Source organism: Stigmatopora nigra, chromosome 2 (assembly GCF_051989575.1).
Source record: "Stigmatopora nigra isolate UIUO_SnigA chromosome 2, RoL_Snig_1.1, whole genome shotgun sequence".
Lineage (NCBI taxonomy): Eukaryota > Metazoa > Chordata > Actinopteri > Syngnathiformes > Syngnathidae > Stigmatopora > Stigmatopora nigra.
The window spans coordinates 17,826,976-17,930,000 of record NC_135509.1 but is presented as its reverse complement, the minus strand read 5'-3'; the positions used below and the strand labels follow the sequence as shown (position 1 = coordinate 17,930,000).

Sequence of the window (103,025 nt, the reverse complement as noted above, 5' to 3'; positions counted from 1 at the left end):
GAGGAGTGACATAAACCACCATTTTAAAAGTAAATATTATTTTCATTAATAATTAGTAAATCAATAAATTATAAAATGCTCATAGATGTTCCACCTTTTGCTTTGTTTATTAATGGAGTCAAGTTGACCAACAAACTGAAGCATGCAATTATGAATATTAATAATATTTTGGCTATAGGCTTTAAACCAGTCTAACCAAAAAAGTCAGAAGTAAATGTAAAATGAACAAAAGAAAGCAAGTACTTCTAAAAAAAACACTAAACTAAAGAGATTATGAAAAAAATAGCCCGGTCAACTCCATCCCCCCAAACACAAACGAAATCAAACACAAACGAAATCAAAATTTCACACACGGATGTACCAAACCGAAAAATATTAACAAACAATAACAAAAAAGGTAATAATAGTGATTGTAGCTGTTCTTGTGTCAAGTGAGATCATGCTTTTTGTTACATTTCCTCCTATTGCATGATTCAACATGTATTCTAATTAATTGAAAACCAAACAAGCAAGCTCCTCCTCCTCCTCCAAAAAAAAAAAAGTAGTGCCGGTTTCAATCTGCCGAGTGCAGTTAACAAATGAAAATTTAAATCATCTTAAAAAAATGGAGTAACATTTTCATAGACAAAGAAATGGGATAAAATAACATGTTTTATGAATTGAATCGTACCATTGTTATGAAAGCCCAATAATCATTAAGTCTAGAATGTTTCAGTGACTCACTGTCACGAACAGCATGAGTTCCTCATATTCAATTTGTCAACTTTAAGTCAAAATTGCATAAGTCATCTACTTCTTCAATTAGATCACGGGGATCTCGGCAATGACCATGAATTGCTGGGCCTTAACATACTTCACATGCAACTTTTGCTGAGAGAGCAGACAGCTGATAAAACCACAAATTTCAGATGCTATAATTTAAATCAGAAGTCTAGCTCTCTTTCAATGGAAAATACTTTAAAATGTAATACATCTATGTATTTAGGACAGTGACCAGTTGAATGCATCATCTGTAGCAGATCATTTGCTTGACTTTGTTGCTGTGTGGGTAAAGTTCTCACTCAGTGCAACCAACTTCTCCAATTGCTAACACCATCACATGATCTTTGGTTACCCCCTTTTGGAGAGCAGATCATAAATGCTGCTGAATCCTTGATTGTAACATTTTCTCAGTTTTGAGTGCAGACTTACTTTAGTACATGAAAAAAGGCTCTAGTCCAATCCTGCTTAAATGCAGGAGTCTAAATATGAAAATAATATGTATGTTTAGTACTATAGTGCTGAATTACATTAGGATTGGATTGAATTGGATAACTTTATTCATTCCATATCCGGGAAATTACATTGTGGCAGGAGCAAGAGGGTGATTAGACAGAACAGCAAAGCAAAAGCACAAAGTACAAAGCAAATCAAAGTAGTTTCAGATGTCAATTAATATAAACATACTTTTATGTCCATTTCATTTTTTTCCCTGTGAGTCGTGATATGAATCTCAATGCCAGATATAAAGCAAAACACACCCTAGAAATCACTTACTGCCCAACACACAGTACTTAGGTTTACAACACAACATCAGCTGTTGAGATTGGGCAATACAAGGCCAAAACGTTCGACTTTGGTTTCATTTGAGTGTCCTAAATTTTAAGGGAGAATTGAGGTGTCCTTTTGCAAGATGTAGAATGTATTTCTTTGTAAGATAAGGCTTCTGTTTTGCCTCTATCACTGACCTATGAAGGTGGGTGATGTCCTGTGTCCCAAATTATTGCAGCACTTTCAGTGTTACTGTTTGCCTCTTGACAACTTATCTGGCCTTCTCAATTTTAGGTGGCGTGCCATTCTTGCTACTATCACTGTAGTGCCATATTTTCTCAATTTGATGAGACAGTAGCTGTGTTACAATGAATAGTAATCTCTTAGATTTTTTGTATACATCTCCAATGGATACCTTTGGAAAACATTTGAACAATGTTACAAAGACTTTTCAGGCCAACTTTTCCCAGATAAAACCTATTTCCCGTTCAAATCATTGAAAATATGTGCGTGACGCATTCTTTTTAAACAATGACTACACACTTTGCTCGTTTTAAAATCTTCGGCCGTTATTTGCATGACTTAGCAAAGAGGAAGGCAGTTTGCTGTACAGGCTGAATAAGATAAAAATGTAAGTTGGCTTCACTTGCAAACACAAAAAAGCACACTAATCTGACTTGGCAAGTCATGTAAATGCCAATGCAACATTAGACAATGCACTTAGTTCTATTGAGCCAAAATCATACAAATTCATTCAATCATTGAGAAAAGGGGAATAAGATAAATGAAAATATATCAGGACGTCACTGATTATACAGCCAATTTCTAGTTCCTAGTTACCATTAGCCCTTATCAAAACTGCAAAACCATACCTTAGAAAACTACACCCAACGTAACAATCAGTTCAAAGTGGAGGAGATATTGAATAGCAATTGTGGTTATCCATTTTTTTGTCATCCTGTCGTTAGGACAAGACAAACCAGTTTTTTTCCCTAAAGTTTGCTCTTTATCTCTTACCCACGTTGACACAGACCCCACCTGAATCATTTACACCGTTTACCCCACACATCCAAGCACTCCTCCCCCAAACAAAAGGTTACCATATCACCTCGGCACCACTCCCTGCACCTTAAGGATGTTTCGTAGTTCTAAACCAAATCCCTCTATCTATGTCCCCTTTCACCAAATTCTCACCCCCACCCCTACAATCAATACAAGGACTGCAAAGGAGAAGAACAGGTCATGTACATCCTCCCTACTGCTTTGCACAAACACCCATTTAAGTCATGTGTCTACAGTCAATGACATTAAACAAAACAAATAAGGATTAGGGTGGTGTTACAAGGGCATTAGGATAATCTTTAAATCCTTATATAAGGAAATTAAGGTTTTACGTCATCCTAAACATTTTTACTTATAGAAATGTACAAATCCTATATTGTATCCCTGGAGCCATCTTAGTAATTGTTGTTTATTGTGTATTTTTAAATTAATATGTATTGAGTTAAGAAACTTGTTGTAGGCTAAAAAGCCCTAAACATCATACATAAAATAATTGTTTTGACCTGCATGAACCTACATGATTTTGAATTTTAATATTTATCCTTTTTGAAAGGAAAATAAACTCAATATTAAGCCCGATAAAGTTGTTTTCAACGTTTTGCCTTTAAATGCCTATTTGTTACATCAGGGGCAATGCATTCCATTTAACATATTTTTCCTAGTACAAGTTGTACCTGAGTACATATACCTTTATAGGGCATTTGATTTGATTTCATCAGAAACCAAAAAGGAACATATGTTAAAGTAACAATACTAAAATAGAGACAAACAAGCAAAATAATGGTTAATAATATAGCCGAAAAAAAAGAGTGGGTTAAATGTTGATAAAATTTATTTTACGATTATTACTGTTATCATTTTACTTTTACTTGGAGAAAACCCACACAAGGCTCGGGAATACAGAAAGATCCAGACTGGGGAATACAGGCAAACTCCACACAGGAAAGTCCGGACCTGGGCTCAAACCCTCGATTTCAGAACTGTGAGGCTGACGTGCTAACCACTCTTCCCATTCATATTCTATGATGATAAAAATTAAAATCCTTTAAACAAACTAAAGGGCAAACAAACAGGGATTCAAACTTTTCTATACACTTAAAGATAATAATATTCAGTCCTCTCTTAGTTCTTGACGTGCAATTCTTTTGAATTTGGGAGGATAACAAAGAAAACCAACAAACCCAAAGTCTACATGGTAATTCCACACAGGAAGTGGTTTGACCCTGAATAAAAACCCATGACCTACTCAATTTAAGAAATATTTCTCATTTTCACAGAGTAGAAAGACAGTCCATGTGATTTTGTTAAATAACTCTTTTATCGTATAATGAAACACATTTTCGATAGCGTATCAGTGGTGTTTCACATTGTCGTATAAAGTTAGTACAGTTCAACAATGTTTGTAAAACAAAGTACAAACGATTGTGTTTAAATGTAAAACATGTTTAGTCTTCTCTGTTTTGGGTTTATTTTTACAGTCAACTTCAATAGGAATACTAAATAGCAACTAAATAGTTCAAAGGAAGCAAAGTGGGATTCATTTTAAAGAACCTGCCAAACTAGGTAATACTACATATGCAGCACGCTGCATCACACTGCAATCAAATGGATTGATCAAATTGAAATAAGTACAGAAATAGTGGTAGGAATATAGTGACGGCTATGTATGACAGTATAAATTCGACTTCAACAAATATTCATATTCATAGAATGAAAACAAGTATTAATCAGTTTAGCATTACGCCTATACTAGCACATTAAAATCCAAGTAGAATTAGCACAAATCTATGCCGGGAAAAGCACACTTTATTTTATAATGAGGGTGTTATCAACTGTCTAGAGCAGGGGTGTCAAACTCCCTTTGGTCTGCGGGCCGGACCAGTAAACTCATTGCAAAATTACATAGAACTAACAATAAGCCCACTTTTTTCCTTTGTATTAGTTACTAATACTAATAATTAGTGCAAAGAATGAGTAAATTATCAAAATATTTATTACCAGAATTTTCCTTTTACATTATGAACAATATATCATGAACAAGAGAATAACATAAGAACATAAATAAATGTCAGTTCATGTTGTCTGCACGTACTAAAACAATGCGCCCCCTAGCGGATAATACAATAACTACAAATTTTAAAGAAAATTCATATTTTTTTATACAATGCAGCTTTCTTCCCCGGGCCGTACCAAACCACCAGACGGGCCGGATCCAGCCCGCAGGCCGTATGTTTGACACCACTGGTCTAGAGTGAGGGTGTCAGACTCGGGTTGGTTTACGGGCCGCATTAACGTCAACTCGATTTGATGTGGGCCGGACCATTTTAGATGTAATATTTAGATATTTTATTTATAAACGGATTAAAAGAACTGGAGTAAAAGTCCTGAATATTCCGTTGTATTATAGATCTAAAACAATGTTTATTTTAGCTTTTATATATTTATTTTTAGATTTTACAAAATGAGTTTTTAACTGAAAACAGAAAAAATGGATTAAAAAAATAAAATTATGGATTTAAAAGGGCGAAAATCAAGAAATTTAATATAAATCTAAACTCTTCATTTTAGAGTCGGCATTCATGATTTACTTTCTCGGGCCGCACAAAATGATGCGGCGGGCCAGATTTGGCCCCCGGGCCGCCACTTTGACACATGTGGTCTAAAGTATTAAAATCAGAGAACAAAAGAAAAATATGTGATTTGGTTTATGTTATCACATATCCACACTTTCATAGACCAATATGTTTGCTAATGACTATATAGGCTTGTTTTCAATGTCCCTACAATGATGATCATAACTCATTTATATTATTCAAGATTTATGCTGTTATGAAATAGACTTAAGAGGAGAAACCACTCAACAAATTGCATTTGGACATGCACATGGATACATACATATTTAGGTTAATTGTTCATGTTTTAGTGTATCATGCCAAATAATTTTCATTCCTCTTTCCTTTCTGTAATCTAGAATTTTGACAGCTCAAGTGCCTTTCATAAAAGACAAAATGTAATTAATTTTAAAAATCCATTTATGTGTTGGTCCATGGCCTATTTTAATGCCATTTCTTAAAGAGTATGTGAGAAAAATATTTTAAATAATATCTATTTTTAGCCGTCTCATTTTCTTTACTGTGAATTAAAATTTAATTAAATGATGAATGAACTTTCTAAATAATTCTTAGTTGCAGTACTGCATTACAAGATCTGTACCTCATTCATAACCTTATTTTTCCAAGTTGATATTGCGTCTTATTCCGGATATACTTATTACATTAGCTTCCGGCATTCTGTCATAATTCTGATCATATGAAATTATCTCATGATTACGGGTGGTGTATCCAACCTGACTGCCAGCTTAGATTGTAAGATTTGTTAATAACAAAATTAAAGTAGTTTAAAGTATTAGATAATACACATTAGTTGGCCTTGTGAGGTGGATGGATTTGGTCTCAGTAAGAAATGGAGCAGTGATTCCTAAACAGCGTGGGTGAGTGATCAGGTGTGCCGCAGGTATTTATGTGTCTAATTCCACTCAACTGGTATTGTTGACTACAATAAAATACATAAGATCTTTAATTTCTCTGTTCCATCATGATTCGAAGACCATTCAAATGTCTTCCATAAGATGATGGCTAAATTGCAATACATATCAGCTTTTGTGACATTTTAAGGAAAGTCACTGTGTCCCGAAAGACTATTTGTCTACGGTTAAATAAGTGCCTTGGGTTAGTGAAGGTTGGGAAATACTGGTTTTGAATACTAACTACAGTATTTCCGTGTTGAGTGAGTGAATGAGGCGGGTGAAAGGTTATGGAATTAAGCTTCTAAAAGTTGAATTTCCTATGTTGGTCTCAATGGAAGATGGCTGGAAATGTACATTGCACCTGTCAGGGCTTATGATGTGTGCGTCTTTGTTTTGATGACGCCATTGATGTTGCCAAACTGGCTTTTTGAAGACAGCTGCTTCTTACCTGGAGTTCCAGTGTGTCGTTGTCTGGGACCAATTCTCCGATGTAGTATTGCTCCATCCACCGTCGGGCGTTTTCTGAGTGCCGATGCGGGGGTCCCTCCATCTCCTTACTGACGTCTTTTCCCGATCGGCCAAGTATGAGCGCCTCTCCTCCCGGGTGCATCCGTAAAAAGGCGGTCACGTCATACACCCGGGACCCGAGTAGCACCCAGCATGAGTCCTTGGTACGGTGGAGGGTCACCTCCCTCTTCGTGAAGAACCGGGGAGATGTGGAAGGAGACATGCTGTCGGTAAGTTTGAAGGAAAAATCCACTTGGGGGGGAAGAAAAAAACTTGAGGGACTATTTATAGGGGGGAGGGGGAGAGAGATCACCACGGCTGACCGAGGTCCTGATGTTTGGAGAGTTTCACTTGGCAGTTTATACCCCAGTCGCTCCAAGACAAAAGTATTCATAGGAGGACATAGCGTAGAGGCGGGGTTTGTGAGGCGTTTAAATAATCGGAAATTATATCCTAAATGAAAACTACAAGCTGAAAATGCGCGCTCTGGCAATCTTATGTTCTAATTAAAGCATATAATAATGCTTTTCTTGCATTGTTTGCGTATTTTAATACAATTGATTAATTCATTGATGTAAGAGAACGAGCGCCACGTTAGGCACAGTTGACCGTTTTAAACCTAATTTCCATTTGTAAGTGAATGCAGCATGACATCTAACCACACCTGTTGCTCAGGTGGCAACCCGCGAGCCAGCCACGGAGCAGCTCGTCGAGTTCGACTAGAAGTACTGTACTTAGTGTTGGATTAAACACTGTAGTGTGTACTGTGCTGATTTTGAAAGCCAAATTGGCATTTTGTTAAAAATTCATGTCGGAATTTTGGCCTTTGAAGGATTTTTGTATTCCTTGAGGGAGCGGTCACTACAATGGAAATGATCAAAAGCTTAGTTTTTGGGATCTATTAACTGGTCTAACAGCACCTCCTGGCTATGTTGGGTGTTTCCTAATTGTCTTTCGTCCATCTTAGCATCATAATAAAGTGCTGAATATTGAACGTGTTGAAAGTTTCTGGTTAACCGGTTTCTTAGTATAGATCTGTGAGGGGGGAAAATCACTCTCATCACACCACGGGATCTTCTCTCAAAATTCCTTCAAAGAGGTATTGCGGATTGAATTGAATGCCTTTATTGTCATTACACACGTGTATATATAAATAATATTTGTTATGATATAAGAGAAAGTTGGGCGGCCCAGTGGAGCGAGTGGTTAGCATGTCGGCCTCACAGCTCTGGGGTCCTGGGTTCAAATCCAGATCATGTCTACCTGTGTGGAGTTTGCATGTTCTTCCCGGGTCTGTGTGGGTTTTATTGGGTACTCTGGTTCCATCTCACATTCCAAAAACATGCATGGTAAGTTGATAAGACACTCTAAATTTTCCCTATATGGGTGTGAGTGTGCATGTTGTCCGTCTCCTTGTGCCTTGCGACCAGCTTTCGCTGGGATTGACTCCAGCACCCCTCGCAACACTAATGAGGATAAAGCAGTTCAGGAAATGAGATGAGAATGAGATGTTGTCAGCCTGACTTTTGACAGAAGAATATTGGCTCTTTGGAAGAGTTTATAATTCTATACAAAGTATAATCAAATCAAAAGCCTTTATTGTCATTATACACAACTGCATATAACATATTTGGTGACTGTGTACATGTGTTACTGTAAATGAGTTACTGTAAATGATGCTTTAACGAGGCCACCTTGTGGTGTGGAGGATGGGTGGTATGGAAAATGAATGATGTTTCAGTAATAAATGCCAGACGGCCGAGCAATTAGTGCGTCAATTCTAGGCTCGAGGGTTCAATCCCAGGTGGCCCTCAATGTGTGGCATTAGCATGTTCTCCCTGGGCTTGCGTGGATTTTCTCCAGGTGATACGGTTTCCTCCCACCTCAAGAAATCATGTAGGGTGTGCTAGTTGAACACTGTAAATTGCACTAAGTTATCCCAAATATTTGTTTTCTTTTTTAAACTAAATATCTTTCCTTTTGTCGTTGTGTAAATGGCTGTTGTGTGTATGTGTGGTCCATTTAAAATTTGGGGTTGTCCAGACTATTCCACAAAGGGCCCCAAGTGGGTGCAGGTTTTTCTTTCATATGATCCAGTATGGCTTCCTATAATCCAGCACAGATAGTTTAACTAAAGATTTTTTTCTAACACCAGCAGAACCTGATGGCAATCAATTGATTAAACTTTTAAGATACTAGATTGGTGAAAATGTATCCTCATATTTGTTTGGAATGAGAACCTGTACCCACTGCAGCCCTTTGAGGGCCGGTTTGGACACCTGTGTTTTATATTCTTTGTGCTCATGATTTACACTTAACAGGGATGACAGTCATTGTGGCTTTGTCTCCCTCTAGGGACAACAGACGGGATTCCTAATGATGAATCATCTCTCATCTCATCTCATTTTCTGAACCGGTTTATCCTCACCAGGATCGCGGGGGGTGCTGGAGCCTATCCCAGCTGTCTTCGGGCGAGAGGCGGAGAACACCCTGAATTGGTGGCCAACCAATCGCAGGGCAGACAAGGAGACAAACAACCATTCACGCTTACACTTGTGCATAGGGGCAATTTAGAGTGTCCAATCAGCCTACCATGCATGTCTTTGGAATGTGTGATAAAACTGGAGTACCCAAAGAAAACTCACTGAGGCCCAGGGAGAACATGCAAACTCCATAAAGGTGGAACGACCTGGATTTGAACCCAGGTTTCCCACTGTCAGTCTGACGCGCTAAGGTTATCAGAGAGTAGGACCTCAAAACTAAGACAATTTAAAGTGTTCAACCAGCAGACCATGCATGTTCTTTTTTTGCGCCGTGGGAGGAACCGGAGTACCCGGAGGAAATCCACACAGGCATGGGGAGAACATGCAAACTTCAACACAGTGAGAACCGACCTGGGATCGAACCCTCAACCCCAAAACTGTGAAGCGGACCTACTAACCAAAGTCATGGGTAAGTGTGTCTAGCATAGGAATTAAGGTAAACATCATTTACATCACATTGAGGACAGTATTTATCATTTTGCTATAAATTAGTGCAGCTATTGTTGTGCTCACATTGCAATTGCCATCACATCTGCTATTTTATCCACATTTTACAGGAGTTTAAAAAAGTACAATTTTCAAAAAAAAAGTATGAAATGTTGCTATCCCCTCCTTACACACACAATGTAACTTTTATTTTAAATTGATTTGAGATATTTTTACTTGAATATCAATTAACATTTTTGGGAGATATTCTTACCATCCTTGGTTATTACAAATTGCTACCGGTCCAAATAATGCAAGAACACTTGAGCAAGAACGCATACTTTTCTGTCTAGATTTTTTTTTTTTTATCTCACATTTGATGGTTTAGCTACAGATTTTTCCTAAAACATACAATATTTTTCTTTCACAAAATCACAAATAATTAAAAATGTGAAATTTATCTTGCCCTGTAAAGACCTCAGCGCCCCTAAATCTAATTACGCCTCCTGGGATTCATATGTTTCAGTCTAAATTCAGGACATCTTGGATCCTGAGTTCCTACATGACTAGATACTGTACACCAGTAAATCTGTATGCCTTATGTTGTCCCCTTTGGTAGGACAAACATATTAAGAAAAATCAATTAACGATAAAATAAATATAAATGCCATCACATTTGATTTTTGAAATTAAGAAAAACAAATGTTTTTGTGTTAAAAAATTGGACACTGATTCCCCAAAATATTGTGACCTACTAAAACTCATTGAGTTTGCTCATCAATCTTTTTGATAAATATGAAAAAGACCATTTTGCAACGCTCTAATGCAAGGGTGGGCAAACTTTTGGGCCCGGGGGCCACATTGACTTTAAAAATTCGACAAATGGGCCGGGTCAGCACAAGATACGATACAAATAAAAAAGTGCATCTGTTAACAGTACATATGAAACATAAACAAAACAAAAGGACTAAAGTATTAACATACTCATGACTCATCGTTATAGTAAAAAGTATAAAGTACAAAGTCAAGTAAAAAGGAATGTATTAAGAAATATTAAAATGTAATTTAAAAAAGATAGAGGGGCTGTAAAACACAAAAAAACAAATAAGATTGGACAGAGCTACTGCCACTGGCTTCCGTGTGACGACGCCATCTTGGGGAAAAAAACAAAACGTCGGTGGGCCAGATTAAAAGGCCTAGCGGGCCATATGTGGCCCGCGGGCCGTAGTTTGCCCACCCCTGCTCTAATGCATCACTTTGTTCAGCAATGACACCAGAGACGGAGTGACGTTTGTATTCCTCAGCTGATTCCCCCTCTGTCGTCTTTCAAAACAGACCTTCTTCCCTCCATTCTGACATTCCCTCCCGTCTAACTAACATCTGAAATCCCCTCATATTCTCCTTTTCCTTCTTTACTACCTACTTTGTAGTATTTTGTTCCATTTCTCGCATTGCAACTGCTATAAATATATACTGTACATCACAACATAACACCCCTTTGTCAAGGTTCGTGTCGGTGGCTGTAACCTGAAGCAACCTGACGTGTATACGGATGTGTGCATACATAAGTGTGTGTGTGCTTGTGTAAAGGTGTGACATGACGATGGTGATGTTTGAGGGGGCGGTCTTTGCTCTAGAAGGTTGATTGGCTGATTTTTCTCTACTGTTTTACATCTGGATTTATAAGAAGGAAGGTACTCCATACTAATGACTATTTTATTCACTCAAGCCTTCACACATTGCACCATGACTACTGTCGTCCATGTGAGTATGCGTGATAAATCAGCTGATGTAAAATGAGAATGAGATGAGAATGCATTATTTTTCTTGTGCCTGTGAAAACCGGAGCAGTTATTTCCTCTGTTGTTGTCTAAAAAACTGTATCCTGGCAAATTTGACCTGTTTGTGTAATTGTACCTAAAGACTGTCAACGCGATAAGTGTTGTAAAAGAGTGGATGGCATTTGTGCCATTTGTGCCTTTCAAACAAGCCACACAAAAAATATATATGATAAACCAGTTTTTTTTCATATTCAAATATCCTATATTTCACCAACACACTTCTTTTTATATATTTATTTATTTGTTTAATTATTTTTTACCTATTTATTAATGTCTAAAATGTATTTTTACTGTATTCTCACCCTCTTGCTACTGTGACAATGAAATTTCCCGAATTCAGGATAAATAAAGTTATCTAATCTAATCTAACCCAAAAATGGAGGGCAGCATTAGTACATTACATCTTTAAATTGATATAACATACTTTCAGATGATACTTTTTGACAGAAAGGCTGCGGGAAAGTTAACATGATTTTTAAGAAAATGAAAAGTACATCCTCAAAAAATAATTTGAACACGATGTGGTTGGTAGCTTTGGCAAAAACAAAATTACTGTAAAATGTCTTTGAAACTTAAAATGTTGGGCAGGTCAAACAAAAAGACTGACACACAAACACAGACCTCAAATTGTAGTCTAAAATATAATTTATATTATAGAAGCAATTCTTTTCCCATGACCTTATGAATCAAAAATGGATTGTATCATGTTATAAGAAAGATTTCCCCTTTAACACATTCTCTTCTTTTGCTGACAGTGCGCCTCTTGCTATGCGCACAGCAGTGTACAACCCCTGCACATGTTCGGCAAAGGACCAGCTCGGGGCAACTATCTGTCACTCTTCACGTACCGGGGTCCTCGACATGCCCCGAGACCCCGCCTGCCCCACCACGCTCCGAACATGACACTGAAGCAGATCTGTCAAATGCTGAAGCTAATGAAACAGGTCAGGAAAAGAGAGGCTGCCACTGCCAGGTTAGAAACAATACATACTCCTCAGTAAAATACAATATTTTCAATTAATACTTAAAAAGAATGTTCCTGCACCTGAATGAAGGCATATTTATGAATTAACGTATTTACTCGCATATAAGCCGCACCCTTATAATTGCCTTAAAATCGTTGAATTTTACAATTTCTCACGTATAAGCCGCCGCCTGATTCATAATTTTTGCCTCCATTTTCGTGGTTTTATTAGGGAGTAAAAATGTATTACAGTGTTCCCTCGCTACTTTGCGGTTCAGCCACCGCGGATTCAGAGCTTCGTGTTTTTTGGGGGGGGGAAAATAAATAAATAAAAATACAAATATTACATTGAGACAACATATTTTACAGTTTTTTTTGTTATAACATGAATTTCAATCTCTATACCCGTTTTCTATATGGTGTACTGTATACAGGGGGTTAAAAAAAACAATTAAATTCAAATTAAGCATGTTTGAAGGGGCATCCCTACTTCGCGGAAATTCACTTATTGCGGGTGGTCCCGGTCTCCATTAACCGCGATAACCGAGGGAACACTGTACTTTGAAGGGAAGATCTTAAGAAAGATCATCACATATGTTATTTGGGATACTGTATGAATCAAAACCACACTATTAGGGTCATTATCATAAGGAATTAATTTATCCAGTTATGGCCTGTGATCAAACCTGCAGTATTTGTGGTTCTTTTGGTTGAAGCCAAGGGAGTGTGCAGTAAATAATTAAATAGCATCGTGTCGCCACAGCAAACATTCAAGCACACTTACTACTCTCATTTCTCTGCCTTTGTGTCCGGTTTCTCTTTCATTACAGGAAACAGACATGTGCAGCCCCGGCACCGGCTTGCTGCGGCACAGTTTCAGACAGGAAATGTGTCCCGAGCTGTATTAGACGCAAGTGCAATGTCAAACGTGCAAGCTGATCCATGATCCCTAGTTCATCATATTTGCCATCAGCTCAAACTTGTTTTTTTTACTCAATAATGTCATTTAACATTGCTTAGTAATTAAAGATAGTTAACAATTGTTGTGCCTATTTTTTTTTGTCACCACAGCGTTTTCAAAATGTCAATGTACAGCCTCTATGGTAAAATAAGGATTATCGCGGTAATCCAAAAAGTATTATAAATACATTTTTTCCCTTCAGTGCTGAGTCCTAGTAACAAACAGAAGACAGGGGAGTGGCTTCCGCTTTCAAGTTTCAGTGTGAATTTTCAAATATTTGCGAACTATTTTCCCCCCTAATAATTAATGGCAGAAAAAAATCACAAATAAGTGAATTTGCGTTAAGTGAAGTCGTGATAATCGAGGGAAGACTGCATTTGTGATCTCTCTCTCTCTCTCGCTCTCTCTCTCTCTCTCTCTCTCTCTCTCTCTCTCTCTCTCTCTCTCTCTCTCTCTCTCTCTCTCTCTCTTTTGTTTGCAAAGCATCATAAAATGCAGGCATGTTCCCAACATTCAATAGAGATTCAACTTTTTCAGCTATTTGTACGACACCAATATTGCAATCATCCTCTATAGTTTGAGCATTAAGTGTTTAATGTTTCAATTAATGTTACTTAAAAAAAGGAGAGAATGTATAAAATATAAAACTAACAACACGACTAAAAAATAAGAGTATTGCAAAAAATATATATAAATATATATATATTGTCTGTTTGATTAAACCTTTTGCGTTACGACACCTTATCTGGCCACCTGATTTCTTGCACACATGATAATTCATCCACTTACACATCAATGGTGCTGGGAAATAAGCAATTTAGGCTTTGGGAACTTGCTCATGGACAGTGGTCTTCAAAAGGACTTGACACATTTGGAGAAATTGCTGAAACAATTCAAAAACCCTTGTCACAGTAACATAGTTTGCTGCTACAATCTGCAAAATACACCATGACCCAAAAAAAACCTCTTTGGGGTCAAACACATCTGAGATAGCCAAATTGGAAAAAGTGAATTGTGTTCCATTGACTCAATTTTTCATATTGTTTTACAAAAACGTTCAAATCTGTGAAAGCATTGTTTATGCTGAAGGGTATGTACAGATTTTGGAGCAACATATGCTGCCTTTCAAGCAACAATTTCATCATCTTTTATCTGCTTAAATCAGGAAAACAATGCTAAATCACATTCTAAATGTGTGAGTACATAAACATATATGGGTACGCATATAACACTGCAACAGCACAACACCCCCTGAAAATCTGTGGTTTATTACTGTATCCAATATACGACAACAGAGATCCTGCACAATTGACCAACTGAAGTTGGAATTCAATATCAATCCGAGTAAGATATTCAATTTTTTTTGTATTGTTTTCAGAATTTGCATGGATTCATCAAATTCAAAATCTCTGCAGAATTCAGTTCATCAGAGTGCAGATTAAATATCTTTATTAATTAAGAAGAATTTTCAAATTGTATTGTGTTATAATTTATATTTCAGTCAATGTCTTACTAGGTCCATTATGATTATGATTTAAAAATAAATAAATAAGACCAGTGGTTAGTACGTGGGCTTCACAGTTCTCGGATACTGGGCTTGAATGTTCTCTCTGGGCCTGCGTGGGTTTTCTTCGGGTATTCTGGTTTCCTCCCACATTCCAAAAACATGCATGGTAGGCTGGTTGGGCACTCTAAATTGCCCATAGGTATGAGCATGAATGGTTGTCTGTCATGTCATATCCTGCATTTGGCTGGCCATTAACTCAGCTGGGATAGGCTCGAAAACACTTGGTTTCTGATCAAATAAGAAATTGCCCTCTCCAAAATGCAACTTATCCACCAGTGCTATATACATTTTTCCCCTCCTCTTCATTGTGTATTCTTTAGCTGGTGTGCCTTATAATCAGGTGCGACTTATAGTTCGAACAATACATACATGTGGTAATTCATTCAAACAAATGCAAATTGAAAATGGAGCATTTTTTAAAGGTGGGAAATGTTTGCAAGAAAGTGTATACCACCCTCAAAAACTCAAACCAAACGAGAAACAAATGGAATATTCCCAAAAGAAAGAAGATCGCAAGGGCTAGAGTGACAAAATACAGTGGAAAGAACAGCTCACCTGCACTTATAACCACAGAAAAAAAGATAATGTACTCACTCACGTGTGTGCTTTGGCAAATCACACTGTCTTTTGAATGTTTTATGGCAAGAAGCTAAAAAAGTAAAGCTCACGTGACACGTGTCCTCCTTGCGACGTTTGTGGTTGAGCATTGCTGAACGTGAGCAGGGAGTCAGGTGGTAGAAAAGGTAGTCAAAGCTCTGGTTCCTTTTCAGGTGTAGTTGATACTTTGGTTTGACACTCGCACACTGATGACATTCAGAACTAATGATTGATGAACTGTATAAAACAAACTTGCTTACCATCACAATTAACCATCCAAGCAATAAACTGTCAGATTGGCATTAATGAAAAAAAGGTGCTACAAAGTCCATGGTGGACTGTCAGGGCCTGCAAGACTAACTCTGCTGGCCTGAAAAAAAAATCTGAATCACAGACTGATGTTAATTATATTTTGTCCGTGAATACTTATTAAATAATTCCAAATTGTCTGTTAGCTTGCTTTCATTGCTTTCCCCCCGGTTGCGTTGCTTCCAGATGTGTTTTCATATTTAAGCATTTAACCAATCACATTTCAGCTATTTGTTGCCAGCGACAGAAATCTGCCTTGAGGTCTTCACAGTCAGTTCTGCAGGCTCTGCTGCATCAAGTAAAGGTCGATAAAACTTGCTTTGACCAATCAGAATTCAATTTCGTGACACCAAGGCCTTCTCGCAGGTGTAGGGATACGTCATTGCCTTCTGGCAGGCATAGACGTTCATCGCTGTCTTTTTTTTCCGGGGAAATGATACTCCGGGCCCGGTTCTGATGTCTAAAAAGCTCCAGTATTTGAATTTAATCAAGGAATGCTGTTTTCGGCTGGATTTTACCCCATTTTTGTGCATTGATTTATTGATTATTGTGTCGGAGCAGTAGCTGCAGTAGAGGTTTTAGACCCATAAAATAGTTTTGGCTGAAGGTGTTACTAGGAAATGGACAGACCACCACTGTTAGATGGGGTTAATAATTATGAGTGGGAATTCTTGAGTTATTTCTGTTTGCATTAAAAAATATTGGAAACATACAAAATGAAAGTGGAATGTTTGAAAGAGCTCTGTTAAAAGAATCATGTCAAACATGTATGCTGTTTAACAAAAATTGAGAAATCATTCATAAGAACTCTGTACAAAGTATACATGTACAATAAGACTGTAAATTATGTTTTTATGATAAATGCCCTCTTTGGGATCTGCAGTGAAAATGATTTGAAAACACCTGTTAAACTTGACTGAAAATGACTCTTAACATCAATCTATTTATGCAATGTAATTTGTTTCTTAGTATACTTTGAGCTATTCTTAGCCTGTCAAGCCAGCCTGACTTTCTCGATGTACAAGATAGATGGCAAGTCAATCTGGTCTGCTGTGGTTTCAATTAGATGTCCATCACGGTTCAATATCGATCAACCCTCCCGGCCAACTCAAGGGCAGATCTAACACAAGAACGGCAATGCATAACTGTTTGACATCTACAAACTGACTACAATCGACGATGCAGCCTTTCGTTCATGTCACATCAATTCTTTTGTCATTGGTTCTTTTAAATTCAGTCAGTGCTTGTTAGCCCCATTTTGTGAATCAAATTTGAAATCTAAAACATCAGAAAACCAGACAGATTTGCCATACATCTCTTGCAAGACAAGGTAATTCGAGGCTTCTTTGCAATTCTTTTTACGTTTGAGATAGTTCAGCCATCCAATTGCTTTGACCATGACATAAGAAAAAAATACTCAAAACAGGCAAGGGTCATCTAAATAAAAATCATTTATTTTTCATTAATATTATTATCATTCTAGCTAGAGAGAGTCCACCATGCCACTTTCAGAATTGGAGTAGTGCTAAGACATTTGTCTGTCAGGGTAAAAGATGGCAAAGAGGAGGGGACTGACTGATGAGTGCTTGGGTTAACAGGACTCGGGGAGAAAATGGTGGTGTCTTGTATAAGGTCACACTCCTGTCCATCGTCCATGCTGATGCAAACAAAGAGGCGGAACGATATTAAGGAAGAATGGACTTGTGAGAGGGGAATTTTTCTTTTAAAGTAGTTTGTCCTTGTATATGAGACTGACATTGGAGGGTCTGAGAGTGAGCATTTTCCAGCTCATTGGTCAGGCTGCTGGACATGACACCAGAACAGGCCAATCACAGACTGATACAGAGGAGGAGGGTGTATGTATACCTGCTTGCGTGTGTATGGGTGTGTGTCTGTATGCACATATCTGTGAGTTTGTAACTGGTCAGTTACTTTGATCCACTGTCACTGTACACTTGTCAAAGTCACTGTCACAACTGCGGACAAAGTTGAGGTAACAGGCATCCTTCTTCTTTCTACTTTCTGAAGACAGAGAGAGAAAAGATAAGAGGTACTATATGTCTACGTACAGTAATTTCTGGTGACAATTGGTCGCCTTTTTCCTTTTGCAGACAAACACAAAAACAAACATTGGTCGCCTTTTTCTTTTTGCAGACAAACACAAAAACAAACGCATATCGTGGTCTCATTCACAACTCACATTAATTTTCCTCACAAGATTTGCTGGAACCTACCACAGCCAACTACGGGCACCAAGCGGGGGACACCCTGAATTAGTGATCAGCCAATTGCAGGGCACAAGGAGATGGAGAACCACACTTACACTCATACATGGGGGCAATTGAGACTCTTTAAACATCTAGTAAAGAATTTTTCATGAATTAACAGTAAATCTCATAGCAGCAACACCGCTCCCCACCCCCACGATATTTTGGTATTAGTATATGTCCCTACAATGATGGATTTTTCTAATTTGGATCTTTGCATTTGCTTGAAAGCCATCAATTGCTATGTCTTTGCAAATAAAAATGGATTATGTGCAAAAATTCTAAACAAATAAACGTGACTGTTGCCATTTTTTTACCAAGAAAATATTGCTATAAATGTAATTCTACTGTTTTGTCAATAGGTTGCAGTAACTTAATTTTCCTCACTACAGTGGTTGAAATAAATCTTAAAAAAAAAAAAAAAAAAAAAACAACTGCAAAAGCCTAACGTAATTTAGGACGTTACATTTTTGTGCTTGTGTGGACTTGCACACAAAAGCTGTAGTTCTCCAGAACTTATTAACTACCAAGGAAATCTCAGATTTTTTTTTAAGAGGCTTTTGTTTTCCACAGGAGTTTCATTACTACTTGCTTACTTTCCCTCAACCAATGAGAATCAACATTTGGATCAATTGGCAGTATCAATAACACTGATATTATTTTTTATTTTTAAATATGAGTGGTGTTTGCACAGAAAACTTTTCCTAAGTGGTATGACATCGACTGTAGTCAAAATGTCAATCTAACATTCGGTAATACAACATTGCTTAGCCTATTATCTTTGAAATTTGGTTAGCTTTTTCTCAGGCAGAATTTGAAATTGAACACAAACCTGTGTTTCATCGTGCCGTGGTGTTGCCACTGGAAACCATGTTGTCAGAATTTGACAGAGACTGCTCCTTAACAACGGGGTCTGTGAAAAATATAGAGTGGTTACTGTGTCCTGAAGCTACATACTCACAAATTAATGGAAACCTAGTTAATACTTATATTCAAGAGCACATTTGAACGCCGTTGACGATCATTGCTCAAACCCCTAACTCAATTAAAGTCAAAGCTAGAATGTGAATTTTGCTAACAGAAGTAGGGATGCTCCATGGCCTCTGTGGCGGTCAGTCTTTGTTGATGGTCGTAGCGAAGCAGCTTGTCTAGGAGGTCCAAAGCCTCAGGACTGACCAAGTGCCGGTTCTCTGTCAGCACAAACTGCTCCCAGCGTTTCCTGCTCTGTCTGAGTTCATACAGAGAAGCAAACATTTTTTTCAGCAGTCAAGTATAACAATGGATGCAATTCCACTATTTTGACAGCAGGTTGCAGTAGTGTAATTTTCATCATTGCATAAATGTTGACAGGAGTCAACAAAAAAACTCTACAGAAGGGCCAACTCCCCAACAACATTTTTTTTAACAAAATATGAATCCACAACAGGCATACAGTATATATGCATATGTTTACCCACACACTTATACACCCACCCTCTAAGAATGTTAACACACATTCATTCAATTACAGTAATACCTTGAAATATGAGCTTAATGCCTTCCGGGACCGAGCTCGTATGTCAATTTACTCGCATCTCAAATCATTTTTTGCCGCAGAAATTAAGTAAATACAAATTAATTCGTTTCCACCCTCTGAATAAACACAAAAGCAGGAAATTACAAATTTAACTTAAATAATCTTAGATTACTATACACAGAAAATAATAAGTTTTGATCATACGTGGAAACCAAAACCAGGGGGACGTTTTAGTAACAGAAACCGGAATGGGATGAGCATCTGGATTTCCCTTTCATGACCATTGATTTCATGGGTGTGGCACAAATTTGACAGCTCAAAGAGTAATGCTCATTGAAAGTGAAGTTAATTATATACATTCTGGTGTGTGATACTGAGTACTCTCAGTACTCAGTTCATTTTTGGGTGTTTTCCCAGCTGAAAGCTAATGATCTCTCACCAAAAGGCTCAGACTCTTGGAAGGCAAGCTCTAATGCCTGTCTCCACTTAAACCCCAACAGCTGGACCATGATTTGAGGCATTACACAGGTGTACGTTTTAAATGTCCAAGATCAACTTGTCATGGTGTGAGCAACTTTTTACAGTGAACCAGCTAGCTCCACATTGAAAGTCCAGAAAGTCAGATGCACTCAAAAGAGCCATATAAGGATAACAAGTCGCATCTTCCCTAACCCTGTTCTACAGATTAGGGACACCTTGATGCATCACCAAAAATTTCAGAGCAATTACAGATTTAATGATAAATAAGAAGTCAGACTGGACTTACTGTCCAAGCAGATCTTTGAAGCGTGGATCCAATTCAATGTGGTATTTACGCAGGTAGCCGAAAAGCTCATCGGTCCCCAGAACCTTGGCAATTCTCACCAGCTGTTAAAATATGACCAAAGTAAAAAATTAAGCCAAAAGTTGACACAACAAATGAAACCTAACATTGACAAATATTACCTGGTCGTAGTTGTCCTGTCCGTGGAAGAAGGGCTCTTTCTGAAAGATCATGCTAGCAAGCATGCAACCCAAGCTCCACATGTCAAGACTGTAATCATACATCTGAAAAACAAAATCAAAAAACAGTTATTTACATGGATGAGGATGATCAGAACAATCATACACATGTTGGAGAGGTGCACTCGGGAATTTGTAGCCAGCCAGCAGCAGGACAGATATGCACTAACACAAAAGAGATAAACAACGTTTGATAGTCAAACAAATACTCTTACAATGCTAATATTTTCTTAAACATCCCACAATAGAGAGGATTTCAGTAAGGTGTATAAAAATATGTACAATAAAATAAAATATAAAAGTATACAGACGCTGCCCTACTTCAAACTTTCAACTTACGAACCTTTCTGCAATTTCGTAAGTTCGATTTTGTACTGCGCGCCTTTTTCCGAGTAGTGTTTTTTTCCGCCACTAATAACGACGCCTGGCGCTGTGAGAACGCACCTCACTCAGCATCTACCTTGTACCCAGTGCGGAAGTGTGTGATGTATCTCTAGTGGGCAAAGAACATTTTTCATTTCTATCATTAAATACTTGGTGCATCCATTATTCAATATGGTGGTGAAAAGCGAAATGCTTCTAGTGAGGGAAGTGCAAAGAAGAGGCAAGCCATTTCATTTGAAATGAAAGTGGCAATAATAAAGAAGCTTGATGCGCATGAGAAAGTGGTGAGCGTTGCACGGGAATACTACAAATTGAATCGTTCAACCGTCAGTACCATTTATGAACAGAAAGATTGAGCGGCAGGACCCAAATATTGAACGTTGCATAAAGGTTGGAAATCAATTGAATGATGCCATACCCGTGCTAACGCACTTATGATGAAAAAAAGAAGAAAACTGCAATCGTCATTAGATAGCTTCTTTCGGGAAGTTTCTCGTAAATCTCTCTCCATCTCTCTAATGTATGTATAGAGTACTGTATGTATTCTCTCCATTTTGTTAAATGTATTTTTCAATACAAACCAATGCTGGTTACTTATACAAGCCTCAAACATACAAATGCACATATATAAACCTTCAATATACTTATATAGGCCTTAAACATAAATTATAATACAAAATATAGCACTGAATCAACTTCAATTTGAACGATTTCAACTAATGAACAAGCACTCGGAACCTAACTTGTTCGTAAGTAGGGGAGTGCCTGTACTACATTTTTGGGTGAGGTCCTTTCTTTTAACAGTTCATTATATTTGCATGTTAGGCAGGAGGAGTAATTAAGTGTTACCTAAAGTAACAGACAACACCAAGTATAGTTGTTCTTGTGAAAGGCGGTTACTCTCTGCATATAAGGATGTGGTAAACTTAAATTGATGATTTCCTTCTAAGAAATCTGTTTATAAAAGAAGTGCTGAAAACATGGGTACAACCTGGGAACAGGGTGAGTGATAAATAAAAATATAAATTAAAGGCAGAAACTCTTTTGGTCTGCTTTCTTATGTTTTTCGGAGGTTAGCAAAAGTGGGGTTTGAGTGCCGGCATTAATAAACAGTCTGCCCCCATTTTGTGAAGCCATTTACTGGAAAAATTCGCTTCATTTCTTTTTTTAATTTCAATTGTCTCCACATAAAAGAACAATTCAGTATTTTTCACCAATGTATCAAGCAGGATGCCAATTATTAAACTATTTCTGAAAAAAAACCCATTATTGTCTAAATTTTATACAGATTGTCTGTGTTTTAACATTTTTGACACATTCTATTTGTTACTATAAGAATTTTGAAAAAAAAGTTAGAGACTGTTTATAGCTTTTGAAGTAAATAAATGTACACATTTCGCAGAGTATCAAATGGTTATTTCTACCACTGCACCATTGTGTGAATGCGTCTGCTGGGAAAAGAATGTGTAATATGTCTCTTACTTGGTAATCCACAAGGAGCTCAGGGCCTTTGAAGTATCGGGATGCCACTCTTACATTGTACTCTTGAGAAGGATGGTAGAACTCCGCTAGACCCCAGTCTATTAAGCGTAGCTATGGAAACAACACAATAATTAATATCCTACCTTCACACTTATGTCAGATAAAAGTGTTTTTTCATTGTCATAAATTGTGTCACCATCAATAAATACAGAAATGCATACGAGCATACCCTATTTAATAAGTTTTCTATAAAGATATATTACAATTTAATAATTGTACAAAATTCAGCCTGCATAAAATTGAATTGTATCAGTATTTTTTTGATACTGCCATTGAGACCTAATAGATACCTCACAAAACAAGTATTTAGAATGAGCTTTTAACAGTGGTCAATGCACAAGAACTGTCAGATACTCCAGTATGCATGCTCTCTCCGGCCTCATGGTTTGTACTGGAATCCACCAAGTACTTCAACGGCAGATGAACAAAGTAATAGAAGTCACCATCAAAGAGCGGTGAAACAAAAATTACATCTGCTGTTATTTTTAGGCTTCTACTCCCACACTCTTGCCTCCAACAGGAGAGAATATTTCCCAATGATGGGATTTCACCCAAAAGAAATCATCAAACATTAAAAACTGGAAGTCAGAAGGAAATTTTAACATTGTAGTTGATATTATCTCGACACGCACCCATCATTGTGATCTTTAAGTATGAGGTGCTAGTTTCTGCCATCTTAAATGTGTCTTTTGCTAAGCAAGACCTTCAGATAATAAACATCAAATGTGTTAATATTTTTGCTAGTCCTCAGGGTAGATAGAGCTGGGCGATAAAACAATAACGATAATTATCGTGAAATAAATTTTATCAACAATATGTGATTATTCTAAATTGCGATTGCATCACCTGACCACAAGAGAGAACGTGGCGCTGTTGCGAGATGAATACTAGAACCAGACCAACGCTCAGGAGAAAAGTACGATGAGGAAACATTTTAGCATGTTAGAAATAGAGGCTAACACATCAACGCATAAATAAAATAACACGGCCAAAATAAGCGATTATGAGATGCAGAACAACACCAAGCCTCCCTGGCAGTGTCTTTGTATTTTTTAATGCCCTATTGAAAATGTCCTTAACCCACTGTCCTCATTTGAGGACACACTGTAATCTGTTTTCTTGATGTCAAGGTATTTCCCCATCTTATGTAAATGTTCTGAAAACGTTGCAAAAAAACTAAAACTGGTAATTTTGGGTAAAATTCATCCAACTTTTTAATTTTATTTTTTGAGTAAATGGCCATGTAAGAAATGTACAGTTTCTTTTTGTATGGCTTTTCTATGGTTTTCTTGCTAATGGTGACGATATCGATATCTTCAGTTGGTTATTTTATGTCATATTGCACAGCAACTTTTGGTTTGAAGGCAAATTTACAAAAATAAAGACCCCTGTCAAAATGACTGCAGGTTTTCATTCTTTAATTTTCATAGTCTAAGGTGGGAATTATCTTATCTTTATTGCATAACAGAACAACTAAAATACTTTTTAAAATCCTCATATTTCATATTCTCTTTTCTTATAAAGTAAGGTAACTGTTACTTTCATATTTGAATAAAGAGGAAAGTAATTCATTTACTTATTCACAGAAGTTTGAAGTTTAAAAAAGAGGTGACAGTTACTGTGATAATTATCGATACTGATATTTTTTTCCCCTCGTGATAACAATTTTTGTCATATCACACAGCTCTACTTCAGGTATATACATGTCTGTCTGTAAATTATACAAGCAACAACCAAAATTGAATGCTAACCTAACAGATTACAATTACGATACAGATTACGATTATTTTGTGCTTTACTTAAATGAGTAGGATTTTTTTTATGGACATGAACATGATGGACAACGAGATGGCCCAATTGGATACAATCCTTGGGCATGACATTGGGAACCCTTTCAGTCCCACAACAGGACCACACGGCTGCCCAAGGTCAGCCATGTTTAACTAACACTTAAACAAGGTCAGTTACGGATAGATGTTATGCACATCAAGGTTTTTTTGGTTTTTTTTGGAATTCATTTGATGTGTGTGTGCATGTAAAGTTAGTTAGAAGTTGCCTACCTTTCTCAACTGATGGTCAATCATCACATTGTGGGGCTTGACATCGCGATGCATGATTCCCATGCTGTGACAGTAGTCCAGGGCCTGACCAGTGCATATAGCCAAAGATTATTAATCCAAATAGGGATATTGAATAGGCGGAAAAAATGAATGAATGTAAATGTCTTTTTATGTTATAGCTCCTCTCACCTTCAGTAGTTCATACATATAAAAACGGATATCATAGTCTGTCAATTTCTGGTACAACTCCTGAAACAAATTTGTCATGTAATTATAATAAATGCCGGAAAAAAGTAGAATGGACTACTTTTATTACCTTGAAGTCTGTGTTATTGATGCATTCAAAGACAAGTGCTGGCGTTCGGGACTGAAGCGACATAAAAAGGAAAGTAGAAGAAAAAGACCATTTAATGTTGAGCAGAATATTTTGTTAATCAACTAATGTTAATGGGTTAGGGTAACATACTTTACAGTACAGTACAATGGTCTGTTATACAATACTTCTTCATAATTTAGCTCATATGTTGTTAAAGTGTTTGACTTTCTATTTGCTTTTCTTAATTCATATTATTATTCATCTATGTTGCATTTTTATGAAAAATAATATATATATATATGTGTGTGTGTGTGTGTGTGTGTATGTATGTATGTATGTATGTATGTATGTATGTATGTATGTATGTATATATATATATATATATATATATATATATATATATATATATATATATATATATATATATATATATATATATATATATATATATATATATATATATATATATATATATATATATATATATATATATATATATATATATATATATATATATATATATATATATATATATATATATATATATATATATATATATATATATATATATATATATATATAAATAATGTATTTATATAAATTAGATAATTTACCACTGGGTCTTTGACTGTGTCGACGAGACGGATGATGTTGGTCCCACCACGCAGATTTTCCAAGATCTTGATCTCACGCTTGATCTTCTTTTTCTTAACTGGCTAAGGATGGACATAACATGGAGGGAGGGAGGGAAAAAATTACACCACGAAGTTCTCCTACATGTCACGTTTGACTCCTGATCCTGAAGTTGCTTATTCAGCATGCCTGCCTCTCGTCTGCATGCTTCAGCATCATTTTGTCAGTCATACCACAGAGAGGAATCTTGCAGCAACAAGACAGCTAACATCTGGGGTGTACGAATAAAATGCTAATTTTTAAAAAATCATGCTGCTTTTACAACTATTTGATGACTGGAATTGAAATATTTATTCATTTGAACAGGGAGGGGCTGGCAGTCAATGATCATTGTCATCCCTTTAAGGTAAATTGATTGGGAGTTTATTCCCGTGAATTATAGTGAGAGCGTTAATTCCACTACTAGGGATTTGCCGATGCGAATTTATTTGCTTCTAATCCGATGTTTTTCAAAATATGGTTTGTCGATACTGATCCAATGCCAGAATTATTATAAAATCTAATAACGCAAAAATATCGTATTTTATAAAGTCTAAGTTTTAAAGTGGTGGTTAAGTAGGGAAAACCAGAGTTCACTTTAAAAAGACTTTAAATAGAATCCACCATGATTGTGACCACCATTTAGCAAACGTTTGATTTATTGCAATCAAAAAGCTCAATAATACTAAAAACACGCACTACCACCACTGGATCAGATCTGATCCTGTGACAAAATCCAATACTGTCCGATACACAAAAAGCACTATATTGGGTGGGTGCTGATACCGTGTCTCGAATCGGGACATCACTAGTGACTACCAAATTTCAGTTTTTATAGAAAAGAGTTCAAAAAAATGATTTACAGAGTTGCCTATTATAAGGGTGTGCAAGCTGTTTATCATCAAACTGCATGTCACACCAGAAGTCACTTCAGGGTATTAAAGGCTTAACTTTGCACGTATGTCATTCTATTTCTCTGGTGTTTGGTGGTTTTCGGTCTAAAATAAACGTTTGATAGCATTATGATGAATATAAATATAGACACTGCACAAATGAAGCAGAATAACAAATGATCACAATATTTTATCCAGATTTATCGTCACTATCAATATCATGTGTGGATGAGACAAAACTGTTGCTATAGCTTTAAACACAAATCTACTCACCTTCAGAATTTTGACTACCACCTTCTCATTGTTGGTGATGTTTATGGCCTCAAAAACTTCACTGTACTTTCCCCTGCCCAGTTTTCGTACCAGCTGATAGTCCTCCTGGTTGCTATGGGAATGGGCAGAGAACTGGTCAAAGGGTGACAAAATACACTGGTTTCTTCATCAGCTCTATTGTCAAAAGTAATCCAACCATTTTTTTTGGCACAGCTCGTCCCCATTAGTGTCATTAGTGGGCTCAAAGCCCGGAAATTATTTATTAAATGTACCTTTCTGTGGATATTTTGAGTCAAGTAGTGAATACAGGGGAGCTGCACAACTTTAGTTTAGGATGAGGTATGAAAAATGTCTTTCTCAAGAGCACCTTAACAGCAGTCGGCGAGCAGACGGTAGCCAATTTCACATTTCTGACCCTTATTAGCAATTGCCAATTTGGGCCTGGACTGGTCGCCAGCCAATAGTACTGTGCAAACAACGATTCGGCCTTCAATTCATCTATCATTGATGCTTGGGGAATGTGGTGGGGATTCGTAACCATAGGTGTGGGAACACCATAACCACTATTACACGGTGCTGGTCTATGGTTAAATATGCTGTTTCCTTCACCACTTTGTGGCTTCAGTACACCAAGTTTTTTCTATTAAGTATCCAAATCAAAAATGTTCATAAAAATGTCAAAATTCATACTGAAACTTGCAAGCAGAATACACTTCCCAGAAAAAAATGGCGAAAGACAGGGAACTGTCCCTCAACTCAGCTCTGAACAGAAAAATGGGGGCAGCGGGCGGTGGCCGTCAGTTCTGAAATAGAGCTCTCTGAGCGAACTGGACAGCATGTAGCCTCAGTGAGGGGGGCTTTATTTTTCTAAATTGCGAGCCCCGGGCGACCTTACGGTGGATGGCGTCCCCCCCCATCTAATTTTTGAACCGCTTCCCCCCTGGTGTCACTAGGGTCGCAGGGGTGCTGGACCCTATTCTAGCTGACTTCGGGCCAGAGGCGGGGGGACACTCTGAATTCGTGGCCAGCCAATCGCAGTGCACAAGGAGACAAACAACCATTCACACTACCACTCATTTCAAGGGGCAATTTAGAGTGTCCAGTCACCCTTAACCAAAAATAGAGCTTGCTCAGTAGACTGGACAGCAGAGAACCTTGGTGAGGATGGATTTTTTTCAGAAATACGAGCCCAGGCGACCTTACAGCGGACGCTGACGCCTTTAACCCAAAATTAGAGTTCGCTCACAAGACTGGACGGCCGGGAGCCTAGGGGTTTCGAAGCACATGATGAAATTTCCCAGAAATGTTTCAAAATGCAAGCTCCAGGCAAACACGTTTGTCCGAAGGATGGCACCAAGAGCGTTTTCTACCAGGGTTAAAAGCTGTCCACTTTATAGTACATATTTGACTTTTATGTGTGGCCTAAGTGTCTGTGTGCAAAATTGTGCCCCATTGCATTTTTAATCACTTAATAGGGGGAATTGCAATCATTAATAAGGGGAGCCTTTAGCCGAGGTGGACAGGTATGTAAGAGAGAATCTTCAAACATAAGATAGTGTCTTTTGTAAACAGCCAATTGAATTGAGTGTTTTTATTGTCATTATATGAGATAGAATGAGAGCAATGGAATGAGAGCCCAGTAGAGGGGACCATTCTATAGTGAGATTCAATGCATCCGTGACAATATTTTCAAAATAAAATAACACAAGGAAATGCATTTTCCTTTTGGGAGATTTCGTAACTTGGATCTTCTTTCGTATCCTGAGTCGCCCATGTGCATATTTACACATTTGTAACCTGAAACGTTGGTACCTAGAGGCATTCATAAGTAGAGGTATATACGACTGTATATGGTTGCAGCTTTGCAGAAATTCACTTAATATGGGTGGTTACAGAATTGATTAACTGCGAAAATCGAGAGAATACTGTACTGCATGCTTTAGCATAAATCTGACAAGGAGGATGGTGTGATACAATAGTGTAATCACACCCTTGCAGCTATGGGTGTAATTATAGACACTTACTCGCACTTTCACCAACGAGTCGCCCATATGAAGCGTTCAGGCATCACATGCATGCTATTAGAGGAAACCAACCCAAAAAAATGTCCTTACTTCCAGTTGGGTACGTGGGCCTCATAGTCCCAGTAATCCCGGCTCTTCAGTGTGTTGACATCGGCGTACACACGGGACTTGCTACCGGCCACTGGACCCGGCATGGCGAGACCCGTGGCTCGGGGCGATCACGAGAGATGGCTCGCGAGATTCTCGGGGTGGTTCCGGTGATGGACAGAGAAAAGGAGCTACACACTTGTGCGGGTCGGAGGTGGATAAATAGCACAGCCAAACTGAAGATAAAAAGGGAACGGGTGAAGAAGACCTCGATTGTCAGTAGCAGTGGTCCCAATAAAGCGGAGAATGCGAGTTGAGGTCCCGAGGAGGCATCGGGGTGATGAGGTAGAAAAAGAAAACGGCTCCAAATGTAGCCTCAGAGAAACGGTGTTGAGTATTTTCACCAGCGCTTGCCTTAAAAGTGAGGGGCTCCTCCGGAACCACGGGCCCTGGAACTAAAACGTTAGGGGAGTTCCGTAAAGTGATGGGTTTCCTCTACTAAGTAGAAGTAACCCGTCTATGGTCCAGTCTTGGCTATCAATCAAATGCTTATTGGAGATGTTGATCGGTAGAGCAGTAGATAGGGGGTGGAGTATCGGGCGATCGATGTTGTTAGCTAACGTTAGCGAGTGATGCTACTTGAGCGCGAAGATGTCGCAAAGACGAGGAGTGCTCGCCGCCGCCGTGCACCACCTGCAGCGGATCCCGCGTCATGGGCGGCTGGCTGCGCGGGCAATGGACGCCTCGAGAGTCCCCCCCGCGACGAGACAGCCACCGTGGAACTATGGGTGGGTGTCTTCTGCGGCTACAGTCCGCCCCGGTCGCGAGCGCAGGAAAGGGGGAGCGGAATGCGAGGGGAGAGACGCGAGAATCACCCGGATGTGAAAGCTGTTGGCCGCCGGCCGGAGTGACGACGAAGACCGCAATGACCGGCTGAGTTGCTGTGACACAGCGACCCCTTGTGACGAGGGGCGTAACAAGTCTCCTGTTGACTTCGACTAAACCGCTCCGCTGCACTGATTTTACGAGTTTAAATCGACCCACGCCCACATTCGTACCTAGGGGCAATTTAGAGAGTGTTCAACCAGGCTACCCTGCATGTTTTTAAAATGTAGGAGGAAAACTGAGTGCCCAGAGAAAATCCACGCAAGCCCGGGGTGAACATGGAAACTCCACACATTGAGGATCCACCTCAGATCGAATCTTCCCTCATAAACCTCACTTTTTTTTATTAAATGATAACCACGGGTCTACGAAATGATGATAAAATATCAAATACTGAAAATTTTCCTTAATTTTAGGGTGATAACCTATTTTTAATTCCAAAATAGTGCAAAACATTGTGATTAGAAGGTCCCTGTTGAACAGATTTACATACATTACTTCTAAAGGAAAACAGTTAATCAAACAATGCCCTTGAGGAGGTTATATTGAAGAAAATAACTAAAAACCGACCACTTGACTTTGATAAACATGCCCCTAACAACAAGGAGCAGAAAAATATCCTAAAGTTCAGAGCATTGAATTAAACGAAATAATTAAAACGACGAAAAAAATATTCAATTGTTTTGTAAAAAAAAAAATACTGCAGGCAAAAATCATACCTGTCAACCTCGAACCATTTGTGATCTTACCAAATTTTGTTTTCGCCCTTACATATATGTATAAATACATGGAAAATCTTACCACTTTACTTTACCAGACCAGAAACAGCTGATCAAATGAAAGTAAACATAAACAAGGGAACAGGAAACGGAAATCACATGGTGAAAGTGTTACAAAACGAAATGTTTATCATGATCTTTTTTTTTTAGCCAATCAGAGGCGCCGGTACATATATCACTTGGCAGACATGCGTTTCCGGGAAGAAACAATGGCGGATGGTGAAAAATGGCTAGAAAGTGCCTTAATTTATTTTTTTTTCTCAAAATCACCGTTTAGCGTACCATTTTCATGTGTACAGCGTACCAATATAAAAATGGGCTTTCAGTTGTACCAATTACGGCGAGAACGTACCAGTTGACAGGTATGAAAAATGTCAGCAAGTATGACAATTAAATTCAGTTTACCAGTGACATCTAGCGGCCATAATCTCGAAAAACTTCCAATTTAAACGACCTTTATCAGACTGACGGAGGACGTTCAATGTTCATTTAAAACAAAATTACAAAGATAAATATTTCCAAAGTGAATCACGAGTGAGCTGTCTACGCTCAACAACTATGAAACTGAGCAGATGTTTTATAACAGGGGTAGGGAACCTATGGCTCGGGAGCCATATGGGGCTCTTTTGATGGGTATATATGGCTCTGCGCGAACCTGTGTGGTAAAATATGGGAACCGTTGGTGAGAGACCTAAGTCCTGAACGCACCAATGGGAGCGTCATACTGGCACTGTGGCGCCGGAACTATCTCTAGCGCCTTTTTAAAATCATAATTTTTCTTCATTAAATCATAATTTCTCTTCATTAGACTCTTCAGCATGCATCCTCTCATTGATACTCATTGATTAGCAACAGTGAAGTAATGTTCTCAAAATAATTCACTTTTTTTTACTTTCAAAGTAGTGAAATGAATAATAAATGCTCACATTTTCATGTAGTTTTACTTTTAAATTCTGAGTATGGCTCTCAAGGAATAATGTTTGAAAAAATGAAATGTTTATGGCTCTCTTCGTCAAAAAGGTTCGCGACCCCTGTTTTATAAGGAAGATGTGTCCCAAAAAATTTGTTAAGAGATATTTAGAAAACATATTTGGGCAAAACAACCAAAGAATAATTTGTGGGGTACGCACATTTTTGCAGCTTTACAATGTTGATTTGAGACATATTTATTTGACTTCTTGCACTCACCAGGGCGGCCCAGCGGGAAATACGGTAGCTTTTATAAATAAATAAAAAATTCAAATTCTAAAAAAAGTTCATTATGTATTGTCTTTACATCCTTATGTCTGAAAATGAGTCACACAGTATAGTGTTGTCTACATTCACAGCATTTCTCTTCATGTTAGTATGGGAATTTTGTATAACGATGGCATGGGAACTATGAAAACGGACTGACACAACATCTTTGACGCCTTGAGTTTATTAGTATATTTCCATCGTCTAAATTGCTACCTTTCTGCATTTGGTTTGTTTAATAAAACAAAACAAACTGGAAGGAATGAAATTCACCAGTTAAGATAACTGAGAAAATTTAGTTCAATTTCAACATCTGTTTCTACAGATACAGATTGAATCAATTTAAGAAATATGAAAAACATAAAACCTCTACTTTTCATTCATATTCTTAAAATTGCATGATGGAAATATTAGACATATGCAAACTATTGACAGTTTAATGGGGAGAGTTACATACTCCAAGGCTTGAATTGAAAAGAAAAATTGAACACCATTTTAAAATGACACTCAAACTGTGATGGAGATTTGGGTAGGAAAAACCAAGGGAAAGTTGCCAGATAAAGAAGAAATGACTAAAAATCAGTTCTTCAGTAAAGCGAAATGTTGCATAATCTACTTGAAAAGATAACAGAACTTAAAAAACAAAAACACTTGAGTTGGGCAAAAGATGTGTTTAGGTGTTGATTGACCCTCTGTGACTGATAGTTATGTTGAGACATTTCAAATAACATTATGTCCACCTATCTGCATATTTGTCCATTTAAACAGATATAGTTAACATTCACACATTGAGAACGTTATAAGATAACGTTCAATATACCGGTACAATCACTTCCACGCCGAGGAACCACCGAAAGACGGACTGGGCAGAGGTTTCTAAGTGACAATGGTTCTAAGAATTAATAATGAACAGGGGACAACTTTATAATTATTGTATTTTCAACTTGCTGCATTGAAGTGGTGAACACCAAAGTAGTTCATTTTACCTCCCACAAATCCATACTCCAATCCCCGACTACTATGACTACACCGACGGCAAAAACATTTGTCAAAACATTAACCAGAGTTAAAAAGTATCAAGAATACAAAAACAAAAATCTTTAAATACATTTTCTTGAAAGACATTTTGACAGGGTACGCTCAAGTCACATACTATGTACAGAACTGACCTCTATTAAAAGATTTGATCGACTAAATACTGGTAGTTACTGATAAGTGAGTTTTGTCATCTTAATGTTAAGAGAAAAGCACATAAAAATGTACTGCAACTACTTTTCAAGATGAACAAAAACCCTCAAGCACCATAATTTGCAAGTCCATTTACTTTAAGGGAACTATTGTAGAACATCGAGTCATCCTTTGGGTTGTACTGGGTTTAATTTGTTAGAAAAAAAATACTTGTACCAAGAGTTGTGGAGAATTTGGTGAAGAAATGATCATGATGAACAGTGTGTGGAGAAGAATGCAGATGAAAAGCAAAGGAATCTCTAACAATTTGTGCAGCACAAAATATAATGATCGGCTATATCTCTATGTATTTGTAGATGCTAAAAAATCAAAGTAAACTTGCAAAACGAGACCAAAGAACTAAAGAGACTATTTTCTTCATGTCCAACTCTCCATCCTTATTTTTACAGATTCCATTCATAATATTTGTAACACTCAATTTGGGATGTAGCAAACCGCTAAAATTTGTAACAAGCATTTTAAGTTTTTCAGGATTTGACCTCAACACGGAGTAAACTGCAGTGTTAATTGCTTTTATTGTTGACCGCATTTTTTTTTTACTGGAAACAAGAAGAATTCAGTAATAGTGTATTGTCATTCGTCCGAGTTAGAATTTCTGACGAATGATTCGTCTAGTGCGACTTCAGCGTGGCAATTGATTCGGAATCGATTTCATCGCTTTAACATTTTAGTTTTTTTTTTACAAGGGAAGTAAATATAATGATGGCTGACTAAACCGCCAGTCTTTTGTTTTGAAACATCCTCAAATTTCCAGGGTTGTTCTAAAGCAGCGGTCTCAAACCAGTCCTCAAAAGGTTGCAGGTTTTCATTCAAACCGAACAAGCAGACACATTTTGCAAGTGTAATCAGTTGATTGCAGCCAGGTGCTACTTATTTTAGAAGACCGCTCGTTGGTTAAACTGTCGACAATGAATCGGTTGAAACAAAGACCAGGACCCCCTTTTCGGAATTGATTTGAGACTCCTGTACATAAACAATTACCAATATGCTTCCTCGGAATAAGCGCAAAATGTATCGCAATTTAGATTAAACTTTTAAGAAATCCAGACACTCGTAGAACTTGGATTCTTATTCGACGACAAGGATAAACTTATTTTCATTATGTTGTACTTATTCAGCACAAAATTTCAATTAATGTACAAACATAATAATAATAACGGTTTGATTTGAATTGTCCTACGCTTATTTTTTTTTACATCTTAGATTGATTTTGCATGAATCGCACTCACTCCGGAAATACGACAAGGGTACTCCTGAAATGGGGTCAACGGAAGTTGGTAGCTCTGTGTTGTGGCTATTCGTAAAAATACAACAATGCACTCAATTTGATAATATGCAAGTTTGAACTTGAAGGATACGTCAATAGGTTTTACAAAAAAATCTAATTTTCACCATTGAATAGTTCCAGATTGTTTTAGCGAGTGGCTAACGTCGATTCTTTTTCCATCATCCGATTGAAAAGGATTTTTACATTATGAAAACCAAAGTGAATGTCATAAAATCCTAAATTAAAGCAAGTAAAGGTCTTCTCTAGGGAGTACATTAACAATGTTGGGATGTGGACAAACTCTAAAGTAGTCTTTGAATGTAGCTATGATAAATGGTGGTTTATGTATTGTTTTTTTTACAGTTGTTTCAGTATGTTTAAGTGTCAGAAAGTTTAGGCAATCTGCAAATGATTAAAAGTTTGGTCAAATTCTATATTTTTGTGAAACACTAGGACTGGATGAATGCTTCATTTGACATAAGTAGGGTTGAATAATTAATAGAATTCAAAGGTAAATTGCAAATTTTGTAGAATACAATTTTCAATGGCTGCAATTTTTTAAAGGACAAAATGCTCTATTTCTATTCTGTAAAGTTTTTTATATGTATATTATATTTGAATAGGGTCGAGATAGTTTCAATGCTTAAGAAATGCAGTTTAATTTACACGTTTGTTGAAACATTAAAAATGAAATAGCCACAGGTTGGTTTGCATTATTTAAGACTTACTGATTTCTTTTTAATCACGCTTGCTTGGTAAAATATTATGATTACTGTTAGTTTTTGACAGGAACGCGTTTAAAAGATTGAAGGTAAAAGTACAAAAATGCTTTGGAGTGCTGCTCAAAGAACGAAGCTAGACACACAGTTGCCTCTCAATTAAGTTTAAAGGATTTTTTCCGCGTAATAATCTCGAACTGGATTAAAATAAGTTAAAATTTAGAAAATACGATGCACCGAGACAAAAAAAAAACTATTACTAATATAGTAATTTTTCTTAGTTTGTTTTTTTGTTGAATCGCTTTCTGGCTGGTTAGTATCATAAGATATTATATTTACAATACAAGGCTGATGCAGCATCACTACCCTGCATGTCAAACTCCTTGACAGAGAGGAAAAAAATTTGGCGATTTCTGCTATTTTCTATGGTTATCTCCACTTTTAAGTTATTCCATCAGAGATGCTTTTCAGCTTTAGATAAAATATAATAAAAACTGTGTACATTACTAAACCCAAACTGTAGGATTAAGTAGAAACATGCTCAAAGGGGACGAGTTAACAAACTACTCCATTTAAGGATTCAGTTAGACGCATTGTGACACAGGGTACTCCCCTCCATCGGCTGTGTGCTGTACTGTGTGATCCTGCAAGGAACCCAAGTCACTAAAACGTTCACCACACCAAACACACTTAAACTGTCCTTCTCTGGAGTGTGTGCTCTGGTGTTTGGTCATGTGTTCCCGTTGTTTGAAGAACTTGTTGCAATGCTCACACTTGTACGGCTTCTCTCCGGTGTGTACGCGTACATGTCTGTGGAGGTCTGAGGAGTATTTGAAACGCTTGTCGCAGTCGGGGCACTTGAGCGGCTTTTCACGGGATGGGTCGCAGCGATGCTGCACAAACTCCGAGGAGGATAGGAAGCGGCGGTCACAGAGCGAGCACTTGAGGGGCTTTTCTTGGCAGTGAGAGTTTTGATGTCGCTGCAAGGTGGAACTCTTCTTGTAGCCCTTGCCGCAGACATCACACTTGTAGGGCTTGTCTGGAACGGTGTTGGCCACATCACCGCATTTGTGCCTGAGCAGCTCTCCCGATTGGCTGAACTCCTTTTGGCAGGAAGCGCACTTAAACAGGTTATCCATGCCATGCACGTGCTGGTGGTAGAGGAGGTGGGAGGGCTGCATGAAGCCCATGTCGCACAGATTGCATTTGAACGGTCGGTCGCTCGGCTCTTTGTGCGTCCGGCGGTGGCGCAGCAGGGCTAACTGCTGTTTGAAGCTCATCTGACACTCGTCACAGTGGAAGGGACGCTCCTCCGAGTGGGTGCGCTCGTGCTGGCGTAGGTCTGAGGGGCGCTTGAAACCCTTTCCGCAAGTGGCACAGCGGAAGGGACGAGAGCCTTGCGGATGGCAGGGATGGTGAAGCAACTCAGACGACTCTTTGAAGTGCAACTCGCACAGATTGCATTTGAACAAGTGTTCGCCCGAATGCATGTACATGTGGCGTACCAGGTGGGAGCGGTGCTTGAAGCTTTTCTCGCAGACGGCACACTTGAAAGGGCGTTCGTTGCTGTGTGTCCGCTGGTGGTGCTGGAGGTGTGAAGACTGGCTGAAGGCCTTGTCACATGTGTCACATTTAAACGGTTTCTCCCCTGTATGTACTCGATCGTGACGCGCGAGTTCTGACAAATGTTTGAAACCCTTCTGGCACACTGAACATTTGTACGGGCGGTCGCGGGCTGATGGGAATGGTAAAATGGAAGAGCTGCTGCTGACTGACGTCCTGAGACTGCTGGGTTGTTGGACGTTGTTTGATGAGGAGCTGGAGGTCACGCTGCCAGAAGAACCGGGCCGGTAGGTTTTCTCACATATTGAACACTTCATCGGATTGCTGCTGTTGTGGGATGAGTGGTGGTGGGCTAGTGATGTAAGCAAAGAAAAGCCCATCTTACACAGGCCACATACAAAAGGCTTCTGTTCCACTTGAACACACTGGTGCTCTAACAAGTCAGTTGCCTGGTGAAAGATTTTCATGCATTGAGTGCACTGGAATGATCTATCCTGATTTACCATGCACTGGTGGTCATGGGGGTTGGCCAGGTGGGAGATGTCATGCCCACATGAGCCACATTTGTGTGCGTTTTCGGTTTCTACATTGATGACGGTTGGCTGGGACTGGGAAGAGTGTTGCTGACTGTGTTGCCCACTTCCATGTTGTTGATTCCCAGTGTGATGGACACTTCCATGTTGCTGATTCCCATTGTGCTGCTGGTTATGCTGGCTGTGCTGTCCATGCTGGGTCGGTTGCTGTTGCTGCAGAGACGTGGACTCTTGTTGCAGGACAATTCCATACACAGCACAGCCCAGAGAGTTTTCAGCTCCAGGGGGAATTGTGTGGACCACCTGAGACTGAGAAACACCATGTTGCTGCCAGGTCTCCGTCATGCGGGCTCGACTATAGTGGTTCAGTTTGACAGCAGGAGGAGCCCAACTAAAAAGGAAAAACAAATTGTTAGGTTGGAGCATGTATAAAAAAAATGTTTCAGTTGGTCGTGACATAGAAACACACTCACTCCATGATTGCCAAAGACAGCGATTGCTGAATAAACAGTGCTGTAAAGGAGACGACCCCGATTTCTGTGGATTACAGGAAGAAAATACAATGTTTACATGTGTAGTTACCAGTGTGGCATGATATCGATGTGCTGAAAAAAAAACATTGAGTAATTCCAATTCATTATCCCCCATATCACGTTAAATTCTTGTAATTGTTAGCATTGCTTCTCTTATATGTTTAATACCGGGCACCTCACATCATTACTACTATGTTGACATTAGGATAATAATTGTCCCAACGTGCAGCGTAAAACCTCGAAAAACATCAACAAAAACGAGGTATCTAGTCAATGTGCCTGGTTCATTCTACTGCCAAGACGCATGAGATCGAGGTAATGTAACAATTAAATTTATTAAGACATGAATTGGCTCCCAAAACATCCCCGTAAAAGGGACAAGTTAGCAATATTAGCTTTTAGCGTCGCTAGCAGGGAATGCCACATCGGTGTTAAGTCGTTAGACTAAAAAAATAGTATCAAATTTTGTGTTTACATACCCGAGGCGTATAGATTGCCACTTCGAAGTTCATTAGTTATTCTGAACAGCACAAATCAGTCGTTTAATCTACAAACGGAGCTCGGATGCTTCCTTGACGAGACGATGAAGCTCCAGGGGCCGACCAAGTCAAGTAGATTTTTTGTGGACAACTATGAATGATGTAAAAATAGAACTCCGTTTTTCAAATGGGCGTCATCGTTGTTACTTATTGTTTTATTTAGATGAAAGTCGCGTGGGGAAAACACGGATATTTTACAGTCAGTCGCTATCTAACTGTGAGCTGGGTTCTGTCTGTTCCCCATACACGGAAACATGAATAGTGTAAGAGTGGGACAAATCACGCATAGATTGAAGCCGTTGTCCCTTGTCGGCCATTTTGTGTCGGTGCAATTCAATAAAGATTCGATTGTCGTATATTAAGCGTGATAACTGTAAATTTCTCAATTTTCTATTGATTTTTTAAGGGCTTGTTTAAAAAAAAAACCTCACACATACAGTAAAGTAACCACATATTTTGAGATAATATATATTTTTAAATACACCCTAATTGATAGCCAGGTAATTACTGTTTGTCTAAAAAAATCAACAAATTTGCATTTGTTCTACATTGAACCCGATGAATTCTTGAAAGTTTGGCTTTTAAAAATCCGCATGGCTATAATTAAGATCTATAATTAAGAATCTATCAAAAAATATAGACATGTAATTGAATGACACTGCTTGGTACCCGAAGTGTGTGTATTTACGTTTTGAGAGTCTGTATTTAATGTATGTACATATTCATTTGGCGGTAATTCCATGCAAATTGTGAAAACACATGTCAGATTCTTGTTTGGCGCGTCAAAATGGCATAGGAACTGCTTCTGTCAAATTGTTGTTTAAGGGGACTCAAAATATGAGAACTCAGAAGAATTGTTTACACCGGATGTGCAGCTCAGCGTGAGTGTCTTCGTTTGTGTGGTTAAACGAGAACAAGCAGGTTCGTTTGGATTAGACACGATGGCTGTTATCTAATGAACGAGAGAGTCCTAGTTTTACTTTTACACAAGGACCTGTAGAGTATTTTTTCTATTTTTCTATTTTTATTTTTGGAATAATGTTAGTCGGCTATAGCAGCAGCTCGGGTGATGAATCTGATGCTGCCGGAGGGGAATCAAACGCGTCTGAAGATCACAACAACAAAAAATCTTCAAGTTTTGAAAAGAAGAAAGGCGATGAAAATTGCTGCCCTTTGAAGAAGAAGCTTAAAATAGAGGAACCTTTTCCAACAACAAGGTATGGAGTGGGCTAAAACCGGAATAAAATACATTTAATGCAAGAGCATTTTTTGAGTAATACATATGACGTATACAATTATACATACAAATCTGTTCCAGCGTACATTTACTGATACTATGGCCAATTAAAATACACATTACAAAAACAAGTCTTGGTAAAATTTCAGAAATCTGATATACGTACCAACAAAACTACCCAAAAAAATAATAATCCTTGCAGGATTTTTTAAAATGCACACAATATTTCAATTATTTTTAAAAATATTATTATAATTGATTATTATTAATCCATATTCCACAAGATGCACTTAAATGTAATAAAATACCGCCCAGGTGTACTGTAAATTAAATAGATTTTTGATTGTTTATTACTTCTGTTATTGAAGATTATTTATCAGAAAACCTGAGTGGAGAAAGCCAAAATATCTTCTAATTCTGAAATGGGCCAATGATTATTATCATCACCCAACTGAGTCATAATGATAAGACAAATAATTTGCACTTTTCCAAACAACAACCTTCATTTCAACAATATTTTTTCCTTTAGGCTTTCTACCCTTGCAGTTATTTAATCTGAGTTTATTGACAGCCTCGAACTGGTCCATACATGTACTTTTCCTTGAGATGTGAGCCCAACTATTTTATTGGCAACAGACTTTCTCCTGGCATTAATTTCCTGTTTAACTTGGTTGTGTTCCCTACAGGCTACCTCTCCCTGATTGCTTATTTGACATGTTTCCAGAAGACGTGGAGGCACAGACTGAGGATAACACTTTGCATAATGGTCGTGTCCGCTCTTTTAAACACGAGAGAGGAAACTGGGCAACCTATGTTTATTTTCCATGTGAGTATTACAAATAGCTGTGTTTGAACTAGTGTGCCCCAGCGTTTAACTCGATTCTCTCACATTTTAACAGAATAAGCTTATTATGCTCCACAAAATCCAGCTGATTTTAATATACAACATCCCAAGGAAATTGAGTTCAAATTTGTATATGATAATTTTATATTATAAAATAAGGTGATTATGCCACCTTGGCAGCCATAAATAAAATCAGACAGGACTGGCCTGGAATATTTTGTATCCCAAAAGAATGTTTTATTGCTAAGCCCTGATTCTGGAAGTTAAACAAGCACGATTAAAAAAATACAAGCTCTCTCCAAGGATAAAAAAAATTCACACAAAAAAACATCGCACTCCAAGGAGGATAAAGTCACTGACAAAACTCACTCCAATTGAAGGGGCCGAAAAGTATAGAAACAAACGTAGGTTTGTTACAAAGGCTATGGCGCCAACGTCACCGGACAAAGACACACTGGCACAAGACAAGGGGGACACAGACATTATCTATTTTCCAGCACTGTATCCTCCTTCCCATTGAATGTCCACAAGTCCTGCACTAGTATTAACACAGTGTATCAAGGTAATTAAACTTTCACACTGTCTTCTTGTTATGTTAGACACACCAGAAGAGGAGTTTGGGGAGTTAATGGAGGCTCTGATGTCAACTGCTGCTGCCATTGGGGTGGTTTTAATCCCACAGGAGGAATTTCATCTCAGCGTGTCTCAAACAGTGGTCCTGAGACATCACTGGATCCAGCCCTTCATACAAAGCCTCAAAGCAGCCATGGTACCCTGCAAAAGGTCTCTATTGTACTTCTATATAGTTAGACAAAGAATAATTTGTCATTATAGCTTTATATACTATATTATTCCATTCATATAAAAATTAGAAATGCTATTTGTTTCGGATAAGGGTTTAATAGCCCTCGAAAACGTCAGCTCGACTTTACAACCGCAAAAGTTGTGAAGCGTGATTCATCACAGTGCAGTGCAAGTGTTAAGTTTGACAGTTGTTTGCGTTGGCGCCAGCCCCAGCATCTTAAAAGACCAATTAGGAGATGCTGCAGCTTCATTTTCTGTTTTCTAAAGGTGCCAATGGCACACTGCACCTCATGGTTGCCAGATTATAAAGACTTCTAACCAATCACATCGTAAATAAAACCCAATCTGTCAACACTGCTACACCTACTGAAGTGCTTTTCATACGACAAAGTAATGTTGCACCTCAAAACAACAAAAGGACTGCCCAGGTTTTATTTTGTTAATTTTCCCACCTTTACAGTAAACCCTCGAATATCGCGGCTTCACTACATCACAGATTATTTTCTGGGGAAATTAAAAATGTATATATCTTTTTAAGTTCATAAAAATATGAAAAAAACTGAGTTATAATAGAGGTTATCCTGTTTCATGGTTTTTCGTTCATCGCGGTCATGTCTGGTCTACATTAATTGAGATATTGGAGGCATTACTGTATTTTCCTTTAGATTAACAATGCACAAACTCGTATTTCAGATCATAGTGATATTTTCTCTCTTTTTTTTAACAAAATGTACATTTCAGACCACCTGGGAAATTACAGTTTCACAAACGATAACTTTAATTGCAATCCGGAAATAGATGTACAGTGCAGGATCCACAACATGTCTCTGTAAAAACTCATAGAGATAGCTGTAAAAAAAAAAGTCCAGTTTCAATAAAGGATATCATTTTAGCAATGATACCAAAATGTGTGCACAGTGCAAGCTAATAGCTCCATAATATCATTTGTTCCCAGATTTGTATGCTCAGCTTCAAGACTGAAGGCCTATAGTAATGCAGAGAAGACGAGGTATGGCATTTGTCTGGTTTTTAATTGCTTAATCAGGGGAATTTCAATAGTTCATAAGGGGAGCATTTAGCTGAGGGTGACATGTATGTAAGATAGTCTTGAAACATGGATAGTGGTTGTTGTGAGACAGCCAATTGAATTGAATGATTTTATTGTCATTATACAAGATAGAATAAGATCGGATAAAGGAGAGCCCAGTGGAAGGTAGCGATGTTCTAAAGTGAGAATCAATTGCCTCCGCCGCTATATTTTCAAAATAATATAATGGAGAAGGAAATGCATTTACTTTTTGGGGGATACTGTAACTTGGATCTTTTTCATATCTCGAGTCACTCAATTGCATATAAAAAAAATTCATAACCTGAAACCTTTGCACCTAGAGGCATTTGTAAGTAGAGGTATGAGTGTATTTGTTCTTACCCTTGCCTTGCTGATTTTAACATGATTTCTGTGTGCTTTAAAAAAAAAAAAGTAATTGTGTCTTGCTGTTTTTCGTGTGATGTTAGCACTTTGAATCACAATGTTTTCGATTTTGGTAATGAGGAAAAAAAAACCCTGTCCTCTGCTTTAATGTCTGACACTCTTTTCCTTTACAGAACATTTTTAGGGGTGGAGGTTGTAACTGGGCATGCTCAGTTATTAAACGTCGTCCATTTAGTGGACAGAACACTGACAGACTATCACCTGGACACCTTTTATCAGGTTAGAGAGGACAAAATTATTATTTTTGAGAAAACTCACTTTGATGTCTTGTTTGTCAATAGATAGAATAGCAATAATGATGTTTTGTAAATCTTGTAGGATCCATCATTCCACGTTAGCCTGGCCTGGTGTGTTGGAGACTTCACTGTCCAATTGCAACAAAGTCTTCATACGCTTCAGGTGCAGTGAAGCACAATACAACAAATATTGATCAACAAAATGCATGTTTTACTTGTGCACTGAAATCTTTGTTTTTCCACTTTTATAGAATTTAATTGATAACCATGAAGGAGAACCATTTAATCTGTGGTTGGACTGTTCAGAGATGCGCTGCCGCACAGGAAACAAAACTTTCCGCTTCCCACTGCCTTCTTAAAACTGGATGAACTAAAATGGTCCTAAAGCATTTAGGCCAGTGGTTTTCAAAGTGGGCGGTACCGCCCCCCGGGGGGCGGTGTGAACTTTCAGGGGGGCGCTGACGAATAAACAGGCGAATGGGGGGCATTGAAATAGTGAAGGGGGCGATGGAGCAATTACAGTAAAATGTGACGTTGGTGTTTGTAGAAAGACCGGAAAAATTGATTGTCTGTAATAAAAAGTCGACAAAAAACAAGCTTTATTGAAACAAGAAACGTTGTCTGCTCGAGCGCTCACGAGCAGCGCGCATATACCGTATATCACTAATTGTCGCGAGTTTATCGTCGATGCAGGCGACTGGGGAAACCACCACCATCCAGTCAGCCGCAGAGGAGCACACAATAGCGCGCCGGCAACGCTTAACCACAGACGTATGCGCACAGCGACCGGCTTAATGCATCAGCTATCAATTTTTATGATTCGAGGTGAACTGCGCATTGGTCTATTAAAAGAAACGAAATTAGCGAATAATATCTGAGGCGCCTGTCTTCTATTTATTTAAGCTTCGTTCGTTGGAAAGGGGTAAAGAGGGGGGCGTTGGCATTTTGGCCCGGCGGTGAAGGGGGCGGTGGCCAAAAAAGTTTGAAAATCACTGATTTAGGCTAATGAGTATACAGGGAGTCCACTTCAGTGATTTTTTTTAGGCTACAAATGACACAATTTTTTCGAGAAATGACGCATGTTAGAATATGCTAAACTTGCTTGATTGCTGCTACACTTTTTTTTTCATAATATAGTCAGCAAAGGTCTTTCTTTATACATTGAACTTTGGTAATTTTATATTTTCCTATTGGTCAGTCGCTAAACAGTTTTTATATTTTGGTTTTATAAATTGACCAGTAAATAATTGAAATTCACTTCGCCTTTTTGACAAAAAACAACAATTATTTTTGGGGCGGAAAGGGGAAAATGTAATGGTTTTGAAGGTAGATGGGGTTCTCCCTGACACTAAAATACCTAATTCTGACTTTATTATGACTTAAAGACCCCCGTGTAATTAATGTGCAACTTAGAGTCTCCAGCAAAGACCGGCACCCTAATCTGAATAATTAATCATATTTTTCTCCATGATGAGCTTGATTAGCTTCTGTCCTTTTGCAAACAAAGTACCAATGTATGTGTTTGCCTGTGGGATATGAAATATGAGGTAATTAATTTCATGGCAAGCAATTTATTTTTGAGACTTTTTTTTTTCAAAAGACATATTTTTTGTATTAATATTTCAATGAATTCAGATGTTTGATTATTTCTGCAATTGAGTTGCAAATATTTTAATAAAAAAAGTTTTGGAAATAAAGTTTCTCTTACATTGCAAGACACTACAACATATTCCTAAAATAATGACTGTTGGCATGTGTTGTAATGTACAAGAATCTCCACCAGGAGATGTGGATATTGTAGTCTGGTAGTAGAGTACGAGCCAGAGTCTATTGCATAGGGTCTACGTGCTTTTGTTTTTTCTTCCTACAAGTTGTATTCTACTACCTGGCTCGTTGGTCTAGGGGTATGATTCTCGCTTAGAATCTCCACCAGGAGATGTGGATATTGTAGTCTGGTAGTAGAGTACGAGCCAGGTAGTAGAATACAACTTGTAGGAAGAAAAAACAAAAGCACGAAGACCCTATGCAATAGACTCTATTGCATAGGGTCTACGTGCTTTTGTTTTTTCTTCCTACAAGTTGTATTCTACTACCTGGCTCGTTGGTCTAGGGGTATGATTCTCGCTTAGGGTGCGAGAGGTCCCGGGTTCAAATCCCGGACGAGCCCACTTTTCAAATTTGTCCCATTTTAATTAACCTGAATTTTGCATTCGACTGTTGACATCCTCCCCTTAATACACGCAAGCATGGTCTGTTAAATTTTGCGGGTATAGTCTAAGGTCGTCAAACTTGGTTTGGTTCATGGGCCTCATTGACATTTCCTGTAAGCTGGATCATTTTAGATATACTGATATGTAAGTATTTTAAAAAAAATGACGAAAAGATCTAAATATTTAGTTTTTTTTATAGCTCTAAAACAATGTTTATTTGAGATTTCTTTTCGGAGCAAGGAAAAACGTTTTTTGATCATTTGTTATTAATTTCAAAAGGAAACTAAACATATATTTTCAAATTATGTTCAATATTAAAGTGGAAAACAACATATTTTTTACAAAATGCATTTTGAACTAAAAAAAAAACACAAACAAATAGAATGGATTACAAAAATTACATTAATTGATTTAAAAGGGTGAAAATCAGAAAATGTAGTGTACTTAATTTGAATTTGATCCTAAAGCAGAAAGTTGTCATGAATTACTTTCTTGGGCCGCACAAAATGATGCGGTGGGCCAGATTTGGACCCCGGGCCGCCCCTTTGATACAGATGGTCCTGTGGTTTGAACTTTTTATAAAACTAATATTTTCTATTTTAACAAATTAGCTTCTTAGTTTTTCAGGTCATCACATTTCAGGGTTATGAACGGAACTTGAGGGTTGGTAGCGTTAAAAATAACGACTAATCATTTCTGAATGGCAGTGTCCAATCCGCACTTTGACGTTCTCGGGTGTGGCTTTATCTGAGAAGAACAATCTCAAGTTACTTTGCAAAAGTTTATTAGCGAGATCTTGTTTTGAAATCCGAGGACGGAAATGGCCGTGGACAACAAATCGCATTTTCACATTGTGCTGGCGACGAGCTGAATTATTTTATTACATATCTACTTTTTAAAAAATCTAATTGGGTGCAAGGTACGTATACGGTGGGGTTTACTTTTTATCTTTATTACACTTTTTTTCATTATGCTATGTCGTGATTTCCGGTGACTTTTGCATTTGCATTGTTCTTATTTGCTCCATTATGCTAGCCTCTTAAGCCAGCTAAAGTAAAGGGTAATAACCACTCTTTTCAATATTATTGAATCGCTTTTATTAATGGCCGATGTGACATGTCAAATGTTATTGAAAGGCTTCAATCAAGTGTAAAAATAGCTTTGTTGTTTACTAAACGACGGGAGATTATCGTTCGTCGAACGAGCTTTGGCTTGACACTTTTTGTTGCTAGGCAACCTAACTGGTGCCATCGGCCAAAGCTTGTAATTTAATTAGTATTAGTGTCACAAAAACACGAAATGCTACTTGTCATCATCTGCTATTAAATTTGTGTACTAAATAGTTTTTTGTTTGTTTGTTCTTTTAGTAACCTCCATATTTCTGCTAAATGTATGTCTCTGGTTATGGTTCCTTTTTCTTGTTTAGGAGGCAAATTATTGATCATGTTGGTCCCCATTTTCACACTCAAATTGAGCCATAAAATCAACCCACGCATGGTGACTGTTGGAAAATTTGATGGTGTCCACCCGTGCCTCACTGCAGCAACACAAGCCGGAAAGGTATATATGTGGGAACCCTTTATTGTGCACATGACTCTTTTGGGGTTTGAAATAAAGGAACAAATACATAAATACAGTAATACCCTGAAACACAAGCTTAATATGTTCCGGGAATGAACTCGTATGTCGATTTCATCGCATCTCAAATCAACGTCTCCTATAGAAAGGAACTAAATACAAATTAATTTGTTCCCACTCTCTGAAAAAATAAACACACCAAAAAACAGGATATTGCAATGTAAAAACACCTTTCCCTTTTAGCCGAAGTTTTTAAAAAGAACCTATCTAGGATTGTTTGCTTTTGTCTCCCCTTCTAAATATTACGAAAATGACGGACACAAATGTCCTCACAATTGGATAACACATGACCACTTGCCAACTTGTCCGGGTGCTCCTCTCATATTGGCGATTCAGCTCCGTCATGCGCACACCACTCTTATGTTTTTTGATTATTTCGTGCTTAATATTGATTCGCGGGCGGCCCGGTGCGGCGAGTGGTTAGCGTGTCGGCCTTATAGCTCCTGGGTTCAAATCTAGGTCACGTCCACCTGTGTTGAGTTTGTAAGTTCTTCCCGGGCCTGTGTGGGTTTCCTGAGGGTACTCAAGTTTCCTCCCACATTTCAAAAACATGCATGGTAGGCTTATTGTACACTTTAAAGTGCCCCTAGCTATGAGTGTGAGTGTACATGGTTGTCCGTCTTCTTGTGCTCTGCGATTGGCTGGCCACCGATCCAGGGTGTTGTCCCCCGTCTCTGTCCTGGAATCAGCTGGGATAGGCTCCAGCACCCCCACAACCCTAATGATGGTAAAGCAATTCAGAAAATGAGTTACAGATGAGAATATCGATTGCCATTATGCACTTTTTTTCGCACTACCTTTCATTGCACCTGCTGGCTTTGGACCCATTGTTTTCCCCTTAATTCTGCAATGACTAACACAAAAAAAGACTGAAAAAATGCAACGGCTAACCCAGCTGTCTTCGGGCAAAAGTCAGACTACAATCTAGACTGATCGGTTGTAGGGCACGTCCACATTTTTATGACTTTTTTTGAATAGCTAATGACAGAAAAAAAATCACAAAGAAAGGAATTTGTGATAAGTGAAGTGGCTATAATCGAGGGAAGACTGTAATGACTTGAATGTTCTTGTAGTGTTCTAGGTCCCTCTTAGGACGTAAATTATAGTTACTTTTAACTCAGGGCTTTAACTTTTTGTTCTCTTTCTCAGGTTTTTATTCACAACCCTCACACACGTTCTCAAAAACCTGCCTCTCACCGATTGAGTCAAAGCACTCAAGATTCGGATATTTCGCTTCTCAACATCAACCAGGCAGTGACATGTCTGACTGCAGGTACTCTGGGCCCAAAGATGACTGGTGACACATTGTTGGTGGGATCTCAGACCAATCTGCTGGCCTATGATGTCCATGACAATACAGATATATTCTACAAAGAGGTTAGTTAAAAGCCCTTGGAGAAATACAGCTACAAAACAGCACCAATTTTTTTCTCTCCAAAAGATTTGTACCGTTGTCCTCATATCAATTGAATTGGATCATTTTATAATGTGCCAGTGTAAACAACCTATCTGATAGTGTACTTTGACATTCCTACTGAATAGTTGTTACTTATGGCATGTTTTGTCATGTAAATTGCTCATATTGTGATTAAATGTGCAATCAGGGTATTTATTTAATCTTGTCCAAACTCTATCATTTATGTTTCATCTGTCTTTTTTAAAAATGTGTTTAGGTGTCTGATGGAGCTAATGCAATCGTACTGGGGAAACTTGGGGAGATCCCGAATCCTCTTGCCATCATTGGAGGGAACTGTGCCTTACAAGGCTTTGATTATTTGGGCAACGACCTCTTCTGGACTGTAAGAATGAATAAATAATTCACAATATATCTTTAATAGCTAGAGGGTTTCATCCTCCTAAATTTGATTTGAGAAGTATAGGTTCAATTCACACCCGTTGGTGGTGTGATTGTGAACGTGAGTGGTTTGTCCGTTTCATTGTGGCCTTCCTCCAACTGTTCCTTATGGTTGGCTGGGATAGGTTCTAGCACCGCTTTGAACCTTGTGAAGATAAGCAGTATATAAGATGGACAAATGAATCTTCAATTGGTTATAATTTTAAATAAAATTGTTTTTTTCGCACATATATTTTTCTACAGTATGTTGTGCATGTATTTTCTTTAGAGCGATTATTTTATTTATCCTGGAATTTATGTATCTTTTCTCAAGGTCACAGGAGATAATGTGAGATCACTTGTACTTTGTGACTTCACTGGAGATGGCAAAAATGAGGTAATTACTTTCTTAGCTAAAGTAAAAGACCTCCATTGTTTTGAGCACGATGGTTTGGACTATATTACATAATAATATCTAATATATCTAATCATATTTTAGAAAAAAAAACATTATAAATTGTGCTTTTCTGCTAGAGGCAACAGCTTATTAATGAATTCATTTCAATTTTCTTGGGTTTATTCTGTGACTTGTGGCAGCTACTGGTTGGTTCTGAGGATTTTGACATCAGAGTTTTCAGAGAGGATGAGCTTGTGACTGAAATGACTGAAAATGAGGTTAGTATTGACTCTGTGTTTGACTTCTATTATCATGATTTAGCAATTAAAACCCCCACTTCCAATCTTGTTGGGAAGTGCTAGAAAGCGATGAAAAAAAAAATCCTTGTTAACCACTGAGTCTCTTTGGAGACACATCTTGACTTTGTCACTGGAATTAATTAAACCTTTTGTGTATGATTGTTCATTACCATTATGGACCTTCTCTTTTTATTTCAACTTCATTTTCTCCTTTGCATAGACCGTAACATCACTGTGTCACATGCACAGTAACCGATTTGGTTATGCCCTGGCAAATGGCACTGTTGGAGTCTATGAGCGCAACTCTCGGTACTGGAGGATCAAGGTAATTAACACCATTGAATAAAGCAGCCCATCCATGAATTATGGCTTTTTGTAATACCCTTACAGGCACTCATTTACATTATTGGCAGTCATTGATAGCGCTAAATGTCCAATGCAAAGAAACGTTGTGCTCAGTGGCACATAAAGATTAGGATTCATGAATTCAACGTCTGTTGCCGTCAATTGCGTGTAATGATTAAAATACTCTGAAACAGATATATAAATCAGAGTAGTACTCATCTCATTTTCTGAACTGCTTTATCTCAGGGTCACAAGGGGCTGCTGGAGCCAATCCCAGCTGTCTCTGGGCCAGAGGCACTAACCACTCGTGCCACTGGGCCTATGTTAACTTTTTTTAAAAATCTTATAATCATTTCCATTATTAAAAAAATAATTTAAGAACCAAAAATACTCAATTGCTCTTTAAAAACTTAAAGGACTTAAGTGTTGACTTTTGAAGAGCTGAGCACAGTCCCTGAAAGGGTTAAATGCTGTTTACCAAATGCTTTCTTGAGTTCTAAATGAATAACTTTTTCTCAACGTAGTCTAAAAATCATGCAATGAGCATCCACGCCTTTGATTTGAACGCTGATGGTGTGGTGGAGCTCATCACTGGCTGGTCCAATGGAAAGGTTAGCATCTTAAAGGCACTCTTAAGACAATGGTACTGGAGAGTGAACACATGACTGCATTCATCAATACCTTCTTTCCGACCATTTTTCTGTTAAAGATCGATGCCCGAAGTGACCGCACAGGTGAAGTAATTTTTAGAGACAACTTCTCCTCTTCTGTGGCTGGAGTGGTAGAGGGAGACTACAGGTTGGATGGGCAGAAACAACTTATCTGTGCCTCCGTAGAAGGAGAAGGTATGATCTGTGTTTTCCGTCAAAAACTTTTATCTAAAATGAGTTTAAACACCAATACTATTATAATCTAATTACATTTTTAGCTTAATGCTATTGCCTTTTTGGTGTGGATAATGTAGTTCGTGGATACCTACCTGCTGGGAAAGAGTTGAAAGGCAATCTCATGGACTCCAGTGCTGAACAGGACCTAATTAGAGAGCTCAGCAATCGCAGGCAAAATCTCCTGCTGGAGCTGCGCAACTATGAAGAAAACTCTAAGGTACACATTAACATCTTCTGGCTAATATTATATTAGTTCATTCATTACTCATACTGCTTCTCCTCACAAGGGTCGCGAGGGATGCTTGAGCCTTTCTCAGCCAACTATGGACACCAGGCGAGGGACACGCTGAATTGGTGGCCAGTCAATCGCAGGGCACAAGGGTACAAAGAATCATTCATGCTGACACTCCTACCTAGAGGCAATTTAGAGGGTTCAACCCGCCTACTACGTATGTTTTTGGGATGTGGGAGGAAACACAGGAAGGCCCAAACCTGGGATTGAACCCTCGATCATAGAGCTGTGTGGCCAACGCACTACCCACATAAACACAACAGGCTGCCGCTAATATTATATGCGCATGTCAAACTCCTTTCGATTTTCCGTCCACATTTAGGTAATTTCTTCTCAGCTGCGCCTGGCTAGAATATGTCTGGCCTATAAATGTATTCATATTACCTAGTGCGCAAACTCGTTAAGGTTGTAGGGTTGCCAGAGCCTATCCCAGCTGACTTTGGAGACTACACTCTAGACTAGCCACCAGTCAGCCATAGGACAAATAGAGAGATAAATGACCATTTGCACTCCCAATCATAACAGCACCAGGGGGAATCGAGCATTCGCCTGCGCGCACAGAAGTCAGGCGAGTGAACCATAACACTATCAGGTCTATAAATTATGAACACAATTAATTGCAGCCATTTTCAGTTCATAACAATGTAAAAACGTGCCCTTGTGCAACACAGGCTGCATTTTTATGATGACTTTGGACATTTCAGTTTTGGCTTTGTACTAGTCACCCATTAACAACAATTTTATGTTCCTTGAATAAGCTGAAAGCCTCCTTTCCCATACTAATTGGAAACAGAGCTGGATTTTTTTAAGACAAACACAGGACACTTAATTGTCCATGTTATGATAAATAACAGCTGTCCTTTATTTAGGGTGAATCGGACAGCACAGGTGGGATTCCAGCCAACACTCAGCTCCAAACAGCTCTCACAGTAAGAGCTGCAACGGAGGTCCAGAAAGCTCATGTGGAGCTGTGCATCACAACACCAAATGGTATTATCTAGTAGCACTTCAACTCAAGAATGTTTTCTCTTTTGGACTAAACTGGAGTATTCTTTTGTATACCAGAAACAATAATTCGTGCGGTGCTCATATTTGCTGAAGGCATTTTCGAGGGAGAGAGCCATGTTGTTCACCCCAGTGTCCAGAACCTTTCAGGTTGTGTTCGAGTCCCTATCGTGCCTCCAAAAGACATACCAGTAGATCTGCACGTCAAAGCCTTTGTTGGTGTGAAAAATAGGTAAGTCACAAAATGGCCTGTGTTTTAACTATGATGTAATGTTTGACTGAAGGGAAACCCCATGTTGTCACTTGTCTGGGGGTGATTTTAGTTCACACCCGAAAAAATAATTGTAGGCAGCATTTAAATAGTAGTTGACTGCTATTGATGGTGATAGGTTCAAGTTCAAATGTGTTGAATGTATACTAATGACAAAGTCATTTAAATTCCCAGTAGTAATGAGATAAGAGCAACATGATTGGATGTCTATCATTGAAATAATTAATTTTGTGTTGGCTTAGGTCACATCATTTTGGTTTTAAACACTGGTGTAAATGTATTGGATCCAATTTTCCGATTTATTGGATTTTCCTTTCATTCAACATTGGGACACTTTACCCAATTTTAAAGGGTTTAGTTGGTAGTTGTGTGAGGACCAGGGAATGAGTTAGAGAATTTACATATAAAGTACTTAAAGTACTTACCAAATTTTCGAAAAAAGTTCTGGAACCAATTAATTTTGTAAGTAGAGGTACGACTGTATTACAAAGGCATATCATCTCAATTGCCTTACACTGTGGTGAACAAATCAAACACGTACAATGCAGTAATTCTTGTCGTAACCTTTCCAAACGTTCTTTCGATGCACATATCAGGCTGTTACATTCATCTGTCTGATACCATCCTCACCCTGGCTTTCGATACTGCTGGCAACTCATATTTGCAAAAAGAAAACAGAGACTTTGTCCTTCTGCGGCTATGAGTGATGCTTTTGCCAGAAATATGCACTTTATTAGTAATTTACTCAACTCAGGAAGCACAAATATGTGATTCCTTCAACAGGAAATGGTTATATCCATAAATTCCTTATAGGATTAGTGAAGCACAAGTGTTAAGTTTGTGTTGTTTTGTTTCAAGACACTTTCTGCCTGATTCCATGCATTTTAGTTCATCACCGTTTCACGCCTGCTCTCCTTGACGGAAAGAAAGATTGTAGTTATTTCCTGTGTATCAGTACATTTACTCAATTTTTTTGGGGTCATTATAGCACCCAGTTCCATGTGTTTGAAATCACCCGACAGCTGCCCCGTTTCTCCATGTATGATATGACAGTTGACCCCTCAGCTCCTCCTCCCACTGGAAGAGTCACATTCACTATCAATGACCGGCCACAGCGTGTAAGTAAAGAATTTCTTCCTAAGAAAATAAAAAATAAAATAAAAAAAAACAAGCCTCAATGACTTTATTGCGTATTTTTTTGTCTGTGTATGCACAGGTTACAATGTGGCTGAACCAAAACTTCTTACTACCGGATGGTATCAATAGTCCTGATGTTACTTTTAATTCCCTTCGTGGCGGGGGACTGCTTTCCATCAGCATGGCTACTAACGGACAGGTGAACATAGACATATTCAACAATCCAAAATTGATTAAAGACGATGCATTTTTTTTTAAATGTACCATATTCATTCGAATATAACGTGTGCACAGGATTGCACAGGTATTGGTAACTGGCAAATGCTGATGATTGCCATGACAAAACATTTATTCTCAACGTATAGTATGGCATTTTGGTAAAACAAACTACCAATACGAACACAATTGTCAAATTGAATTTACAATTTTAAATCCTTAAAGTCTAATTCATTATCATAATATTGAAAACTTTTCTAAGTCTTATTCATCATCATCAGACTCACCAAACAATTGATTAAATTCTTCTTGAATTCTTTTTTTTTTTGTGTGTGAGCATCGGCCAATAGAACGGGCTCTCTCGCCCAATCTGGCGGAAAAAGACATGTTCCTTTTCTCCCATTATAACAGCTGCCAAGGGGACTTTTTCACCGGAGGGCAGGGTTTCACAGAGATTCGTGTATAACGCGCACCCAAACTTTGCTTCAGTTTTTTGGTACAAAATTTTGCACGTTATACTTGAATAAATACGGTATGCATTTCTCAAATGTATTTTATACATTAGATCAGAGCAAAAAGAATCACCCACATTGATCTGTCTTTGATTATTCATCCATTTAGATCACTCTGAAAACTGATGATATTGACCTGGCAGGAGATTTGGTCCAATCGCTAGCCTCTTTCCTGGCAATAGAGGAATTGTCAGCAGAGGCAGACTTTCCAACATATTTTGAGGAGCTTCAAACTACACTCACTGAGGTTTAACTTCTCGATGCCATATTTCCTAAAATATTTCGGTTCCATATATCATGCCAATATTGTTAACAATTCCCTTCTATATAAAGCTTGCAGTGGCGTGCTCTGGCTTCTACGTTTATTATTTTAAGAAGTCCTGAATTGTGCCCACTAGGTAGATGAGTTTCATGCTGTCCACCAGAAGCTAACTGCAGAAATGGCTGACCACTCGAACTACATCAAGCAAATGCTTGTGCAAGCAGAAGATGCTCGCTTGATGGATGACATGTTAGTTTTCAATTCGCTTATAGTAACCAATTGTACATTCGAATATCATCTGTTTTTTTTCTTTTTGGGAGTCGCCCAAATGTTAATTAATCTGAAATCGTTAATGTTTTTCCAATTATTCAGTACTACATTTTCAATAAGCAGTAAGGTTATTTTCATTTGTCTAGTCCACTTCAAATGAATTATTTTTACTTTATTTTATGATTACCCATTTAATCTTTATATTAGGAGTACTATTATCCATAGCTAGAGCCTGTGACACTTGACCTTTCACTTTGAGGCAATATCGTCATTCTTGAAACAATTCAACTGAATACCTTTCCAATAAGAGAGTTATATTTTGAAGTGACATCATCATGTCACATGATTTTTTTTTAAATGTGTGATTTTCAACATTCTCATTTATATTGCCCATCAGACTTGGTGCCTTTTTATCTTTGGCAGGACTTCCATGAAGAAACATTACAGGCAGCTTTATGATCTAAACCGAGATCTTGTCAGCGAATACAAAATTCGCTCGAATAATCACAATGCTCTGCTGGGCTGCCTCAAGTCTGTCAACCAAGCAATCCAGCGAACTGGTCGACTTCGAGGTGAAATTAATTTCCTAAGATTTCTCCCGCCTAATGCAGCAATTGTCTGTTGGATTCCTGTATTCATGTTCATTGATTCAATATGAAATTATCAGACCTTTTTAACATTATTTTCCAGTTACATAAACAGTACAGTACAGTGTTCCCTCGGTTATCGCGGTTAATGGGGGCTGGGACCACCCGCGATAAGTGAATTTCCGCGAAGTAGGCATTCCCCTTCAAAAATGCTTAATTTGAATTTAATTTTATTTAAAATTACCCCCCTGTATACAGTACACCATATAGAATACGAGTCGAGAGAGTGAAATTCATGTTATAACAAAAAACACTGTAAAATATGTTGTCTCAATGTAATATTTTTATTTTTTTCCCAGAAAATAACCGCAAAGCTCTGAACCGCGAAGTAGAGAGGGAACACTGTACTTGTAGGCTAAATCTGCTATAATTATTTTTTTGTCCGTGTGTGCATTCTTTCCAGTTGGTAGACCAAAGAACCAAGTCATCTCAGCATGCCGGGATGCCATTAAGAGCAATAATGTCAGTGCACTCTTAAGGGTCATGAGAGCTGGTGTTGCTGCCTCTTGATAGTGAAGCAAGACCGGGATAATGGACAACAGAGAGAGGTTGACACCTCTTGTTTGAAGAATTTCAACCCTCAATAGTGCAAGTATGAGAAAACTCAAAGAATTGTGGGATTTCAGCACAATCAAGAAACTCAAATTTGTGAGAGAATGAATTTTTGAGAACAATCCATGCCAGTCAAATGGTGCGTGTTGCTAGTTTAGTTGCTTTTGGAACCAAGAATAGTGTGAACGAGAAAGAAAACAAATTAAACGTTTCAAGCTTAGACGACCTATTTTATAGCAGTGGTATTTAATATAGCAAGGTCATGCTGAGGACTTAAAATGATAAAGTGATCAATGTGTTGCGTAGTGGTGAATCATCACTTGTAAATGGCTTCAAAGACTGTGAAAGAAAAATGTGTGGGGGAAGAATTACTGATGTCATGTGAAACATTAAAAATGTTGCACTCAAAGAAGACTTGATGTAAAGGAATGATTGGATTAAGAAAATGTCCAGTTAGATTCTTATAGTTAGATCCCTAACTAATAATTGACACCATTGCACAGTAATCCCATGATAATCTTCAACCTCAATTCCTTGCTTTTTTCCCCCTCATTTCATTTGCGTGACAACATGTGTCAGTAATCACATGTAAGTTTAAGAGGGTTGTTTTAGCTGAAATAAGCAATTCATTATAAATGGATTTTTAAAGATTTTTACTGATTTTAGGGTGACAAATTAACAGGTCATGTTGCACATTTATAAAAAAAAAAAAAAGCCAAATTGTGACTGAATGTCATGTACATTTTAACGCAAAGACAAAAACAGAAGCTAGCTTTGACTTGAGTCCACATTAGGAGCAATGTAGTAGTGTATTTTAGCAGTGCTATTGTAGCCAAAGAAAACATTCGGTAAGTGACTTTGGTGTGATAGATATGTACACTACATTTGCTAGACTATAAATTTGTTATTATCCTTTTGTCAAGATTAAATGGATCATTGTTTTAAGTTGTGCCTAAATGGTCTTGGCCTGGGGAATCCCACAAATTTCTCTTTCCGAGGATCTGGCTTATTCAGCGTTTTCTTCCACTGCTGGAAAGGCTGACTGGAGGGATTAGTGTGCATGAGCAAAGCAATATGTTCTCTAAGAGAGTCAACAAAAACTGAGGCATTCTCCACCCTCGATGCCTTTCCTCTTTTGTTTATTCAACATCTGCGAATCACATGTGGCACAGCTGTACTAGACCAGCCAGTTTTCCTGCTGTCCACATTCTATCCACCAGCAGACATGAACAAAGAAGAATCATTCTAAAGGAATGGTGATGGAAAATTACTACATTGTGCTACATTCATATTAGTCTACAACTGGATAAAAAACACAAACTGAACATCTGCCCATTGTTGGTGCTCTTGAAGCACTCGGCACACCCTCTTTTGTGCTTAAACGTGATCAGTTATTTAATAAATTATCATAAATTGAGCCACTTGAAAAATCCTTTAAAAACTCAAAGCCAGTGGAAACGGGGATGTCTTATTGGACATAAATTTGAATGTTCTGAACACTAAATTGACCACAATGGCTGAAAAAAAAACATTAATGGGTGTGTAGACTGTATATTTGTTCATTTTCCAAACTGCTTCTTCTTAAAAGGGTCACAGGGTGCTGGAACCTTGATGTCATGATCGGCGTGCGATATGGCTATTTTTTGAGTATCGGACCGTATCAGATTTGATCAGAAGGTGAAATTCAAACCAGTGGTCATGTCATTTCAGTACCGGTGTTTTTTTTTTTGGCTGTTGTAAATCAAACCACAAGAAATGTATAACTGTTGCGTGATACTATGGTCTAATATTTGAAAATAGAATTCTTGAACAGGTCAATTCAATTAAAAAAAAATACTCATTACATTATTTATCTATTCTAAAATAATATATCTGATTGGCAAAAAAAATCTGTAAAAAATCTGATTTCAAGTAAAAAAAATCCTCATCTTCGGCCAATTGGAGGGTACAAGGAGACGGACAAGCACTCACACTCATCCATATCTAGAAGACATTTTGAGTGTTCAACCAGCCTACCCTGCATGTTTTTTGGAGAGTCGGAGGAAACCGGAAGACCCGGAGAAAATCCACACAACCATGCAAACTCTACACAGTGAGGAACAACCTGGGATCAAACTCTCGACCCCAGAATAATGAGGCTGATGTGTGAACCACTCATCAAAATGTGTGCATAAATTACTCTACGTTACATAAGAAGTATAAAAATGGTTTTGCTTGAGAATAAGCACCCTTTAACCCCCCGAGTTGACTACGTAAAATGTACATTAATGATCATCAATGCAATTTTTGCAAGTACATTCTGTAGCCCCCAATATCAACGTTGCCCTGTCCTCTTGCCATAAATAATTCTATGGAGTGTTCAGAACAAACACAAAGATATTGTGGCATTTTTTTCTTTACATACTGCACATTTTTTGGAAGAATCGACTCACTACTTTTGTGACTTTGAAAACCCTGCCCCCATTCTGCAGAGAAGTATGTCTGCCGTTTCAGACCTGGGGTCTGTTCCTTCAAATTTCAGCCACGTGGTTAGGGTAGAGATGCTGCTGCCTTCATGTCCTCCCATTTAGCTTTTTCTCCTGGCTACTAAATCCAAACACATAATTATTTTTACCAGGATTAATTTATTACAGGCAAAGTAACGCACATTAATCTGCATAAAGGTTCACATTTTCTGACTGTACTTAATGCATGCATGATTTTGCATAATCCAAAACTATTTGGGAGCGAATGGAATATATAATTCCCATTTGGTACTAGAGTACAGATTTCCCACAGTACGTAAAGGCAACATGAGCACCAGTGGTCAGACGCATAGTACAGATGTTTCCAGTTGTCCGATCTTCTTCGTCCTTTTTGGTAAGTTTGTTTTAATTTAAAAAGTACATGCATGCAATTTACTATTACTTGTCAAATAAACGGGATAAACTGTTGACGTCGTGGCCGATGGATTATTTAAATGTGTGTTTTCGAACATAATCTGTTCACTTTCTAGTAAAATTAAATCTTAGCAGTTGTTTTAAAATACCTTTTTATTTACATTATAGAGCGTTCACCCCAAACTATTAAATGAAACATTATTCCCTTAATTAGACAGCAGCCAATTACGAATAGTCCTTATATAACAAGTGACACACCCCCAATTTGTATACGTTGTGAAGACCTGTTCATTATCAGTAAAACCGACTACTTATGCTTATGCCATTGCAGGGTTAATACATTTAATTTATATTTTTATATGACTATATTTACTAAACGAACAGTCATACTAAATATCTCATCTCATATCATTTTTGAACCGCTTTAACTTCACTAGCGTTGCGGGGGTGCTGGAGCCAATCCCAGCTGACTTCGGGGCAGAGTGAGGGGACACCCTGAATTGGTGGCCAGCCAATCACAGGGCACAAGGAGACAAACACTAAAAAAACTGATTTGTCTCCTGGTTTGCAACTCAATGACGGAAAATGATACATTTACTTTTTATTTTCACACTAAATCTCGTATTTTTGAATAAAACAACCGTTTAAGTCAATACACATGTTTCAGAATCTTTTAGCTGTACCGATCAACATACAGTTATATTATCACTGTAAAATGTAGACCTCCTTGGCCATAAACCAGATTGCAGGACTTTGCTCAAAATCATGCAATCAATCGTTCTGATCCATTGTTTGTGTTTCCCTTTTTGTTTGTGTCAGGATTTTTGTCCTGGAGGACAGTGGAGATAGATGGTTGTCCTTTAGAATCTTGCCAAAAACAGAAAAGATCCACTTTGGAGGTCAAATGTTGAAGTCCTCAAAGTGGAAATGCCTAAAATATGCTTTACTCCATCCCACCTTGTTGAACTCGCAACTAAAGCCAAAATATGAAGACTCTAAGGAGGAAGGGATGCTACGTAAAAGGAGATGTTATGTGTACAATGCTTCTTCTGCTTCTCTTCTCCTTGCTGCTCTACTTACGACAGGTACACCCAAATGCATTCAAATATTACAAAGGAATTATAGTGCACAAATCTCCTATTATTATTAATCCTAACTGAGGCTATAACGTTACAGGTCCTTCTGTCCGATGAATGGGATAAGTCAACATGGAAATTGGAAATCTTCCACCCTACCAGCTCCAGTCGAAGCTTGCTTGGAACTGACGAATCCAGAGTGGCAAAGGAGTCCCCACAAGTAAGATTTAGCAAGCATTCAGACCTTCCAGCAGAGTCAAAGTGTAATTTAAAGCAGTGATCCCCAATCACCGGTCCGCGAGCCACCTAGTGCCGGTCTGGCAACTTTTTCACCCTATCGCCCTTCTACTTTAAATGAGAAAAGTTGTTACAATGATAAAAGCAGTTATTGCCCTCCTCATCAGCCGGTCTGTAAGAAAATAAAAACAGCTTTACCGGTCCGCGGTGAGAAAAAGGTTGGGGACCGCTGGCTTAATGTATATTAACTAACCAGTTTCCTAATGACCGTTCCTTCTTTAATCATTTTTTTAGTTAGTATATTATCATAGGAATGTGTCTCTTTCACTTTTCACTCTGCACTTCACATGGTCATTCATTCATCCTCTGGACATCTTATTCTAACAGAGAATGATGAAATACTGCAAAGGGGAAAGTAAGAGAGAACTACAGTTCTCACTAGGAAACGTATGAGTACTTTCACAGGACGTAATGAGGCATTTTCTCCTTGTAGTCAAGTGTCTCAAATCTTTTGACCACGGCTCTACTTAATATCCGTTTTAAAAATGGGTTCTAGATTTCATTAGGCAAGAAAGAGAAGGTGTATCACTCTGACAATCACATTATTCTGTATACTGCTGAATGCATCTACTTAAGTCAGAATGGACAATGCAAATGAAAACTTATCTCTGACATACTATTCATACTACACTTGTTTGTGAAAATATATTATTAACAAAAAACATACGTTTACCGTATTTTCCACACTATAATTGCAGTTTATTGTTTTATAGTTTGAATGGGGGTGCGACTTATATGTGCAAATAAAGTAGTACAGTGTTCCCCCGCTACTTCGCGGTTCAGCTACCGCGGACTCAGAGCTTCGCAGATTTTCTTGGGAAAAAAAATACAAATATTACATTGAAACAACATATTTTACAGGTTTTTTGTTATAACATGGATTTCACTCTCTCTACCCGCATTCTATATGGTGTACTGTATACAGGGGGGTACTTTTTTTAAAATAAGAAAAAAAATGTTTTTTAAAAAAATGTTTTTTTTTTGGAATTAAATTCAAATTAAGCATGTTTGAAGGGGAATCCCTACTTCGTGGAAATTCACTTATCGCGGGTGGTCCCGGTCCCCATTAACCGCGATAACCAAGGGAACACTGTATATCATTTTACATGTTATTTTTAAACTGAACCGCAAGATGGAGCCCCGTACATGTGTTGATAATTTCCTAAGTAGAATTGCCTGTAAAACAACTGAAAAGGGCTTAACAAATTTTAAATAAATATTTTGGAGGTTCAAAAATATACTGAGCATGTTGTCGCACCCAAAGAAAACCCACGCAAATCCGAAAATGGTTTGGCATTTGTACTGATCCACAGAAAGTTAGATACTACAATTAATGAGTAAATTTTGTGATTTCATTAAGCTTTCATCAACTGTCCTCTATTCTTATCTGTTCCAATTTGTAGTCTGCAGTCAGACGCTCTGGACCTCATCTCCCTCCATGCGAACCCAATTCAAAACACACTCAGCCTAAGTCCAAAGCTCATTCCAAATCCAAAGAAAAGACTAAGTCCAGACACAAGAGCATCAGTCCGACGAAGACTAGTGTTCCACTGCCGACTCTACCACTCTTTGACTTTGAGGGTTACCTGCGAGACAAGGACAATCGGAACTTCCGGATGCTCATCGATCAACCTCGGAAATGTCATCTGGAAGGCTCCAAAGCAGCTGGACAAAGTCGCGAGCTCTACATGCTCATTGCAGTGAAATCTGTAGCTGCAGATTTTGATAAGCGGCAGGTAAGCGATTTCCAATACAGTGTTACCTCGAGATACAAACTTAATGCGTTCCGGGACTGAGCTCGTATGTCGATTTTCTCGTAACTCAAACGAATGATTCCCATAGAAATGTACTAAAAACAAATGAATTCGTTTCAACCCTCTGAAAAACATCAAAAACAGGATATTGGATTGGAAAAACATTTTTATTTGCTCTAATTCGCCATCTATTAACAAAGTAACAAATAACTAGTGGTTTAATAGTACTCAAATGTGTTTAATAGTTCTAGAATTAGATGGATTTCGGAAGGGAGGGAGAGTGACAGAGAGGGGGGAGAGGTGGACTTTTTGCAAGGCAACTTCCTCGTAACATAACATCAACAAATTTAAATGAACTTGGATTATGATGCAGACACACTCAAAAATAAATGTAATCTAACTTTACACTAAACTTAATTCTAATTTTGTTTTAATTTTTTATACATTTTCCTCTCTCTTGCCTCTATTTGCCCCGCCTCCACCCTTACTTCCAGATGCAACCTATCGAGGGTTGTTTGCTTTTGTCTTCCCTTCAAAATATTCCCAAAATGATGCACACAAATGTCCTCACAATAGGATAACGCATGACCACTTGCCAACTAGCCCAGGAAGAAGTTCTCCTCTCGTAATAGCGAACAAGCTCTGCCCTTATTACTGACTAAAGGGAAAAAACACTGAAAAAAATGCAATGCTCTGCCCAGTGCTCGTAGAGAGATTGAACGAGTGAGTTGCGACCAGATAGACAGTGCCCATGATTTTCTTATGACCAGCCTCTCACGTCCGCTGTATGCTCGTATATCAAAATTTGTCTTGTATCTCAAGATAATTATTTGCCCAAAATTTTAATCGTATTTCAAATTGCAAGTATGTTGGGGTATTACTGTATTTTTTTTTTTTTAAGTCCATAAAAATGTGAAAATCGACTCTAAATCTCACAGGCGCAAGTCACTCCCCTGTCTTCCGCTTGATACTAGGACTCAGCCCTGAATAAAAAGGTATTTATAATAGGGCTGATCCTACTTCGCAGTGTTTCGTATATTGCGACCATGTTTAGTCTCCAATAACCGCGATATTCAAGGGATTAATGTGTTATATTTTGTAGCATCCAGCGATTCAGACTTTTGTGGTTTGACACCTCCTGAAAAGAACACAATTGCGTCACCTCTGAGTAGATTCAATGAAGCAATGCAACATGCTTTTGATAGACAAAAGCCATAATTGGCATACATTGTTAATCTATCCTGCCAATATATGCAACTTTTTTTTTTCTGCTTCCTTTGTTTTAAACGTCATAAAACTTCTCATACAATTTATTTTGGGCCTTTGCCACCTGCCTTTGCGGGTGTCCACTCTTTCTAGGAATTGTTGTTGAACATGAATGATAGATTCATTAATAATTACGTTTAAATATAATTATCAAACACTGCAGGCTGACATCTGATTCAATCATTGACATTTAATTAAATAGGCATCTATGATAAGCAACCTTATAAGGGAATATACATCAAGACTTCCTCTCGGTCTCCGAAATATCCTCCCGAACAGTAATTTCTTGCAGTTTTAAAGCCATAAATCAAAACAATTACTTACTGATTAATCCAACTGCGTAAGCAAAAACAAACAATCCTTCATTCGACATAACAATTCCATAAAAAAGCGAGAAGGGCGTTATGATGTACACACTTGCATCTGCTGGTATCAAGAGTCCTTGACGGCTCTTCACTGCAAACCCAGATCAACAGTCCTCGGGGCCCGGGACTGGATGAGATGTCAGATAAACAGTCCTTGTGAGAGGACTAGATGCCTGGTTACGATCCCGAGTTCTCTTCAGACAATTTAAAGAAGCTTTCATACAAAAATGATTAAAATCACACATATATAATATCATTACAGAATAAACCCAACATGAACAAATAAAATTTCTCTCCATTTTAATTTTAATCAGGTGGTACGTAGGACCTGGGGTAAAGAAAACAGGTCTACCCGCACCGTCTTCCTGTTGGGGGTCCCCAAGAATCGCACTGCCTTGCCTCTCTGGAATCAGCTGCTGACCTACGAGAGTCAATCATTTAAGGACATTTTGCTATGGGATTTTGAAGACACCTTTTTCAACTTGACACTGAAGGAAACACACTTTCTGGAGTGGATCAACCACACGTGCCCTCATGTCAAGTCAGTACGACCAATTTGAACCAACCCACAGCTTTATTTCTTGTCTAAATTTGTTGTTGTTTTTTGCTGTATAGGTTTATCTTTAAAGGGGATGCTGATGTTTATGTCAATGTGGAGAACATTTTGGAGATGCTTCAAGGTGAAAAGTCAGACGAGGATCTTTTTGTCGGGGATATTATTGTTAATGCCAAACCCATTCGACGTCGCTCTTCCAAGTATTATGTCCCAGACTTTGTTTACGGTAGTGCTTTGTACCCATCTTATGCTGGGGGAGGAGGTTTCGTCATGTCTGGATATACAGCGCGGAGACTAAGTGCTTCCTGTCAACAGGTGTTTAACTGTGCCTTAAAATGGTACATATTTTGGGTTTTGCTCATACTTTTTTTTTCATTTCCAGGTAGAGCTATTCCCAATCGATGATGTGTTTCTGGGAATGTGCCTCCAACTCATTGGCATCAAGCCATTGCGGCACCGAGGTTTTCGAACCTTTGGCATTCCCCGCCCATCTGCCGCACCTCACCTTCAGACATTTGACCCGTGTTTTTACCGGGAGCTCATGGTGGTTCATAGTCTTAGTGTGCCTCAGATATGGCTCATGTGGAACCTGCTGCATGACCCCAAACTGAGCTGTCATAATAGGACCCAACCAACATCAACAGCCTTTAAATGGAAGCTAGGAGATTCAGAAGAAGAGGGGGAGACTAACTATGATGAGAATAGAGTCTTTGTCACACATGATTAACCTCCTGGAGGTAAGAATTAGAGCAGCGGTGTCAAACATACGGCCCGCGGGCCGGATCCGGCCCGTCTGGTGGTTTGGTACGGCCCGGGGAAGAAAGCTGCATTGTATAAAAAAATATGATTTTTTTTTAAAATGTGTAGTTCTTGTATTATCCGCCAGTGTTTTAGTACGTGCAGACAACATGAATGCAACATAGCGGCGGAACTAGGACCACCTTAACCTGATAAAATTTAACGTCTGTACAGCATCTATTGGCGACAATTGCATTAGTATCTACTTTTCCGTTTGCCTCGCACCCTCATCAGCAAAATGTCTTTGTCAAAAAGGAGAAAAGTACTTATTCTTTGCACTAATTATTAGTATTAGTGACTAATTCAAAGGAAAAAAAGTGGGCTTATTGTTAATTCTATGTAATTTTGAAATGAGTTTACTGGTCCGGCCCGCTTGATCTCAAATTAAGATGTATTCGGCCCGCAGACCAAAGGGAGTTTGACACCCCTGGTTTAGAGTCAAAAGCAATGAACAGATGAGTCAATGACATATCAGCCAAATTGGCTGACTAACAAATTGAAGCGAAAATAGACAAGACTTGTTTTTGTATTTGTTTTCTTTAGTGGTTTTGCTTTTAATATTCCCAGGTGACATCATTGTACCAAAATTACTGGCGTCAAATGGTTGGTATGAAAGAATCGATAATGTATTACAGATTGGCTGCCATTGTTGAAATATCAACATAAAATGCTAAAAAGCATCACATTCTGTGGGTTTACTTTACTAAACCAATGCTCAAATTTGGACTGATTATCAGTTTTATAGTCGTGAAAATACGGTAAACATGACGCAACAACTCACCTCTTGCTTGGCGAGATGACATTGGACAAAAAATAACAGCGATATAAGCAGACCAGAAGAAAATCATCTGATTCTGGAGGCTGAAAAGCCATGCATCACTAGTTTGGTAAAAAAACAGAAACACACAGATGGCAAAAGGAAGGGATTATAACGTAATAGAAATTGTGTTGACGTACAACAAACACATCCTGTGGTAATTTGTTTAAACTTGGTCATTTAACAAGAAACAAAAAACATTCATATTTTAGTTTAGTGATGGCATAAATAAATAAATAAATAAATACATAAATAAGTAAAAGGCATTGCCAATGTATTATTTATTTATTTATTTTATCTACTTTTATCCAGTTTCTTTGCATTTCTCATAGCAGAGAATAACAACACTATGAAAAGCTGACCATTGTTTTGAACAAACTAGACAAATAAACTGTCCTTTTTTTCTACATTGTACTGAAACAATAAACAAACAGATGCAGGTGATCATTTACGAGCTTTGGATTCTTGGGGGATGACAATAATGTTTGTGAAGTTTTACTTTTAAGAGGTTTCACATCTGGGCCATTTACTCTTTGTTCCCTCTTCAATGATATTTGGCTCGTATAGCACTGTTTTCTTTCGATTTGTTGGGGTCTCATGGCTCTTGCCAGAGGGGTTGCATCTTTTTATTTTCTTTGTTTGAGATGAAGAAGGAAGACAGGCAGTAGATGGCAATTTGGAGTTTATTTGGTCCACAATTAGAGGATTAAGTTACGGAAGTTTATTATATACAACCAGGGGCTTTTTTATTTTTAACATTCACATGTCTTGTGATTTCAGAGTAGAGCTAGGGTTCAACCTTGTAATGGTCAAATGGAAGTACTTTCATTGAGAGCTAGAGATATGTCTGGTTAACAACAATGTAGTTATTTCAGAAGGCAGCAAGAAATTACATTGAGGTACTGCTGGGAGTTGAACCCAGGATCTCCTGTTTACTAGACAGGCACTTTGACCAGCTAATCCACAGCACCTACAATATCAAAAGTCTTTATCAAACTCTCTTCGGCTCATCAAACTCAGATCTTTATTAATAAAGGACTTTCTTAAAATAATTTGAAGGTTTCATCCCACATCTTGAAAAAATTACCGCTTTTAAAACCGATGGGTATCCAAATCCCTCTAGTGCCAAAGGAACATTATTTTTTTACTTCAGAGTCAATTATAGACTTCGCAGGGCAATTGAGTCTGCTATTGGGTCTGATATACGTCTCTGGGTGGGCTCGAACCACCAGCCTCCCGGTTAACAGCCGAGCGCGCTGACCGATTGCGCCACAGAGACACTGCTTACCGTGAGATGTGTCCATCTGAAACAATGACCAAACAACTAGCTCAAAAGACCTTAAAAAGTGAATACAATTGCTATGTCTTAAAAAAAATATTCAGCTGAAATATTGGATCCAGAAAAACATGTGAGATGTTGAAAGTCAGTGGTACAAAGTTAACATTCACATGTATTGTGATTTCAGAGGAGAGCTAGGGTTCAACCTTGTAATGGTCAAATGGAAGTACTTTCATTGAGAGCTAGAGATTTGTTTCTCAACAACAATGTAGTTATTTCAGAAGGCAGCAAGAAATGACATTGAGGTACTGCTGGGAGTTGAACCCAGAATCTCCTGGTTACTAGACAGACACTTGGACCAGCTAAGCCACAGCACCTACAATATTTGTCGTCTTATCAAACTCTCTTCTGTTAATCAAATTTAGGGCTTTTAAAACAAGACTTTCTTCAAATAATTTGAAGGTGTCACCGCTAATCTTGAAAAAATCTACCATTTTTAAAAACGATGGGTATCCATATCCTTCTATTGCTAAAGGAACATTAAAATCAAAAAGATCAAATCACACAACAAAATCTCTGAAGAAAAAAAGCTCCAGGTGCATTTTAAACTACTATCCATTGCCAACAGCTGAGTGTGCTGGACAAGTAACTCTCAATTATGGGAAGATTTAAACAGTTAACCAACTTTCAGTAACATGTGGGAGATTCATCTAATTGACTTGTATTTTCAGGGAGATTGTACACCCAGGCACTCAGTAGCGGTAATATATTCTGCTTGTCTGATATACGTCTCTGGGTGGGCTCGAACCACCCACCTCTCGGTTAACGGCCGAGCGCGCTGACCGTTTGCGCCACAGTGACACTGATATTATTGAGATTTGTCCATCTGAAACAATAACCAAACAACTAGCTCAATGGACTTTAAAAGGTGAATACAAATGCCATGTCTTAAAAAAAACATTCTGCTGAAATATCGGATCCGGAAACAGACAGAAATACATGTGAAATGTTGAAAGTCAGTCAAGTTAACATTCACATGTCTTGTGATTTCAGAGGACAGCTAGGGGTCAATCTTGTAAATGTCAAACAGGACTACTTTCATTGAGAGCTACAGATTTGTCTCTTCAACGACAATGTAGTTATTTCAGAAGGCAGCAAGAAACGACATTGAGGTACTGCTGGGAGTCGAACCCAGGATCTCCTGTTTACTAGACAGGCACTTTGACCAGCTAAGCCACAGCACCTACAATATCAAAGGTCTTTATGAAACTCTTTTCGGCTCATCAAACTCAGGGCTTATTAATAAAAGACTTTCTTCAAATAATTTGAAGGTTTCATCCCACATCTTGAAAAAAATACCACTTTCAAAAACAATGGGTATCCAAATCCCTCTATTGCCAAAGGAACATTATTTTTTTACTTGAGAGTTAACTATAGACTTCACAGGGCAATTGAGTTTGCTATTTGGGTTGACACAAACAACTATGCATTGCCAACAGCTGAATATGCTGGACAAGTAACTCTCAATTTAGGCAGGTTTTAAACAATGAACCGACTCTCAGTACCATGTTTGAGCTCCATCTCAATGACTTACTTTTCTGTGGGGTTTGCACAATCAGACTCTAACTAACAGCTATATTCTCTACTCATCTAATATACGTCTCTGGGTGGGCTCAAACCACCAACCTCTCGGTTAACAGCTGAGCGCGCTGACCGATTGCGCCACAGAGACACTGCTTACCATGAGATGTGTCCATCTGAAACAATGACCAAACAACTAGCTCAAAGGGCCTTAAAAAGTGAATCCAATTGCTATGTCTTAAAAAATATTCAGCTGAAATATTGGATCCAGAAATACATGTGAGATGTTGAAAGTCAGTGGTACAAAGTTAACATTCACATGTCTTGTGATTTCAGAGGAGAGCTAGGGTTCAACCTTGTAATGGTCAAATGGAAGTACTTTCATTGAGAGCTAGAGATTTGTTCCTCAACAACAATGTAGTTATTTCTGAACTCAGCAAGAAATGACATTGAGGTACTGCTGGGAGTTGAACCCAGGATCTCCTGTTTACTAGACAGGCACTTTGACCAGCTAAGCCACAGCACCGACCAGACTAGATGCTTTTATCAAACTCTCTTCAACTCATCAAACTCAGGGCTGGCTTATTAATACAAGACTTTCTTTGAAATAATTTGAAGGTGTCACCGCTCATCTTGAAAAAATCGACCACTTTTAAAAACGATGGTTATCCAAATCCTTCTATTGCTAAAGGAACATTGAAATCAAAAAGATCAAATCACACAACAAAATCTCTGAAGAAAAAAAGCTCCAGGTGCATTTTAAACTACTATCCATGGCCAACAGCTGAGTGTACTGAACAAGTAACTCTCAATTGACGGACTATTTAAACAGTGAACCAACTTTCAGTAACATGTGGGAGATTCACCTAATTGACTTGTATTTTCAGGGGGATTGTTCACTCAGACACTCAGTGGCAGCAATATTTTCTGCTTTTCAGATATACGTCTCTGGGTGGGCTTGAACCACCAGCCTCCCGATTAACAGCCGAGCACGCTGACCGATTGCGCCACAGAGACACTGATATTAATGAGATTTGTCCATCTGAAACAATAACCAAACAACTAGCTCAATGGACTTTAAAAAGGTGAATACAAATGCTATGTCTTAAAAAAAACATTATGCTGAAATATCAGATCCGGAAACAGACAGAAATACATGTGAAATGTTGAAAGTCAGTCAAGTTAACATTCACGTCTTGTGATTTCTGAGGAGAGCTAGGGTTCAACCTTGTAAATGTCAAACAGGACTACTTTCATTGAGAGCTAGAGATTTGTCTCTTCAACAACAATGTAGTTATTTCAGAACTCAGCAAGAAATGACATTGAGGTACTGCTGGGAGTCGAACCCAGGATCTCCTGTTTACTAGACAGGCACTTTGACCAGCTAAGCCACAGCACCTACAATATCATAAATTTTTATCAAACTCTTTTTGGCTCATCAAATTCAGAGCTTTATTAATAAAGGACTTTCTAAAAATAATTTGAAGGTTTCATCCCACATCTTGAAAAAATTACCGCTTTTAAAAACAATGTGTATCCAAATACCTCTATTGTCAAAGGAACATTATTTTTTTACTTGAGAGTCAACTATAGACTTCTCAGGGCATTTGAGTCTGCTATTTGGGTTGACCCAAACAACTATGTATGTATCTATGTGTACTAACTACTAACAGCTGAATATGCTGGACAAGTAACTCTCAATTGAGGCAGGTTTTAAACATTGAACCAACTCTCAGTACCATGTTGGAGCTTCATCTCAATGATTTACTTTTCTGTGGGGTTTGCTCAATCAGACTCTAACTAACAGCTATATTCTCTATTTATCTAATATATGTCTCTGGGTGGGCTCGAACCACCAACCTCTCGGTTAACAGCCGAGCGCGCTGACCGATTGCGCCACAGAGACACTGCTTACCACGAGATGTGTCCATTTAAGACAATGATCAAACAACTAGCTCAAAGGGCCTTAAAAAGTGAATACAATTGCTTTGTCTCAAAAAAAATATTCAGCTGAAATATTGGATCCAGAAATACATGTGAGATGTTGAAAGTCAGTGGTACAAAGTTAACATTCACATGTCTTGGGATTTCAGAGGAGAGCTAGGGTTCAACCTTGTAATGGTCAAATGGAAGTACTTTCTTCGAGAGCTAGAGATTTGTCTCTCAACAACAATGTAGTTATTTCATAAGGCAGCAAGAAATGACATTGAGGTACTGCTGGGAGTTGAACCCAGGATCTCCTGTTTACTAGACAGGCGCTTTGACCAGCTAAGCCACAGCACCGACAATACTGGATGTTTTTATCAAACTCTCTTCAACTCATCAAACTCAGGGCTGGCTTATTAATGCAAGACTTTCTTTTAAATAATTTGAAGGTGTCACCAGTCATCTTGAAAAAATCTACCACTTTTAAAAACGATGGTTATCCAAATCCTTCTATTGCTAAAGGAACATTGAAATCAAAAAGATCAAATCACACAACAAAATCTCTGAAGCAAAAAAGCTCCAGGTGCATTTTAAACTACTATACATTGCCAACAGCTGAGTGTACCGAACAAGTAACCCTCAATTGACAGACTATTTAAACAGTGAACCAAATTTCAGTAACATGTGGGAGATTCATCTAATTGACTTGTATTTTCAGGGGGACTGTTCACTCAGACACTCAGTATTTTCTGCTTGTCAGATATACGTCTCTGGGTGGGCTCGAACCACCAGCCTCCCGGTTAACAGCCGAGCGCGCTGACCGATCGCGCCACAGAGTCACTGATTCTAATCAGATTTGTCCATCTGAAACAATAACCAAACAACTAGCTCAATGGACTTTAAAAGGTGAATACAAATGCTATGTCTTAAAAAAAAACATTCTGCTGAAATATCGGATCCGGAAACAGACAGAAATACATGTGAAATGTTGAAAGTCAGTCAAGTTAACATTCACATGTCTTGTGATTTCTGAGGAGAGTTAGGGTTCAACTTTGTAAAGGTCAAACAGAACTACTTTCATTGCGAGCTCGAGATTTGTCTCTTCAACAATAATGTAGTTATTTCAGAACTCAGCAAGAAATGACATTGAGGTACTGCTGGGAGTCGAACCCAGGATCTCCTGTTTACTAGACAGGCACTTTGACCAGCTAAGCCACAGCACCTACAGTTTCAAAAGTCTTCATCAACCTCTCTTCAGCTAATCAAACTCAGGGCATATTAATACAAGACTTTCTTCAAATAATTTGAAGGTTTCAACCATCATCTTGAAAAATCTACAATTTTTAAAAATGATGGGTATCCAAATCCTTCTAATGCTAAAGGAACATTAAGATCAAAAAGATCAAATCACACTTCAAAATTCTCTAAAGAAAAAAACCTCATGGTGCATTTAAAACTTCCATCTCACACTCAACTGTAGAGTTCTGAGGGCAATTGTGTTTGCTATCTGGGTTGACCTAAACAACTAGCCATTGGCAACAGCTGAATATGCTAGACAAGTAAATCTCGATTAAAGGAGGTTTCAGATGATGAACCAACCCTCAATTACACATGGGAGCTTCATCTAATTGACTTGTATTTATAGGTGGAACTGAACACAGACTCTAAATAACAGCTATATTCTCTACTTATCTGATATACGGCGCTGGGTAGGGTCAAACCACTAACCTCCCGGTTAACAGCCGAGCGCGCTGACCGATAGCGCCACAGAGACACTGCTTACTAAGAGATGTGTCCATCTGAAACAATGACCAAACAACTAGCTCAAAGGGCCTTAAAAAGTGAATCCAATTGCTATGTCTTAAAAAATATTCAGCTGAAATATTGGATCCAGAAATACATGTGAGATGTTGAAAGTCAGTGGTACAAAGTTAACATTCACATGTCTTGTGATTTCAGAGGAGAGCTAGGGTTCAACCTTGTAATGGTCAAATGGAAGTACTTACATTGAGAGCTAGAGATTTTTCTCTCAACAACAATGTAGTTATTTCAGAACTCAGCAAGAAATGACATTGAGGTACTGCTGGGAGTTGAACCCAGGATCTCCTGTTTACTAGACAGGCACTTTGACCAGCTAATTGATTTGTATTTTCAGGGGGATTGTACACTCAGGCAATCAGTAACAGTGATGTTTTCTGAAATACGTCCCTGGGTGGGCTCGAACCACCAGCCTCCCGGTTAACAGCCGAGCGCGCTGACCGATTGCGCCACAGAGACACTAATTTTATTGAGATTTGTCCATCTGAAACAATAACCAAACAACTAGCTCAATTGACCCTAAAAGGTGCAAACAGATGCTATGTCTTAAAAAAAACATTCTGCTGAAATATCGGATCCGGAAACAGACAGAAATACATGTGAAATGTTGAAAGTCAGTCAAGTTAACATTCACATGGCTTGTGATTTCAGAGAACAGCTAGGGGTCAATCTTGTAAATGTCAAACAGGACTACTTTCATTGAGAGCTAAAGATATGTCTCTTTAACAACAATGTAGTTATTTCAGAAGGCAGCAAGAAACGACATTGAGGTACTGCTGGGAGTCGAACCCAGGATCTCCTGTTTACGAGACAGGCACTTTGACCAACTAAGCCACAGCACCTACAATAATAAAAGTCTTTATGAAACTCTCTTCAGCTAATCAAACTCAGGGCATATTAATACAAGACTTTCTTCAAATAATTCGAACGTTTCAACCTTCATCTTGAAAATATCTAGAACTTTTAAAAATGATGGGTATCCAAATTCTTCTATTGCTAAAGGAACATTAAAATCAAAAAGATCAAATCACACCACAAAATTCTCGATAGAAGACAACCTTCTGGTGCATTTTAAACTTCTACCTCACAGTCAACTGTGGAGTTCTCAGGGCTATTGTGTCTGCTATCTGGGCTGACCCCAAACAACTAGCCATTGGCAACAGCTGAGTATACTGGACAAGTAACTCTCAAATAACAGAGGTTTCAGACAATGAACCAACTCTCAACTACACACGGGAGCCACATCTCATTGACCTATACTTTCGGGGTGAATTGAACACACAGTCTCTCAGTAACAGCTGTGTTCTGTGCTCTTCAGATACCCTCGAACTACAAATCTCCTGGTTAGCAGCCAGGCGCACTGACCGACTGCGCCACAGAGACACTGCTCAATATGAGATGTGTCCATCTGAAACAATTACCAAACAACTGGCTCAATGGACCTTAAAAAATGAATACAATTGCTATGTCTTAAAAAATATTTTGCTGAAATATCGGATCCAGAAAAAGACAGAAATACATGTCAGATGTTTAATGTCTGTGGTACAAAGTTAACATTCATATGCCTTGTGATTTCAGAGGAGAGCTTGGGTTCAACCTTGTAATGGTCAAATGGAAGTACTTTCATTGAGAGCTACAGATTTGTCTCTTCAACAACAATGTAGTTATCTCAGAATGGAGCATGAAAATACATTGAGGTACTGCTGGGAGTTGAACCCAGGATCTCCTGTTTACTAGACAGGCGCTTTGACCAGCTAAGCCACAGCACCTACAATATTTGTTGTCTTTATCAAACTCTCTTCTGTTCATCAAATTTAGGGCTTTTAAAACAAGACTTTCTTCAAATAATTTGAAGGTTTCAACCCTCATCTTGAAAAAATCTACAACTTTTCCATATTGTTTATTCCCTTTACAACAAGGTGAATGTAGTTATCAGAAGGATCGCTTCAATAAAATGTTGCCAGATGCGTAGAGGAGGGAAGTCTTTCAGGATTTAGAAGGATCTAAAGGAGATGACCATCTATGAAATGTTGAAAATGATTTTGACATGATGCTTACAGCACCAGGTATTCCAAAGGTCTCCAATCCAGGTACTAACCAGGCTAAACTATGCTTAGCTTCCACCTTTTATTCTTTTGTTCTATTTCTTCTACAACTAGGTCAGTGTAGTTTATCAGAATGATCGCTTCAATATTACCTGGTTGATCACTTTCAACAGTAAAATCTCTGCATTGTGTCAATAAATCTATACTTGTGTGTAAATACATTCTTGTTTTTGCCGAGGAAAAATATTGTTCCTGTCTGTTTTCAAGCAATTTAACCCAAAAGTACATGGAGGATGTTGTTGGAATTATTGATATGGATTGAAAAAGTGGACAGTGAACTACAAGATCAAACATCAAACTTCAGACCTCTGAAGTGATTTTCTTTCATTTAATTTCTTTACAAATAGAGAAAACATGTACAAATATGTTTTTGATTCTGCATTTAAGCAAGATCAATGGACAAAGTTGACTTGAAATACACAAGAAATTACAAGCTAAAGAGTTTGAAAACAATAATGTGACACAATAAAAGAATTTGGAGAAATCCAATTTGAAAGCATTAAATAAAAGTCAATTTTCCAAAAAGAAATGCAAAGAAAAATCTCAGCAAGAAAAACGAGTTTGTATTTTTATACTTCAAATTTATAGCTAGGCAACTACCTGCCAAGTATTCCCCCTAAAAAAGGCAGTCATCACCATTATTTTTTTGGGACTATCAATTGATTACAACCAAAAGTGCAATTCTGATTTTGTTTAAGTTTTATTCTTGCTTCTGTGATTGGTTCTTTCAAATTCAGCCTTTGCTTGTTAGCTCCACCTCAAGCATCAATTTTGAAACCCCCCACCTCCCAAACCTCAGAAGACCCGACTGACTTGCCATGTATCTTACATCGGAAACACAACTGTCATAGTACTAACAAAGATGAAACAAGAAGGAATATGTGTATAAAAAGGAGTGACATTATAAAAAGTAAACATCATGACTTTCCAACAAAAACCAAAAAGGATACTAAACCACTTTTCATTACACTCATGCTGTAACAGGAAATAGTTTTCTTATACTGCATTTACACTTTTACAATCCTCAATGAGGAATAACCAGGGTTTTTAGGTAAATGGCTTTATTAAACATAAAAAAAAGTGAAGACTTGAAATCTTTACTATTAATCCTCTACTATTAATGTGTGCCTCACTTGGTATGTTGATTACCTTTATTATATGGTTGACTCATCACAATAATCCTCAATGGATAAACTGTAAAGAGAGTGTGCTTATTATAAAATGCTGCCATATGTAGGCCAAAAAAAAAAAAAAAAAATAGGTAGCCCTCTGTTAAGATCCATGCAAACAAAATTTGCATGAACTTGAGTCATGGTGTCACATAGTGCAAAACCCTCCTTGATGACATGTTCCAAATACCCCCTAACATCTTTAAATTGTCTTAAATAGACATACTTCAATTTCCCCTGGACACATTCGGATAGGTAATTGGTCAAGGGGTTTATTTGAAAACAGTTCAATCTGACCCCTCCTAGCAAGGTGAGTTTTGGTCTCAGAAACAACAGAACATTTTGCACCTGATCTTTCTGTTTACATTAATTTCCCACATTTATTTGTAAACAACTGATATTCTAGTTCTGTGTAATAAGCTCTTAAAAGCAATGTGATCGAAGCCTTTTGATTCTTCTTTGCATCTATACATAATTGACTATTAAATCACCAATCTTGAAATGACAAAATAATTAAGTACTGAATGTCATTAGAAAATATTGGACTAGGGCAATAATTGAAAAATTACCATGTCTACTATCCTAATATTATTGAAAGTAAAAGAATAACAGTCTACGTCTTATTCTCTTCCTTTACTCGTCATTTTCCGTTGTACGTCTTGTGTTTCCCATCAGGGCTGGCCATAGTGAAGTCCGGGCAGGGCTCGTATTGTCGTCTGGACTGTCGTTTGGAAGACAGAGAAGAGAGAAAATGGGGGAAATTAAAATAAAAAGTGAGTGTGATCAGTGAATGAGGAAATCAAGGAAGAGAGGAAGCGGTTAATGCACATTATATTTCAAAATTTCCAAATAAATCACAATCAAAAGCCTTCATTATACAACAGCTGTATATGTATGAATATATATAGATATACATATAGATATACATATAGATAGATATAGAGATATATAGATATAGATATACATATAGATAGATATAGAGATATATAGATATAGATATACATATAGATAGATATAGAGATATATAGATATACATATAGATAGATATAGAGATATACATATAGATAGATAGAGATATATAGATATACATATAGATAGATATAGAGATATATAGATATACATATAGATAGATATAGAGATATATAGATATAGATATACATATAGATAGACATAGAGATATATAGATATAGAGATATATAGATATAGATATACATATAGATAGACATAGAGATATATAGATATACATATAGATAGATATATGGGTGGAGGCGTGGCAAACTCAGAGCTAACTCAGAGAACGAAGGTAAAAAAAAATTAAAACAAAATTCGAATTCCGTTTTGTTTTCCAAGTTAACTTAAATGTGTTTGTTCCATTACGGGTGCGTTATCGTGGAAGGTGGCCTTGAAATCTAAAACCTAATAATGAAAACAATGTGCAAGTAATAAGCATTATGGGAAACTGGCAATGCCAATAAAAAGCTTTGAATACTTGGTTGTGATTAGTAAACCCAGATATTGACTGGCAAATGCTTTCTTTTCCTTCAGGCTAAATATGTATCAATACCTTTTTTTTTACCAGTCGCACTAAGATTAAGAACTCTAATCTCAATGGGACATTTTTTGGTAAAAGAAAGGTATGCATACATATTTTTGGCTAAAGGAAAGAGAAGCAGTTACACTACGCACCACTAGAGGGTATACGAGAACTATTTAATGGTGGTTTAAAGTCATTTTTGACAAACTTATTAACATGATGTCTAGGAATGAATGATAATCATGCATCGTATATCCGCACACTCATTAAGTCATCCGAAATGATTGGAATAATAATAATAACAAGTACTTGTATTTGATGACAACTTGTGTCGGGCACAGTTTGCTCCAGCTGTAAAACTACTTGTGCTAATATGTGTTTACACTTGTTATACCTAAAAGAACTGTCGGAAGGTGGCACAGAGGTAACAGTCTGGGAACGAGTGGTGAACCAGGTAGCAGTATGAAAAATCTCGAGTGAGATAGTAAATGGGGTCACCGGTTCAAACGGAATGCCGTTTGTGACTCAGCATTACAACAAAATATCACAGAGTCACACGCTCAAACAAGTACAGTATGTCATGATACCATTTTACTTCTACCAGCCTGGCTGACTCCCCTATCAGTCTGGAACTCCAGGAAAAGCACTTGTCATAAATGTGCAGTGGAGTCCATTTCAGTCTGTCTTACATTTTTCTCCACTGACGGAATAAAATCAAAAGCATTAGATGATTATACAAACCTTAACACTTAAGCGGAAAACTGATTTTAGCCACTGCAAATTCAACCACAAAGTCAGCATCTCTTTCTGCATAACACTTATAGCCTGTACTGTGTATCACCCAACTCATGGTGGTCCATCATATCCGATAATGTCAACCTTTTATTCCTCGTACCTCGTGGTACCTTGAAATACGAGCTTAATACCGTCTGGGATTGAGCTCGTATGTCCATTTACTCGTAACTCAAATGAACGTTTCCTTTAGAAATGAAATAAAAACTAATTAATTCGTTCCAACCCTCTGACAAATCACCAAAAACAAAATATTGGATTGGAAAAACGTTTTTATTTGTTCTACTTCGCCATCTATTAACAAGGTAACAAATATCTAGTGGTTTAAAAGTACTAAAATGTGTTTAATAGTACTAAAATTAGTCAGATTTCACAGAGGGGAGACAGAGAGAGACTTTTTTTGCACGGAAAAGTGCTTGAAACATAGTATAAACACATTTAAATGAATTTGGATTATGATGCAGACAAACTCAAAAATAATAATTAATCTAACCTTACACTAAACTAAATTAGGATTTAGTTTTGCAACTTTTTTATACCTTTCTTCTCCCTGGTTGACTCTATTTGCCCCGCCTCCACCCTGACTTTCAGATGCAACCTATCGAGAGTTGTTTGCTTTTGTATTCCCTTCAAAATATTCCAAAAATGATGCACACAAATGTCTTCACAATGGGGTAATGCACAACCACTTGCCAACTTGCCCAGGAAATAGTACTCCTCTCATATTAGCGAACATGCTCCACCATTTTGCACTGACTAACGGGGGAGAAAAAATACTGAAAAAATGCAACGCTACGCTACGCCTGGTGCTTGTGCTTGTGCTTTTTTAAAATCCCAAAAAATATGGCAGTGCTTTCAATGTTTTCTCCCCTAAAAGACAGAGATGAGTTTCTGTTATCAAAATGCACACTGTTTTTGCTGTATATGCAATTTCATTGTGTGGTGTTTTGTCTTTGCAGGGGAGAGAGCACTAATCATGAGGGAAATAGAACTTTCCCTATTGATCCGTAGGCAAATTGAAGGCTGCTAGCCCAATGTTGGCTGCTTAACCACAACTCAATATGAGAGAAGTAAAGTGAGTGGGTGGGTGGGGATGGGGTGTACTTGTGCAGCGGCTTTGCTGTGTTTGCAAGTTTGTGCATGCATCCACTTGAACAATATGAATGTGAGATGAAGCAGGGGGGGGATGATGTCGATCAATACTAATGATATATTAATGCTTTCTGGCCTAGATTATCATTTACCACCAAATTATCTTTCTGCGGGGTGACAGCGTATGTGTGTGTGTGTGTGTTTGTGTGTGTGTGTGTGTGTGTGTGTGTGTGTGTGTGTGTGTGTGTAGGTTGGTGTGAATGTATTCTGTTTAACTATCATTTTTTACAGGTACATTTTGACCTTTCCAAATTCATGCTTTTAGATGACTGGAACTTGTGTTTAAGTAAAGTGTTATGTTCATTGTCCACTAGCTAATTGCACTTTTAACTTAAGTGAACCAGTGCTTACAGGAATTAGATTTTAGTAGTTTTTTATTCAAACAAATTTACTCTAAAATGTTACTACAAAAAAAACAAATAATCATTCTGCTCCAAAACGAAAAGTGAGTGTTAGGCAAACTTTGAAAATAAATCCACCCGGTAATTTTTTTAGAACAAATATGCATAAAAACAATTTCTATGCTGAATATGAATGGCACTTCTATTGGTTCAGAGCCAAACACAAGTTTTCTTCTTCTCTGTGCCCCAGGGAAGAAATTTGAGATCTGCTAGATGAAAAGTGACCTTCCCATAAATGCCTGACTTTCAGTCTTTGTACTTCCCTCATCTGATCTCCTCTCTGCAGCCTGCCTTCCTTGCTGTTTTGTCTAGTTTGGCTGATACATTTAGCAGCCACAAACATCATGGATGATCAAATACTAAATGTATGGTGGCATAGTCAAGTAGACCTTTGTTTAAAATTCGGCGAAGGCCTTTTGGGCATATTCCTACTGTGCTTAAGTGGGTTTTCCCACTAGCATTCCTAACATGCACCACATTCTAGTCTAATGGTTTGACTCAGATCGGCCATAGGTTTGAATGAATGTCAATGTTTATTCCTCACTTAGTGCTCTGCGATTACTGACTAGTCCAGGGGTCACCAACTCTGAAACTCAACGGCACCTATCCAGTCTGTTTTCTGTGTCTTCTTCCAAGACACCTAAATCATATGATCATGAGCAAATGATTCAAGTATGGCACAGGAGGGAGATATTGAAAACAGACTGGATAGGGGCCCTAGAGGACCGGAGTTGGTGACCCCTAGACTACAGTAATCCCTCAATTATTGCGGCTTCAACTTTACACTACAGCGCAGATTTTTTTTCTAAGGGATTTTTTAAAATATTATTTTTGTCTAAGTTTATAAAAATGGGAAGATCCATACTGAAACTCGCAAGCGGAAGCCACTCCCATGTATTCCGCTTGCTACTAGGACTCAGCACTGAAGTACAAAAAATAAATAGATAAATTGAAATTGGGGTTGCCACAACTTCGCGTTTTTTTTTTGTTTACCGTGGCCATGTCTGGTCTACATTAACCGCAATAATCGAGGGATTACTGTAATCAGTAACCTGTGCCTTGTTTCTTGTAAGCTAGGGGAGACTAGATGTTATTGAATAGAGAAATAGCTCTTTTAGTAGAAACACTCTGGAATCCAGTGTGCTATTTATTAAACATTTTACAGGAAAGCTGTCATTTAAAGTCCTGCATACTGTCCTGTTTGTGTATGTACAGATAATGTATTGAAAAGCACACAACGTGCAGAGAGAAAGGTAAGAACAGAAAAAAAACGTCAGATAGTAATGAAAAAGGAAAACACAAACGTACATGGAAAGGCATAATTACTGTAAATTCTCACTTATGCAATGGGTGGTTTAGTTCATGGAAGTGTGATAAATGTGAGAATGAAGGACACAGACCTTGTCTTTTTCTGCTGGCTGTCAGTCTCTCTCTAGCATCAGTCCCAGATTTTAGAAACCACCGGGTCCTTTAAAAAAGAACAAGAAATATTCTGGGTTCAACTGTAGATCATCGACTCTTTGTTGATTTCAGCAAAGCCTTGATTATAAAGGGAGTTTGCGTTGAGGAAATGTTTGTGGTGGTTACAGCTGCAGCAGAACTGTAATTACAGATATAAGAGCTGCTAAATAAATGCTTTGCATTTTTTAAAATGAAAATTTACATTATTAATATTTTCAAAACTATTCCCCGAGAAAAATCCATTTTATTGTTGTTGTCGTAGTAATTTAAAGTAAATTTAACACTTGCACATTTTAAAATAATCATTTGTCTAGCACTCCAAATTGTCCATAGGAATTTTTTTGCTCCTTTCATTTTTGTATGTTTCTGTTTTTTTTATTTAAAGAGTGCAATCAGCTTACCATGCCAAACAGTCTTCCAATGTGCCACCCAAAATATGTTAAGACATGTTTTAATTTGCTTGCAGTACTAGCATATACTTTTACGTTTACATTTGTGGTGTTTTTTTTAAATGGTGTTTTTGTAATTTTCTTACTTTGCAGTTTAACCAGGTCTTAATTATTTATTTGTGATTACTTGGAATAAAGTGTGTATTTTGTGACTGCTATATATGTGGCAACTGTTGTAAGTAAACAACATCAATGATAGGAATATGTTTTTTACTTCTGCACCTCAATACTATTTTTCAGTATTTTTACTCAGATTCTTAAAAATATTATTGGACGGTAGCTGAAATCTGCTTAACTTAGGAATTGTTCATCTAATGTTTATTTTAGCAATGGTTAAAAATACAGAGATTTTTGAAAGATTATTGACCAACACAGCTGTGAACTACTCAAGAGTGTAATTAATATCTTTGAGGAAAACAAAATCAAGAGACAAAATATGCTTTAAATAAAGTGACATTGGCAAAGCATTTCTGAATCAGTTCTGACTCACTCTATTACCTCAAGGTCCTCTCTGTGTGATCGCTCTCGTTCTTCGAAATCTCTGGTTCTACGTCGAGCCTCCTCAAATGCTGCCTGAGCCAACGCGTCTTCATGCTACGTTTGTACACGCACAAATGCAGAAAATAAAACAACTGTGCTTTCATAGTTCCAGAGAAAGAGCAAGTTGTTTATCAAAACTTGAGTTCAAAGTTTTAAAGCATGTTGAGTCCAGTATTTTAGTATATGAAGTAAGTTCTACCTGTGCTCTCTCATCGTCATATTCCAGGAATCCCATCCCATCCAGCCTCTGGAGGTCGATCCAACCTCTCCATATTACGCACACACCATTCAAGATCATTGGAGCCTTTAAATGGACCTGAGGAAACATAAAAAAAAAACAAATCTCAAAATACTGTTTACCATAATATCAATAAAACAACATATTAGTACAAAAGATCCAGATACGGCCCTTCAGTCATACCTTCCCAACCTCTTAATTATATCATCAGTAACTTATTTTGACTTCATAAAAAGGTTCTCCTGATTCCTTCATTCATTTTCCATAACGCTTATCCTCACAAGAGTTACAGGGAGGTGCTGGAGCCTATCCCAGCTAACTATGCGCATCAGGCAAGGCACACCCTGAATTGGTGGGCAGCCAATCGCAGGGAACAAGGAGACGCACAACTTTTCATCCTCACACTCGTACCTACTGGCAATTTAGAGAGTTCAACCCTACCTTGCATGTTTTTGGGATGTGGGAGAAAAACAAAAGTACTGTTTTAATATTCAAAGAAAATCATATGTAATACTTTTAAGGGCCTTTTATCGGACTATGGAAAGAGAGAGGGGGGGGGGGGGGGGAACTAATAACTACACGGAAACTGGAAATCTTTGCAACCACCCGGTGGTCGACATCTACTCTTTTGACAACACTGTAGTGAGTTTTGGGTGTCATCTGACTATCATACAGAGGAACAGTGGGTGCCGATAATGCTAGAAGATGTATTTACATGTGAAGGGGGAAAATATTCTAATGACTAGCTCGTGGCCAGTGTTATGAAAAGAAAACCTCACGTAACTGCAGTCAACAATATACATGAGTCAAGTCAACTGTTGACCACACTCATTACAGATAGTCCTTTAGAGGAGAGCAGAACAATTCAGGGCATCCATGAAATTTTAGGGGAGAAAGACAAGAGTGGATGAGACCTAGTAGGACATCACCTTAGTTTTACTAACACATATTTACACGGACATTTGTGTAATACACATTTTCCCACCCCAAGAAACGGTTTATATTTGAAATTAAAATAACAAGACATGCCATTTTTGCTTAAGATAGTTGTCATGTGAAGGTGGCCTTAGTTTGATGAAAAGTAAAACCCTGTATGGAGTCACTTGAAAATAGTTCTGGGTCACCATACGGAAAAACACGGAAGAGTATTGCATTCACCTTAAACATATTTTAAAAAAAAGCCCAGGCCGTTTTTGAAATTAATTTATTTTTGGGTTGTTTTTTGGAATATTTATATATTTTTTAACTGTACAAACATTGAAATACAGTGATCAAGCTATTTCAACAGTGAAGCCGAAAAGCCACAGCAACTTTAAAGAAAATGTTTAACAGTACGCATGTTTATGTTTAAAAACGCAGGTTTTGTATCGACTTTAGAGATTGAACTGTAGAATTATTTTATTGACACCTGATGTTTTAAACTATGCTTTTTGTTTAGCAGAAAAAAAACTAAATGACATCCATTCTTAAACCTATTTTCCTGTGATCATTTTTATCATCACTTTAAAGAAGGTTTTAAAAAGGAATCAACAAAATCAAACGCTTCTTCTATTATATACTTGCAGTTTTATTTTCTTTTTGGAGCTCCATGCTTTAGTATTTAATTTGGGCTATTTTTGGAGGAACTCATACAGGGACTTCTTTTACCGCAGCTACTCACACTGCACAGAGGATGGAGTGGGACCGCACCCCGAGAGGCTGTGGGTTCTTATGTTTATTCCAGTTCGCATGTGCGTGCATAAGACAAAGAGGCAGGGGAAAATCAGCACCAGAAAGGGAGACGCTGCTCTCACATAAGTGAGGCAAAATAGTAAAAAGAAAACTTCATTTTGCTTTACAAGGAAAATATGTGCATGTGTTTGTGTGTATGTGCATGCACTACTTCTACTATGAGGGGAAAATATGCAGAAACGGTCCAACCACAGACTTCCTCTGAGAACCATGTCAACCCCCACATCCATTTGCTAAGAAACACTGAAAACGGAAAGGGAATAGTGAAAATGTGGCATATAATTGGCCATACTCACCCCCAAAATGTAAAATCTGGTATATTTGGTTAGGTTAGGATTGAATAAGTTGATTAGTGTAAAGTTAATCATCTGCATTATACTCTTAGCAACAAGCCATACAGTCTGAAGTCAAGAGTCTGATATTTATTTTAAAATGACTAATTTTAATAGCTCTATGACCCCAGTTTTGAAAGGTTTTGAGACACTTGACCATTCATTAGCATGAGAAAACGTCTCAAAACTTGTTTTTCAGATTAATTAAAAGTGCTCTAAATCAATCAAAAACACACAATAAATCTAAATTAAAACACACATGCATAAGTAACATTGAAGACATTTAAAAATAAAACAGAAAATTTAAACAAAAACATAGATAATTGGACAAAAAGGAAAAGTCAGGCAATTGGGTACTGGAAATATAAGGACACCTACGAATATGCTGTAGTAAACAGTAGTTTTTTTCCCTTAGGGACTGTAAATATGTCATTGCGTGACTACATTATTCATAGTTTATTTCATGTCTTGTTTAAATTAAAAATATAGAACTTAAAATAAGATTAAGACCAGGTCCCCTGAAGACATGTATCACATTTTGCTACGCCAAATAAATTTGGAATGTTCAGAAATTAAAAATATACAAATAACATGAAGATTGAAAGAATTGTTGTAAACATTAATATAACAATCACTATATACAAGTTGAATCTCTAATGTTAATGCTAGCAAAACAGGAGGCTGGTTTATTAATATGTTTAACCTTAAACAACCAAAAACACTGTAAGCGGACCAGGGTTACTGTGACATGGACAGATATATTTTACTTCTGATTACAACAAATTATCTCTAACATTTAATATTTGTTCTCATATGATAATGTGAGCACAAGCCCAAACTGGCATTTATCCTGTTATGCAGTTTACTTATGCAACTAACCTTGATATGTAGTACTTTCATAAAAATGTGTTTATGCCATTAAACAATAACAACTCTCTGTTCTCTTTGTTAAATTAAAATTTTGACAAAATTAAACCTTAACTTAAGTAGGCATCCATCCGCCTGTGTATATGAGAAAGGAATGTCGGCAGACAGTGTGTGTCACAGATGTCATATGCCCACCATCCAGTCAGGAACTCACGACTGTCCATAAAACACACACACATTGAGACAAACGCCCACAAGCTGTAATAACAATGGATCGCTTTGTTTTCCGAACCTTGAAAAGTGACTGTGTGTGCCCTCCATCATAGACGTACACAATTTCATCCCTATCTCAAAGGTGATTATATTGTACTTTGTGAGTATTCTATCCATTGTCCTTGACTTCTGTCTTCACTCAATTTGTCAGACGGAATCAGAAACCATTTAATTGTTTTTCAAACCAACACCAGCTTTCCTGCCAGGACAAGAGAGAAAGTGATCCAAGTATTTGTCTCATTACTCATGCCTGATTCACATACACTAAGCCTTTCACATTGAGCTTCATAAACATGACACCATCACTGTATTTCATTTCAGATGTTTGTGGGATAATTCACAGTTTTTTTGGAAACAGAGGCTGGGCATATTATCTATATAAAAAGTAATTTTAGAGTTTATAGTTTAAGCTGCTTTAAGTTCATCTAATGTGCCAGTATAGACGTAGTTGAAGTGCATGATTAGGTCAAATTTGACATGGAACAATCATTTGGAAGTTGGTTAAGTTTAGTTTCTAGTTGTGTTCATTACTGTTTGTCTGTGCGATAGGTGTGACAGCAGCAGGTGATAAAGCGCATGTTAGTGGGAAACCCTGTTCCACACCACAGACTGAGAGCAAGCACTGCTGGTCTTTTGTGTGCCACAAATGCACCCACACTGACGTAGCGAAGGAATACAATACACTTAGATAAATAGACACGCATGAGCACGCACACACACACACAAATACATTTTAGATTTTAGGAAAGTCAAAGAAGAAACATTTTCCAAGATGTATGTACATAATCTATGAAAATGCAGCCACTCCCTCTTTCGGAGCAACGGGTCTTGAGGAAATATGTTAATCAATGCATGGCATTTAAATCAAAGTTGCTCATGTACAGTTTATTGTAATGTTTAGTTGAATAGCAAGAGATATGACATTTGTTTAACTTGTTAGTTATGAACTGTTAAACTTCCTTCCAAGATCCTTTGGTCACCTAGGCAGACCATACGACAAATAGTGACTCCATCATACTATGTAACGACAATTGTGTTGTAACATGCTCAGAAGTAACATACTAAATACAGCTCCTGTGTTTTCCATTTTAAAGTCAAGGTATATTTGTTGACAGACAGTTTGCAATTCTATTATGACCCTGAAGACATTGTGTGAACCAACTGCTCCATGCTCCGATTACTTTCCCAGACATGGAAATGTTATGCAAAACAGAGAGAAAATGTATTCAAGAGTTATGACAAGCCATGACTAGACTATGGTTACTTATTCATTCTAATTTATAACTGTACATGGTCGAGCGTGGAACATAGAAGGACCCAAACGCAGGGAAGCAACGTGGAAGAAGTGTTCTAACAAAAACTTTAACAACTAAATCAGGAGGGGTGTCAATCAAATAAAAAGTACTTATAATTAAATAACAAAACCAAAACTGACATGAAAGACATGGAGAAATGAGGAACTTGAAAAGCAGGGTAAAGCAGACAAGGCAGACGATCCAACAAAGACTGACAAACACACAGGGCTTAAATAGACAGACAGGGGTTGATTACAAAATACACACACCTGATTACACGACGGATGGGAAACCATGAGGGACACAATTGGAGAAAATACATAAAATAATTACACGGAAGCGCAAACACAAGGGAAACGCACAGACACCCATTCCAAAACGCCCAACTACACCACATATATTCCAGTTCCAGATGATATGACAATAAGCAAATGATAAGTCTGTCTGATGGTAAACTGTCAGGCATATTCAATTTCTTCTTCAGTTACTGGATACGGGCATAAAACCTAGGAATGTAGCTGACACACACATGCTGGATGCCACGCCAGACTGAAATCTCACTGCAGTGAACATTGTGTCACTGTCAGTTGTATGTGAAGCTCTCTGACAACCATTTTTCTAGCTGTGCTTGTGGAGACATACAGTCCAACGGAGGCACACAAGGAGGATGTACTGTAAATCGAGGATGTGGTCAGAGTGTCTACTCCACTGCATTGTGGGAGTGGGTGTGGTCATTGATCTTAAGCCTAAATGCAGGAAATATGATGCCTGGCATGTGGATGTGCATGTGTTTTGTGATTGCCCAAAGGCAGATCCTCAGAGCAGGACTAACGGAGGGAAACAATTAGTGGGGTAGACTTTGATAATGTCACTGATTGATGAAGGACCCTTGACATGGCGTTTGTTGAAAAAAACGAGAGGCTTACTTACACACAGACGCTCACACACCAACACCCACACATTCATACTAAGCATTTCTTATCTGACACCAAGGCACTTTTGTGTAAAGATGTAATTGAAGAAGCAACGCCTTCTCTTGCCACATCAGTATTTGTGTAAACACACACTTCATTACATTTGATGCAGCCTGAAAAGCAACTATCCCATGGTGCACACTGCTTTTTGCCTATAATCAGTTTTGATGAACTCTAAATCATCTGCACTACCAATGATTACAAAGCATACAGAAAATGGATGGATAAAATACTATGTATGTATCAAATTAAAGGGCACATGACCAAGATGTGAGAGCTTCACATAGTCAAAGACAAGATTCCACCGACTTATTTCCTCCAGACATAACTAAACTTTGTTTAACAGCCATATCAAGCCTTTCAAATTGATAACATGAAAACAGCCTTTGTGTTCATTTTGTTAGTAGTAGAGGTCAAGTAAGATGTAGGCAATAGCCTGCAAAGACAATTATACACCATCAGTCAAAGCTTTTGAAAAGGTTTCCCATCATAGTGAATGGTGAAGTGCCTCAAACCCTTTGACTACCTTTGAATTTAACATAGGTTTTTAAAAGGGGTTCTAGGCTTCATGGGTGTGCTCATTTCCTTTTCAATGAAATGTGTGCATTCCCATCAGTTGTATCAATAAGTGTATTGTGCGTTAGCTTTATCCACAAAATGAAAAAGTGAGTAATGATTGATTTACTGTATGTGTTGTTCACTTCTGTGCAATAATTAACCATTGAAAAGGGGAAACTACTTGAATTCATAAGAACATAAATAAAAGTAAAGACATCACGATGATTTTTACTCTGAAACAATGTTGTTAATGTGTAGTTTGCTTTTAGAAACCAGCAGCGCAATTGCTTTATGTTGATCATTCCTGACCTCATTAAAACTTCATAGATCTGTGAGCACAGTTGAGGTAACAAAGAAGGCGCTATCATCTTTGAAACACACTCACACAGCGCCTAAAATACACTACTTGTAGTCACCTTTCCTCTCTTATTCCCGCTCACATACCCAATTACACACTGAAATACTAATCACACAACTCTCAGTTGCAAACCATCAGCGCACTGGTGTTAAATAATTGAGATTAGTCTGTCAGTTCTGGGGCAAGAAGGTCCATCGATTCCTTAGTCTGAATTTTTAATAAGCTGCCAGCAGCCAGCCTGCATTTCAGCTAGCCAGTGTCCATGGAGGGAACTTCTGACACGCATATGCACGCGTACAATTGCACAAACACACACCTATACACACACACACACACACACACAAGTTTTGAGTTTAGGCGAGGTGCCAAGGGAGACAATTAACAATCACAGCAGCGGCATTGCATGGCTCTGTGCACTAACACTGTGTCCTGTTTTTTACGTGACTTAACTTTGACTAATTCCAACAATCATACTGATGGATTAGAGCTCAACAGGCCATAAAAATTGACGATTATAGAAACTCGATGTATGGAACTCAGTCACATAAAACTACCTTGACTCCAGCTTTTTACGTAACACACAAATCTATTTGAACGCTGTAAGGGCTGATTTAAGCAACTGTAACTTTAAAATGAACATAATTGATAATAACTTTTTAATGAAATGATGTGAATTTGGGTGCGAATGGTTGTGTAGTACGTCTTTCACCCGAGGTCAGATGGTAGAGGCTCCCTGACAAGGATAAGCGTAGTTGGAAATGAATGAATATATATACTATATATCAGCGGCAGTCCGTGTATTTTCTAGCGACGCCTTCAGCTATATCTGAATCAATCCAACCCTCAAAAACTATTTTATGGCTGTAGAACATCTATTGCAACTACAGCTGTGACACGTGAAATATCATCAATAATAACCTCATACAATTGAAATATTATTTAGGAATATAGCCATATTTTACTCACCAAAAATCCTTCTTACCTGTACACAATATCCATCCTCCTTTCTTTCCTCCTTCTTTTCTATCGCTATCGAAGCTAATGCTGAAAGTCGAGTCTATCTTGTCATATTTCTGGCAAACATTTTTATTTCAATTTAGTGCTGAAAATGATCCCGGTTGTAACAGGCTTGCTTGCTTTGGAGTTGTCCGACCTTTCTTAATGACGCCCAGCTTTTTTTTCTTGAAAATGGCTTTACAAGTAATTGTGCAAAAAAATCTATTCCTTCTCCTCTTTCAGCCATTGCAGGTTGACAAAATCGCTATTAAATCAACACAACAATATATTTGCTTGTGCAGCTCGCTCCAGATACACTTTGGTAGCTCTGGCTAGTCCACGCTATCACTAGCCAATCATAGATGGTGAAAGCGATGACGTATCCCTCCACCTGCGAGAAGCCCTTGGTGTCACCAAATCGAATTCTGATTGGTTAAGACAAGTCTTATCAATGCTTGTTTAATGCAGCAGAGCCTGCAGAACTGATTGTGAAGGCCTCGAGGCAGATTTCTGACCCTGGCAACAAATAATGGCTGAAATGTGATTGGTTAAATGCTTCAATATGAAAACACACATCTGGAAGCAGTGCAACCAGGGGGGAAAGCTATGAAAGGAAGCTAACAGACAATTTGGAGTTATTTAATAAGTATTCATGGATAAAATATAATCAACATCAGTCTGTGATTCAGATATTTCTTAGGCCTGCAGAGAAGGCCTTGAAGGCCCAGACGGCACACCACTGGTATTTAGACATTTCGTTGTATCGATTTCACCACGACACTGAAAATAATAAGCGATGCCGTAAGTGGCCAGCTGGATTTTTTTGTCCCTTTATTTTGTATATTTTCATGATGAATGATGTTAATTTGCCTAACCAATATTTTTTTGGATTGTCTGGCAAATTGTTCTCAGTATGAATATGGTAATGCCCTGTGTAATGCATGTGGGAAAAGACAGTCACCGTAAAAGTGTTGATTGAATGCCAGGAGGAACGTTTTTAAAAATAAAGATCATGCTTACAGTAGTTTACTGTAAGGATATGTCAGCGCACACGACAAACAAATGAGAGGGTGTGTGTTTGTTTGTGTATTAGCCCTACCTTTCCTGTCTCTCTCTCAAAGTCAACATACTCTCTCGTAGGAACCTGCCTCTGATCTCCATGAAGATTTGCTGGAAAGAACTGGAGGGAGAGATTGGTACCTGTTGCTACAAAAGCCTGTGGAAAAGAAGAATGAAAGTCCTGACATTAAAAAAAACTTAGATGTAATGACAATCATAAGTTTTTACTAGTTTCGATGGAAAAGTTAATTTGATTAAAGGGGTACTTTTTCAGACTGATTTTAAAGATGCCTCAATTAATTCACTGGCTGCCTTTGACAATAGAGATCCAATCCAATTGATAGGAACATTCGTTCATTCGCTCTCACTTCAGATGGATCGAATGTAAACGAGTGAAAAACTCATTTAAATCCAAAGGAGAGCCACATAGTTGGACGTGAATCACGATGTCAATGGCACTAAGAGTTCAGAACGAGTGCATCTCACAAACTGTTAACCTATTGTTGTATTTTTCACTAAAAGCTAATCAACGAGAGTTCAATTAAATCCAGACATACCATCAGCTATTAGGCTCTTTAAGAAAAGAAATGGCTGAATGTTAAGACCAACCGTATGCATGTATATGATTATTTATATATATGTAGGTATGTGTATGTATATATGCATATATTTGAGCAACACACTCATTTAGTTGACTTATTTATTACCTAGTTATTTATGTCTAAAATGTCTTTTGCTGTGTCTATATTCTCACCTTCTTGCTAATGTGACAGTGAAATATCCCGAATACGGGATGAATAAAGTAATCTAATCTAATCTAATCATGAAAATCAGCTATCTGAGTGGAATATATTTCTTTTTGTCTCTTTTCTTTAAGTAAAAAAAAAGCTAAATTATTGAGTTTTGATGTATGATTCTTTGAAGCAAATTATCTAAGCTTTTAAGATGGACTTCACTAAAGTCATTATTTTCCATTTTCTAATATTAAAATGAATGAAACTCATTTTCTAAGTACTTGCCCTCAGTAAATGGCTTAACGGCCAGGACAGAGAATACACTTGCTTTGCACATGCCTTCTTGCACACACGCTAAAATATAAAATCGATAAACTGGACTGCTCTGACAGAGAGCAACGAATTGGAGAGGCAGAACATTAAATAAGAAATTTCCATTTTCATGCATCAATGTGTGCATGTCAGTTGTCTGTGAACCCATGTGCGTAGGAGACAGATCAATACTAAGGGCATTTAGACTACTTCTTAGCTGGATGCGTATGAATTATGCACTGTCTCACATTTGATCGTGAGGGGAGAAAAATATGAAATTGAAGTAAAAAGATACAATGAACAAAGAATAAAAATAGTTCAAATAAAATAATAAAGGAGGCCATGATTCTGCCTGTGTATGTCACAATCTCATAGTCCACTTCCAACACCCACACACACACTGATTTGGAAAATCCAAGAACACCCAAGTCCTAATTTCTGCCTTATTTGAAGTATTGGATTACAACCATCTGACAGTAATTTGCTACCTACTACTCCAAGAGAGGAGGGAAGGAACGCCTGTGCGAGAGGAAAAAAGAAGGAGGGAAACAAAGAAGGAGGCGAGAAGGGGGGGTTTGAAGGAAGAACACAGAAAGATGATAAAGAAAAATGGAGGGAACAGGGTCAATGGCAGGAAGGTGGAAGAAAGAGAAGTTGAGAAATGGGGAATGGAATTGGAATTGAGATGGTAAGACGATAGCCAAGTACTGCAAAAAAATCTATAGTTTTATAAAGACCAACTCATTCATAATGAGCTACCTGGAGATAATATATTTTAAATCGTCTGCTATATTACAGCGACCCGGAACATTGTCATACTTCTTTTCCGGATAAATAAAACTGTATAATCATGTTGTGCTTGTATGTGCGTGTGTTTTTAAAAAATATATTTGTTCTGCAACTCCAAGTGCCTTTTATGAACTGTATTTTACATAACCTTGTCAATAATTTGCGATTTCAAAATGATATGGTCATGAACAAAATGTGGGGTATAGCCTTTGCATCAACAGAAAACTTTTAAGCAGGACCTTTGTCCTTTTTAAAAGAATAATATGTGTCAGTGAAAGTTGAAACACAGTACTCAGAATTAATTGCGTGTATGTTGAGGAAGAATCAAGCTCAATAACTAATAAATGTGAGTGGGCCACCAAAGTGACCTTGGCAGGAGATCAGGGATGACATCACAGTTACAGCAGCAACTGTCTTGATGCCTTCACATTTGAGTAACTCTGGTGTATTTACCCTCTGCAAAATCCATCTAATTTTAGTTATTTTAAACACATTTTAGTAATATTAAACCACTAATTATGTGTTACTTTGTTAATAGATGGCGATTAGAAAAAAATAAAACCTTTTTTTCCCAATCCAATATCCCGTCTTTGGGTGTTTTTTCAGAGGGTTGGAACAAATTAATTCGTTTTCAGTTCATTTCAATGGGAAACGTTCGTTCGAGTTACGAGAATATCGAGATATGAGCTCAGTCCCGGAAGGAATTAAGTTCATATCTCGAGGTACCACTGTAAACTGTTTATTGATGGCATGCTATATATAATCTGAAAAATTTGATAGGCTTTGGTTTGGAATTCAAAATAATACAGTACAATAGCTGTAATATTTTGGGTATTAATAATGATTTATATCATATATAAATAAACATATATGTATATATACATACATATACATATATATATATATATATATATATATATATATATATATATATATATATATATATATATATATATATATATATATATATATATATATATATATATATATATATATATATATATATATATATATATATATATATATATATATATATATATATATATATATATATATATATATATATATATATATATATATATATATTCCATATAGCACACTTATTTATTTCTTAACTATCTTATTTATTTCTACAATGTCTTTTCCTGTGCCTGTGTTCTCATCTTCTTGCTACTGACACAAATGTGAATTTCCTGAGTACGGGAGGAATAAAGTGTAATCTAATCTTATTTAATGCTTCAGCACTTTTGACATCAATACTGCTAATTGAAACTTTTCAACATATATCTTTATGACCAACATATTTTGTTTTGTTATGGATATGCGCGTAGCAGGAGTTGAATGTCCAATTCCTTTACAGAATATTCAGTTTTACTTAAAGATAGTGATGTATCTCACATTTAAGGATGATGATTGATACATTGACGTCACCGATGGTTTAATGGACATTCACATGACTTTGCCGCAGGGAGCGGCGGCTTGATTTGAGCTCATTGACCGTGAGCGTGAACGGCTGCGACCAGTCCGCAGTGGAATCTGTCTTTACCCTGATGTCAGCTGAGCTCAACTCCAGTGCCCCAGGTGAGGATAAGTTTGTGCAGAATAACGGAGCCCTATAAACTTGAACTTACTATTTTCCCATTTACAAAGTTATCTTACCCGGTGTGCAGTTGCATTTCCCCGAGACATGACGACAAAAAATTATTCATATCAAGATGAAAATAAAGGGCCCTGACAGTGTGTCTCAACATCATCTGTCTGGGTGTCGAAATCTGGGTGTGCATTTTGTATATACAGCTGACGCACACATGATTAGTTGGTTATATAAATTTTATCAGGAAGTATGTGATAAACCTGACAACCTTGCATGACGTCTACTTCCTAACATTGGTTGTCTGTATAAATTTGACCTCCTCCTACCCCCTTGTTTTTAAGTCAACAAAAATTCCAGTAATTCAAAACTAAATCAGGAGTGGCAAAAACGTGGCCCTTGAGCCATATGCGGCTCATGGGCAAAACAAATGTCTCTCTTTGCTTCTTATCATATTTTGTATACAATAATACCTTGAGACACAAGCTTAATGCGTTCCAGGACCAAGCTCATATGTTGATTTACATGTATCTCAAATAAACTTTTCCCATAGAAATGAAATAGATAGAAATTAAGTTGAAAAAACACGAAAAAACTGAATATTACTATGGAAAAACATTTTATTGGTTCTAATTCACCATCTACTAACAGAGCAACTATCTCTAGACCATTTAGGACGGCACTCGTAACATAACATACACCTACATTTAAGTGAAATGAACTTAGATAACGATACAGACACACTTAAAAATAAATTTGAATCTTACCTTACACTAAACTAAATGTTAAGTTTGTTTGAATTTTTTACTCTTCTTCCGGCTTGGCTCTTTTTGCCTCGCTTCCACCTTAACTTTTTGCTGGAATTTTTAAAAGGAACCTATCTAAGGTTTGTTGGTCTGTCACGAGTACACCACTCATGTTTTTTTTATTATTTTGTGCTTAATATCGATTGTCATCATAAGCCTTTTCTTTGCACTACCCTTCATTGCACCTGCTTGCTTTGGATCCCTTGTTATGCCCATAATTCTGCATTGACTAACGCAAAAAAAGAAATACACAGGAAAAAATGCAACGCTCTGCCCAGTGCTCCTAAATATCTTTATGTACACGAGGGAGATGTGTCGAGAAAGACAGTGCATTGTTATCATAAGCAGCCTATCGCATCTCGGCCACCTGGCGGTCTCGTATCCTCTTATCTCAAAATTTGTCTCATATCTCAAGGCAAATATTTGCTCGGAATTTTCCCCATATCTCAAATTTCTCGTGTTTGGGCACTTGTAAGTCAAGGTGTTACTGTATACCAGGGGACGGGAACCTTTTTGACGAAGAGAGCCATAAACAATTCATATTTTCAAACATTATTCCTTGAGAGCCATACTCAGAATTCAAAAGTAAAAATACATGAAATTTTGAGCATTTATTATACATTTCACAACTTTGAAAGTAAAAAAAAGTCTGAATTCTTTTGAGAACATTATTTCACTGTTGATAATAGATGAGTATCAATGAGAGGATGCATGCAGAAGAGTCTAATGAGGTGCGTGCGTGCGTGCGTCTGTGCGCGCGCGCGCGTGTGTGCGTGTGCGTGTGCGTGTGCGTGTGCGTGTGCGTGTGCGTGTGCGTGTGCGTGTGTGTGTGTGTGTGTGTGTGTGTGTGTGTGTGTGTGTGTGTGTGTGTGTGTGTGTGTGTGTGTGTGTGTGTGTGTGTGTGTGTGTCTGTGTCTGTGTTTTGGTTCTTTGACTCTCACAGTTTGAAATTATAGCTCTTTGTGTGTAACTTGTTCGTCAAACCTGAACTGCATGATCATAAAGAATGAGTTTTGTGCTACTTACGATTTCTGACCGTCCATCTCTGCAGGCGTTCTGGAAACGTGCTTGTCTCTCCTCATGGGGTCGATCCCTGAAACCAGTGTATTTAATCTGAAAAGAAACCCAGTAATCGGCAAAAAAGACGCTTTTAGATAGGCAAAGTCAACACTAACCTGCATTTTTTAAAAGATAACCTTGAACTGGGATTTTGATTTAAAAACGCCAATACTTTGAATTCAACCCAAAAATGTGAGCGATTGATCTACTTGAAATGAATCAGTTGTAATTATTGGTTATTGAAAACATGCACGTCATTTTTTTAAGTGTCTCAAATTGCAAATGGTAATTGCATTACGCACATTTGTTGTTTTTCATACTCGGGCAGTTTTGAATTGCGAAGCACATGTCTGACTAAAAATGATCATTATATTATACGGCCATTCGTGTATTTATGTATGTATGTCGTGTGTGTGTGTTGATTTCCGTCGTGAAGGCTCACCTCACACTCCCTGCTCAACTTGCGGAAAAACTCCTCATTCTCAAACTTGCTCCTCTGGTCCGGAACTACCCGCGGCATCTTTCCTACTTTTTGGATTCCTCCCTCAAATCCCCACTTTGCCCACTTTCCTCCCCCTCCCCGTCAGCCCCGAAACAAAACGAGTAGACGTAATTAAACTTATTCTTTTGGCTTTGTGCGAGTGTTTCAACTCACTTCCCTTCCGTATGCAACTCGGCTCGCTCGGCGTCTTCCTCTTGCGTGGAAATTTGTTTGCCGCTTTCCTTTCCACTCGCGTGACTAATGACGACTGTTGTCCAGATCACTCCTCGCTCTTTGCATTCGACTGCCCTTTAATAAGTGACCCACTGAGACAGAAAAAAAGAACTCAAGATCAATTTGAGCGCGCCGCTCTCTCTCTCCCTCGCTCTCTCTCTCCCTCCCTCGCTCTCTCTCTCTCCCTCGCTCTCTCTCTCTCCCTCGCTCTCTCTCTCCCTCGCTCTCTCTCCCTCGCTCTCTGTTTCTCACTCACTCTCTCTCCCCTCTCTCTCTGTTTCTCACTCACTCTCTCTCCCCTCTCTCTCTCACTCCCTCTCCCCCTCTCTCTTTCTCTCTCGCTCGCTCTCTCGCTCTCTCTCTCTCTCTCTCGCTTTCTCTCTCACTCGCCCCTCTCTCTCTCTCTCTCTCTCTCTCTCTCTCTCTCTCTCTCTCTCTCTCTCTCTCTCTCTCTCTCTCTCTCTCTCTCTCTCTCTCTCTCTCTCTCTCTCTCTCTCTCTCTCTCTCTCTCTCTCTCTCTCTCTCTCTCTCTCTCTCTCTCTCTCTCTCTCTCTCTCTCTCTCTCTCTCTCTCTCTCTCTCTCTCTCCCTCTCTCCCCTCTCTCTCTCCCTCTCTCTCTCTCTCCCTCTCTCTCACACACACACACACACACACACACACACACTACAGAAGAGACAGCTATTAAAGTTGATACTAAAAACCTTTAACATTTTATAGACCAAGTGTCTGGTTTGCTAAGTTCATCTCACCTCTTCTCATTTTCTGAACCGCTTTATCCTCACTAGGGTGGCGGGGGGTGCTGGAGCCCATTCCAGCTGACTTCGGGCCAGAAACGAGGGACACCCAGGCCAACGTGCTATATGGCCTCATAGCACTGGGGTCCTGGGTTCAAATCCAGGTCATGTCCATCTGTGTGGATTTTGCATGTTCTCCCTGGGCCTGTGTGGGTTTCCTTCAAGTACACCGGTTTCCTCCCACATTCCAAAAAACATGCATGGTAAGCTGATTGGACGCTCTAAATTGCCACTAGGTATGGGTGTGAGGGTGCATGATTGTCCGTCTCCTTGTGCCCTGCGATCACCTGCCCACCGATTCAGGGTGTCCTAGGATAGGCTCCGGCACCCCCCACAACCCTAATGAAGAGAAAGCGGTTCAAAGAATCAGATGAGATGAGAACTTTTGGAAATGTATGCCACCAAAGTCCAAGGATAAACAATAAATGAGGCTAACATTGTTTAGCAAAAGCTATAGTAAAATCCAAATTTCATCACTAGTAAATACAAAATAAAAGTGTCCGTCATTTCACAAATTTCGAAAATCCCACAAGGCCATAAAGGCACTCCACTCTGTCTCCTTCCTGGCTCCGCAGAGTCGCTGTTGCTCTTGTGACTGAACACCCAAAATACCAGCCGCCTACACACTCCCACTACCCCCATTCACAATAATAACACAACTACACACCCTGCTCGGTGGGCCACTTCCCATTGCGCATGTGCACTCCCAAACCACAAACTTTATGGGATCCATATGTGAGAAGACAACTAGCCAGGGCTGCTCTTTCCCGAGGCAAAAAAAATAAAGAGTGAGGACAATTGAACTTCTCTTTCAAAACCAATACTTTCTCATAATTTTGACGATCATTGAAGCTCTGAAAATCAACTAAGAATATTTCACCCTTCAGATACAGATGTTTCACTTCATAACACACACTTATCATCACTAGAAGGAGTTACTAATAATAGTTCAATGTTCTTTATCTTTAGTTGCAGAGAAGGCTAAGAGGAAGTGGGCTACCCTTTGAATATAGCTTGCATTCCTATCCCTGCTAAGAAATCCAGCAAATTTTGATGTATGTACCAACAAAACCAGCACAAAGACTCAAAAGATCCATCAAAGTTCGGCTGGGATTGTTGTGTTCAGGTCCTGTTTTTGGTTAAAAATCCCCAAAATGATGTCGGGAAAATGTTAAAGATTTAGTTCACCCTGCCCTTGATTCAGAGTGTCCCCGGCCTCTGGCCTGGAGACAGCTGGGATTGGCTCCGGCACCCCCCGCGACCTTACTGAGTATAAAGCGGTTCAGAAAATGGGATGAGATGAGATAAGAGATACAGTGTTCCCTCGCTACTTCGCGCTTCAGCTATCGCGGACTCAGAGCTTTGCGGATTTTTTTCAGGAAAAAAAATAATAAAAAAATTTAAAGATATAAATTAAAATTATAAATTACATCATTTTACAAGAGGTGGGAACAAAATATTCAATAAGAATTAGTAATTGCATCAAAAAAGGACAAAGAAATGGTCAATAACATGGTGAGAGTTCAGGAATCGCATTGATGACGTCATGGCTGTTTACAGGCGCATCTTCACCGCCCCAAAAAAAATGTTCACAACTCCCAATAACGATGTTTCTTACGTGCAAAACAACTGCAGAAGATCCTCCATCCGGACCACTATGATGTTTTTGCTTGGTGGTGCTTTTGTGCACGTGTTACCCGTTTCTTTAAGCATTTTTGAAGGGGCACGCCTACTTCGCGGAAACGCAGCTATTGCGAGGGGTCCCGGTCCCCATTAACCGCGATAACCGAGGGAACACTGTATATTTCTCCAAAGCAAAGTCATCTCAAAGTGTCAGATTTGTTTAAAATTTGCTGCACGAACGAACATTTCACCTGATAAACACAGAAAGTATTCTCAAATAAGTTGTGTTCATTCTACTATGTGAATATGAGACCAGACTGCATGAACATCCAAATGGTTCACTTTGGCAACCGCAGATTATCTGACTAATTGATAAACCTTTTACTGCATCACCAGCTTGAATTGTGAAATCACTCGTGCACCGTTTAGCCTGCAGCAAACATGGGCACAAATGGCCACTTTGAGGATATAAAGTAGTCAGCTTTGTCTGCCAGTGTAATCAAGAAGAATTACTAGGAATCAATGACACGAGTCCCATAAAAAGCTGTCTTTCCTTTCATACAACTATTTGGAACATATGCTACAGCCTTAGGCCAGCATCCTCTTAAGTGCTGAATAGGTGTCCATCCCGCACACATCCTACAATTATGTCCTTTGTTGCATTTTTATGCAAATTAATACTGTTTCATGCATGTGTGTTACTTTCCAAATTAGAATAGTTTATTCAGGTTAATAGGAAATTACTGTCATTTCTTCATTTTAACTTAATATTGTCTCCTTTTCTGATCAATTTGGGTATTGGCATAATCTACGTTGTGGGTATAGTATAGTACAGGCATTGGTAAACTATGGCTCGCGGGCCACAACCGGCCCGCGAGGCGTTTTAATCCGGCCCACCGACGTTGTCCAAATAATGTGTTTATTTTAATTTTTTTCCCAAGATGGCGCCGTCATGCGGAGGAAGCCAGTGGAAGTAACTCTGTCCACTCTTATTTGTTTTGTGTGTGTTTTGGAGCCACTCTTTCTTTTTTAAGATTACATTTTAATATTTCTTAATACATTCCTTTTTACTTTACTTTGTACTTTATGCTTTTTACTTTAATGATGAGTGATGAGTATGTTAAGACTTTAGTCCTTTTTTTCTGTTCATGTTTTATATGTACTGTTAACGGATGCAGTTTTTTATATGTATCGTATCTTGTGCTGACCCGGCCCATCTGTCAAATTTTTAAAGTCAATGTGGCCCCCGAACTGAAAAGTTTGCCCACCCCTGGTATAGTAAATGTTACCAACAACACTGTGGGCAAACCGGGCCTCAGGGGGCGCTGTGGGTGCAGGTCTTTGTTCCAGCCGACCCAACACAAACAGTTTAACCAATGAGGTTTTTGCTGAAACAGGAGCACCTGACTGCAATTCTCTGACTGCACTTCTAAGATAGCAGATTGGGGGAATGGTTTCGTCTTATAGGTTGGAACAAAAACCTGCAACCACCGTGGCCCTTTATGGAATAGTTTGCGAATAGTAATATAATATAAAAGAGGCATGATGTTTTTGTTGTTTGGACTGGATTTTTCACATTAAGAGCATTAATAGAAAAAATATCCCCATCCCCATCTGTCCAGTTGAGCTAAATTTTCATTTTTTTTTTAATCTGGCTATGAGACATGACGGTAGAATCACGACTTTCCTAATTCTTGGGCCATGCTGTGACACAAAATTCCACATAGTTAGTCTGGTGCATCCCAAGGAAGTATTCCTTCTAGAAGCAGGGCTGCCAACTACTCTGGAATTTCAGGAGTTTTTTTTCTCGGAAATGCAATGCAAATTCTGGGACTCCGGACAACCTCGCTAAACTCCGAAAATCTCCAAAAAGTTTCACTCAAACTTTTTTTAAGCAACCATTTTGTAAAAGTACCAAATTTCCGAATAAAATCCCTCACACCATCACTACGGCTTTCGCCATTTTGATTTAACTGCACTGTAAAACGGAAGAATTCCGTAACACGAATGCGTTGTTGAATCATCCGAGTTACAAGTTCTTACGCATTATTTGTCTTCTACCACCTTAGCGTTGATTCAGAATCGATTGCCTAAGTAGCTTCTGTCACTTTAACACTTTCGTTTTCGTTTTTTTTCACAAGGAAAGTAAGTATTATCAAAGTTGATTAAACCACCAGTCTTTTGTTTTAAAACAGTTGAAGCCGTCTCCAAAAGGACCGACATTTGCACATTGCAGAACCTGCAATTGGGACTTCAGAGTGACACATGATGGAATTACTGACTGTAAAATGCACGTAGGAGGACCCTAACACAAAGATAAACTTATTTTCATTATTCTGTACTTTTTTAATAGCTTGCAAAAACATTATTTCAATTAATGAAAAAACATGATAATAAAAGTTTGATTTAAATTGTCCCACACTTTTTTTTTTTTTTTTTACATTTCATATGGATTTTGCTTGAATCGCACTCTGGAAATACTCAGACCGGGGTAGTGTCGGCTCTAGAATACGTTGGAGCATTAGCTTGACTTTGTGTCCTTTGGTAAAATTTCTGAGAATTGACCTTGATGTATTCTAGCCCAGAACCAGAACCAGCAACCTGAACCCAACAGCAAATTGACTTAATGATTTGCACTTGGCAGATATAATAAAGTGACAGATTGCAACTAACAGCTGTTGAAATTATGACCAGTCTAAAGTGGGATGTCATATGGCATCGTGAGGGACAGAATCTTGACACTGCTTGGAAGTTTAAGTGGATTTCAAATCTGCATAATTCTGTTTATTATGATTCAAATCACAAAACATAAAGGTTATAATCCCCAAACAATTGAAAATATAAAAACAATAGAATTCTTTTGCAATAATTCATGTTATCTTATAGTCCGTTGAGTTTTATTTGGATTAAATAAGTTTAAAAAGTTGAAATATTATTAATTAATTCATTCATTTTCTATACCGCTTATCCTCACAAAGGTCGCGGGGATGCTGGAGCTTATCCCACCGTGAATCGGTGGTCAGTCAATCACACGAGCAATTATTACAGAAGTCAATTTCCTCCAGATCAAAATTATATATTTTTTTTAACATTTAAAAAAAAAATCTGTTTTATTGAGACAGTTTACCCAACCAGTCAACTTTTTATTTCCCAAATGACATTATTAATAAAAAAAAACGATATAAGCTTTGCAACTCTACGACACATTCTCTCTCCAACGGCGCCTGTATTGTATATCATTTATTTTTTAACAATTTTGTAACAGTCTTACCATTTTTGATCATTAAACTTTAACAAAAAAAATCTGTCACATATTGTCTTGTTTTACATAGTTACTTTTCTCCCCATTGTTATTCCAGGACACACACACAGCAGTATTTAGCCTTTGTTTTCTAGTGATGATTATGCAGCAGTCCTGGAGATAGCCTAATAAATATTTAAAATGCATCAATAAGAGAGTAAAGCTAATGATGCTACATTGGCGCCAAGCTGCCTGGAGATAATGTTGGCACACAGACAAGGCATAACATTCTTGAAACAGTTCTTTGAGGGGGGGTGTGCGTGTTCTAGATTGTTATGCTACCTGGGTGTCGTTTTCTTCTGTTCAAAAATGTTCACACATCCTTTGCTACAGATATTGTAATGTTCCTCACGGTGTCCAACTTTGTCATCTCAAGTGAGACTAAAAACTGCCGCCTGACTTGTCTGTGAAACTATTTCTGCTCTTGCTGCCTGTAAATGTTTTATGAGCCACAAATTTGAAGGTATTGACATCCAGTAGTTTCTAAATACTGCAGCTTAGGAAAAGCTTAGAGGGCAGTTTTTCTTTCGATTTCCTTTTAAGTAAAATTCAGAAAAAATTAACTAGCTTTTATATGAAGAAAAGACTGCTGAACTTTTTTACTTAAATAGCTACAGGATATCCATTATGAGCAATAATATCATCCATACACACAAACACAAAGCAGCAATAAGCAGGGGAGTCATCTGGATGTGTGTTTATTTTTGGTGTCAGACGGTGGGATCTCGTGGCTGACAAATTTGGAATGGCAAACGGTCTGGTTATTTAGTGTATCAGTTACAATGTTTGGTCAGCCAGTCTGCCTGTCTGTCTCGCTATGCTATATTGTTTTTTTTCTTGAATGGACGCATGAAACACGCAGCCAGATAAAAACAGAAGCACTTATGTTTTTTTCTCTCTCTCCATAACACACAGTACTGATATACTCCTGAAATTTGAGTTCATAATGAAAAATATCGAAGGATGATTTGTAAGAAGATTTCAATAGTGGTGATAGAGGTTCCAGTCTTTTCCAAGTTTTGGTCTCGGATAGTGTGTTCCTGACCG

The 103,025-nt window shown here is 38.0% G+C and overlaps 8 protein-coding genes and 12 non-coding genes across 25 annotated transcripts in view; 5 read left to right on the top strand and 15 right to left on the bottom strand.

Annotated features, from left to right (window-relative positions):
- LOC144193310 (fatty acid 2-hydroxylase-like) overlaps positions 1–6,970 on the bottom strand; it is a 28,662-nt gene extending 21,692 nt beyond the window's left edge. The window contains exon 1 of the mRNA XM_077712135.1: positions 6,567–6,970. Coding sequence (XP_077568261.1) covers positions 6,567–6,848 — 282 coding nt within the window. The 5' untranslated portion in view covers positions 6,849–6,970. The remainder of the gene's footprint in view (positions 1–6,566) is intronic.
- Positions 6,971–9,098: 2,128 nt separating this feature from the next.
- LOC144190159 (uncharacterized) lies at positions 9,099–13,441 on the top strand. 4 transcript variants are annotated; one of them, XM_077710814.1, is made up of 3 exons: positions 9,099–9,577; positions 12,191–12,379; positions 13,230–13,441. In XM_077710814.1, the coding sequence occupies exons 1-3, from the start codon at positions 9,418–9,420 to the stop codon at positions 13,343–13,345; spliced, it is 465 nt and encodes a 154-aa protein (XP_077566940.1). In that variant the 5' UTR covers positions 9,099–9,417; the 3' UTR covers positions 13,346–13,441. The 4 variants fall into 4 exon arrangements, with proteins under 4 accessions (XP_077566940.1, XP_077566941.1, XP_077566943.1 ...); XM_077710815.1 differs by having other exon boundaries at positions 12,191–12,408; XM_077710817.1 differs by lacking the exon at positions 9,099–9,577 and adding an exon at positions 10,344–11,358.
- Positions 13,442–17,266: 3,825 nt separating this feature from the next.
- csnk2a2b (casein kinase 2, alpha prime polypeptide b) lies at positions 17,267–29,810 on the bottom strand. Its single transcript, XM_077710704.1, has 12 exons — positions 28,873–29,810; positions 26,759–26,870; positions 25,535–25,636; positions 24,921–24,971; positions 24,794–24,853; positions 24,605–24,688; positions 22,485–22,595; positions 20,562–20,663; positions 20,383–20,483; positions 19,180–19,328; positions 18,933–19,013; positions 17,267–17,855 (listed from the first exon to the last, which is right to left on the bottom strand). Exons 1-11 carry the CDS (start codon positions 28,974–28,976, stop codon positions 18,940–18,942), a joined length of 1,050 nt encoding a protein of 349 aa, XP_077566830.1. The 5' UTR covers positions 28,977–29,810; the 3' UTR covers positions 17,267–17,855; positions 18,933–18,939.
- A 2,876-nt stretch (positions 29,811–32,686) lies between these two features.
- Positions 32,687–38,502, bottom strand: znf319b (zinc finger protein 319b). Its single transcript, XM_077745138.1, has 3 exons — positions 38,112–38,502; positions 37,573–37,636; positions 32,687–37,490 (listed from the first exon to the last, which is right to left on the bottom strand). Exons 2-3 carry the CDS (start codon positions 37,575–37,577, stop codon positions 35,588–35,590), a joined length of 1,908 nt encoding a protein of 635 aa, XP_077601264.1. The 5' UTR covers positions 37,578–37,636; positions 38,112–38,502; the 3' UTR covers positions 32,687–35,587.
- Positions 38,503–39,028: 526 nt separating this feature from the next.
- On the top strand, positions 39,029–43,204 carry usb1 (U6 snRNA biogenesis 1). The gene is made up of 7 exons (XM_077745151.1): positions 39,029–39,388; positions 40,095–40,234; positions 40,852–41,035; positions 42,012–42,065; positions 42,662–42,767; positions 42,867–42,947; positions 43,036–43,204. The coding sequence occupies exons 1-7, from the start codon at positions 39,210–39,212 to the stop codon at positions 43,141–43,143; spliced, it is 852 nt and encodes a 283-aa protein (XP_077601277.1). The 5' UTR covers positions 39,029–39,209; the 3' UTR covers positions 43,144–43,204.
- A 1,675-nt stretch (positions 43,205–44,879) lies between these two features.
- trnap-agg (transfer RNA proline (anticodon AGG)) lies at positions 44,880–44,951 on the top strand. Its single transcript has one exon. It is a non-coding gene; the product is annotated as a tRNA-Pro (tRNA).
- Positions 44,952–45,763: 812 nt separating this feature from the next.
- Positions 45,764–56,503, top strand: bbs2 (Bardet-Biedl syndrome 2). Of its 2 annotated transcripts, none has more exons than XM_077712049.1 (18): positions 45,764–45,913; positions 46,421–46,554; positions 47,782–48,009; positions 48,306–48,431; positions 48,801–48,863; positions 49,064–49,141; positions 49,383–49,487; positions 50,032–50,118; positions 50,217–50,352; positions 50,472–50,611; positions 51,556–51,676; positions 51,752–51,923; positions 52,951–53,080; positions 53,179–53,298; positions 53,937–54,074; positions 54,226–54,338; positions 54,783–54,931; positions 55,410–56,503. In XM_077712049.1, exons 2-18 carry the CDS (start codon positions 46,438–46,440, stop codon positions 55,514–55,516), a joined length of 2,130 nt encoding a protein of 709 aa, XP_077568175.1. In that variant the 5' UTR covers positions 45,764–45,913; positions 46,421–46,437; the 3' UTR covers positions 55,517–56,503. The 2 variants fall into 2 exon arrangements, with proteins under 2 accessions (XP_077568175.1, XP_077568176.1); XM_077712050.1 differs by lacking the exon at positions 45,764–45,913 and adding an exon at positions 45,974–46,054.
- A 1,713-nt stretch (positions 56,504–58,216) lies between these two features.
- b3gnt9 (UDP-GlcNAc:betaGal beta-1,3-N-acetylglucosaminyltransferase 9) lies at positions 58,217–65,733 on the top strand. The gene is made up of 7 exons (XM_077710297.1): positions 58,217–58,417; positions 59,257–59,522; positions 59,614–59,733; positions 61,214–61,546; positions 63,510–63,736; positions 63,811–64,066; positions 64,134–65,733. The coding sequence occupies exons 2-7, from the start codon at positions 59,424–59,426 to the stop codon at positions 64,476–64,478; spliced, it is 1,380 nt and encodes a 459-aa protein (XP_077566423.1). The 5' UTR covers positions 58,217–58,417; positions 59,257–59,423; the 3' UTR covers positions 64,479–65,733.
- A 530-nt stretch (positions 65,734–66,263) lies between these two features.
- Positions 66,264–66,337, bottom strand: trnat-agu (transfer RNA threonine (anticodon AGU)). Its single transcript has one exon. It is a non-coding gene; the product is annotated as a tRNA-Thr (tRNA).
- A 234-nt stretch (positions 66,338–66,571) lies between these two features.
- On the bottom strand, positions 66,572–66,645 carry trnan-guu (transfer RNA asparagine (anticodon GUU)). The gene has a single exon. It is a non-coding gene; the product is annotated as a tRNA-Asn (tRNA).
- A 1,170-nt stretch (positions 66,646–67,815) lies between these two features.
- Positions 67,816–67,889, bottom strand: trnat-agu (transfer RNA threonine (anticodon AGU)). Its single transcript has one exon. It is a non-coding gene; the product is annotated as a tRNA-Thr (tRNA).
- Positions 67,890–68,678: 789 nt separating this feature from the next.
- trnat-agu (transfer RNA threonine (anticodon AGU)) lies at positions 68,679–68,752 on the bottom strand. Its single transcript has one exon. It is a non-coding gene; the product is annotated as a tRNA-Thr (tRNA).
- Positions 68,753–69,551: 799 nt separating this feature from the next.
- trnat-agu (transfer RNA threonine (anticodon AGU)) lies at positions 69,552–69,625 on the bottom strand. Its single transcript has one exon. It is a non-coding gene; the product is annotated as a tRNA-Thr (tRNA).
- A 433-nt stretch (positions 69,626–70,058) lies between these two features.
- Positions 70,059–70,132, bottom strand: trnan-guu (transfer RNA asparagine (anticodon GUU)). Its single transcript has one exon. It is a non-coding gene; the product is annotated as a tRNA-Asn (tRNA).
- A 303-nt stretch (positions 70,133–70,435) lies between these two features.
- On the bottom strand, positions 70,436–70,509 carry trnat-agu (transfer RNA threonine (anticodon AGU)). Its single transcript has one exon. It is a non-coding gene; the product is annotated as a tRNA-Thr (tRNA).
- Positions 70,510–71,301: 792 nt separating this feature from the next.
- On the bottom strand, positions 71,302–71,375 carry trnat-agu (transfer RNA threonine (anticodon AGU)). Its single transcript has one exon. It is a non-coding gene; the product is annotated as a tRNA-Thr (tRNA).
- A 980-nt stretch (positions 71,376–72,355) lies between these two features.
- Positions 72,356–72,429, bottom strand: trnan-guu (transfer RNA asparagine (anticodon GUU)). Its single transcript has one exon. It is a non-coding gene; the product is annotated as a tRNA-Asn (tRNA).
- A 309-nt stretch (positions 72,430–72,738) lies between these two features.
- trnat-cgu (transfer RNA threonine (anticodon CGU)) lies at positions 72,739–72,812 on the bottom strand. The gene has a single exon. It is a non-coding gene; the product is annotated as a tRNA-Thr (tRNA).
- Positions 72,813–73,665: 853 nt separating this feature from the next.
- Positions 73,666–73,739, bottom strand: trnat-agu (transfer RNA threonine (anticodon AGU)). Its single transcript has one exon. It is a non-coding gene; the product is annotated as a tRNA-Thr (tRNA).
- A 645-nt stretch (positions 73,740–74,384) lies between these two features.
- cbfb (core-binding factor subunit beta) lies at positions 74,385–96,121 on the bottom strand. 2 transcript variants are annotated; one of them, XM_077712166.1, is made up of 7 exons: positions 95,988–96,121; positions 95,513–95,599; positions 90,295–90,411; positions 81,773–81,889; positions 81,532–81,627; positions 80,524–80,591; positions 74,385–75,965 (listed from the first exon to the last, which is right to left on the bottom strand). In XM_077712166.1, the coding sequence occupies exons 1-6, from the start codon at positions 96,063–96,065 to the stop codon at positions 80,562–80,564; spliced, it is 525 nt and encodes a 174-aa protein (XP_077568292.1). In that variant the 5' UTR covers positions 96,066–96,121; the 3' UTR covers positions 74,385–75,965; positions 80,524–80,561. The 2 variants fall into 2 exon arrangements, with proteins under 2 accessions (XP_077568292.1, XP_077568293.1); XM_077712167.1 differs by lacking the exon at positions 80,524–80,591.
- Between the last annotated feature and the right edge of the window lie 6,904 nt (positions 96,122–103,025).

What these genes read in the sequence shown, in the direction of transcription:
- usb1 (XM_077745151.1), top strand. Translation starts at nt 39,210, where the DNA reads ATGTTAGTCGGCTATAGCAGCAGCTCGGGTGATGAATCTGATGCTGCC. An exon ending in AGTAATGCAGAGAAGACGAG is followed by an intron (nt 42,066 to 42,661) that starts GTATGGCATTTG and finishes TTTCCTTTACAG; the next exon opens with AACATTTTTAGGGGTGGAGG. An exon ending in ACCTGGACACCTTTTATCAG is followed by an intron (nt 42,768 to 42,866) that starts GTTAGAGAGGAC and finishes TAAATCTTGTAG; the next exon opens with GATCCATCATTCCACGTTAG.
- b3gnt9 (XM_077710297.1), top strand. Translation starts at nt 59,424, where the DNA reads ATGAAGACTCTAAGGAGGAAGGGATGCTACGTAAAAGGAGATGTTATG. An exon ending in TGGCAAAGGAGTCCCCACAA is followed by an intron (nt 59,734 to 61,213) that starts GTAAGATTTAGC and finishes TCCAATTTGTAG; the next exon opens with TCTGCAGTCAGACGCTCTGG. An exon ending in TAAGTGCTTCCTGTCAACAG is followed by an intron (nt 64,067 to 64,133) that starts GTGTTTAACTGT and finishes TTTCATTTCCAG; the next exon opens with GTAGAGCTATTCCCAATCGA.
- LOC144190159 (XM_077710814.1), top strand. Translation starts at nt 9,418, where the DNA reads ATGCATGTTCTTTTTTTGCGCCGTGGGAGGAACCGGAGTACCCGGAGG. An exon ending in CCTACTAACCAAAGTCATGG is followed by an intron (nt 9,578 to 12,190) that starts GTAAGTGTGTCT and finishes TTTTGCTGACAG; the next exon opens with TGCGCCTCTTGCTATGCGCA. An exon ending in TGCTGAAGCTAATGAAACAG is followed by an intron (nt 12,380 to 13,229) that starts GTCAGGAAAAGA and finishes CTTTCATTACAG; the next exon opens with GAAACAGACATGTGCAGCCC.
- cbfb (XM_077712167.1), bottom strand. Translation starts at nt 96,065, where the DNA reads ATGCCGCGGGTAGTTCCGGACCAGAGGAGCAAGTTTGAGAATGAGGAG. An exon ending in AGTTGAGCAGGGAGTGTGAG is followed by an intron (nt 95,600 to 95,987) that starts GTGAGCCTTCAC and finishes GTTTCTTTTCAG; the next exon opens with ATTAAATACACTGGTTTCAG. An exon ending in GAGATGGACGGTCAGAAATC is followed by an intron (nt 90,412 to 95,512) that starts GTAAGTAGCACA and finishes TCTTTTCCACAG; the next exon opens with GCTTTTGTAGCAACAGGTAC.
- csnk2a2b (XM_077710704.1), bottom strand. Translation starts at nt 28,976, where the DNA reads ATGCCGGGTCCAGTGGCCGGTAGCAAGTCCCGTGTGTACGCCGATGTC. An exon ending in GCCCACGTACCCAACTGGAA is followed by an intron (nt 26,871 to 28,872) that starts GTAAGGACATTT and finishes CCATTCCCATAG; the next exon opens with CAACCAGGAGGACTATCAGC. An exon ending in ACACAGTCAAAGACCCAGTG is followed by an intron (nt 24,972 to 25,534) that starts GTAAATTATCTA and finishes ATGTCGCTTCAG; the next exon opens with TCCCGAACGCCAGCACTTGT.
- bbs2 (XM_077712049.1), top strand. Translation starts at nt 46,438, where the DNA reads ATGTTGGTCCCCATTTTCACACTCAAATTGAGCCATAAAATCAACCCA. An exon ending in ACTATGAAGAAAACTCTAAG is followed by an intron (nt 50,612 to 51,555) that starts GTACACATTAAC and finishes TCCTTTATTTAG; the next exon opens with GGTGAATCGGACAGCACAGG. An exon ending in TTTGTTGGTGTGAAAAATAG is followed by an intron (nt 51,924 to 52,950) that starts GTAAGTCACAAA and finishes GGGTCATTATAG; the next exon opens with CACCCAGTTCCATGTGTTTG.